The following is a 143,125-nucleotide window of genomic DNA, read 5'->3' as shown; positions in this document are numbered from 1 at the left end:
TTTGCAGGGTTGATTCAAATACCTAACGCCAATTAATTTGTGCAGACTACAACTGATATTTGTTTTAAATATGAAAGTCGTTGGTTTTACTATAAAATCCATATCATGGTTTAGTAGTAATAAATACCATGTTTCATAGTACTTTCGATAATTATACCAGGTGTATTTCAACGATAATTAGCGCTTGAATTTAGCACATTTAGCAGTGAAACCAACTGTGTGGTATGGTACTTTTGAAAACATTAGGAATGATATTTCAACGATAATTAGCGCTTGAATGTAGCACATTTAGCAGTGAAACCAACTGTGTAGTATGGTAATTTTAAGAGCATTAGGAATGATACGGTTTAGCACATCGTGGTAAAATTAACGGTTTTTCCTTTTCTTTCTTCAATATTAAACGTTCGATTTCCATACATTTCTTTCATTTATTTTATTTACTTAATTTACAAATAGTGTTTATTTGAAATATTTCTTTAATCGAAAGTAACTGCTTCCCTGCACATTATATCCATGAATTGAAGGTCCATCGAATTGACTAATATCAATTATATGAAACATCCGCTGTTCTTTTACTCTAAGATGCAAAATGACTTGAATATTCTTCCATCTGCGATTTCTCTCTACTTAGCGCTGTACATTAACCCACGGCAAGGTGAACCGTCTCCGCAACGCAGAACGCGCCAGTATGCAAACGGCCTCAGAGTCTGGACTGGGTTTCAGACCGTACCGGAACGAAACCAAACGAATTGAGCCCAGAACGGTTTGTTCCGATTGTCAACCGGGAAGCATTGCAGCTGTTCGCTTAATAGATTTGTACTCCAGCCAGCACCCAAACTACCAAGCAATCAGAGAAATACATTAAGAGCAACCAGGAACTTACCGATTAAGATTGAATAAACAGAAGGATCTCATTCCCATTCATTCACCAAGAGATATCGAAGCTCAGAAATTCATCTTGCTCTAAAAATTAAATATATGGTTTGATATATTCATACGAAATACATTACTTGAAATTTACCTTGAATCAGTAAAGGATCCGCCAGAATATCATCAACTATAAGTTCGAGTTTATTTATACCTGTGGTCATGCTCATTATTATAAATTATAAAAAACACAACAAAACACGAACCGGATCGGTTGACTTGCAATACAGAAATGATTTCGATTACCGACCGTTACCGGCGTTCTTGGCTGCCAGAAAAACTGTGGGCCAAATTGTCGTTGGTATGTGCTTATTTTTACTATGCAGTCGGTCACACTGACAGAAATATGTTTGACCAGAATGCATGATCTAGTAAACTCCACCGCAGAAAGGTTCATTTGAAATGCAAAAATTTTGTCGCGGGAGACATAGTAATTTCAATTGCATTAACTGTAATTTTAACAAAATAGTGTTTCACATTGACAAGCATTGATAATAGTAGCTATGAAAACAGTTTCATGTTTATTGTTACTACAACATTTGTTTCAGAGTATGTGCTTATTTTTTACTATATGCAGTCGGTCACACTGACAGAAATATGTTTGACCAGAATGCATGATTCAGTAAACTCCACCGCAGAAAGGTTTTCATTTTCAATGCAAAAAGTTTTTTTTTTTAAACTCTAATATTTATTTAGGCCCAACCGCGAAGCATAACGGGGCCGAATATCTTTTGGAGTAGGGAAAAGCCAGCTTGAGTAGAGCCTGTATCCCGACTGCTCCTCCTCAAACAGGCATAAAAACCCTCTCATCTTTTCTCTTTCAAAAATACAATTTAAAAATACATGTCATTTAAGCCTACGACTAACATTAACATCAAAGTCTTTATAACTAAATACTAATCCTTACTACTATTCGTTGAGGGTGATGGTTCCTTATCTCTTTGAAATCAAAACTTATATCTAAGTTCGGTGGATCATGTCTCTCAAAAAGAAGCGATGATTCATGTTTCTATAAAAAAGATGAACGAAAGAAAGAAGAAAAAAAAACAGAATTAGTGTGAAACTTTTTAAGATTGTTGTGTTGGGAGAAATTAGGAACGAAAGCATAGAGATAATCAAATTCGATACTTGATATCTCTTAAAAAGTCGTAAATGGGTATTACAAGCGCGGGGTTGCGGCTAGCAAGCACATCCCGTACTTGCATTGTAAACGTCACTTTCTGTTTCCGGAGAGAATCTATAAGCTTGGCCCTTGCTCTGTGGTACTTAGGGCATACGAAGACTATGTGGTCAATATCTTCGTACCCTCCACATTCGCACAGATTACTATCGACTAAGTTTATTCGATAGAGGTGTGCGTTTGCAACATAGTGATTGGACAACAGGCGCGAAATAACTCGAATGAAATCACGAGTTAAATCTAACCCTTTGAACCAAGCTTTTGTAGACACTTTGGGCGAGATCGAGTGCATCCATCGCCCAAGGTCGTCTATATCCCACTTTTCCTGCCAGTTTTCCAGAGCCAGTTGTCGGGGCAGATGAAAATACTCGGTATAGGTGATCGGTCTATCAAATATATCTCCTTCTATGGCACCCCTTTTTGCTAATAAATCAGCTTCTTCATTGCCTGGGATTGAGCAATGAGAGGGGACCCACACAAAGCAGGTAATGAAAGACCGATCAACCAGCACTTCTAATATCCGTCTAATTTCCGGAAGGAAATAGGACGGGTGCTTGACCGGTTTAATCGATCGGAGAGCTTCGATAGAACTGAGGCTGTCCGAGAAGATGAAGTAATTGTCTGGTGTCTTGAGCTCGATAATTCGCAGCGAATTGTGTATGGCAGCTAATTCAGCTACGTATATGGAGCAGGGCTGTGCCAGTTTGCGAGATATGCGATGATCTGTGTTGAAAACGCCATATCCAGATTGTCCATCCATCACAGATCCGTCCGTGAAAAAGGAATTCTGTTTTGGGAGGTGGCCAAATTTTGCCGAAAATATTGATGGCACAACTGTTGGTTTGAGGTGATCGGGAATTCCATGGATTTCTTGTTCCATCGTCAAATCAAATACAACAGAAGAATTGTTGAGCGATGTTGAAATCTCATGGGATGGAGCAACAACCGGAGGGTTTATCTCCATGGACATGAACCGCTGGTATACTGACATAGAGGGTTTCTGGACAACTTCCAAACATTTCTCATAGTTCGCAATAAGCATTGGATTTGCTATTTCCGATCTAATGAGGAAACGAAAAGCCAACTCAAACAGCCTCTCTTTGAGTGGTAGTATTCCAGCTATGACCTCTAGGGACATGGTATGTGTCGACTGCATGCAGCCTAGAGCGATACGCAAACAACGGTATTGTATCCTCTCGAGTTTCAACATGTGTGAAGCTGCGACAACTCTGAAGCATATGCTGCCGTATTCTATTACGGGTAGAATCGTGGTTTGATAGAGTCGTATCAAATCCTCTGGATGGGCTCCCCATGATGTTCCTGTTACCATTCGAAGGAAATTGATCCTTGATTGGCATCTTTGCTTCAGGTAATTGACATGTTTTTCCCATGTGCACTTAGAGTCATACCATACTCCGAGATATTTGAAGCTAGGTGACTGAGTGATGGGTCTTCCGGACAGAACTAGCTCAAAACGAGGTGGTGGTCGCTTTTTTGAAAAGACTACCATCCCCGTTTTTTCAAGCGAGAACTCGATTCCAAGACAACTGACCCAAACGGTCAGATTGTCGAGCGTGTTTTGCAGGCTGTTCTTCATGTCTGCGGCTAGAGACGCCGTGGCTGAAACTACACAGTCGTCAGCTAACTGGCGCATCGTGCAGCCGTCCGTCAAGCATGTGTCAATGTCACTGATGTAGAAGTTGTACAACAGCGGACTCAGACAAGAGCCTTGGGGGAGACCCATGTAGCTTGTTCGTGTTATTGTTGAAGAACCGTGGTTGAAAAGTAAATGCTTTTCAGACAGCAGGTTGATCAAAAAATTAGTCAATATAGGGGAGAATCCTCTTTGATGCAGTTTCTCGGAGAGAATTTCGATTGAAACTGAATCAAATGCGCCTGTGATATCCAGGAAAACCGAGGTCATTTGTTGTTTGCTACCAAGAGCCATTTCCGCTTCTGTGGCTAGCAATGCCAGGCAATCGTTAGGGCCCTTGCCCCTACGAAAGCCGAACTGGGTCTCTGATAGTTGGTTAGTTGACTCTGCCCAGTTGTCAAGTCTACGAAGGATCATTTTTTCAAGCAATTTGCGTATGCATGAGAGCATCGCAATCGGCCTATACGAGCGGTGATCTGCGGCAGGTTTATCTGGCCTTTTGATTGCGATAATCTTAACCTGTCTCCAAGCTTCCGGGATCATATTGTTCCTGATAAGCTTATTAAACAGTTTAAGAAATCGTATCTTGGCCGAGTCCGGCAGGTTTTTCATCAAATTAAATTTGATCCTGTCCGGTCCTGGAGCCTTGTTCTTGCAAGACGCGAGGGCAATTGAAAACTCCAACATGGTAAATTCTGGTTCTTCAAAAGCCGTTGTATCGCTGAATTTTTGCTGTGATGGGACAGCGTCTGGGCAAACCTTTTTTGCGAAATCATAGATCCAACGTTCAGAGTATTCATTTGCCTCATTACTGTCGGACCTATTGCGCATTTTTCGAGCCGTATTCCAGAGATAGCTCATAGAAGCATCTCTGGGTAACGTGCTTATGAAACTTTGCCAGTATGATCTTTTTTTCAGTTTGTGCAGCTTAGACTGTTTTATTTCCAGCTCCCTAAACTGATCATAAAGCTCAATTGAACCACCATCCCTGAATGCTATGTATGATGCTTTTAGAGTTTTTTTCATCTCGGTGCATTCTTTGTCCCACCATTGCTTGTTGGGACGAATTTTCAACTTGTTCTCAGGGGCAGGTCTCTTCTGAGATTGCAACGCGCTATCTAGCACTAATGTTGCAAGGAAGTTGTATTCGTCGGATGGAGAAAGCTCATCCGTTGTTTCGAGACCCTGGGATATTGTGTACGAGAATTTTTCCCAATCAATATTCCGGGTAAGATCATACTCTACTTCGACTGTGGTAGCAGAATGGAGCCTGCTCATAATCGAAATACTGATTGGCAAATGGTCGCTACCGTGGGGATCATGAATAATCTCCCATTTGCAGTCCAAAGCCATTGAGGAGGAACACATCGACAAGTCTAATGTGCTCTCTCGTATTGGAGGCCTTGCAATTCTCGTAGCTAACCCAGGTATGTTCAATAAGGTCATATCGAAGTCATCGAGAAAGCTTTCAATAAGAACAGCGCGGCTATCATCCCTGGATGCGCCCCACGCCGTACCGTGAGAATTGAAATCTCCCAGGATGAGGCGTGGAGTCGGAAGAAGTTCCGTTATTTGCGACAGCTGCAACCGGTTAATAACCGCTCTAGGCGGAATGTAGACTGATGCGACAGTGAGGCCCTCCCCAGCAATTGTTATATGGCAAGCAACAATTTCTATTGCATCTATTGCTGGGAGAGGAATACGGAAGAATGGGTAGCATTTTTTGATACCAAGGAGCACTCCGCCATAAGAGTTTCCTCGGTCTAAACGGGTTATATTGAAGTCTTGAACGGCTAGTGTCGTATCAGTTGACAACCATGTTTCAGATAGCGCGAAAATATCGCATTTGCTATCGTGAAGCAGGAGTTTAAATTTATCTAATTTGGGGATCAAGCTTCTACAGTTCCATTGTATGATCCTTGTTGTCGATTCGTCACTTCGGCTGTCTGAATTAGACATCGAAGGATACGAACGCGAGGAGGGGCCATTTGATGCTTAGTTGCTTACCCAACATGCAAATTGTTGGAAGCCAAGCCGAAATCATACTCTTGAGGGAATCAGATAGACCAAAAGTGGTAAATATCCATTCAACGATCATTTTGAATGAGATACGTCCATCAGTGGTCGGTATTTCAGATTCCGATGACTGTGTTTTGGCGGAAGCAGATTGTTTTTCTGGTAATTTGGGAAACTCTTTATCGAAATTGTTAGCCTCGGCATTAAGTTTGAATCCTGGAGGTGACGATTTTGCGTTGTTTTGCTTAGGAGGGGTTCCTCTTGGAGTGTCTGTAAGCGTCTTTTTCTGCTCCTTTCTAGGAAGTTTAGGAGAGGACGCGTTGGGCCGTTTTCGCACTGCTCCGCTTGACGGAAGCGGTTGATATGTCTCTTCATCATCATTGGATTCGTCATTTTCCAAGCTGGAGTATGGATTTTCCTGTTGCTGTAAGGCAGTCTTTAGCATCTGTGCAAATGACTGCTTACAGCGTTGCTTGGTTGCTTTTTTCAACGCTTCTGAGCGTGATTTATATGTTGGGCACGCTTCTGTTTTATGTGGTTCACCTCCACATAGACAGCATTTTACGTCCCGTTCGCTACAAGTGTGGTTAATCTCGGAGATTTCACCACACTTGGAGCACTTAGATTTCTTATTGCAGTGGGTTTTCGTGTGCCCTAACTGCAAACAGTTCGTACACGTCATGACTTTCGGAAAAAAAGTCTTACGGGTAGTCGAAGCTTGTGGAGCTCGACAAAATCCGGGAGTACTTTTCCCTCAAAAGTGACTCTAAACGAGTCATTTGGGGAATATTCGCCCGTATTATCCTTGGAATACATTCTCCTGCATTCAAGGATCTTTATTTCAGGAAGGGATGGATTTTTAAAACATCCAACACCTTTCATGACATCTTCTTCAGTGAGGTCAGCCTCGGTAATAACCCCTTCTATTTCAACAACGCGTGCCGGTATATAAACGCGGTACTCGATGTTGAAATTTGGATCCTGGACGACAGCATTTGCTTGTCGAGGATCGGAAAAAGTTGCCTTCAGCTTGTCCGTTTTGACTTTAAAAATCTCAGTCAAGCTGGTGTAATCTTTCTTCAGAGTTTTGCATATCTGCATAACTCTGAGAGGTTTATTTTTGGGTCGGAAAAACACGACCCAACGAAGACCGGGTTGGTTCACCTGGTACTTTTTGACCCGTATTGGCACATCATCAGTGGATGGGACAATCGGGGCAGTTTTACGTGGCCTTTTACGCTTCTTTACTACGTCAAAGAAAGCGTTGTTGTCATTTATGGGAATCTCGGCAAAGTCCATGCCGGACTCTTCAGCCTCTGAGGAGGATGAAAGGTCCGGTGGGGTAGCCAGACCCCCAACCGCCATTCAACGGCTGCGCAATGTATCAAATATAAAAATATGTAATATACTAATGCTAACAAGGTAAAAAAAAAGTGAATATATTATGTATAAAAAGAATGAAAGATGGATCAGTTATGTATATACACAAGTGGGAGAGAGAATAAATAAAAAGTGTCACTTATCTTTGTATGTAGTTGTAATCAGCACTAGCGGTTTCGAGTTGCATCGACTGCAAAACGGCGCCGCCGATTTTTTCCTCTGTCAGCGTACGCGCCAAAAACTAGCACGACACCTTCCAGCACAGTTGCGATGTTGCACCGTCTGAGAAACGGCGTCACCGCCTCCTTTACCTCGCCGGAGCTTCGATCGAATCGCCATGTTCTTCTAGGAGAAGAAGCAAACCAAAAAACAAGCGCCGCACCTTCCAGCACACGCGCCAAAAGCAAGCACTTCACCACTACCACACACTGTTCTTCACCAGCGAGCGCTAGAAAAAACGGTAAATTAATTTAAGCGAACTGCGGAGCACACAAGAAAATGAACTTTCCTCTTCGGCTGCCGAATAAACAAGAATGCAATGCAAAAAGTTGTTGAGAACACTACGACAAAATCGCGGGAGACATAGTAGTTTCAATTGCATTCACCGTATTTGTAACAAAATAGTGTTTTACATTAACAATTATTGATAATAGTAACTATGAAAACAGTTTCATGTTTATTGTTACTACAACATTTGTTTCAGAGAAGAAGGGCGACAAGCTGGAATGCTGCAACTATCGTGGCGTTACGCTCTTTGCTGCTGCTAATAAAATTTTCTCCCAAGTTCTATTCCAAGGGGTGTTAGTGCGTGTTTCGGGGATACTCTCGAGTCCCTTCGAGTCATGCCGAGGATTGAAACAAGATGATGGACTTTCCTCGCCATTGAAAATGTTATACGAAGAGCGGGCATCGACACTAGTGGTACGAATTCACGAAGCGGGCTCAGCTTAAAGGTTTCGCTGATGACTTTGACATCATAGCACGAAACTTTGCGTCGGAAAAGGAAACCTCCACCAGACTATAAGTGGAAGCTATATACGTATTGGACTGCTCTGCCGTAATCTCGCAGACTGACGTGAGCGCCATTTTTTCAAATATGGGGTTCTCATGCCAATTTGTTCGTTATTCGAAGACCCATCTTTTTAGGCTAAGACGATCTTTATTTTAGTTGTTACTTATTCGTACGTTGCATAAAATCAAGAAAACAGAATGACGTATGCTCCATTTCAATACAAAAGTGACAAGTAACCCGTTCGTTTTTGGGCCATATTGAAAAACTGATCAAATGGATGTACGTCATAATGTTATATCACGGCAGTGCTGATCAATACATCAAAAACAAAGTATATGAAGGGAAGAGGCTCCAAGGAGAACATTGTTAACCTTCCACCCCGGATCATCGTAGAAGGCGATGAGCTAGAAGTGGTAGATGAGATCGTGTACTTAGGATTGTTGGTAACCGCTGACAACAACGCCAGCAAGGAGATCCGGAGACGCATTTAAATGGAAAATCGTGCCTACTACGCCGCTATACGAAGCTGAAGCTGTACAAAACACTAGTGGCTTTCTATGGGCTAGAGACGAGAACACTGCTCTCAGACGACCTAAGCACCCTTGAAGTTTAAGAACGGACTGAAGACGGAGAATGGCGTAGACGCATGAACCATGAACTGCACGCGCTGCTAGAGAGACCCCCATTGCACATCTGGGTAAAGTTAAGAGATTTCGATGGGCCGGACACGTAGCAAGGATGCCGGACAACAACCCGGTAAAAATGATTCTTTTCAGTGACCCCTCCAGCACCTGAAACAGAGGAGCTGCACGATGCCTTGATCAGATTGGAAGTGATCTACGAATGATAAGACGTCTGGGAACATGGCGCATGCAGAACCCAGTTGAATGGAGCCGACTTCTTGATACAGCACAAGCCACCCCGGCTTTAGCCTGCTAGATTCTATTCTTCGTAACGAAAGCAAGAGCTCATCAAATTATGTATAGATAACCAGGCTCCTTAACAAACATGCTGTGTTTGTATTAAACAAACAGTTACGAATTTGGAATTGAATTCGAAAAGTAAACATTACATGTTAGGTACTATAGAAATTAATTTTAGGTATAAGTGTTCAATTCGTTCTTTTAACTGAAACGCTTTGCATAGGTAAAAACGCATGACTTTATTTTATCAATTTCAACAAATGCACAAAGAAGAATATATAGTTAGATATTAAAAACGATTAATGCATTGGTACTCACTTTTTCAGTATCATAGTTTCTCCTTGCATCTCGATCTTCCCATCCCGAGCCATTGCAGCCACTTCTGATTTGGTCATTATAACTTTCTGAACTTTGACCATCTTGTCACCAATTTTCATTTCAAAAGTTTTGCTTCGCTTCGATGCCGAGCTTAGTCCGGGTGATGGCTTGGCAATTGAGTGAACATTACTGGGCTTAGTAGCAGAAGCAATCGATTTCACAGGAGTTTCAAAAGCCATGCGCTTAGCACTAGGCGGAGATCTTTCATTCTCGAGGGGCCGTTTAACTCCAGTTTTTACATTACCAGTGTCGGGAGATTGTTTTTCGTTCTGTTGTCTAACGGATGATCGTTTAGCAGGTGCTAGCTCCACAACAGGCGCCACTTTGCTTTCAGTTTTCTTTTTGGATGCAAATGTTCTTAGCGGCGTTGCTGACGCTCTGGAAATGACAGGTTTCACAGGTTCTTTCTGTTCTATAGTTTGGGTCGGTCGCTTAACTGTCATTCCTTTGGGTAGATTTTTTAAAACATCACCAATACTTTTTCGATCCGTTTTCTCAGGTGGTGATTTAGATGGAGCTTTTTTGAAAAAGCTGTCCATTTTTTTCTGAACGCTGGGTTTGATGAAATTAGTTTCCGGAACAGTTTTCAATGGTGTATTCTTCGTCGGGGACACATTTTTTCGTTCGCTGGTAGCCGCTTGCGGCTTTGAGCGGCTTTCTGTAGCATTGCTTTTTATTTGAGTTTGAATAGAATGTTCCGGCTTGATTTCTGGTAAGACATGCTCTTCGTAATAAATTTCTTGTGGTTCTAGTTGTACCTCATTATCTAAAATATAAAAAAAAATCATGAAAATAGTGAAATTGAAAAACATCTGATAAGATAAGAAGTAAGCATGAATATAAAATCCATCGGAAAACAAGGGCGAAACCTTAAAAACTGTATTATTGACGAACTGAACAAAAAAATAATATTCTAGATAACCAAACGAAGCCTTATTTCATTCAAAGCGATTTGTAAAAAATCTACCTGTAAGCTCCACATATTCTTCTTCTGCTACTGGCAGGTCTTCGCTGTCGAAGAAAATTTCATGTTTGACTGTATGTTCATTTGTGGCTTGCTTTCCTGAGTAGGATTCTCCAGCTTTCGCGGTTCGAGAAGTTTTTCCCGGCTTCAAAACCACCTTCTCGTCTTTCTGTTCACCATCCACGAACGTTGTTATTGTTTTGCTACCATCCCTACCGATGACGATCTTCTCAATGATTAGTTGTTCAGGTGTCTCGAGTGCAGCATCATCCGTACTGGAGGCATTCAAGTCCGAATCATTCTCCAGCCGATCTGTAGCTAACACAGAGAGATGATTCATTTGACAATGTTCTTCCAAGCGCTTCGCATCGAGAAAAAGTAAATCGCAATAGTCACATGCGTGCTGTTCTCCTTCGGAGTGGAGTTTGATGTGGGCAGTGACCAGATCAACAGTTTCGAAATGTTCTTGACAAAGCGGACAGTTAAGACTAGTGGTCGCGTGTACCGCTGAGTGGTACACCAAATCATCCACACTATTGAAGTTTTTGAGACAGTCGCTGCATTTGTACACACCTTTACCAGCTTGATGAGTCCGAACATGTCTGGTAAGATGATGGGAGAGCATGTATGATCTGCGAGAACATTAAATTAATATTCTGAGAGCGATTTTAAGAACAAAACTTACTTTGAACACATGCGACAAGGATATGGTCGACCTCCTGCATGAGCGGTAAGATGTCGCGCCAATTTAGCAGCAGTAGGGAATGATACATCGCAATGTTCACATGGATATGGCAGATTAGAGTCATGAGTTATTTCATGCCGCTCGAGTCCCTGCTTGTAAGCAAAACTTTTTGGGCATTTCTTGCAATGAAAAGGTCGACGTTTCTGATGCGTTTCGGTGTGTTTCTGTAATTCTTCGTCCGAGAAAAATGAACGCTGACAGTACATACAAACAAACTTTGGTTGATCCTTATGAATCTAAAAATTTAGTAAATTTAGGTTTACTGAATCTAACTATGACGCTGAGGGAAATACCTTCTGGTGTCTTGTTAGAAGCGTAGCACGTGGAAAAGCAGATTTACAAATTACACATACAAACGGTCGCTCCCCAGTGTGAGTCATGTTATGCTTCGCCAAATCATATTTACTGAAAAATCGTTTATCGCACAGCTCGCACGGATGATTCCGTTCTCGATTATGATTGCTCTTGTGTATTTCCAATAGTTGCCTCAAAGGAAAGGACCGATCGCACTCATTACATGGGAAAACATGGGTCGCTACCGGCTCCGCAACCTTGACCGGATCGGTTTCAGACGCTTCCATCGAAACAATTTCTAGTCGTCCATCAGCAACTTGGACCACGTGTTCCTCCGTTTTTTTGCTAGATAGCATAGTGTTCAATAAAATCGGTTTCTTGGCAGCCGCACCCAAATTACCATTAATTACTTTCACCGGAGACTTTTTAGGTGTTGGTCCAGCTTTCTGGTAAAGATTTCTGGTTTTTTCTATCGGTTTCCCCTGTTTGATATTTCTCAAATCTTCAATACTCAGTTTTACGATTTTCGGTTTAACTTCGACTTCTTCAACCGTTTCTTGCTCATTTTCCAAATATTCCTCCTTAGGTTGACGTTTCATAGACGGTTTAACCTGTGCTACTGTTATCGGTTTTGATTCTTGAATCGGTGGTTGATAAGTCGAATGGCGTCGCTTCAATTGATTTATTTTACGGGGCTGCGTGTCTTCGTTGGTTGTCAGGGGCTGAGAGCTCTGGGTTTTAAGTAAAACATTATTTAGCACACATGTCGTGTCATATGTGTAAAACTCACCTTAAAAAGATTAATCGAGACTGCTAGCTTCTCTGGCCAAACGCCAGTTAACGGATACGTTTTAAGCAACGTATCGGCCTTCTTACATATTTGCTTGAAGTGATAAGAATGGTCCATGAGCAGGCGACAGTTGTTGCATATTGTGCTTGGCATTCCATCGTCCTTATAAACCTGAAACCACAGAAATCGAAAGGCATACCTAGCATCATCATCAATCACACCAAAGTTTACTGGATTTTTCCAAGACTTTAATTCCAAAACCAAACCAATTTTAATTTCAGGTACATGATTTACAATGTAACTTTTCCTGAAACCTTTAACCGGGTTTCAGTACAAACTGTCGAGAAAAATATTTTCTCGAATCTCGTTAAACTTTGACACATGTTCAGTTTTTGAACTCACATCAGTGCGGTGTTTGGTTGAATAATCTAAATTTTGAAATGTTGCTAGTGAGATTTTACAATACAATTATGTATGAGTAAATATTGCTTTTTTAAATTTTCGCTTTATGTACCTATGTTTTTTTTTAATTTTTGAAAGAGATAATGTCGAAAAATACCGACATTCTCGAATTTTAGTAGTTAAGAATAACACCTCGGGGTTTGACCTTATTGAACAAAATTATTCACGAATTATTGCGCATATCTTAAAGGCAATTAAAAAAAAATACGAGACATGAAATTTCGACGCAATAAGCTGTAGATTGTCATGATTTAGAAGAACTTATCTTTTTTTTGCATTAGTCTGAAATATTGGAAATATTTTACATTTATCAAGGAAGCTATCATTGAATCTTTGCTATGAAGTGTGGTTGTCTCTACTAAACAAAGCGAAATTTAAATTCCCGGTCGAAAGATAGCCTAGTAAACAACGGGTAAGTACAGAGCCACAACGACCACACTCAGCAAACTCTGCTAAAATATATAACAAATTTTCTCGCCATTTTGGATTCAGCAGATGAGCGAAGCTATCCGTAGAGGGAGCTGTGCCTTGGTGGAAAATACTGAATAGCGGAGACTCCGAAGAACCTATAGCAAACCATTTGAAAATATGCGACACAAATTTTTGCCGCCAAATCACGAAACAAAAATCACGGCAGCTAAAACTAAACCAGACTTACCTCAATCGAAACACAGGCCATTATCTGAAGCGTTAAAGGAGTTGGTTTCGTTCTCCAGTTGTAGTTGTTTGCTGCAGCTTCTGTCGAAAATATGTCACTCATCGGCTCCTCCTGTGTCAAACAAAATCTACAAATCCTTTTGGTTTTCATTTCCTCGGCAAGCTGTTCCTCTGTGTCATCCATTTTCGTGCAAAAATTTATAGATTTATACCAGCACAAACAGTAGTTTCACTAAGCAACAAAATACGCTGTTTCACTGCTCTTCACCACAACTGAAATGTCGGTAGCGGGACACGATTGAGCAAAAACAGCCGAAACTGGAGAGTAACTGTAGTTCATATGTCTACCACCGGTATAGTTTGATACTTTGGCGCTTAATGTAACGAGAAACAAGTGTCGGACAAAATGTTTTCCTGAAAACATGCTATTTTTGTATCAATGTGGCGTTTTGTTGTGATGAATTTAATGATGCTTTTTCGAAAGGACGTATTTCGATATAAACACATTTTTCTCTACAAATCTCAAAACAATACCGTGTGAAAGAAAAGATAACCGATTTTAAATATTTTTCGAAACACTTCTGTAAGTGTGAAATTGGAACAGTTTTTGATCCGCGCCCCCCTATGCGAAGCTAATAGCGAATTTCTTTATTCCACCAGCTCACCTCGTTTTGACCTGGAAGCGCACTAACTGCTGTCAAAACCCTTCTTTATTCGCTCGATATTGACCCAGTTTTGACCTGGCGTGCTGCCCGAAGCGCACTGTAAAATTTGTCAGCTTCAATCCACCACCGCACGTGCTAAGTTCGTAAACAATTATCTGGCATCTCTTTCTTACTTGCGTCTTAAACGGCGATGACGTTTCATTATTGCTCGGCAGTTTTACCCGCACACAGCGGAATAAAGAAACTGTCTATAAGAAAGCTTCGCGACCCCCAGAGCAATTTCAGATACAATTTTTGCTATACGAGGCTGCGTTTTTCAGTCTCATAGAGATAAGTGACTTTTCACCTACGCACACTAGTGAACGTGTAAACCTGCGTAGAGTTGCTTTTGTTTCCTCCAAACTGTAACTTCACTTTTTACCATTTTAGGTCGATTATGTTTAGCAGCTTCTTCCGATTCATGCTCACGAATGAAATATTTATTCAGAAACGAGTTTAGAACTTATAATAAGTGTTCAATTGATTATTAGTCCAGCTGCTAAAAACATAGCATTGCAAACAAAACAGCGATTTGTAAATATTTTCCTCAATGAGTGGCTTTAACACATTCGTTCGTAAATAGGTCTATCCAGCTTTCCACGAGCGGTAATGGCGGACAGTGCACGCAGCCCATTTTGACGTTTTTTGTAGGTCGGGTAATTTTCAATCGCAGTAACGGAGTGAAAAACAAAAAATTTTTGCAACGTAGCATAGCAACTTTAATAAACAGTTTTGTTTATTATGATCCGCGCATGCGCACGCCGGAATTAAAATAACAAAACGCCCATTGTTTGTTGAAGTTGCTACGCTACGTTACGATGTTGTGATATTTTCTACTCCGTTAGGAACCATTCAAATATTACATAACGCGGAATTTGGCAATTTTCAATACCCACCCACCCCCATGTAACGCAATTCTACATGTTTGCCACATGCAATATAACGCTTCGCTGAGTACCCCCCCACCCCTGAGCGCGTTATGTATTATTTGAATGATCCCTTACTGCGATTGAAAATTCCCTGACCTACAGAAAACGTCAAAAAGGGCTGCGTGCACTATCCGCCATTACCGCTCGTGGAAAGCTGGATATAGTTCTCCAAGTCTAATTTTTTTCACGTTTTAGTCCTAGTCCACAAAAGGGTTGAAAATCCGCCCTAACAAAGGAATCTAGAAAGAAATTTTAATTACCTGTCAAGTGTGCCAGGAGCTTCGCGGCTACCCTAGGTAAGTGTCGCGGACCCCCGGTTGGGAACCACTGAACTAGTACGAATTCAAAATTTCACGTATAGCTTTTTTTTTGTTTTCATGTCTCTTTAGTCTGCGTTTTTTTTTTTTTGGCAGTAATTACTCATAGGAAAGCTAAGAATAGAAGTAGGGATACTACACACTTAATTTATCTCGGTAAGCTTCCCAACAGCTGATCGAGCTCGGCGAAATTTTTAACAAATGTCAGCAATATATTTCGACGATCGTTCAGCAAATATATCGATCTACCGTAAACCAGCATGTATTGACATTGTGTTTGCCGATGTTCTTGAATATTCTGCCAAAAATTGCAGAACATTTCGCTGAATTTATCAGCTGTTGAGTTCTCGGCAATAAAATCTAAGTGTGTAGATCATGATTCAAATAAGATTATTTAGTCTCTACATCGAAAACATTTTAATAGGTAATTTTTTACACATTTTTATTATAATATGTAGTTGTCAAAAATGAGTGATTTGAAAACTGGGAAATAGATACAACTGTACGCGTTATGAGTAGGGATACCATCCGTCCTGATTTAGCAGGACCTGTCCTGATTTTGAGATCCGTTTGGAGTGTCCTTCAGGGTTGATATTTGTTGACACTCTTGAGTGAAAGTGAAAAAAGCATCCAAAAACGTTATTTTTTCACAATCCTTTCAGAGTTCTCCCTTCCCGCTTTTTGCATGGAAGTGAACTGTAAAACACCTCATTATATTTCATGCGATGGAAGCAAGACAACAAAATCAGTTTATCAGTTAACGAAGATTGTCAAGGCATCGGTCAGTGTCAGTGAAAAAGTGTTTCGGTGAGGTTCATTTTGGTTGAGTGGACTGTTTGTTTTTCTTTTTCGCTTTGAAGTGAAGATCATTCGGTTGGATTTGTCGTCAAATTTTATTCCGTAACCGTGAACGATGCGCGCGATCTATTTCATCTGAGTATAACAGCACGTTACTAGGACGAAAATCTAGTGTATCTGAAAGAGTGCTGCGATCATTGGAAGTGAAAATTGAAAATGATTGGCTGTAATTTTCGAAGAATTTTGCTGGAGAAAATGACTTTTATCAGCACTGGTCCTGATTCATTTTTCATATTTTAGCATTTGTACTGATTTTTCTGAATGATGTATGATGTCGGATGTTCAGAAATGTTGAAGATTGTTCTGTACTTTTACTTTGACTCCGAAACGAAACGGACTCATTTTGTACGATTTTGTTTCTTTGATTGAATTTTGTCGAGAGAAATTGTCTAGTTCTCGCGACCCTCAATTACCTATCTGACTTTTGGGTCCAAAAGCTATCCAGCTTTTTTCGCACCAAGATGGCGGTCGCTATAATGCGTGTTCGTAATATGTGAACCTCTCTGCTTACGTCAGTTTTGGAAATTCTGAGGAATTGGCAACACAAATTTTGCCAGATTTATTTTTCTTTTACTAAAATACGTGAAGACTTCAAATTGACATAAACAAAGTTGTCAAAAGGGTGAATGATTTAATACAAATTTTGCTTTTTAGCATCCGCCATTATGGCGCGTAAAAAGCTTGATACCAGTTTTTAAAATGCCATTTGAAAAAAGCCGCGTTTTCTGAGCAAACGTGATTTTTAAAAAATGTTTATCGTTTTCCTTCGATTTTTTAATGAAGAATAAAAAACTGCTCGAAATGTCTTAAATGACATTACGCACACGTGCGATATATGGGAGAATTGTCATTTAAGGTATTTCGAGCAGCTTGTTATTCTTCATTTAAAAATTGAAGGACAACGTTAATTTTTTTCTAAAAATCATGTTTCGTTCAGAAAACTGCACTCTTTCAACTGATATATAAAAATCAGAAAACTGTGTGAAACTTTTGGACCTAATTTTAAACAGTTTACGTGTGCTGCATTTTTTTGGTATCTACTAATGCCTAATGAATCAAAGTTGCAAAATTGTATCGTCCAAGAAATACTTTAAATAAATAAATGAGTGGCGTATTTTGAAGTGTAAATCTCAAATTACGTGTTTTATTTATTGATACCGTAAACTGGGGTGACTTTGATCACTTTTTTTATTGTATCTCAAATATTTTCAGAATATACTGAAAACAATATTGTTTGATATTTTTAAAATAAGTACTGGCATGTATTGAGAAAGATACAGTCACTACTTCGAAAGTTGAGTAACAATTTTGCTGTTTTTAAATATGCTCTAAACATTTTACACCAATCATCATTCCGGGGTGACTTTGATCACTTCATTATTTTTAAGAATTTGGAGTAACGCTTTGCTACTTTCACTAAATTAAACAGCCTAAAACGACTTAAACGAGTTCAGAAATATTATAAGCAATTTTGGGGCCATTCACATTCTACGTGAACAGTTTATGTTGGCGAATGTCCAAGATTCATACAAAATTTTTAGAATATATATGAATGAAAATCCACTGAGAGGGAAGGTGGTCTAAAATCATCAAAAACCAGTCCACGTGAAATATGACTTATGCAATTGTCCAAATTTGCATGTTACTTCACGTCTTGGGTTTCTGTTAAGGAGATATATGTAATACGCTGTGGAGATTATTGGGACTCAACATTGCCTTCGAGGAAAAACTTGCAAAAATAACAATGAAATGCATTGTTATAATATTTGTTGATCTTAAGAACTAATCTGGGAACAAAAAAAAAACTTTACGTATTGCAGCTTGTTGTTTTGAATCTGCTTGAACCGATTGTTTGTATGCAACAAAAATCGCCAAAAATACACTTTATTTTCAATTAATATTTTAGCATGAAAAACACTATTAAAATAGCAGGAAATTCATGAATAGTAGCAGTGCAGACATATATCCACACAATCAGTGAAGATTACGACAAATCCCAAGCACTACGAGCGCTTTTTTACCACATTTTCGAAAAAGAGGTCTGTGATCAAAGTCATCCCGGTGATCAAAGTCACCCCAGTTTACGGTACCTCAAAAAAAGAAAACACCTCATATCAAATTTGTACCGGAAAAGTTGTTCAGATTTTTAACCCCGACCAAATGGTAACCTTAGTTATGAGAACATAATCTTCAAAATACTACAAGGTATACAGCCCTAGGGGTTGTATGAAATGGTGACGTAGGACTAAATATTTAATATATACTTTTACGAATTAATTTCATTTTTTGTCATATTGACTTACATTTTAAGGTCCCGTCTGGACGAGGGAAAATTTTTTCTAATTCTAGTCACACCTTCTATTCCCGTTCATCTTCGCATTCCCGCGAAACTACATACATTGCCCGCTTTACTAATTTTTAATATATGCTAAACTAAATATTATTATATGCTGCGCTTAACTGTTCATAGGTAACACTACCGTTTATTTTTGATAGTCGTTATTTTAAAACTAACGATGCATGAATACATGAAAATTTTACACTAGTAGTAGTTGCGAAAATTCTCATAACTCTTATCTTCAAGCATCTATAGTTCTGGAAAGAACCAATTCCATAATATTCAGTTAAAAATTCGTGCTACAGAACGCTGATAATCGCACCATGAATATTTTGAGTTGACTCGTATGCAGCTCTCGTTTCTCAATGTCGCGTACCTTTAACAGCTGCACTGCTCTCGCTATTGTGTAACAAACTAAACTGAAGCTGAATTTTCTACACGCAGTTTTTTGTATCGAGTTCAGAGCAGATTTTTGCAATTAAGGCGTGGCTACGTAGCTTCGAGAAAGAGGAACAAACCAAAACACCTTCGATACTACTGAGTGATTTTCATAAGCATCAAAAGAAAGGTTTTGCTTTCCCGATGCGCAAATCACTCTGGTTTTTAGATTAACTAATTTTTGACATTTGACTGATAACGGTGTTCGAGTGAACACAAACAAACAATTAAACCGGAAAATCACTCAATTTAGCAGTGCAAATTCTTGAAATGAGGGTTATATCTTGTTGTGATAAACTATTCATAGGTAACACTACCGTTTATATTTGGTGCGTCCTGGTCGTTATTGTAAAAATGATTATTTAGAAATAGACAAAAATTTCACACTAGTAGCAGTTGTGAAAATTCTCATAACTCTTATCTTCATCATCTTATAGTTCTGAAAAGAACCGATTTCATAATCTTCAGCTCGAAATGTAGCTACAGAATGCTGATGATCACACCACCACCGGTAGCATCGATTATTTTGTTGGCCGCGTATAAAATTTGCCCTCCGCTGTGCCCTCCAGCAGCTGTGCCAGCAAAACATCCTGCAGCGTACGATGGTTATTGTTGCTGCCGTGTGCAGAATACAGGTAACATGCTCCGCGGTGCCTGGAAGTTGACTCGTATGCAGCTCTCGTTTCTCAATGTCGCAAAGCTTTAACAGCTGCACCGCACTCGCTATTGTGGAACAAACTAAACTGAAGCTGAATTTTCCGCACGCAATCTTTTGTATCGAGTTCAGCGTAGATTTTTACCATTAGGGCGTGGCCACGTAGCTTATAGAAAGAAAGAGAAACAAACCAATACATCTTTAATACTACTGAGTGATTTTCATAAGCATCAAAAGAAAGTTTTTGCTTTCCCGCTGCGAAAATCACTCTGGTTCTTAGATTAACTAATTTTCGTTTCTTATGTTTGACTGATAACGGTGTTCGAGTGAACACAAACGAACAATTAAACCGGAAAATCACTCAATTTAGCAGTGAAAATTCTTGAAATGAGGGTTATGTCTTGTTGTGATAAACTATTCATAGGCAACACTACCGTTTATCTTTGGTGCGCCCTGGTCGTTATTGTAAAAATGATTATTGAGAAATAGATGGACATTTCACACTAGGAGTAGTTGTGAAAATTCTCGTAACTCTTATCTTCAAGCATTTATAGTTCTAAAAAGAACCGATTCGATAATCTTCAGCTCGAAATGTATGCTACAGAATGCTGATAATCACACCACCGACGGTAGCATCGATTATTTTGTTGGCCGCGTATAAAATTTGCCAGGCTTAACGTCGGAAGTAAGGCGCAGTATAGCAAATCAGATGCGCTATACAGCGCACTACTTCCGACGTTAAGCATAATGTACGGTGTGAGAGTAAAATCGAATGTCGCTAGTCGACAACTCCAATTTTCAACTTGATGCATTATATTAAACGGCAACTAAAGTTTTTTTTACTACTAACTGCCGCCACTTTTAGCCGCTGGGCTGGATACCTTAAATAAAGCATTTCTTATGTAAAATTGGTCAATAAATCGATAGGTGATATTTTCCCGTGCCCTGTTCAAAATGAAACCATTGCCAATCAATTTGTTGACCAATTTTACATAAAAAATGCTTTATTTAAGGTATCCAGCCCAGCGGCTTTTAATTAGTGAGAATTTGGGTTCATTTTTGCCAGTGTGCGTTGGTCGAAATTTGACATCGCCAACCAGCGTTGCGGTCATGAAAAATTGTTGAAAGTGTTGTCTGTGGTTTTTCGTTTCTTCTAAAACAGTCTGCGGGGAAACGGGTCGCAAAAGCAACGTGAGTGAACAACTTAGTACGAAAATTGTATAAAAATATCAATAGTTCATATAGAAATGAATAGTGGTCCATCTTACCCGTCCTGTCCGTATTGCCCGTTGTTCCCCTACACCACGTTAGTAACATTAGCACCATCTGCTGCCGTGTTCGCGCTGCGTCTTGTGTTTCTACATCAGCGCTTGCGTACGTGCATGTGCCAAATTGGGAACCACAAAATATGTATAAGATGGTATGACAGCGTCATAGACAGTGTTGTTGCGCAAAAACTCTTATTCGATTGTAAATTGAAAATATTTTTTTGACGATGGAACTAGGTTCTAGTGTTACGTCTGTACATTCTTGATTCCCAGAGCCCACCTAGTTTTGACCTGGAGCCAACCTAACTGCTGTCAAAACCCTTCTTTATTCGCTCGATTTTGACCCAGTATTAACCTGACGTGCTGCCCGAAGCGCACTGTGAAATTTGTCAGATTCAATCCTCCACCGCACGTGCTTCGTAAACGATTATATGGCATCTCATTCTTACTTGAGTCGTAAATCTCGATATCGTTGATTTATTTCTCGGTAGATTTGCCCCGCCGCAGTGGAATAAAAAAATTCGCTATTAGTGCACGAATTTTTTATACAGTTTTTTACGCGGGTGATACGTACCCGCGGTAATTCACAAATCCGCGCAAACATTTTTGAATTGCGCAATATCGCGTGAAAACCGCGTTAGTTGTAAAATCCACATATAAAAACTCGTAAAAACGCGAAATAAAACCTGACTGTACCTGAATCCCGTGGTCCTCGTGGTTCTGTGGTTAGCGATGTCGGTCGGCTAGCTCTCCCACACGGTTGTGATATCGGGTTCGATTCCCGATCAGGTCGAGGATCTTTCCGAGGTGGAAATTCTCTCGACTCAGCACTGGGGCACGGTGTATCGTTGTACTTATCCTACAACATGCAAAATGTGCCGAAAACAATATCGATAACGAATTCTTTAACTAATCTAGTTGATCGAGACCGCATTAGCCCCTCAGGCTAGCGTGCGATATTGTTTTCTGTACCTGAATCCAGCTTTCCACGAGCGGTAATGGCGGACAGTGCACGCAGCCCATTTTGACGTTTTCTGTAGGTCAAGGAATTTTCAATTGTTTAGTTCATCTAGTGTTATACAGAGTTCGCTTTGATGTAACTTTATGCTTATGTAGCTTGATTTTGGTTTGTGCCTTGCATAACTGCGAAACGGTTCCATAACTTATCACCGGTTCAAGTATTTGTTTTTAAAGGAGAATGTCAATGTGTGCTTCAGAAGAGGGAGAAAACGTGCACTAGAATTTTCCCTGATGGTTTGCTCTTGCATTGAATAATGACGACCGATTTACCAGGAAACTATGAAGAGTATTTTGAAAGTTACGAAGATCTAGAGGTATCGTAAAGGTTCTTCAATCTAAAAATTTCTAGCGACATTTTTGTAGATTCATCAGTTGATGCTAACGGACAGAGCCCGCCAAGACGCGTACCGAAATGCGATTGTCGGCAACACAGATCTATTCAGGAATAAAACCGTCCTCGATGTCGGCACTGGAACTGGAATTTTGTCCATATTTTGTGCCCAGGCTGGTGCAAGAAAGGTTTATGCAGTAGAAGCATCAAAATTGGCAGTTCTCGCACGGCAAATTGTTCGTGAAAACGGATTTGAAGAAACGATAGATGTGTTTGAATGCAGGATAGAGGATTTTGATTTGCCAGCAGGAATTGATAAAGTGGATATTATTGTTTCCGAATGGATGGGATTTTTCCTGTTGCACGAGGGAATGCTTGATTCGGTGATTTACGCGAGAGATAAGTTCCTCAGATCAAATGGACTCATGTTTCCGGATACGGCGACTATTTTTGTTGCACCCTGTAGTGTTCCTAGTCGATTCGATGAGTTTGAAAACTTATCTGGAGTAAATATGCAGTGCTTTGGACGGGCACTACGGAAGCATAAGTCTGACAAGCCAGAGGTCTTGAACGTTTCAGCCGAGCACTTACTGCACGAGGGCCACATAATGGCATGGCTGGATTTGAAAGAGGTCAGCGTAGATGATCTAAGTTCATTCGAAATGAAGGAGGTAATGGTAATCCAGAAATCGGGAAAGTTCCAAGGTATTTGCCTATGGTTTGATTGCACTTTTCCGAGCGGGGATCCTGAACAACCAACAAAAGAAGTCGTGCTATCAACGAGTCCCAACAGTACGCCAACGCATTGGAAGCAGAGCGTGATTTTACTACCCGAAAACGCCTGTGAAGAAGTGGAGAAATTGGACCCAATAGCTTTCATTCTAAGTTTGAATAGAAATACCGATCACGTGAGAAGGTTTGAAGGAATTCGACTTTGATAAAATTTTTGTTTTTTAATACTAACAACTTTGTAGGTATAATCTTCAATTAACTTTACTGGACGCTGAAAAGGAAGAGCATGGCTTACCTTGTGATTGTGTTATGACTAAGTGTATTTTAATGAAAGCTCACTTGCAGAAAATGGAAGTAGACCCATAAATATTATTTGATCAAGCCGTATCTGTAACCTGTGTATTATTACTAAACCAATAGTTGAAATCCAAGCGTAATAGAAGCTGAGAAAGGGGTGCGCTACTAGGTCCAGCTTTCAAACCTATTAAAAGCTTTAACAATGAGTCGACATGATTTTTGAACCTAGAGAGAAAACATCAAATTTAGTTTTGAACTCGCTGAAAATAGTTAAAACACTCACGCCTGATCATATCCGTTAAATTCTCGTCTTTCAATTTTGGTCATCGGATCTTTACAGCTGGTGCAGAAAGAACAAAACTTGTCGACAATAACCAGCACTTTATCGATAATAGTTAGTACTGGATTCTCGTTAACGTGAATGATGCCAGTGGTGGATGTCGCGTCTACATTTGGTGCATTGGACAACAAAAAGCACAAACCGAGTACGTTGGCCTGGAAAATGGTATGTGCTCGTTGAATCCGTTCGAAATCCTTCGTTTCACTAATGGTCGTCATCAAAATACTGAACTGACTTTCAAGAACGTCCACTTGCAAATAGTATTGGAGGTTGTCCATCAAGAACATCAACTTGTTTCGGAATTGAAGTAACTCCGAGTTCTTTTTAACCTTAGACTCCCGCTGGAAAGACCAGACTTGATGGATATCGTATTGGATCTTTCGAATGCGCAACAGGAACCGAAACATTTCATTGTATTTATCCAATGTTTTGGGGGAGAACAATAAATGTAACGGCCATTTCACTTTGTATTTTAGGGTTATGTAGCTTAAAATTCCTTTCGTTTCATAACAGAGACTTTCCACATCCTCATTCGGAGGTAAAACGAATGAGAACTGGTCAATGTCTTCGGTTATATTGACGCTGTTTGCTGCCAATTGGAATGCACGATTCAAGTCCCTAGACGAACCATCGGTGATACCTTTAGCAAATAGCGTTTGTAGCGACCGTGTTTGTTTCAATAACTCGGAAAATAGTTCACCTCGACCAAGCATATAGTAATCCTTGATCAGCTTCAGCTGCTTCATTAAATCTGCCTCTTTGATGGCAATCTCAGACATCTGCTCTGTCACACAAAGTTTGATTTCGTCAACGATATTTTCAAACTTGGCGATGTTCAAATTCTCGTCCATTTGTAAATGGTGAAATTTTTTGAAAAACTCGTATTCTAACTCACCCCAAAGACTCTCTTTTACGGCAGCAAACTTTTTTTCCCGATTTATTTTTTTCTCACCACTTTCTCTCGGATCGCAGTTCAACATCAGAACAGTTTGCCCAATAAATAAAACTTTTTCGGCCCAGCTGGCAGGAAAGTAGTACGGCAAAATTTCCCGACGATTTTCGTAACGCCACAATTCGGTGTTAATACTGGTATTATCCGAAAAGGTATTGACCGATGCTTGTGTGGTTCCACCACCATGCATACTTCGTTCAAACATCGTGGACCCGGGATGGTTTCTGGTACTATCCACGTGCTGGATAAAGAATTCACTGTACTGATCCACAAATTTACCGTGTAGTAACCATCCAAACAACTGTTTGATGAAAATTGCATAGACCGAATTCTGTATCCTGGAAAAGGAAAAAATGTAAAATTTGATAGTTACTGATAAACGATTGCAACCTACAATTTCACAGCCTGATAGTGTTTCTCATTTCCATGTAGACAATGCTGTTGGAGATATTGCAGTAGAGCACAACCATGGATCCGCTGTGTTACAACTCCGCTCACCAGTCGGAGAAGAAATGCGAATAGTGCCTGGTATTGATTGACCTGGTGGTAAATGAAGATCAAAGACAGATTCGGTCGTTTCAAATAGTTTGCTTCCAGCTGAACCAGCAAGTCACGGTATGGTTTCACTGCTAAGTCCAGCCCATCGGCAAATGCCTGCAAGTACAATCCCTGCTGCAACGGTTCTTCCGAAGGCTTCTGCTGCTTTGGTTTGATTAGTCCAGCCGATTGTGTTCCGTACTGATGAATAAATTTTTTTAGCTCTTTATATTGATTGGCGATCTTTATTAAATCTTCTAATATTTTGATTTCACCCGGATGGAGGAACTTGGAAGCTACTTCGGGAATCTGCGGGTAAGCAATGAGCGGATAAAATTAAAAAAGCTGGTGAAGTAACACTGATGAGCTTACTGTAAAATTTTCAATTGGTAAATCGGAATTAGAAGAAAACAGTGTGAATAAAATATCATGAATCATTTTGAGACGTTAAAACTGTTCAATGGGGATATAAATTTACTAGATTTATTGTTTATCATCAGATCAGATCCCGGTGAATTTAAAACATAATCGCTTTCCACTTTTCCAAAAACAGCACCCGCCCGCGAATCACCTGAATAAAGTTAAGTTACACGCTCGTAAAAGATAACTCACAGATTGAGTTATTTTTACTTACGCCAGGAAAAAAAGCATTTTTTTGCGATGAGTATTGTTATCCCTGTCAGTTGCTCTGTTGTACTGTTTTTGTATTCATTGTCGTTTTACAAAATATTTTGGTTTGTTTTTATGTAATATAAATAATAAATTTCATAAGCTTCAAGTAATAATCATGCTAGCATACTTTGATTATTGAACTTGCGCTTCCCTGGATTTAAGGCTTTGGTTACAATTTCGGACACACTTCATCACGGTCCAACCACATACATAAGACATACGTAACACTCAGGAAGAAATCTTCCAAAAAAGTTGGTACAAAATGAACTACTCGCAAGTACCAACCTCTGCAAAAAAAACCTCTGTTTGAGTTATTTTTGAAGGCAGTGTACCTGCGCAGCCCTGCATTTGTACTGTTCCTACTCGAAAAATGCTGCATTGATTTTGTAAATAACTTTTTGACAGTTCCTTATGGGATTTTTTTTGGGGCTCGATAAGGCCGAGAAAAAGAAAATTCATTTTGTTCATTATTTATCGAGCAGTTTGACAGGGCGTGGTACGGAGTACTATGGGGCAACGTGTACCAGAAAAAAACGCCAGTGTTACGTATGTCTTATGTATGTGGTCCAACCACATACATAAGACATACGTAACACTGACGTTTTTTTCTGGTACACGTTGCCCCATAGTACTCCTTACCTCGTCCGGTCCAACTGCTCGGCAAATAATAAACAAAATGAATTTTCTTTTTCTCGGCTTTATCGAGCCCCAAAGAAAATAAAGCACAAAAGCCAGGATATTACCACATACCCAGCTACGCACAAAAAGCCGCTTCAAGCACAAAAATCCGATTCAAGCGAAAAATTGTTATCATTATCGTCAAAAAAACTTAGATTGCTCTTAAATAAAATTCAATTAATTATGGTAGCTCTAAACTATTGAAAGCATTACTTTAATATCAACATGCGAATGCATTGCCAAAAATGTTGTCTGTGAGATATTTTCCGACTCAAATTGAAAAGTCCAATGTTTTATATTGTACCGTCACGTTTAAACAAATTATTCAGAATTTTTATATGAAACATGAAAAAGCACATCAACGGCACCACCCCAGATTTGTTCTGCATACCCTGGCCCATCACCATGTCAAATATTAGGTTTGAAAGCAGGGTCTGAGCCGAGCTATTGAATTTTGAATATGTCTCATTTTGTACCGTCATACTTGATAAAGTAATTCAAAAATTTTTATATGAAACATGAAAAAGCACATCAACGGCACTACCTCAGATATGTTTTGCATACCCTGGCCCATCACCATGTCAAATATTAGGTTTGAAAACAGGGTTTGAGCCGAGCTATTGAATTTTGAATATGGCTCATTTTGTACCGTCATACTTGATAAAGTAATTCAAAATATTTTATATGAAACATGAAAAAGCACATCAACGGCCATACCCAAGATATGTTCTGCATACCCTAGTCCATCACCATATTAAATATTAGGGTTGAAAGCAGGGTCTGAGCCGAGCTATTGAATTTTGAATATGTCTCATTTCGTACCGTCATACTTGATAAAGTAATTCAAAAAATTGTATATGAAACATGAAAAATCACATCAACGGCACCACCCCAGATATGTTCTGCATACCCTGGCCCATCACCATGTCAAATATTAGGTTTGAAAGCAGGGTCTGAGCCGAGCTATTGAATTTTGAATATGTCTCATTTTGTACCGTCATACTTGATAAAGTAATTCAAAAATGGCCCATCACCATGTCAAATATTAGGTTTGAAAGCAGGGTCTGAGCCGAGCTATTGAATTTTGAATATGTCTCATTTTGTACCGCTACACTTAAAAAAGTTATCTAAAATGCTCTTGGTTATGTGAGAACTCCTGCCAGGCGTCGAACCATCTTATAAAGTTGGTATTTAATCTAACAAAAATTATAGAATAAAAAAAAATACTGTCTTAAACCAAGTCCTAACAAAACTCTTTCCTAGAAAATCTATGTCTGTAGTCATTAGTGTTATAAGATATCTCGGAGGTTTTCGTCCATGCTAATTTTCATTACTGAGGTTTTCGTCCATTCTAAATTCATCACTGAGGTTTATCATCGCTGAAATGTCCTACTCTTTCCACCAGGTTGCGTTAGCCTATATGAATGCTTTCGACCTCAACGTGCAGTGAAAAAATGTGATCAATGGTAAGGGAGTACGGGGCATAATAGTCACGCGAAATGGGTACCTGCTTTTTTCAAAATTAATTCAACATCTAGCTTCAAGTTCACAGCCGCTGGTTAGTCAATTATATTGTCTGCTTGCAATATAGATGACTCTTCACCTACGCACACTAGCAAACGTGTAAAGTTGCTGCTGTTTTTTCCTAACTGTAAATTATCGCATATAAATTTTTCTACCTTTTACCACTTTTTTACTTTTTTTTGTCGACTACGTTCAGCAGCTTTTCCCGATTCTTGGTCACGGATGAAAAGTGTATTCAAAACCGAGTTTGAAACAAACAATAGGTGTCCAACTGGATATTTGTCCTGCTGCTCAAAACGTAGTTGCGATTGCCTATAACGAGTAGCCGTGAAGGCAGCTCGACTGCGCAGGGTTCTAGAACGTTACTATGAGGCTTTCGTCGGCGGACGGAAACCTGACACTAAGAGCACAGCTGAATGCCACCACAGATAGACACGTGGCGACCGCGGAGGAAATTCAAAGTGTGTTGCTTTTGTACCTCAAAAACTTGGGTTTTGACATGGGAACACGTATTTCTTCATTATATTGGGGTACAGTCTGTGAAAACAAAAATGAGCATGTAACGTTTTTGGAATACCTCTCACACAACTGTACCGATTTAAATAATTAATTTATCGTTGGAAAGTTAAAACACACAAGATTTTTATAGAATGATATTTATCACTACCACACACCACATGGTGAAAATTACGAAAAAGTTTCAAGATCAAATTTTCCATACACAATCCATGCCTTTGGTGAATTTTTCTAACGCAGATATCAAAAAGGTAGATGAAACGGTTCCGGGCGCTGCACAGTGCGTTAAATTTATGGTAACAAGGGACAAAAGTCTAAACTGCATAATTTTGCATAGGTCTTATAAGATTCACTGAATTGCACAAGTGTTCCAAACACCAACTTGTTAATCCTCTAGCAGAAACTGACAACAGTGACTTGAATACGATTATAACCGAAAAAGAAATCTGAATGTTTTGACGTAGAACTACGTTTTTCTTTAGCCTACCACATAGGGATGTGAATACGAAAACTATTAACGAAAAGGGGACGAAAAATGTCCCTTTTTAAATGCTTCCAAATCGGTTTGTATTCAACCTATTTCCTTAATTCTTGCAGCAATTCATTGGAAAATTATACACGCATCCACCCAAATGTAGAAAAGTGTAGATTGATCATGCGAACTATTGAACTATTTAAAATTGTCAAGCCTTGTTGAAACGAAAATTACTTCCTCTGATTGGTCGATTGCTGCCTTTCCCTAAGTTAGCCGCATCGTAGCGTATTGTGGAAGTAGCAGCAGCAGGTTGCGCCAGTAAACAAATCACATCACGTATCTAAGCAGTAGCGAGGTAGCACCATACGTCTCGATATACCAGTAAAGGGCTTCGGCCTTCTTCCCGCAATAAAGTTTTGCTTTATCTTGGCAACAACACATTATGTGCTGAATCCAAGAAAATACAATCTGTCGCGGCCGTCTTATTTACTGAATGCGAAAACAGCTTTTACAGATTTTGAACATCAAAATGCCTTTCTTAAGGCAACTAAACAAGTAATTGAAGGTTAATATTTTTTTGGCAATAACACAAGCATCCTGTGCTAGGTCCTTGCAATCAAATTCTGTCGCGATAAAAAAAATTTACTTCATTTATTCACCCAATACCCCCACTGTTGGGGCAGCACAAAGGCTGCGATCAGCATAACCGATTTTGAACAACAAACTGCCCTGTTCTGTTAGAACGTCTTAACAGAGGTGATTAATTCGACTTCACAGTAATAAATTTAAGTCGATTCAATCAATCAACATGAACAGAATATCGCCGTTTTCCAGCTGCTCAGTTGCAACATGATGCAACACGCAACAGCGAGCAAACGAAATCGCTTGCTTGATTACAAGCCGTAATATGATAAGGGTTAAAATCGTTGCGTGCATGAGAGCACTATCGGTGTTTATTCGCTGGATACAAAAATCAAATGCGAATTGTGGAATACTTCGTCTAAAGAACATTAGAGAATTGTAAAACTGAACAGAAAGGCGTGGCTTATTTCGTAGCAACCTTCGGCTATAAAAGAGTATTTCTGGTAACATCAGCTACATTCATTAGTCGGAAGGTGAGTTGGCTAGATCGTCCACAACGTTGACAGCAGTAGCAGCAGATATCAGCACTCAGAAGTAACAGCTGATAACCGCGGGTTGCGCCTGTGGCTGCATTGAAATGAAACAAACCACTTGCCTTGTGGTTGGTCACCATGTCTCAGGAGTAGCGCGGTTCTTCTCACCTTTATCGTGTGTCGTCAGACTGCCGTCACGTCAATGATCGACTCCGCACCATTCCTGCTGTATGTACTTTTGTTCCAAACGTTGGCCAGATCTAGGTTGAGCTTTACCAACGCTTCCCCCTTCCGCTGACCCCTCTGGTTCGTGAAGCAACTTCCTCACTCAACAGCCCAAGCGTTGAAGTCGCCCGCCACCACCAAGGGCGTTAGACCCGTTAGCTCCATGGATAAAAGGTCGACCATCTGGCTGAACCTTTCGGTTGACCAACGTGGCGGAACAAAGCAACTGCAGTAGAATACTCCGTTCACCTTGGCAACTACGTACCCTTCTTCTGAGGTTGGGACAACTTCCTGAACCGGGAACTTGCTCGTCGTCCATATGGCCGCCATACTGGACTTATCCGCAACCCTGTTACCGTTTCCAGAGGGATGCGGTAGGGGTCCGACATGATGGCGATGTCCGACAACGACTCAGTGGCTGCTTGGTGTAGCAGCAATGATTCAGGTTCTGCGCCGCGAAGCAATGGTTCAGGTTCTGCTGCGTTACCTTTATGCCCGCGGTTTCGCAGCCGGCTTACCAGCTGGGCACTTTGGGTCTCTCATGAAGTGTTTGGCGTCCCGTTTCCCGGAGCATATCATACACATGGGAGACTCACCTCCCATGTCACCTCTGAGGTCAGTACCACTTGCACCTTTTTCCCTAGGACCTTCTTGGCTACCGTTTTATAGGTAGGCCCCTTCTTCTTGGCGTCCTTCAGGAGCTCAAGTATCATCTCGCCAGTGCGAAATCGGCGGACACTCCGCACATCCGCCGCCAGATACTTGAGCTGCGTTTCATACCTCATCTTCTTCAAGACTTCTGAGAACTTGGACCCATCCGTCTTGAGTATGAGGGCATCCACCCTACTCCGCACCTTCTTGGCCTTTGGTTCTCTGGCTGCTCCGCCATCTTGGCGCGTCGCACCTTCCCGACGCTTTCTACTTTCTACGGTAGTCCAAGGGTTGCCCGTAGCCTCCTCCTCGGCCGGTTTCCCAGTGAACCTTGAACCGGTTTTGTGCTTTCCCGTGGGAGTAGCACTACCAACCGTTTCTTGGTGTTCCCGGGGGCCGCTTCCCCCGGGGACTGCATCGTTCGCTTAGCGACCTGCCCCGTAGAGCAAACCACCACGAACTAGGGGGCGTCTATCTGCACCTCTTTGGATGCAGTCGCCCTCTTGGCCCTGGCCGCTTTTTCGGCCACCTTCACTCGGGCTACGAGTTCTTCGTACTCTTTCTTGTCTCTGCATCTGGTCGCCAGCGGTATTTCGCCTATTCGCCGAGAACTCTTGGCCACGTGTCCATGCACCTTTCGACGACCTTGAATAGCAAGGGACCGTCTACCGAGATGTCTGGTGTGGATACGGACGGATTCGCCGTTTTTCTACCTCCAGGCTTCGCCGCATCTGCCTCCGCCTTCTTCTGCGGAGACCGCTGAATGCCACCTCGTGCGAAGGGATTTGGTACTCCCTCCGCATCCGTCTCTTTCGGTTTTCCTGAGTTTATTTTGATTTATTTGGATCCCCCTTCCTATGTGGTCCCATGGTGGTCTATGCCGAAGAGCAGTGAGGTCGTGGCTAGGGTAAGCAGTCATAGCGCTTTATGGGCAACTATGACTCCACCGACCGGCGCAAGTCAGGAACAACCATCTGATCCTACTCCTGCCTGATTCCCACCAGACAATGGATTTGGAACGTACTGAAAGGCCTGCCAGGTTTTATGGAACGGAGACCCCTCGCCGTTTCAAGCCGTTGTCACACGACTTTACTAAGGGAGCTCGATGCATGTACCATTACAAAATCCAACTCATATCCGTTCACTACGCTTCCAGTTGCCATAATTGGGAACTTACTGGCCCAATGGGCGGGTTAGTGCTTTTGGGTGATGGGAGTGGCTCTATTTGCTCCGTCAGAGGTGCTTCCGGGTACTTGTGGCTTTTGTGAGGAGTCAACTGTCCCTGGTTCGACCCTCCTCACCCCCAGGCGACCTCCCGCTGCTAGTCCGGGACTGTTAGGTACTGTCAGTGGTCACACCTGTATTGTGTGCCCTCGACGGTCGCCACATGTCGACCCGCGATGGCATGCAGCTCTGCCGTAACAATCGGTATAGACCTTAGGCGGGGGGCCTAGCGTAGTTGGTAACGTCTCCGCCAACCACGCTGGTGGTCTGGGTTCGAATCCCAACGCCGACATAGGTGTCGATGGTTGTGAGGCGGCGTGATCCACTCACAACCAACCTAACTGGTCTAGATTTAATTCTAGCCGACACCGTGAGATTTTCTGAGGCGAAAAATCTCTAGGGTCACGCCTTCCATCGCATGAGGAAGTAAAGCCGTTGGCGCAGACCGACGGAAAATAAGCGAGAATAAAAAAAAATCGGTATAGACCTAGGCAAACGAAAAAAGACAACGATTGAAAACTTGGCATTTGGAATGTTGGGACTCTGTTCGAACCGGTACGTGCGGGCGTCTTGACCAGGGAGCTACGGAAGATAAAATTGGAGGTAGCAGCCATACAAGAGGTGCGTTGGCCTAATACTAAAGAACGTGAATTCCGGGCGGTCGATCCGATAGAGCGGAACGGAGCGTCGGTTTCGTACTACTTGGAAACCAAGTGAAGCGTGTTATTATGTGGAGGCCTATTAATGACCGTCTATGCGTATTGAGGATCGAGGGCAGATTCTTCAGTTACAGCCTTATCAACGTGTACGCGCCGACAAACGATAAAACCGATAACGTAAAGGAGGAGTTCTATGAGCTCCTTGAGAAAACGTAGTGCCCATGACACGATGAAGATCGTCATCGAAGATACGAACGCACAAGTCGGACGAGAGGATTTCTTTCGTCCCGTTATTGGTAGGAAAAGCCTTCACTCTACCACCAACGACAACGGCTTGAGGTTAGTAAACTTCGCCGCGGCCAGAGGAATGGCCATCTGTAGTACCCATTTTGCACGTCTGAACATTTGGAAGCACACCTGGAGACACCCCAATGGAGGCCTGCTGATCGACGGCCGGCACTTTTCAGACGTCATAGATGTGCGGTCCTCTCGAGGGCCAAACATCGACTCGGATCACTATTTCGTGATAGGCGAGATTCGCGCCCGGTTGTCCAACGTATTTAAATCGAGATCGGCGAGGAAAATACGTCTGGACATCCAGAGGTTATCAGCGGAAGGAGTTGCTGCAGAGTATACTCGGAAAGTTGATAGACAGATCGGTGAACCAGTTGGAGTGAACCTGAACGCGCAGTGGAAGCACATCCATGATGCGGTCAGCGAAACAGCGCGAGAAGTGATAGGCATGACAACGGGAACCATGCGTAGTGGGTGATTCGATGCTGAGTGTCTGCACAGCAAACAAATTGGTTCATATAACTCGCGCTCAACTCTGTTAAGTGAACTTTTATTTGGTAAAAAATGACCATATAAGATGCATGAAATTCGCCTATGTGTACAAATCTGGAGGCCATATACGTACATTGTAAAAAAAATTGGTTGCGATTTTGTATAACTTCGCAGACTATTTTAAATGGCTTCATTTGCAACTTTAAATTGCATTTTATACAACTTAAAGGAATGACGCAGTTTACAATTTTATTTGACACGTTAAATTGTTCATATATAACCTAATATTGCATTTTATAGGATATTAATTTTATACGATATAAACAAATTCAATGTTGCATCTTATATAATTTCAACTTGATATGCACATTTGAGTGACTTAGAATTAACGTTCTTATACGACTTCTGGTTTGCTGGGTAGAGGTTTAGAGAAGAACTGAGCCTACGCCAACACGTTAGTAGCAGCTAATCGTGTGACGCGTCAGATGCGGGAGAAATACCCGAGGCCAGAGCTGCCGAAAAGAGGCTTCACCGCCGTACGAAACGTGAGCACTACGATCGCGTCCTTGCAGAGGCGGAGAATTGCTTCACCAGGCACGACACGAGGGGCTTCTATAGAACAATAAATGGAATCAGGAACCGGACACTGCCAGTACCTGCCATGTGTAATAACAGGTAGTGGTACCTGATTACCGATGAATCGCAGGTGGCCAAGCGTTGGAAGCAACATTTTGAAGTGGTGTTGAACGGTGAGGAAGGTAGGAGAGTCGTCGAGGGAAACAGGATAGAAATTGGGGAGGACGGACAAGCTGTGGACCCACCAACATTAGACAAGGTGAAGAATGCATACAAAGAGCTAGCAAACCACAAATGCGCTGGGAAGGACGGCTTACCGGCGGAACTTTTCAAAGTCGGGAGTGAGCGGCTGTGTAGTGCAAATTACCAGATTATCCTAAGGGTATGGTCTGAGAAACAACTACCTACGGACTGGTTGGAAGGACTCATATGCCCTATCTACAAGAAGGGACATAGACTCGCTTGTAGTAAATATCGAGGCATAACCCTCCTCAATTCCGGTTACAAAATTTTCTCCCGTATCCTGTTCCAGCGACTGACGCCGTTGCAGGAAGCCTTTGTTGGAGAATACCAATGCGGTTTTCCAGTGGGGCGATCTACAACGGACCAGATGTTCCCCTTGCGACAGATCAACAAGTTTCGAGAACACAACTTGCAGACACATCATCTGTTTATTGACTTTGAAGCGGCGTACGATACAGTGAAGTGAAACAGTGAAGTGAAACGCAACGAGCTGTGGCAAATAATGCTTTCCAACAAAACTAATTTGGAAGGTGCAATACGAAGGACAGGTGTGCAGAGGAGCGGCACCATCATCACGAAGTCTCACCAGGAAACACCAACCAGTTGTGTCCAAGTTTCAGCTGGCAGTCAATTGTGATCGTATGACTCGTGAAGGTGTTAAATAGAAACTTGTGAGCTAAGTTTGACGTTTCTTCCATGTTGTCGCCATTTGAATACGTTACATCAGTGAAGTTTAAATTTCAGTTATCTCTGAGTTCGCTCTCTCTTGGTACCTGATTATTCGAACAATTCTAACACTGGTACGCAACGAAAATTAATTTGAAGAATGCCGTCTGTATATAACATTTTTGAAATCGATTGTTTTTATTTATTATATAACACTAGCTGATACCCGGCCCGCGTTGCTGCGCCTCTTAGGTTTTGACGGTAATCACTTATCATTTAAATGTGCCGTAATTTCAAACTCGTCTCAATTTTTACCGAATTCATCGTTAAGCACTGTTGATACCGAGATCAGCGAAAACATTACTGATATCTCGGCACGAATTTTGCTCATTGCCAAGTTTCGGCAACACAGCACACAGATGTTTACAAGCTGGAATTCGGAAAAAAAAATGTAGGACAGATTCGTGCGAACTGGCAGTAGTGTAGTTGTAAAAGTCATCATATGCATACTGAGATTCTCGTCATAAAATTACATCTGTCTAACACTGGTTTCTCGAAAATTCTCGGCAAAATAGATTCATACGAGATAGTTGCCGAGCACTCGGCTGTCCAAATCTCGGCAAGAATGATACCGAGATTCAGCAATTTTTTAAAAGTTTTGTTTTACAAATAAGGGATATCCATCTATATTGATAACTACTTCAATCCTATTTTGATAAGTACTGTTATGTGGAGATGCAAGTCGTTATACCGGAAGTAGCCACTTCAGATATCAAAATGATCTGTGGTCGATTTTTAGCTTCTGACTTTGCTTCCATCCCAGGCGGTCTCGAGGTACGATACTGGCCTAACAAGCCAGTCGTCGTAGGTTCGAGACTCGGCTCGGGAAGTACCGTTAGTGTCAGTAGGATCGTATCGCTAGCCCTGCAATTTCCTGTGCACTAAACAGTTGGCTGCGAAGTCTGCGTATAAATAAACAGATGGTCGAGTTCCGAATCGTAATGTAGCACCAAGGCTTTACTTTGCTTTGCATCACTCCGACTGTGGGAATACCCATATTGAGTGATGTTGGTTAGTTTCTGGAAGCCGGGAGTTGAGTTTTAAAATGGCTAGATTTGATCTCCAGTCTCCGGGTATCATCTCGATTCTGGAATAAATATTTTGAGCTGTTTCACATAACCGGAAGTTATACCTTCGGATTTGAAATGGCGTAAGAGGACAATTTTTGCCTAATGTGCATCATCTTGATTACGCAACAATCGACATAGGGTGGTATTCAGTAATATTAGCCCATATTCTGGGAATTCCCATTATGGCAACTTTAGTTAATTTTCCGGACTACGTGAAACATTCTGATTCCCGAAATACCCATATTAGTTCGTTCGCCATTCTAAAGTTGAATATCTCGAAAACGAAAGGACCAATATCAATAAGATGAACTGTGTTACGGAGTTTTGTGTTGACTCATAAGAAGCGAGGAAAAGATAAAAACTGCAAAGGATTTAGCTAGTCTGTTTCGTTAGGAATATTGTTCATGCAGAATAAAACCTAAGCGATGAGTCGCTCGTCTGACAAGGATTTTCCAGTGAATTTCGTAATATTATTCAAATATGTCAATTTAATCATAGAAGACTAAAACTGCATTGTGATGTGCGTGAAATTTATCACCCGTTCCATAGAAGACAAATTAAATATCTGTAGTATTTTTGAGAAGCGAAGCTTTAGCCAAGACAACACAACATGTGTGACGTAATGTGATTGTAAAATGATGACATCGCGAGAAATCTTCGCGTCGTTGGACTAACCAGCGATTGCAGAATAGTGCACCAGCGGCAAAAAAATCATTTTTTGTAGTTGTAAAAATTTCTTAAGATTATTATGCCCCGTACTCCCTTACCATTGATCACCTTTTTTCACTGCACGTAGAGGTCGAAAGCATTCATATAGGCTAACGCAACCTGGTAAAAAGAGTAGGACATCCCAGCGATGAAAACCTCAGTGATGGAACTTAGCATGGACGAAAACCTCAGTAATGAAAATTAGCATGGACGAAAACCTCCGAGATATCTTATAACACTAATGACTACAGACATAGATTTTCTAGGGAAGAGTTTTGTTAGGACTTGGTTTAAGACAGTATTTTTTATTATTTTATAATTTTTGTTAGATTAAATACCAACTTTATAAGATGGTTCGACGCCTGGCAGGAGTTCTCACATAACCAAGAGCATTTTTAGATAACTTTTTTAAGTGTAGCGGAACAAAATGAGACATATTCAAAATTCAATAGCTCGGCTCAGACCCTGCTTTCAAACCCAATATTTGACATGGTGATGGGCCAGGCTATGCAGAACATATCTGAGGTGGTGCCGTTGATGTACTTTTTCATGTTTCATATAAATTTTTTTGAATTACTTTATCAAGTATGACGGTACAAAATGAGACATACTCAAAATTCAATAGCTCGGCTCAGACCCTGCTTTCAATCTAATATTTGACATGGTGATAGGCTAGGGTATGCAGAACATATCTGAGGTGGTGCCGTTGATGTGCTTTTTCATGTTTCATATAAAAATTTTTGAATTACTTTATCAAGTATGACGGTACAAAATGAGACATATTCAAAATTCAATAGCTCGGCTCAGACCCTGCTTTCAAACCTAATATTTGACATGGTGATAGGCTATGGTATGCAGAACATATCTGAGGTGGTGCCGTTGATGTGCTTTTTCATGTTTCATATAAAAACTTTTGAATTACTTTATCAAGTATGACGGTACAAAATGAGACATATTCAAAATTCAATAGCTCGGCTCAGACCCTGCTTTCAAACCTAATATTTGACATGGTGATGGGCCAGGGTATGCAGAACATATCTGAGGTAGTGCCATTGATGTGCTTTTTCATGTTTCATATAAATTTTTTTGAATTACTTTATCAAGTATGACGGTACAAAATGAGACATATTCAAAATTCAATAGCTCGGCTCAGACCCTGCTTTCAAACCTAATATTTGACATGGTGATAGGCCAGGGTATGCAGAACATATCTGAGGCGGTGCCGTTGATGTACTTTTTCATGTTTCATATAAAATTTTTTGAATTACTTTATCGAGTAGGTATGACGGTACAAAATGAGACATATTCAAAATTCAATAGCTCGGCTCAGACCCTGCTTTCAATCTAATATTTGACATGGTGATAGGCTAGGGTATGCAGAACATATCTGAGGCGGTGCCGTTGATGTACTTTTTCATGTTTCATATAAAAACTTTTGAATTACTTTATCAAGTATGACGGTACAAAATGAGACATATTCAAAATTCAATAGCTCGGCTCAGACCCTGCTTTCAAACCTAATATTTGACATGGTGATGGGCCAGGGTGTGCAGAACATATCTGAGGCGGTGCCGTTGATGTGCTTTTTCATGTTTCATATAAAATTTTTTGAATTACTTTATCGAGTAGGTATGACGGTACAAAATGAGACATATTCAAAATTCAATAGCTCGGCTCAGACCCTGCTTTCAATCTAATATTTGACATGGTGATAGGCTAGGGTATGCAGAACATATCTGAGGTGGTGCCGTTGATGTGCTTTTTCATGTTTCATATAAAAATTTTTGAATTACTTTATCAAGTATGACGGTACAAAATGAGACATATTCAAAATTCAATAGCTCGGCTCAGACCCTGCTTTCAAACCTAATATTTGACATGGTGATAGGCTATGGTATGCAGAACATATCTGAGGTGGTGCCGTTGATGTGCTTTTTCATGTTTCATATAAAAACTTTTGAATTACTTTATCAAGTATGACGGTACAAAATGAGACATATTCAAAATTCAATAGCTCGGCTCAGACCCTGCTTTCAAACCTAATATTTGACATGGTGATGGGCCAGGGTATGCAGAACATATCTGAGGTGGTGCCGTTGATGTGCTATTTCATGTTTCATATAAAATTTTTTGAATTACTTTATCAAGTATGACGGTACAAAATGAGACATATTCAAAATTCAATAGCTCGGCTCAGACCCTGCTTTCAAACCTAATATTTGACATGGTGATAGGCCAGGGTATGCAGAACATATCTGAGGCGGTGCCGTTGATGTACTTTTTCATGTTTCATATAAAATTTTTTGAATTACTTTATCGAGTAGGTATGACGGTACAAAATGAGACATATTCAAAATTCAATAGCTCGGCTCAGACCCTGCTTTCAATCTAATATTTGACATGGTGATAGGCTAGGGTATGCAGAACATATCTGAGGTGGTGCCGTTGATGTGCTTTTTCATGTTTCATATAAAAATTTTTGAATTACTTTATCAAGTATGACGGTACAAAATGAGACATATTCAAAATTCAATAGCTCGGCTCAGACCCTGCTTTCAAACCTAATATTTGACATGGTGATGGGCCAGGGTATGCAGAACATATCTGAGGTGGTGCCGTTGATGTGCTATTTCATGTTTCATATAAAATTTTTTGAATTACTTTATCAAGTATGACGGTACAAAATGAGACATATTCAAAATTCAATAGCTCGGCTCAGACCCTGCTTTCAAACCTAATATTTGACATGGTGATAGGCCAGGGTATGCAGAACATATCTGAGGCGGTGCCGTTGATGTGCTTTTCATGTTTCATATAAAATATTTTGAATTACTTTATCAAGTAGGTATGACGGTACAAAATGAGACATATTCAAAATTCAATAGCTCGGCTCAGACCCTGCTTTCAATCTAATATTTGACATGGTGATAGGCTAGGGTATGCAGAACATATCTGAGGTGGTGCCGTTGATGTGCTTTTTCATGTTTCATATAAAAATTTTTGAATTACTTTATCAAGTATGACGGTACAAAATGAGACATATTCAAAATTCAATAGCTCGGCTCAGACCCTGCTTTCAAACCTAATATTTGACATGGTGATAGGCTATGGTATGCAGAACATATCTGAGGTGGTGCCGTTGATGTGCTTTTTCATGTTTCATATGAAAATTTTTGAATTACTTTATCAAGTATGACGGTACAAAATGAGACATATTCAAAATTCAATAGCTCGGCTCAGACCCTGCTTCCAAACCTAATATTTGACAATGTGATGGGCTAGGGTATGCAGAGCATATCTGGGGTAGTGCCGTTGGCTTTTTCATGTTTCATATAAATTTTTCGAATTACTTTATCAAGTATGACGGTACAAAATGAGACATATTCAAAATTCAATTGCTCGGCTCAGACCCTGCTTTCAAACCTAATATTTGACATGGTGATGGGCCAGGGTATGCAGAACATATCTGGGGTGGTGCTGTTGATGTGCTTTTTCATGTTTCATATAAAAATTTTTGAATTACTTTATCAAGTATGGCGGTACAAAATGAGACATATTCAAAATTCAATTGCTCGGCTCAGACCCTGCTTCCAAACCTAATATTTGACATAGAGATAATTCAGTACGTTCTGAGACATGGAGATAAAGTCAAATTTATAACTGTTCCAAATTTGAAGATGTAAATTAGTTAATTATTTAATTATTCAAAAGTTAATATCTTCTAACTTTTGAATCAGGTATTTATTTCATCCTGAAAAGAACAATTTGCTGTTTAACTCATTATCGGATAAGATGTTGATCTTTTCTTGATGCCGATTGACATTTAAAACTAGATGGCTCATGTATTTTAAACGCCAGCTTTCCAGAACGTTGATGTGTTGTCAAAATGAGGCAACTTTCCGTTGGATGCATTTCTAGTGCCCGCTATCGCACGGACAGCATTTCACTAAAGAAAGTGCCGCTTCATCAGCTGGCCCTATTAATATAGATGCTGAGACCCGCTGCAACCGCTACGCTATCCGTTGCCATGCCACAGCTGTGGCCGCTATCCGCTGCAGAGCTGCTAAGGGAGGACTGCTGTTGTCGCTGTCTAGAACTAATATGAGCGGCCTCGGCTGAAACAGGCTCTTAAAAGGCCAGATAGCACATTTCAAATTACTAGATCTATAATTCTGTCGACCGTGCTTGGGAACCAATCAGAGGTCGAATTTTGCGTTTTGACAATAATGCGTGCCGGCTAATGTACCTACTACTGACGCTGTTCGCTACTGCACAAATGCAGCTTCAACTAGAGGAAGTGCCGCTGCACCAGCTGGTTCAAATATTGCTGCTGATACAACTACTGCAGCTGATGCTATCCGAGGCCAAAGCTGCTGCTGTTGAGTGAAGAATGCTGTCTAGAACTAATATGTGCAGTTTCGGCTGAAACAGGCTCTTGTACAGGTCAAATAGTAGGGAGGGGCGATACTAGCATCGATACCTGCGGTATCGATACTAGGGGTCACGGCATCGAGTATTTTGGCATCGATACTCACCGCGAGAAATGAGCACCGGTATCGATACTTTCTAAACGACGCCTTTTAAAAAAAAAATGCAGGTCTGATACCGATACTATCGGAACATCGATAATCGATACTCCTTCAACTGATACTCTGATACCTGGTATCGAAGTTCATTGAAGTATCGCGATACCAAAGTATCGATACTTTTGTCAGTATGGCATACGCCCTTTTCGAAAGCTTCCATGGTAACGTTTGTTACGTCGGAAGTTTATAGCACCGTCTAGACGTAACTTCGGTTACGTTAGACGTGAACGATCAATGAGCATAAAAGAGAGGTGAGGAGGAGAGTGCATTTTCCTAGTATTAGTAAATGCTTCAAATGTAAGCAACTAGACGAACTCAATGGTAAACTCAAATAGCTACGTCACTATTTGGCATCATCTCTGGGCAGAAGGGGGCAAGCAGAGGGGCGCGTGCAAGTGTGAGTAGGTTTTCTCCTCACCTCTCTTTTATACTCATTGGTGAACGATATAAAGATTAAACTGTCAGCTAGTCTGACATTCGAACGTTGATTCTTGAACTGTGAAGACTGTTTCTTTTTGATAGTGCTAAAGTGATCCGAACGATACCTTCTAATTTGCTACTGGACTTGGGACGCTTTCTTCACTTAGGAGTTTCCTGGCATTCTACTGGCGATAGTTAGGTGAGTCCGCTTAGCGCCTGGGGTTTAGAAAAACCCCTATTTACACAGGCCAATTGGTCAGTCTGACGAACAGTTAGTTCGTCAAATCTCTCAATATTATTGAGAGATTAGTTATAAAAGTCAGTATCGCCCATCTCTACCAAATAGTACGTTCCGAAATACTAGGTCTATAATTCTGTCGACTGTGCTTGGGAAGCAATCATATTAACGACCAATCGGATCAATCGAATTTTGCGCTTCAACAAGTATTGACCATTTGGCTTGATATTTTTAGGGTTTAATTATGCGATAACTTATTTTAATGCAGATAATAAAAGCTGTTCGGGTGTTGTGTTTATTACTAAAGGAAAAGATAATTTAGTTCGTTCTGAGACATACAGATGAAGTCAAGTTTATAACTGTTTCAACATTTGAAGGTGCAAATAATTCAATAGAAAATATTAACTCTTCAATTAGGTATTTATTTCATCCTGTAAAGGACATTTTTCTGTTTAACTCAATATCGTATAAATGCCGATCGCTTCTTTGCGTTATCACTGACAGTGCGAATAAAGTATTCCTTGTAAGAGAATAACACTGTGAAATGCTGTTTTAACACTCAATACTAGACGGCTCATGTATTTTGAACGCCAGCCTTCCAGAACGTTGGTGTGTTGTCAAAATGAGGCAACTTTTCATTGGATACATTTATTAGTGCCCGCTATCTTACAAAGACAGCATTTCACTACAGGAAGTGCCCCACTGCATCAGCTGGCCCTGCTACTATCGATGCTGATATTCTCGCTGCAACTGCTGCCGCTATCCGTTGCCACAGCTATGGCCGCTATATGCTGGGCTCCGCAGCAACCGCTGCGCTATTCGTTGCCATGTCACAGCTGTGGCCACTATCCGATGCACTGCTACTGCTGCTGCTGCTAAGTAAGGACTGCTGTTGTCGCTATCTAGAATTATGATGAGCGACTTCGGCTGAAACAGTTTAAAATTTTAAATTACTAGGTCTATAATTCTGTGCTTTGGAAGTAATCATATAACGACCAATCAAAGGCCGGGTTGACAATTTTCAATAGTTTTCTGCATTTGGGAAGAATCTTAGATTTTCCAATATATTGCTGCAAGAACAAGAAACTCCATCAAAAACTAACCGATTAATTAGCCTTTTAAGTTGGACATATTTTTCACTTTTTCCGGGTTTTAGATTTTCATTTTACTTCCCTATGTAGCCGAACTTCCTGAGAGACGTAGTTCTACGTCAAAATGTTTTGTCGGGACGAGCAAGTAGAACCTAATTGTTAACAAAGACACACCAACTGGCTTAGTTTGATTCTCGAGACACTCACAGCGACGAGACAGATCTCTGTGCTGTGCGGTTAGTGTGAGACATATTGAATTCTTTTAGTTTGAGTCACAAAAAACTTACAAAAAAACAATTATATATGTTTTATTAGTTTTTAGACAACGGAAATTTTATACCTGGCTCGCTGCTGGTGGCTGTTTGGTGCTGCTGTATTGGTGCTGCTGGCTGTAACGGCTGCAACTTCGAACGATCGGACAACCAACCTTACTGGAAGGGAGAAGTAAAAAGGTACGGTACAAAAAGGTACAGGATAGAAATTGGGGAGGACGGACAAGCTGTGGACCCACCAACATTAGACAAGGTGAAGAATGCATACAAAGAGCTAACAAACCACAAATGCGCTGGGAAGGACGGCTTACCGGCGGAACTTTTCAAAGTCGGGAGTGAGCGGCTGTGTAGTGCAAATTACCAGATTATCCTAAGGGTATGGTCTGAGAAACAACTACCTACGGACTGGTTGGAAGGACTCATATGCCCTATCTACAAGAAGGGACATAGACTCGCTTGTAGTAAATATCGAGGCATAACCCTCCTCAATTCCGGTTACAAAATTTTCTCCCGTATCCTGTTCCAGCGACTGACGCCGTTGCAGGAAGCCTTTGTTGGAGAATACCAATGCGGTTTTCGAGTGGGGCGATCTACAACGGACCAGATGTTCCCCTTGCGACAGATCAACAAGTTTCGAGAACACAACTTGCAGACACATCATCTGTTTATTGACTTTGAAGCGGCGTACGATACAGTGAAGTGAAACAGTGAAGTGAAACGCAACGAGCTGTGGCAAATAATGCTTTCCAACAAAACTAATTTGGAAGGTGCAATACGAAGGACAGGTGTGCAGAGGAGCGGCACCATCATCACGAAGTCTCACCAGGAAACACCAGGAAACACCAACCAGTTGTGTCCAAGTTTCAGCTGGCAGTCAATTGTGATCGTATGACTCGTGAAGGTGTTAAATAGAAACTTGTGAGCTAAGTTTGACGTTTCTTCCATGTTGTCGCCATTTGAATACGTTACATCAGTGAAGTTTAAATTTCAGTTATCTCTGAGTTCGCTCTCTCTTGGTACCTGATTATTCGAACAATTCTAACACTGGTACGCAACGAAAATTAATTTGAAGAATGCCGTCTGTGTATAACATTTTTGAAATCGATTGTTTTTATTTATTATATAACACTAGCTGATACCCGGCCCGCGTTGCTGCGCCTCTTAGGTTTTGACGGTAATCACTTATCATTTAAATGTGCCGTAATTTCAAACTCGTCTCAATTTTTACCGAATTCATCGTTAAGCACTGTTGATACCGAGATCAGCGGAAACATTACTGATATCTCGGCACGAATTTTGCTCATTGCCAAGTTTCGGCAACACAGCACACAGATGTTTACAAGCTGGAATTCGGAAAAAAAAATGTAGGACAGATTCGTGCGAACTGGCAGTAGTGTAGTTGTAAAAGTCATCATATGCATACTGAGATTCTCGTCATAAAATTACATCTGTCTAACACTGGTTTCTCGAAAATTCTCGGCAAAATAGATTCATACGAGATAGTTGCCGAGCACTCGGCTGTCCAAATCTCGGCAAGAATGATACCGAGATTCAGCAATTTTTTAAAAGTTTTGTTTTACAAATAAGGGATATCCATCTATATTGATAACTACTTCAATCCTATTTTGATAAGTACTGTTATGTGGAGATGCAAGTCGTTATACCGGAAGTAGCCACTTCAGATATCAAAATGATCTGTGGTCGATTTTTAGCTTCTGACTTTGCTTCCATCCCAGGCGGTCTCGAGGTACGATACTGGCCTAACAAGCCAGTCGTCGTAGGTTCGAGTCTCGGCTCGGGAAGTACCGTTAGTGTCAGTAGGATCGTATCGCTAGCCCTGCAATTTCCTGTGCACTAAACAGTTGGCTGCGAAGTCTGCGTATAAATAAACAGAAGGTCGAGTTCCGAATCGTAATGTAGCACCAAGGCTTTACTTTGCTTTGCATCATCCCGACTGTGGGAATACCCATATTGAGTGATATTGGTTAGTTTCTGGAAGCCGGGAGTTGAGTTTTAAAATGGCTAGATTTGATCTCCAGTCTCCGGGTATCATCTCGATTCTGGAATAAATATTTTGAGCTGTTTCACATAACCGGAAGTTATACCTTCGGATTTGAAATGGCGTAAGAGGACAATTTTTGCCTAATGTGCATCATCTTGATTACGCAACAATCGACATAGGGTGGTATTCAGTAATATTAGCCTATATTCTGGGAATCCCCATTATGGCAACTTTAGTTAATTTTCAGGACTACGTGAAACATTCTGATTCCCGAAATACCCATATTAGTTCGTTCGCCATTCTAAAGTTGAATATCTCGAAAACGAAAGGACCAATATCAATAAGATGAACTGTGTTACGGAGTTTTGTGTTGACTCATAAGAAGCGAGGAAAAGATAAAAACTGCAAAGGATTTAGCTAGTCTGTTTCGTTAGGAATATTGTTCATGCAGAATAAAACCTAAGCGATGAGTCGCTCGTCTGACAAGGATTTTCCAGTGAATTTCGTAATATTATTCAAATATGTCAATTTAATCATAGAAGACTAAAACTGCATTGTGATGTGCGTGAAATTTATCACCCGTTCCATAGAAGACAAATTAAATATCTGTAGTATTTTTGAGAAGCGAAGCTTTAGCCAAGACAACACAACATGTGTGACGTAATGTGATTGTAAAATGATGACATCGCGAGAAATCTTCGCGTCGTTGGACTAACCAGCGATTGCAGAATAGTGCACCAGCGGCAAAAAAATCATTTTTTGTAGTTGTAAAAATTTCTTAAGATTATTATGCCCCGTACTCCCTTACCATTGATCACCTTTTTTCACTGCACGTAGAGGTCGAAAGCATTCATATAGGCTAACGCAACCTGGTAAAAAGAGTAGGACATCCCAGCGATGAAAACCTCAGTGATGGAACTTAGCATGGACGAAAACCTCAGTAATGAAAATTAGCATGGACGAAAACCTCCGAGATATCTTATAACACTAATGACTACAGACATAGATTTTCTAGGAAAGAGTTTTGTTAGGACTTGGTTTAAGACAGTATTTTTTATTATTCTATAATTTTTGTTAGATTAAATACCAACTTTATAAGATGGTTCGACGCCTGGCAGGAGTTCTCACATAACCAAGAGCATTTTTAGATAACTTTTTTAAGTGTAGCGGAACAAAATGAGACATATTCAAAATTCAATAGCTCGGCTCAGACCCTGCTTTCAAACCTAATATTTGACATGGTGATGGGCCAGGCTATGCAGAACATATCTGAGGTGGTGCCGTTGATGTACTTTTTCATGTTTCATATAAAATTTTTTGAATTACTTTATCAAGTATGACGGTACAAAATGATACATATTCAAAATTCAATAGCCCGGCTCAGACCCTGCTTTCAAACCTAATATTTGACATGGTGATGGGCCAGGGTATGCAGAACATATCTGGGGTGGTGCCGTTGATGTGCTTTTTCATGTTTCATATAAAATTTTTGAATTACTTTATCAAGTATGACGGTACAAAATGAGACATATTCAAAATTCAATAGCTCGGCTCAGACCCTGCCTTCAAACCTAATATTTGACATGGTGATAGGCTAGGGTATGCAGAACATATCTGAGGTGGTGCCGTTGATGTGCTTTTTCATGTTTCATATAAAAATTTTTGAATTACTTTATCAAGTATGACGGTACAAAATGAGACATATTCAAAATTCAATAGCTCGGCTCAGACCCTGCTTTCAAACTTAATATTTGACATGGTGATGAGCCAGGGTATGCAGAACATATCTGGGGTGGTGCCGTTGATATACTTTTTCATGTTTCATATCAAATTTTTTGAATTACTTTCTCAAGTATGACGGTACAAAATGATACATATTCAAAATTCAATAGCTCGGCTCAGACCCTGCTTTCAAACCTAATATTTGACATGGTGATGGGCCAGGGTATGCAGAACATATCTGAGGTAGTGCCATTGATGTGCTTTTTCATGTTTCATATAAATTTTTTTGAATTACTTTATCAAGTATGACGGTACAAAATGAGACATATTCAAAATTCAATAGCTCGGCTCAGACCCTGCTTTCAAACCTAATATTTGACATGGTGATAGGCCAGGGTATGCAGAACATATCTGAGGCGGTGCCGTTGATGTGCTTTTTCATGTTTCATAAAAAAATTTTTGAATTACTTTATCAAGTAGGTATGACGGTACAAAATGAGACATATTCAAAATTCAATAGCTCGGCTCAGACCCTGCTTTCAAACCTAATATTTGACATGGTGATAGGCTAGGGTATGCAGAACATATCTGAGGTGGTGCCGTTGATGTGCTTTTTCATGTTTCATATAAAAATTTTTGAATTACTTTATCAAGTATGACGGTACAAAATGAGACATATTCAAAATTCAATAGCTCGGCTCAGACCCTGCTTTCAAACCTAATATTTGACATGGTGATAGGCTATGGTATGCAGAACATATCTGAGGTGGTGCCGTTGATGTGCTTTTTCATGTTTCATATAAAATTTTTTGAATTACTTTATCAAGTATGACGGTACAAAATGAGACATATTCAAAATTCAATAGCTCGGCTCAGACCCTGCTTTCAAACCTAATATTTGACATGATGATGGGCCAGGCTATGCAGAACATATCTGGGGTGGTGCCGTTGATGTGCTATTTCATGTTTTATATAAAAATTTTTTGAATTACTTTATCAAGTATGACGGTACAAAATGAGACATATTCAAAATTCAATAGCTCGGCTCAGACCCTGCTTTCAAACCTAATATTTGACATGGTGATGGGCCAGGGTATGCAGAACATATCTGGGGTAGTGCCGTTGATGTGTTTTTTCATGTTTCATATGAAAATTTTTGAATTACTTTATCAAGTATGACGGTACAAAATGAGACATATTCAAAATTCAATAGCTCGGCTCAGACCCTGCTTCCAAACCTAATATTTGACAATGTGATGGGCTAGGGTATGCAGAACATATCTGGGGTAGTGCCGTTGGCTTTTTCATGTTTCATATAAATTTTTCGAATTACTTTATCAAGTATGACGGTACAAAATGAGACATATTCAAAATTCAATTGTTCGGCTCAGACCCTGCTTTCAAACCTAATATTTGACATGGTGATGGGCCAGGGTATGCAGAACATATCTGGGGTGGTGCCGTTGATGTGCTTTTTCATGTTTCATATAAAAATTTTTGAATTACTTTATCAAGTATGGCGGTACAAAATGAGACATATTCAAAATTCAATTGCTCGGCTCAGACCCTGCTTCCAAACCTAATATTTGACATAGAGATAATTCAGTACGTTCTGAGACATGGAGATAAAGTCAAATTTATAACTGTTCCAAATTTGAAGATGTAAATTAGTTAAGAGAAGATATTAACTTTTGAATCAGGTATTTATTTCATCCTGAAAAGAACAATTTGCTGTTTAACTCATTATCGGATAAGATGTTGATCTTTTCTTGATGCCGATTGACACTTAAAACTAGATGGCTCATGTATTTTAAACGCCAGCTTTCCAGAACGTTGATGTGTTGTCAAAATGAGGCAACTTTCCGTTGGATGCATTTCTAGTGCCCGCTATCGCACGGACAGCATTTCACTAAAGAAAGTGCCGCTTCATCAGCTGGCCCTATTAATATAGATGCTGAGACCCGCTGCAACCGCTACGCTATCCGTTGCCATGCCACAGCTGTGGCCGCTATCCGCTGCAGTGCTGCTAAGGGAGGACTGCTGTTGTCGCTGTCTAGAACTAATATGAGCGGCCTCGGCTGAAACAGGCTCTTAAAAGGCCAGATAGCACATTTCAAATTACTAGATCTATAATTCTGTCGACCGTGCTTGGGAATCAATCAGAGGTCGAATTTTGCGTTTTGACAATAATGCGTGCCGGCTAATGTACCTACTACTGACGCTGTTCGCTACTGCACAAATGCAGCTTCAACTAGAGGAAGTGCCGCTGCACCAGCTGGTTCAAATATTACTGCTGATACAACTACTACAGCTGATGCTATCCGAGGCCAAAGCTGCTGCTGTTGAGTGAAGATTGCTGTCTAGAACTAATATGTGCAGTTTCGGCTGAAACAGGCTCTTGTACAGGCCAAATAGTAGGGAGGGGCGATACTAGCATCGATACCTGCGGTATCGATACTAGGGGTCACGGCATCGAGTATTTTGGCATCGATACTCACCGCGAGAAATGAGCACCGGTATCGATACTTTCTAAACGACGCCTTTTTAAAAAAAAATGCAGGTCTGATACCGATACTATCGGAACATCGATAATCGATACTCCTTCAACTGATACTCTGATACCTGGTATCGAAGTTCATTGAAGTATCGCGATACCAAAGTATCGATACTTTTGTCAGTATGGCATACGCCCTTTTCGAAAGCTTCCATGGTAACGTTTGTTACGTCGGAAGTTTATAGCACCGTCTAGACGTAACTTCGGTTACGTTAGACGTGAACGATCAATGAGCATAAAAGAGAGGTGAGGAGGAGAGTGCATTTTCCTAGTATTAGTAAATGCTTCAAATGTAAGCAACTAGACGAACTCAATGGTAAACTCAAATAGCTACGTCACTATTTGGCATCATCTCTGGGCAGAAGGGGGCAAGCAGAGGGGCGCGTGCAAGTGTGAGTAGGTTTTCTCCTCACCTCTCTTTTATACTCATTGGTGAACGATATAAAGATTAAACTGTCAGCTAGTCTGACATTCGAACGTTGATTCTTGAACTGTGAAGACTGTTTCTTTTTGATAGTGCTAAAGTGATCCGAACGATACCTTCTAATTTGCTACTGGACTTGGGACGCTTTCTTCACTTAGGAGTTTCCTGGCATTCTACTGGCGATAGTTAGGTGAGTCCGCTTAGCGCCTGGGGTTTAGAAAAACCCCTATTTACACAGGCCAATTGGTCAGTCTGACGAACAGTTAGTTCGTCAAATCTCTCAATATTATTGAGAGATTAGTTATAAAAGTCAGTATCGCCCATCTCTACCAAATAGTACGTTCCGAAATACTAGGTCTATAATTCTGTCGACTGTGCTTGGGAAGCAATCATATTAACGACCAATCGGATCAATCGAATTTTGCGCTTCAACAAGTATTGACCATTTGGCTTGATATTTTTAGGGTTTATTTATGCGATAACTTATTTTAATGCAGATAATAAAAGCTGTTCGGGTGTTGTGTTTATTACTAAAGGAAAAGATAATTTAGTTCGTTCTGAGACATGGAGATGAAGTCAAGTTTATAACTGTTTCAACATTTGAAGGTGCAAATAATTCAATAGAAAATATTAACTCTTCAATTAGGTATTTATTTCATCCTGTAAAGGACATTTTTCTGTTTAACTCAATATCGTATAAATGCCGATCGCTTCTTTGCGTTATCACTGACAGTGCGAATAAAGTATTCCTTGTAAGAGAATAACACTGTGAAATGCTGTTTTAACACTCAATACTAGACGGCTCATGTATTTTGAACGCCAGCCTTCCAGAACGTTGGTGTGTTGTCAAAATAAGGCAACTTTTCATTGGATACATTTATTAGTGCCCGCTATCTTACAAAGACAGCATTTCACTACAGGAAGTGCCCCACTGCATCAGCTGGCCCTGCTACTATCGATGCTGATATTCTCGCTGCAACTGCTGCCGCTATCCGTTGCCACAGCTATGGCCGCTATATGCTGGGCTCCGCAGCAACCGCTGCGCTATTCGTTGCCATGTCACAGCTGTGGCCACTATCCGATGCACTGCTACTGCTGCTGCTGCTAAGTAAGGACTGCTGTTGTCGCTATCTAGAATTATGATGAGCGACTTCGGCTGAAACAGTTTAAAATTTTAAATTACTAGGTCTATAATTCTGTGCTTTGGAAGTAATCATATAACGACCAATCAAAGGCCGGGTTGACAGTTTTCAATAGTTTTCTGCATTTGGGAAGAATCTTAGATTTTCCAATATATTGCTGCAAGAACAAGAAACTCCATCAAAAACTAACCGATTAATTAGCCTTTTAAGTTGGACATATTTTTCACTTTTTCCGGGTTTTAGATTTTCATTTTACTTCCCTATGTAGCCGAACTTCCTGAGAGACGTAGTTCTACGTCAAAATGTTTTGTCGGGACGAGCAAGTAGAACCTAATTGTTAACAAAGACACACCAACTGGCTTAGTTTGATTCTCGAGACACTCACAGCGACGAGACAGATCTCTGTGCTGTGCGGTTAGTGTGAGACATATTGAATTCTTTTAGTTTGAGTCACAAAAAACTTACAAAAAAACAATTATATATGTTTTATTAGTTTTTAGACAACGGAAATTTTATACCTGGCTCGCTGCTGGTGGCTGTTTGGTGCTGCTGTATTGGTGCTGCTGGCTGTAACGGCTGCAACTTCGAACGATCGGACAACCAACCTTACTGGAAGGGAGAAGTAAAAAGGTACGTGCTCTTGTCGGCGCTAGTGCGCTAGACTTAGCGGGATGGATGTAGATCCCTCGCCTCCCGCGCCACCATCCCCGAACCCCTCTGACCCTGACCCTTCTGTTACCCCCTCTCCTGTTCATTCTTCAGTCCCCCCTCGCCCCAGGCTTTACCCAGACGGAGCCCAGGGCAGCTATACTGTCTATTTTCGGCCAAAGGCGGGACCGAAATCGAAACAGTTGAACCTCTTGCAGACTTCTAAAGACCTGACGAAGGAGTACAAGGGCGTGACCGAAATTTCCAAGGTCCGGCCTAACAAGCTCCGTGTCGTGGTCAGTAACCTGAAAGAGGCCAACGATATAGCTTGCTCTGAGCTCTTCACACGCGAGTATCGCGTTTACATACCCGCACGAGACGTGGAGATCGACGGTGTCATAACCGATTCGAGTCTGTCCGTCGAGTGTATACTGGCAAGTGCCAAAGGGTGCTTTAAAAACAAAACCTGTCCCGATGTAAAGGTGCTCGACTGCAAGCAATTGCGGTCAGCATCGATCATCGGTGGCAAAACAGTATACACCCCGTCAGACTCGTTTCGAGTTACGTTCGCCGGGTCAGCGCTACCAAGCCACGTCTTGATCCACCGGGTTCGTCTCCCTGTGCGATTATATGTGTCCGCGTCATGAACTGCCTGAATTGTAAGCAGTTAGGCCACACCGCCGCCTACTGCTGCAATAAGGCACGTTGTGGCAAGTGTGGGGAGAATCATGCGGATGATTCCTGCAGTAAAAATGCTGCAAAATGCATTCACTGTGGGGAGAGTCAGCATGAGCTCTCGACATGTGCGGTGTACATGCAGCGCAGGGATAAAATAAAGAGGTCTCTCAAAAAGCGTTCGAAGCGTTCTTACGCTGAGTTGCTGAAGAAGACCGTTACCACTTCTCCCATTACATCAAACCTTATGATCTGTTGTCCTCTGATGAAACCGATTCTGACGATTCACCAGCGGGAACATCTTACGCCAATCCTGGGGAGTCTAGAAAGAGGAAAAATATTTCCTCTCCTAAACTTCCCAGAAAAGGTCCTAAGATTTCTCAAAGTGAAATGAAAGTTACAAACAAACCAAACAGTGCTGCGGAAAAACCGAAGCAAACTTCTCCTGGGCTTGCAAATTTAAAGTCCCAGAAGGAGTTCCCAGCACTGCCAGGAACATCTAAAACCCCAGTTGTTCCTTTTGCACATCCAGTTGATGAAACAAACTCTGGATTAGTGAAATTTTCTGACATTGTGGACTGGATTTTTGAAACTTTCAATGTACCCGATTCAATTAAAATTTTTCTTACAGCATTTCTCCCAACAGTTAGATCATTTTTGATGCAGTTGACTGCCCAATGGCCCCTCCTTGCAGCGATTGTATCCTTCGATGTCTAATTCAACTGCGTATATGAAGGATTCTATCTCTGTCTTACAGTGGAATTGTAGAAGTATTTTACCAAAAATTGATTCGTTTAAACTTTTGATAAATAAAAACAAATGCGATGCATTTTCCCTTTGTGAAACTTGGCTTACTTCAAATATTGATCTCAACTTCCATGATTTTAATATTATTCGCCTTGATCGAGACACCCCATATGGAGGAGTACTTTTAGGGATTAAAAAGTGCTATTCTTTCTATCGTATTAACCTCCCCTCGATTCCAGGCATCGAAGTTGTCGCATGTCAAATGACAATTCAAGGTAAAGAGCTTTGTATTGCCTCAATATATATTCCTCCCAGAGCACAGGTTGGGCAACGGTTGCTCTTTGATTTAATAGAACTTCTTCCCTCGCCACGTTTGATTTTGGGAGACTTCAACTCTCATGGTGTGGCTTGGGGTTCCCCCTACAATGATAACCGCTCCTCTTTAATCTATAACCTTTGCGATGACTTCGACATGACTATTTTAAACAACGGTGAAATGACACGTATCCCGAAACCTCCAGCGCGCCCAAGCGCTTTGGATCTATCCTTATGTTCGACGTCGCTACGGTTGGATTGCACATGGAAAGTAATCCTCGATCCTCACGGTAGCGACCATCTGCCTATTCTTATTTCAATTACTAACGGTTCAACTCGCATGCGACCAATTGACATTCCGTATGACCTCACACGGAATGTCGATTGGAAGTTATACGAGGAAATGATTTCAAAAGCGGTCGAGTCGATTCAACATCACCCACCACTTGAAGAATACAACCTCCTCACGGGCTTAATCCTCGACGCCGCGTTGCAAGCCCAAACGAAGAAATATCCCGGCGTAACGATTAAAGAGCGGCCTCCAACTCCATGGTGGGACCAAGAGTGCTCCGATGTCTACACGCAAAGATCCGACGCGTTTTTGGCCTTCCAGAAGGGAGGTATACCCGACGACTATATACGGTATTCGGAGCTTAATACCAAGCTTAAAAGCCTGGCTAAAGCAAAGAAACGCGGATATTGGCGTCGGTTCGTGAACGAGACGTCGAGGGAGACATCGATAAGCACTCTTTGGAACACAGTCCGAAGAATGCGGAATCGCGTAACGGTCAACGAAAGCGAGGAGTCTTCAAGTAGGTGGATATTTGATTTTGCCAGGAAAGTATGTCCGGACTCTGTTCCTGAGCAAAATATTGTTCGTGATGCGTCTCCGGGCCACGACGCGATAGAATCACCTTTTACGATGGCAGAATTTTCAGTTGCCCTCCTGTCCTGTAACAATAACGCGCCTGGGTTAGATAGAATCAAATTCAACTTGTTGAAGAATCTACCCGGCAATGCCAAGAGGCGCTTGTTGAACTTGTTCAATAAGTTCCTGGAGCAAAACATTGTACCGCAGGATTGGAGGCAAGTGAAGGTGATCGCCATCCAAAAACCAGGGAAACCAGCTTCTGATCACAACTCTTATAGGCCGATTGCAATGCTATCCTGTATCCGGAAATTGATGGAAAAAATGATACTCCGTCGTTTAGACCATTGGGTCGAATCAAATGGCCTACTATCGGATACTCAATTTGGCTTCCGCCGTGCCAAAGGGACGAATGATTGTCTTGCGCTGCTTTCAACAGATATTCAGCTGGCGTATGCTCGCAAAGAACAAATGGCGTCTGCGTTCTTGGACATTAAGGGGGCTTTTGATTCCGTTTCTATTGACATTCTTTCGGGCAAACTTCACCGACAAGGATTTTCTCCAGTTTTAAACAATTTTTTGCACAATTTGTTGTCCGAAAAGCACATGCATTTTACGCACGGCGATTTGGCAACTTTTCGCATTAGCTACATGGGTCTTCCCCAGGGCTCATGTTTAAGCCCCCTTCTTTACAACTTTTATGTAAATGACATCGACGAATGTCTGGCAAATTCATGCACGATAAGACAACTTGCAGACGACAGTGTAATCTCTGTTACAGGAGCCAAAGCTGCCGATTTGCAAGGACCATTGCAAGATACCTTGGACAATTTGTCTGCTTGGGCTTTACAGCTAGGTATCGAATTCTCTCCGGAGAAGACTGAGATAGTAGTTTTTTCTAGGAAGCATGAACCTGCTCAGCTTCAAACACAATTAATGGGTAAAACGATTTCTCAGGTTTTGGTACACAAATATCTTGGTATCTGGTTCGACTCTAAAGGCACCTGGGGTTGTCACGTGAGGTATCTGATGAAAAAATGTCAACAAAGAGTGAATGTTCCTCGTACAATAACCGGACAATGGTGGGGAGCCCATCCAGGAGACCTTATAAGGCTTTACCAAACAACGATATTGTCTGTTATTGAATACGGGTGTTTCTGCTTCCGCTCCGCAGCAAACACACATCTGATCAAACTGGAGCGAATACAATATCGTTGTTTGCGTATCGCCTTGGGTTGCATGCAGTCGACCCATACGATAAGTTTAGAGGTCTTAGCTGGAGTACTACCATTGAAAACCCGCTTCTGGAGCCTGTCTTCTCGTATTCTTATCAAATGTGAGGTCTTGAACCGTCCCGTGATTGAAAATTTTTAAAGGTTAATCGAACTTAATTCTCAAACCCGTTTTATGACATTGTATTTCCATCACATGTCCCAAAATATTAACCCTTCTTCGAATATTCCAAATCGTGTCGACTTATCAAATACTTCTGATTCTACTGTGTTTTTTGATACATCCATGATAGGAGAAACTCGTGGAATCCCGGATCATTTACGCGTGCAGCAGATCCCCAAAATTTTTTCCAATAAATATCGAAACATCAACTGCAACAATATGTTCTACACTGACGGATCACTTCTTGATGGGTCCACTGGCTTCGGTATTTTCAATAACAATTTAACCGTCTCCCATAAGCTCGATAATCCTGCTTCTGTTTACGTCGCAGAATTGGCTGCAATTAAGTACACCCTAGGGATTATCGAAAAAATGCCCACGGACCATTATTTCATCTTTACGGACAGTCTCAGTTCCATTGACGCTCTCCGATCGATGAAAGATGTTAAGCACTCTCCGTATTTCCTGGGGAAAATACGGGAACATCTGAGTGCTTTATCCGAAAAATCGTTTCAGATTACCTTAGCGTGGGTCCCTTCTCACTGCTCGATACCGGGCAATGAGAAAGCGGACTCTTTGGCTAAGGTGGGCGCAACAAACGGTGATATTTATGAAAGACCAATTACTTTTAATGAATTTTTCGCACTTGTACGTCAGAATACGATCATCAGTTGGCAAAATGCTTGAACCAGAGGGGAATTGGGAAGGTGGTTACATTCCATAATCCCCAAAGTATCGACGAACCCGTGGTTCAAGGGGTTGGATGTAGGTCGGGATTTCATTTGCGTGATGTCCCGGCTTATGTCCAATCACTATAGATTTGACGCGCATCTCCGTCGTGTTGGGCTCGGGGAGAGTGGTATTTGTGCCTGTGGTGAGGGTTATCACGACATAGAGTATGTGGTTTGGTCATGCCCTGTACACCGTGACGCCAGGTCTAAATTAATGGCTTCCCTGCAGGCCGAAAGTAGGCAGCCGGCTGTTCCTGTTCGTGATGTCTTGGCGAGCCGTGACCTATCCTACATGTCCCTTATATACGTTTTCCTGAAATCCATCCACGCCCCAGTTTAATCCTATTCCCTTCCGCCTACATCCAACCAAACGACAAGAACACGTTAAGACCCCGGATCCGGAAACAGCAACTAGACCCGCACGATACTCTCAGGTCCCGAGGGAGACAACCCAATATGCCAGTCCGTAATATCTTGGCCCAGCAGCGGAACATATTCAATATGCTGCATACCTATGGCGATGGAAAACCATCAAATAACAAATCAGTGCTTTTAATGCAAAACATTCTTGCTTTAAGTTAGATTTAGTTTCAGCTCGTAGTCGGCAGCGAGGATAAAAATTTGCTTTTAGTTATTAAGATACTTTAGAAAGTAAGCTACCAGATATATTTGGCGCCGTTAAACATTAAATTGTATTTGTGCCGTGTCAAATAAATTATAGATGAAGAAAAAAAAACGGAAATTTTATTATTTTCTACATAGACTTGAAATTAAAATGTGTGGTTTTTGGGCTTTCTACCCGATGTCGCTTTCCACGTAAATAAATGATGGTTCGTGTATCGGCTTATCGCTTGAATCGGCTTTTTGTGCGTAGCTTGATGGAAACTTACTGTACATATAAGCGTATATGACAGCTCGCTGTCACTGTGTTAGGAAAGCCGATTTTTCGATACCCTGATGCTGAGTGATGATGTGCTTCTTCTGTTGACGATTGCAAACAGGAAATATATTTTCACTTCAAAAATAAATAGTTCTAGCGCCAAAGTGTTGTGTTAAAAGTGCATAAAACTTTCCAATACCCGTTCGAGTATCATAGATACCCTACGCCACAATGGCTGATCCATTGAGTTTGCTGAGGCAATACAATATCAACAAGAAAGAAATCATCGAACGCGACGGGCAAATTATTTTCGGTGAATTTTCCTGGCCGAAAAATGTTAAAACCAACTATCTCAAATATGGGTAAGTGATGTCCACTTTCTTGTCGATGAATAAAGTAAGTATAACATGGTGAAACTTTCATTCTCCAGTTCCGGCAAGAAAGGTGCGCCGAAGGAGTATTACACTCTGGAGTGCTTGCTGTACATATTGAAGAATGTCGCTCTGCAGCACTCCGTCTACGTTCGACAGGCGGCTGCCGAGGATATTCCAGCAGTCAACCGACCGGATCGTAAAGAATTACTGCAATATCTCAATGGCGAAACAAATACTTGTGCCAGCATCGACAAAAGTGCTCCCCTGGAAATTCCTACTCAAATCAAACGACCAGCGGAATCGGATACTCTGGAAACTTTGGCAAAAAAGGCTCGTTATGAGGACACCCAAGTGCAAAAGGTTAAAGAACAGCTAGCTGCCCGATTGGACGTGAACAAAAAGGAAGCGTCCGTCAATATCGACAACATCAAGTCCCTCTCAGAGACTATGTCCGTTGAAAAGATCGCTGCCATCAAAGCAAAACGTTTGGCTAACAAAAAGGTTACAATCAAACGTACCGACAATGACGATACTATGGGTGTTGGTCCGGATCTGCGTGCCATTTTGGATTTCGATGTAGATTCCACAAAAGATATCATTAGCAGAGAACGTCAGTGGCGTACAAGGACCACAATTCTGCAAAGTAATGGTAAAATATTCGCAAAAAATATTTTAGCCATATTACAGGGTATTAAGAACCGCGAAGAAGGTCGCGGGCGTCCCCAAGCACCGGTTATAAAACTGCCTGAGCCTCCTCGTGTCATCAGACCACAGCAACAACCAGCTCAGTACAATCGGTACGATCAGGAGCGATTCAATCGCCAGAAGGAAGAAACGGAAGGCTTTAAGATCGATACTATGGGTACCTACCACGGTATGTCACTGAAGCTAGTGACGGAGGGCTCTTCCGCGCAGAAGAAAGCCCAACAGCAACAATTGCAGCAGAACAACAACAATAACGTTTTGGAAGGTGCGCTCCCACCGGGACGTCCAAAGGAGCTGCTATCGTCAGCTCAGGCACGGATGCTGCCGCAGAGCAATAGTAACAAACGGCAGAGCCGTACACCAATTATCATTATTCCAGCCGCCACCACTAGCCTAATCACGATGTACAACGCGAGAGATATTCTGCAAGAATTAAAGTGAGTGTTTATTTTTGCATGTCGCTTTATTTAAAAGTTTTAATTGATGCATTTTTTTACCTAGATTCATCACTACGGAGGAAAAGAAAACTAAGGGCGGAGTACGCGATAATGAAGTTCTAATCCAGGTATATGCCATTAACTTTAGCTTTTCACTAGAATATTTAAACCTTGTTTTTTTTTATTGTAGCGTCAAAAAGCTGGTGGCCTCACAGTACCTTACCGTGTAATCGATAACCCGATAAAATTAACTGCACAAGACTGGAACCGCGTTGTTGCCGTTTTTGTGATGGGGCCAGCTTGGCAATTCAAGGGATGGCCATGGGACGGCAATCCGGTTGAAATTTTCTCTAAAAGTAAGTACTACCCTCCACAGTGATCCTCCGGATAGAAACTAACATAAAGCATTCGTTCCCCTAGTTGCTGCCTTCCATTTGCGCTACGATGAAATGAAATTGGATGCAAACGTAGCCCGCTGGGCCGTTACAGTGCTCAACGTGTCTCGAACCAAACGGCATCTGGATAAAGCCAGCCTGATGGTGTTCTGGGAAAAGCTCGATCTGTACATGACTAAATATAAGCCGGATTTGCGTTTCTAAGCTCTTATTGTTGTCGACGGTCATTATTGAATTTACTTTCCATGCAAATTGTAACTATTTGTTCTCTAGTAGGCCACACATCCTTAGCGTATTATTTTGGGCGAAAATAAAAGATGATTTTACCGTAATGCACCTCTTTCTATTTAGGATGGTAGAACTTGTGTTTAATAATATTCCAAGCATTAGATTTGAGCAGCTCGAAAAACTTTTTTCTATATAGAATTTTAGAAATATAGGTAATCACGATTAGAGAATGAAATGTTACATATAATCCATTTGATAAAGTTCACAATAGCAAATAATTGAGATAAACTAGACCATAGAAGTATAACTTTACAATTCACAACTATTTTTTTCTAAATCTCACTGACATGATCTAAATTCCTTTCTCTAAAATACTCGTGGCGCTTTCGCTGTTCGTTTCTATCGGCAGCAAAATACTTGGACAGTTTTTCACTTCCGTAGCTTGCCTTAGATTTTGCTTGATCTTCGTCTTCCTCGTCAAATTCCACATCAAAGGCTTTCTTCTCCAAAGCTTTCTCCGCTGTAGACCAGCTAAACCGAACAAATCGAGGAAAACCAAATACTAGTTCGAAATCGCTGAGGAATTTTTTCGTCACCGGATCACCCGGATATCCACTGCCATAGCTGATGTCCGGATCGATTCCCTCTCGAAATTTCCATACCTTAAGCGCGTGATCTCGGCTTACCTTGGCACAAATACTAGCTGCAGAAACGATCGGATAAGTGCTATCAGCTTTTTTCGCCACCGTAATTTTAAAGCGAGGAAAAAGCTCCTGCAGTTTGGCTTGATATTTCTCCGGTGGTCCCACCGTGTCGACGTAAACTTCTGCGATATTAACTTCGGCCTCGATTGCGCGGTTGATCAATCCAATAGCCGAATCCATCGATACTTCATTCAGGGACCGCTTTGTACGTCGCAACATGCTCATTGAAATCTCGTTTGGTGAAATGACCTCCACCGCCCAGCCAACACTTGCGACGGCATAATCCTTTTGGTTGATATCGTTGAATATTTGATCGCGCTTTTCCTCAGTCAGTTGTTTGGAGTCGGCACATCCCAGTTTCTTTAACACATCATTTTGACTTTTCGGGTTGAACGCTATTCCGTAAACCATTGGTCCTAAGGTAGAGACAAGGTTGTTCGATTCTGCAGTACACGTTGAAATGTTTAAGGTTTACCTAACACAGGACCTCTTCCAGCCTCATCAACTCCTAGCACGCACGGTTCATCCTTACAAATCTGAGGAATGTCAGAGATATAAACAAAATTCTTCGCGTTGTCCTTAGAGCTAATGTATGGGCCGAGTGATTCCAAACCGTCTATTTTTTCTTTTTTACATTCAGGACTGTCCCCGCTGGTCGAAGATTCGCGCTTTGGAGTGGGCATTATGTTACTGTAATAATATCAGAAGACCGGCATTATACATAAACGCATTACCTGAAGATTAACTAATTACCACGATTGTCTGCTACTCAGGAGAATAGTTTGTTGAATTGAATGTTTGAGTGAATTTTTCGAGCGCGAGAAATGCCAAAAAGTGTATAGACAGAATTGTCGAAATCATTTATGCCGAAATAGTTTTGACAGTATTATGTCGTTGCATACACAAAGGAGCTTCAGCTAGTCTTCTGAACTAAATTTCTGGAGTGTCCCTCCCTGACTATCCTTAACCCTCTAGCACAGACAAACAGACGTGCCACTCGATGATGATTTCATCGACCAGAAAAATAACGATTATTTTGAAATTTTGCTAAGTGGGCAGTAATGCCGCTAGTGTCGCTATAAGCAAAGGTGCACATTCATTATCAAAGACAAAAACCGTCAATATTGCCGCTGGTGTTAATTTAAGCTGGAGTGCACACCCATTAGCAAAGACAAAAACCGTTCTACGAAAATAAGTTAGTAGGCAATAAGCTCAAATGGTGGCGCACGAGTGTAACGTTTCGAATAAGGACGAAGATTTTTCAGGATTTTTCTTTGAAGAGGCACGTCTGTTTGTCTGTGCCTCTAGTACCCAAATTTATTTTTAAACGGACTTCGAAAAAATCATTATAAAGCCATAAAAACATTTTTAAGTCCTTATTGAAGCTTTTTAGAGGTTTGACTGAAGGCCGTCTAGAGGCGGCACTGGGCACTAGAGGGTTAATACCCTTAATACTTACATAGTTAGTTCGGTTAGAGTTTAATTCCCGACTCTGTTGTTGATGCTTCTTTACCGCCAAATAATGTTTTTCTATTCAAAATAATACTCAAAAATGCATGAACAATCGTAGACATCTTAAACCAGAAAATGATATCATACATCAGAGCAGTCAAAATGTTGAAAAAATATACATAAATTGTAGGAATTCTATTTAAAATTTTCAATAAAAATGATACCAAAAAAAATGTTTGAAGTATGACTAACATTTAAAGAATTTTAAATTTCAGCAGTACGCTCACAACTAGAGTTTTTTTTCGTTGCCAAAGGTTGGGTTAAGCAAAAATTTCAAAATAAAATCTAGGCACTTTAGCTGACTATAAAATAGAGCACAGGAAAAAATAAAAGGATGGGCAGCATTACTTCTTTTTAAGTAAACCACTAATATGCATGCGGGTAAATGATCGAGTTCGAATTAATAACACTGGTACTCAGTGAACAAACCCTGAATGCACAGTACTAATTGATACAAATTACCTGGGGAATATTTTCGGATAATACACCAAACCAAATAAATTAAGTATTAACTTAAATTTTATTCACACGTTTGTACATAAAAACTGTACGCATGGAACTGCGATCAAGGAAAGTAACAGGATAATATTCCTGTTCTTCCTTACGCAACAGCAATCCGATGGTGAAGCAAGATCTAACCGAAAAGACCTGTAAACAGATAAAACCCTCGTTACTATCTAAATGATAAACATGCTTAGAGCAGTGTATTTACCGAATCCCATATCGTCATCGGATTCCTCGGGTTCTTCCTCCTTCTTCTCTTCCTTCTTTTCAGCAGCAGCCGGGGCAGCGGTAGCTGCGGTGCTGGCCGCTGGAGCGCCACCACCCGAACCAACTCCGGATCCAATGTTGGTGATCAGATCCTTGACGTTAATTCCTTCCAGCGCTTTGGCAAACAGACCTGGCCAGTATGGCTCAATGTCCACGTTTGCGGCTTTCAGAATGGTAGAGATTTTCTCATCCTACAATGGAATAATTTCAACAGACAGTTAATAAATCAACGTGTATGAACCGGTGGATGGATTTGTCATGAAGTTCAAAACATACACAGCGTATGCAGTAAAAAATGGAATACTCACGGTTACGGCAACATCGTCATCAACGAGGATGAGTGCCGAGTACACACAGGCTAATTCAGCTTTGTTGAGAGCCATTTTTTGAACGGAAAACCGTGCAAGTCGCCAAAAATTGACCTTAGCTCCGACAGAGAACACTGCACAGTATGGAATCTACTTTGCAAGAGAAAGAGTCGAACGCGGACGTTAGTTAAGCGGAAGTGAAATGTTGCGTTTACTTTTTGACAGTTGTAGTGTCAAAATTTAACTTGCGTCAAACGCATTTTCGGGGGTTATTGAAAAAAATCGTTATGCGTAAGAGCACTCACATCATTATTTTTCCTCAAGAATGTCATTTTGTACACCATTACAATTTTCAAACGATTAATAATAGTGAATTTTCCACCATTCCACCAACTTACCGAGTTTTGAAATGGTCTAAACTTTCTTTTATTCGCGTCAAAACCCTCTTTATTCGCTTGATTTTGACTCAGTACTGGCCTGCTGCCGGATGCGCGCCGTAAAATTTGTCAGTTTCACTCACCCCCCCCCTGCTTAGTTCAAAAACAGTTGGGTCCTAAAATTTTATACGGTTTTCTGATTTTTATATATCAGCTGAAAGAGTGCAATTTTCTGTAACATGTACCAGAAAAAAATGCCAGTATTACGTATGTCTTATGTATGTAGTTTGCTGCTGTTGTACACACTTAACTGCTTTATTTCGGTAAAGTAAAATACCGAACTACTTGAAAACATTTTAGTTTACCGTTGTTCGGTAAAAAATTACCGGGAAGTCGTAAACCGAACGTGTTTACCGCACACTTAGATTTTATTGCCGAGAACTCAACAGCTGATAAATTCAGCGAAATGTTCTACAAGTTTTCGACAGAATTTTCAAGAACTTCGGCAAACGAAATTTAATATCTGCTGGTTTACGGTAGATCGATATATTTGCTGAACGTTCGTCGAAATTTATTGCGGACATTTGTTAAAAAATTCGCCGAGCTCCATCAGCTGTTGGGAAGTTTGCCGAGATAAATTAAGTGTGCGGAATACCACATACATAAGACATACGTAATACTCAGGAAGAAATCTTCTAAAAAAGTTGGTACAAAATGAACTACTCGAATGGTACCACACTCTGAATAAAATAACTGTTTGAGTTGTTTTTGAAGGTAGTGTACCTGTGCAGCCCTGCATTTGTCTCATTCCTACTCGAAAAATGCTGCATAGACCTATGTACGTACGAATGTGTTAGTGCCACTAGTTGAGGAAAATATTTACAAATAGCTGTTTTGTTTGCAATGCTGTTTTTAGCAGCTGGACAAATATTCAGTTGAAAACTCATTATTATGCATTAAGTTGAAAATTGGAGTTGTCGACTAGCGACATTCGATTTTTCTCTCATACCGTACATTATACCTAACGTCGGAAGTAATGCGCTGTATAGCAAATCAGATGCGCTATACAGCGCTCTACTTCCGACGTTAAGTATAATGCACGGTATGAGAGTAAAATCGAATGTCGCTAGTCGACAACTCCAATTTTCAACTTAATGCATAATATATGTTTTAAACTTGTTTCTGTATGAACTTTTCCATTCATGATCAGAAATCGGAGGAACATAATGCTGAACATAATCGACCAAAAATGTTGAAAAGTGATAAAAGTCGAAGCAACGAGCTGCGATGATTTACAGTTTGGAGGAAACAAAAGCAACTTTACACGGGTTTACACGTTTTCTAGTGGGCGTAGGTGAAAAGTCACTTATCTCTGTTGATTTTGTAAATAACTTTTTGACTGGTCCTTATGGGATTTTCTTTGGGGCTTGATAAAGCCGAGAAAAAGAAAATTAATTTTGTTCATTATTTATAGAGCAGTTTGACAGGACGAGGTACGAAGCACTATGAGGCAACGTGTTACGTATGTCTTAGGTATGCGGGAATACCGTAAATTCGTTTACCGAAAAAACCCATAATGCCGAAAATTTCCGAGTTCAGTAAACTAAAATACCGAGTTTCGCAGGTTTTGCAGCTGATTATGTTTAGGGTAACTGAAATATTGAGTGAGTATGCACTATTTTTTCTAAGATCTTGTTTCTTGCTGCAAAGAATATTTGAAAACAAAAAAAAAGTTAATTATTTAATCACTCAAGTTTGTAGGTTATCAATTCACTTCGCAGATGTTACTTTATTCCCTGTGTGCAATACAACTCTCCAGTTTGTACCAATGCTGTGTTTCGTTGAACCAGTTGACTTACACACTTAACTGCGTAATGTTCTCTCGGTAAAGTAAAATACCGAACTACCTGAAAACATTTTAGTTTACCGTTGTTCAGTAAGAAAATTACTGAGAAATCGAAAACCGTAAGTATTTACTGGAAAAGCGTAAATTTTTTTAGAGAAAAAATCCGTAAAACCGAAAATTTCCGAGTTCTGTAAACTAAAATACCGAATCTCAGAACCCTGACATCATTTAACCGAGATTTCGTTGAAAAAAAAAACTCTTACCGAGATTCTGAAAAACTGAACTGTCAAAATAACGAGTGCTTCACTAGCGGTTTTTTCGTGTTTCGGTGTAGAAAGAAAAGTAGCAGGTTTTGCGGCTGATTATTGTTATGGAGAAATCTGCAAAGTGCAGATTAACTAAAATATTGAGTGAGTATACACTATTTTTCTCAGATCTCGTTTTTTGCCGCAAAGAATATTTGAAGAAAACGATTTATTCTTTCTCCAATCAATTTTGTAGGTTACTAACTCGCTCGCAGGATGGAAGTTGCAGAGTGATAGATGTTACTTTATTTCCTGGAAGCAATACAACACTCCAGTATTTACCAAAGCTGTGTTTAGTTGATCAGTTGACTTAGTAATTAATAAATTAATTTGTATATTTAATCATTTTAATCATTCTGGGTTATCTGACGAACAAATATCGCAAAATACGTACCTCTGTAAATTTTACCGAAGTTCCCGTAATACTTTGACAGTTGAACATTACCGAGAATCTCATTAAAGTTGACAGGTTTTGGATTTTTTGCTTTTACAGAATCTCGGTGTTTTGACGTATTACCGAGATTTCTACCGAGATCTCAGCTGTTGAATTCTCGGAAATTTATTTCACCGTGCTCGGTGATAATATCTAAGTGTGTAGTTTAGGATAATTGCAAATTCAAGATTAAGACAATTGCAAAACTAGTACCGCAGACAGATGTCCAAGCTGAGTTCCAAACATGTATAAAGTTCTATATTCCTAGCAATATACATAATATAAATCGTTGTGGCAATAAGGTCACCATGCGTTCACAAGTTATTCATAACGTGTAATACAAATGTCAAGATGTTCAAAGAAACAGGAGCGATTCGCTCAAACCCTGTAGTCAACCTTGATGATGATGAACTCATAGTTACGTACTATATACCCCATTTGATTGAGAACGCCAAAACAATGTTAATGAAGCATAATGTAGTGTTCAATAAGCAAATTTGTACATTCGATAATATTGTGAAACTTTACAATTCAGATCATGGTTCTGCGCCATGACTGGTTCCGTAACTCCCAGCGCACTCTAAGTAATTCGGTCGTTAAAGGTTGTATATCTTCACAATTTTATTTACATGTTTTTATAATTTTACATTTATATGGAAACCATAATTCGCGGATGTCTTCACTTGAAACAACAGAGTATGCTGAATTCCAAGAGAAACTGTTCGATGCGTTTAATGCCAAGGCTCAAGCCAACAGTTCAGAAGTAGATAAATGATCCTTTGCCTTTATCCTATCGTAGTGTTTGCATAGAACTCCTGCAACTGTATATATTTCCTGTGTCCTCGGGACTGCTTTGATTCTTTTTTTCTGAAACTCGTCGCCGATGTGGGCGAAATGACTCACTAAATACATAGACTGAACCAAATTGCTCGCTCGTCAGCGTATGATTATTGCTTCACATGAGCAATTTGTGTGTCATTTTTAAATTGATTATCATCCTTTGCTTGTATAGCTAAACCCAAGAGGAATTGTTTTCCTTCCGGGTGACAAATACATTCCAATTGGTTAAAAACAGCATGATTATTATTTCTTCTATGAATGAGCATATCGTATGATATACATTAAATTAGCTAGATATTTGTTATTTAGTTTGAAACTGTATCGTCATAATGCTCGAGATGAAAGGCATTTTTAAAGAAAGTTTTATTTACTAGAAATAAATTCATATGGCTTGGAAATCTCGAATGAATGAAATAGTTGTTAGCAAAGAAACCGTCGAACTAGCCACCCTGGTTAATACTGATCCCGAAGGGCGCTTGACAACCGTCGAAGCGGTGCCTCAAATGATAACGATCTTCGTCGGAAGTGTTTGAGCTATCATGTGATCGGTCTCTCTTGGTCTTTTTTCCAAGTCCCGAGGCGATAGCAGCAAGACGTGTGCTAACTTACTAGTTAGCGAGTGAAAGTTTTAGTAAAAGAAAATTGTTAAAAGTGTTGATTTGATGTCAGTGAAAGTAGGTAGGAGTACTATTTGTATACTATTTGTAATTAAAATAAAAAATAATCTACTTCAGCTTAACCTAAGACAAGCCGCACGTGGTGCACGTTAAACCGTGTCTAGCAGCCAGGAGATAAATAAAAGACATTGAATGTAAGCCTTAAAAACTAAAACTAAATGTATAATACTAATCAAGATCATTATAGATTTGAAGCACCGCACTCAGATAAAATAAAGCTGTCAAAATCAGTTTCCTGCAATCTATTTGGCTGCATCGACAATAGTAAAATGGCAATTCTTTTTTGTTGTAACATGTTTTACTCATCGAAGTGGTATAACTTCAGTGCGTGAACTGTCCTACAGATCAGACGTTTTTTCGGTTGCTTGTGGACTGGTCTTTGACTGCCTATAGCTTCAAAGTTTGTGTTTTGTCAGTGTGTCTTTTAAAGACTACCTGAAAGTTATTTCCCATCAGTCTTTCTCAAGACTACCTACTTTTGAATTTAACATTTGTTTTAACTTTTTTCGTATCACCTGAAATGGCTGGACGGAAAAAGAAACCTCGCATCGCTGCGGGGAGGAAAAGAGAGGCATCTCTTTCTGACACTTCGAGTGTGTGTAGTGACAATCCTTTTGATATTTTGCCTGAGCAAGAAGCTGGTGAAATGGAAGTTATTAATAATGAAACTATACAAAATATAAAATCTTTAAAAAAGGAGAAAGTTCCACCTATTGTGGTAACTATTTCTTCTGAATTTAATATATTCAAAAAGGAACTTTCAACGTTTGTTTCTGACGTTAAAGTTACCTATCAAATTGGCCGTAGAGGTGAATGCCGCTTATTAGCCGACTCAGTAAAGGGTCGTGATCGTCTTGTTCAGTATTTAACTGACAAGATGTACAAATTTTTTACATATGACACCAAGAACGCCAAGCCGTTCAAGGTTGTTTTGAAAGGTCTCACCAACGATCAAACCGTTGATGAGATCAAACTTACTTTAACAGAATTACTTGGCATAGCCCCTACCCAAGTAATTCTAATGAAACAAAAATCACGAGGCGAAAACAGTCAGAGAACTGGAATTTCCCTTGTTAATTATTTAATTCATTTTAACCGCAATGAGGTTAACAACTTAAAATTTTTTGAAAAAGCACATGCTTTGAATAATGTGCGTGTAAAGTGGGAAATTTATAGGAAGTATGGCGGAGGTGAAGAGCATATCACCCAATGCCGTACTTGCCAACGTTATGGCCATGGTTCCAAATTCTGTAACATGGACCAAAAATGTCTTAATTGTGGAGACTCTTCTCACAAAAAGGACACATGTCCTGTGAAAGAGAGTAAAAATTTTCGCTGTGCGAATTGTATCGGCAACCATATGTCAAATTTTTATCAATGCCCAGTCCGTTTAGCAATTGTTAAGGCAAGGCAAGGTAAACAAAATTCAATTTCTCAATTAAAACGAACTTCAAAACAAAATTCTCCAAGCGTACCAGTGACGCATAGTTTACCTACTCCTTTGCATACCCGTTTAACTTATGCACAGGTTACAGGTAGTTCGAACATTATACCGCCTAGTGTTGGTAGTTCGAAAATGACCGTTAATATGGGTAAGCAAAACACGCTAGAAAATAATTGTACACCTATCACTCCAGCTAATATTGCTACCGAAAATATTTTTTCTAATGTCAACTGCCTGGGGCCTATTACGGCAGGTAAACTTTCTTTTTTGCAACAGGCAATGTTCGATCTTATGAACGCCATGTTGCAGGCAAAATCAATGTTTGAAGCCATTCAAATAGGCACAAATTTTTCTATTAAAATTGTTTCTAATTTAAAATTTAGCAATTATTTAAATTTTGTTCCAAAGGCTCAAGTGAAATTTGATTCATCAATAATTGACGAAAATCTTCAACTTCTAATTCGTTTGAAAAATGTCCGCAGACGTCAATATCAACGTTCTCGTGACCCTGTTTTTAAAACTATTTATAAAGATTTACAGAAAGAGATTAAGCATAGATTTACTCTTCTGAGAAATCAAAATTTTGAGACTAAAGTTGAAAAATTGAAACCATATTCAAAACCATTTTGGAAGCTGTCGAAGATTCTTAAGAAACCTTCAAAGCCTATTCCAGTTTTAAAAGATGGTGAACGTTTCCTTGTATCCAATGAACAAAAGGCTCAAAGACTTGCTCAGCAGTTTGAGAGTGTTCATAACTCAAATTTGAATTTTGTGAGTCCAATTGAAAATGAAGTCACACGTCAATTTGATTTAATTCTTCCCAGAATTGTTTACCTGCAGAAATAATTGAAACTAACTTGAATGAGATTAAATCAATTATTAAAAATTTCAAAATATGAAAGCACCTGGTGACGATGGAATCTTTAATATACTAATCAAACATCTCCCTGAGAGCACAATGGAATTTTTAGTGAAAATTTTCAATTGCTGCTTCAAAATTGCATATTTTCCCAAATTATGGAAAAATGCAAAAATTACTCCCATTTTAAAACCGGATAAGAACCCAGCTGAAGTTTCAAGTTATCGACCAATCAGTTTGCTTTCTTCAATAAGTAAACTGCTTGAGAGAATTATTCTTAACAGAATGATGTCACACATCAATTTTTGCAAATGAACAGTTTGGATTTCGCCATGGGCATTCCACAACTCATCAATTGCTCAGAGTTACTAATATGATACGAGCTAACAAATCTGAAGGTTATTCCACTGGAGCTGCTCTTTTAGACATAGAAAAAGCATTCGACAGGGTTTGGCATAAAGGTTTGATTGCGAAATTGCAAACTTTTAATTTTCCAATTTTCCTAATCAAAATTTTAAAAAAATATCTTACTGATCGAACTCTGCAGGTTGTCTATCAGAATTCAAAATCTGATAGATTTCCTGTCAGAGCAGGTGTACCTCAAGGTTCAGTCTTGGGTCCAGTCCTGTACAACATATTCACTTCAGATCTTCCTGATTTGCCTCCAGGATGCACAAAGTCATTGTTCTGCGATGACACAAGCATTTCCGTAAAAGGAAAAAGTCTTCGTGTCATATGCAGTCGATTGCAGAAAAGTTTAGATATTTTTTCTTCCTACTTGCAAAAGTGGAAAATCTCTCCCAATGCTTCTAAAACTCAAATGATATTTTTTCCGCATAAGCCTAGGGCTTCTTTCCTCAAGCCAAACAATAATCACGTTGTCAAGATGAATGGGGTTATTTTAAGTTGGTCCGACAAGGTTAAGTACTTGGGACTAATTTATGATAAAAACTTATTTTCAAAGAGCACATTGAGAGTATACAAGCCAAGTGCATCAAATATACGAGATGTTTATATCCTCTCATTAACAGGAATTCTAAACTTTGTTTAAAGAACAAACTTTTGATTTACAAAACAAATTTTTAGACCAGCAATGCTTTATGCTGTACCGATCTGGTCAAGTTGCTGTTTGCAAGGAAGAAAACGCTCCAAAGGATTCAGAATAAAATTCTGAAAATGATTTTGAAGCGTCCTCCTTGGTTTGGTACACTCGAATTACATAGACTTACTGGTGTTGAACCATTAGAAGCTATGTCAAATAAAATTATTAACAATTTTCGACAAAAATCGTTGCAATCCTCAATTGTTACGATAAGCTCTCTTTATAGCCAATAAGTTAGCAATTAAGTTAGTTGTAAGTTTACTTCCTCTTTCCTGACAAGTAGGTTTAAATCCCTACGAATGATAAGTCCTAATTGCGAAAGCAAACAAATCCTAACAATCAAAATTACAAATTTCTAACAGTGTTGAGAAGTCACCATTTGTGATTGGACACACATACTCATTATTTACTAATATTTATCATAAATACTTAAGCTACTAACAAATCCCCCCTTAAAAAAAAAAAAAAGTGGTATAACTTCCTACGTAACATAACTTTATTTTGTATTTTTCCTACATTAACCGGAGGCCCATCAAAAACATTCATTATGAACACATAAGCATTTTCTAACTTTTCTCCAACTTCGAACGCCTGATAATGCTTATCCAAGCATTCAACCTTCCACCTCGATACAATTGCATAATCCTCGCTATCATATTTAAGAATTTCTAAAGGAACATTGATCATTTTCGCCTGCATTCCATTGGTACGATAAATCCACACCACCCGTTTTCTTCATGTTCTATTGAATTAGAGATTCCTTGATACTGAAATTCAAATCTGTGTTTGGAGAATTTTGAGAGGCCCTCACACTTTGAGGGCCCCCACGATAGTTCACTTCCAATGAGTAACAAAACAAAAAAATTCGTGACACTTTGAATAAGCCTAAATTTAAACAAAACTATAACATAATCCTTCTATAAGCTTTCTTCAACTTAGATCTCTGTATGACATGTTCCTTCATTGATATTTTGACAAATGAAAAGGGCTCCCACAAGCCTTAATACGGCCTTGGAAGCAGGTGACTTTTCTTTCAGAGCATCCTGGTCCTTCACACTTTCTACTAAAATGAAGTTAGGTTCCGAATTAGATTTCATTTGTTTACCTACAGCAAGTCCCTGTGAAATGAAAACAAATGCCTTCACTTCATTATGAAACATCAATGTGTAATGTGTATGAAAAATGAATTGTTTTTCTTCATAACACCATTGCAAATTTTCTGTCAAAAAAAAACATGCCACCTGAACCCGATAGTTTTCCTTTTTCGTTTTGGCTGAATATCATAATATAATAACTCCTGAAAGTTTTTCACCAGGAAGATAAAACAAACTTTAGAAAACATACCGTTTCGTTTTACCAGTTTGCGATTCTATCGTGCACGTTCTTTACATCAGCGGTTCTCAACCTTTTTTTTCTTCACGTACCCCTTGGTGATGTTTTTCGAGGCTTTCGAGTACCCCCAGAGGTACGCGTACCCCAGGTTGAGAACCGCTGCTTTACATCATTGTTACCTGTGCCAAGAATGGAATCCCAATCACCAACGTCAAACGTAAAGAACGACTCCGGTGGAAAGTTGCGATCTAAAAAACAAAATACAGCAACTGTTTGCTAACTGGGTGACGAGCACTTCCCCGTTATTGAAATCAGCTCGCTAACTGGGATATCATCTCAACGCCGAGGGGAATTGCGATGGATAACGCTGCCTCGCGACAATTCCATAAAAGATTTTCGTTCATAAGCTGATCATCAAACAGGGAATCCACATTTACAAATTTATCTCTCAAATAAAGATTTTAAGTTTTACTTTCAAATAGCGAGTACATTTATCAGCAATATTATTGTTTTTGTATTTTAAATATGCTCGATTAGAAAAACTTTAAGTTTGTAATTTTCGTCCTCAATCCACATGCCCCCCGTTCGTTTTGATATTTGACGTTTGTTGTCTTTTTAACTGGGAATTCTCCCAGTTAGCGAGCCCCCAGTTAAAAAGAAAGCCAGTTAAAACGTGCCCAGTTAGCGAATAGTTACTGTAGAAAATTAGTCTCCATTATCTTTATTGATAAACATTCATAATTACCCGAATATCACCGTTGTCGGTAAATTCAATTGTTTTGCCTGAGTGAGCACATAACTGTAGCGCTTCGTTTTACCAGTTTGCGATTCTATCGTGCACGTTCTTTACATCAGCGGTTCTCAACCTTTTTTTTCTTCGCGTACCCCTTGGTGATGTTTTTCATATCGATTGTACCCCCTGGCTTGGAATGTGTTCACAGAGTGGGAGAGAGTAGTGGTAGATCATGTTGTGGTAGTCTTGTTTAGGCTTCAAATTGAACTATGGTTTGTTTGATTGCTACAGTCATGTTTTAGGAGCAAGATTGAAAAACAAATGAAGTATTTTAGAGAAAAATTGCGGTGTCCGCCATTACTGATTTTTCTTTCGCGTACCCCCTGAAGGCTTTCGAGTACCCCCAGAGGTACGCGTACCCCAGGTTGAGAACCGCTGCTTTACATCATTGTTACCTGTGCCAAGAATGGAATCCCAATCACCAACGTCAAACGTAAAGAACGACTCCGGTGGAAAGTTGCGATCTAAAAAACAAAATACAGCAACTGTTCGCTAACTGGGTGACGAGCACTTCCCCGTTATTGAAATCAGCTCGCTAACTGGGATATCATCTCAACGCCGAGGGAAATTGGGATGGATAACGCTGCCTCGCGACAATTCCATAAAAGATTTTCGTTCATAAGCTGATCATCAAACAGGGAATCCACATTTACAAATTTATCTCTCAAATAAAGATTTTAAGTTTTACTTTCAAATAGCGAGTACATTTATCAGCAATATTATTGTTATTGTATTTTAAATATGCTCGATTAGAAAAACTTTAAGTTTGTAATTTTCGTTCCCAATCCACATGCCCCCCGTTCGTTTTGATATTTGACGTTTGTTGTCTTTTTAACTGGGAATTCTCCCAGTTAGCGAGCCCCCAGTTAAAAAGAAAGCCAGTTAAAACGTGCCCAGTTAGCGAATAGTTACTGTAGAAAATTAGTCTCCATTATCTTTATTGATAAACATTCATAATTACCCGAATATCACCGTTGTCGGTAAATTCAATTGTTTTGCCTGAGTGAGCACATAACTGTAGCGCTCGTTGAGAATCCTGCATTCCATTTTTAGATCTAGAAAGAGCAAAGAAAAAATTGAGCTTTCAGTATTGAAACTTATAAATGATTACTAAGTACTCAAAATGTACAAAATGTGCTTTTAGGACATTTTTGTTTCTTACCTTCTTGCGAATATAGTTTCATCTTTTGGTATTTATAATGGCAACATTGAAAAAAACAAAATTTTTGTAAACCTGGCTTCACGAAAACTGACTGAAATTGGGTGGAAACGGTGTGAAACTGACTTGTATAACATTTTATGCTCGTATAATTTTCCATATGGGGCTGCGATGGCATATACGCTTAAATTCAGGTTGCTAAATTTCTACAAATATCACTCAAAATTACTTTTACTCGTCTCAGTGGTGTAGCGTGACCGGGTGACACACGGGGCGGAAAATTTGGGTGTCACCCCTTCTCCCCCTGGGTGTCACCCCCACCAGGTTGCAGTGAAATCATTTTCGTTGGTTTTCAAATGCACTCAATCTACCCATTTTATCGCGTGTTAATACGTTTTTTGAAACTGGATTTTTTTGCAATAGCGTGGATTATTTTTACGCGATTTGGAAGATAATTAAATCTACTCTAATTTTTTTTTGAAGGTGATACGTATGAAAATTTTCCTCAACGGGTGTCTACGCCAGTGACTCGTCTGATGCTTCTGAATTGTGTGTCTCACATCTAGCGCCTCTAGTAACTCGAACAAAAACAAATGATCGGTGACGACGGTATGTTTCGTATTTATTTTCGGCTTTGTGGGTTGAACCAAAGGCCAACTCTGACTCTGACAAAAAACTGCAAAAACATTGAAAAATCTGCAAATATCTGCAAATCAATTAAAATCTGCACACGGACTCTTAAAATCTGTGTTTTGAAGATAAATCTGCACCTCTGGTATCCCTGGTTGGATGAGCTAAAGCAGAGATGCCAGATGTTTTTGAAAAATGTCTGCAACTTCTCAAAAAACTGCTCGAAATCGAAAAAAATCTATCCGTGATTCGAAAAAAATTCGCTCGCGTAGGCAAAAGTCTGCAAAAATCTGCACATATTTTGAGAAAGTCTGCGCAAATACAAGGTAATTTTGACAAAAATCTGCAGAAACTACTGAAGATCTGCAAATATCTGCTAAATAATAAAAATCTGCACACGGACGCTAAAAATCTGCGTTTTGCAGACAAATCTGCACATCTGGAATCCCTGACCTAAAGGGTAAATGTCAATGACAGCTCCTTTCGAGCTCGAAGCAAAATTGGCAGTGCTGATATTGACACCTTGGTCTGCGCCAAACGAGCGAAAAACAAAAAAAAATGGCAATGTGTAACGTGCTTACAGCATTAAAAATAGCAAAAGTCGTTCGGATCGAGCTGCATAACCCGAAAAAAAATAACATTAACGAAACATTAAAAAAACCTTAAAAATTGCTGTGATTGTACATAGTTATACCATAATTTTACTATGTTTTTCATTGTAGATACATCAATTTTACATTAAATATCATTGTCCAGAACAATAAAAAACATCGTTTTTGCCATTTTTACAATGAAAAAGGGGGACGTTATGTATCTTAACAGCATTTTTTCAGGCATTTTTCCCATACATTTAGAAGTCACTGACAATTAATAGAGCTTTCTACGCCAGATCTTACCAATACAGGCTTAGTCGTGCATCCTCATAAAATCGATTTGTTTTCAACCAAAAAAACAGCTGATATTCAATTTCGAAAAATATTTCACTTAGGAATCCTAGTCCATTAGTGTTATCCGTTTTAACAAACTTTGTTTTAGTTGAAAAATTGATGAAATAAAACTAAAAATCGGCTTACAATTTGAATAAAAGTTCGGAGCAGGAGGAAATTTTTTGTTACCACCAGCGTGTTGATTATTTGCAACCAAAAATAAAACTTGTATTAGTGAAATCGACCACTAATTCTAGCGCAGATGGAAAGGTCTATGTCACCCCAGTGCAGAGATGCTAGATGTTTTCGAAAAATATCTGCAACTGTAGAGCAACATGTCGAAAGGGTCTATCTACTTTCATCGATTTTCTTGATTGACTTTTCATTTGTTTAATAGTTCAGCTAAAGTAACATGTGGTTTTTATTTAAAAAGCTAGATTAGATTCTCCGCTATCAAATGGTGTAAAGGACATATCATGAAACGTGTTTAATAAGCCGTGGCGGTTGAAAGAAACCGATCGATCAAAAAATTGATCAAAGCAGATAGATCCTTTTGACATGTTGCTCTACAACTGTTCGAAAAACCAGAAAAAATTTATTACAAGCTGATCAACAGAACTGAAACGGCTCATGAAATAATTTATTCTTCACTTTATTTCTTACGCCACGATCATGTACAAGCACCGATTTTATCGAACGCAAAATATTGCGTTCTTTTTACGATGTGTTAGTTATTTCTGACGATACATAACTTTAATTTCTTGTCAAAATCAGAATTTTGTCGCGAAATGATGCTGTGTCTGAACAAAACATCGATTTCATTCGTATCATAAAGTTTAGATTTTCAACGTTGAATCTTATCAAAAGTGGTCAGTCAGTTGGTTATCGAGCAGTTGCAGTGGGCAATATCTTTCACGTATCATCAAAATACAGTGGCCTGTGCTATCTACCGGAACGATGAGTTTTTCAAGCGACGAAGTTAATTTTCTTGTTTACCGCTACCTTCAGGAGTCAGGTTAGTTCAGCATCGATTATTTTGTTTATGGATCCTTAGCCTAAACGGAACATAATATTCTAATTTTAGGGTTTTCCCACTCTGCGTACACATTCGGCATTGAATCACACATCTCGCAAAGCAACATAAATGGAGCATTGGTTCCACCCGCTGCGTTACTCAGTATACTGCAGAAGGGTCTCCAGTATACAGAGGCAGAAATCAGCATTGGAGAGGATGGGACCGAACAAAGGTTAGTGGAGAGCTTAAGTCTGATAGATGCTGTTATGCCGGAAGTGGTTGCAATCCGGCAAAACCTGCAGAACCAACAAAAACAAACGATCAAGACAGAAACCACGGAAACGAATGGAACTGCCACTAGCACTGCTGAGGAAACCTCAACGGCTCAAACGACGACCTCTACGACAACAACGACTACCTCTGCATCGACGCCCGCACCAGCGGATAACATGGAGGTTGATCAGAGTATTGAAATTCCGGCTTCTAAAGCTACAGTCCTACGTGGCCACGAAAGTGAAGTATTCATTTGTGCTTGGAACCCTAGCACAGACTTATTAGCCAGTGGTTCTGGCGATAGTACCGCCCGTATTTGGGATATGTCTGACAATACGACAAATGCAAACCAGATGATTTTAAGACACTGCATTCAGAAGGGTGGTACTGAGGTACCTAGTAACAAGGATGTTACCTCACTCGACTGGAATTGTGACGGAACTCTGCTTGCCACGGGTTCGTATGACGGTTACGCGCGTATCTGGCGTACCGATGGACTGTTAGCAAGTACCCTTGGTCAACACAAGGGTCCCATATTCGCGCTGAAATGGAACAAACGAGGAAACTACATACTCTCAGCCGGTGTGGACAAAACGACTATTATTTGGGATGCCGCCACTGGACAATGCACCCAGCAGTTTAGCTTCCACTCTGCTCCTGCTTTGGACGTTGACTGGCAGTCAAATCAATCTTTCGCTAGTTGCAGTACCGACCAGTGCATTCATGTGTGCAAACTGGGTGTTGATAAACCCATAAAATCTTTTCAAGGGCATACTGTAAGCTAGACGAATTTTGAATACGGCAGCTTTAAACCATTCCATTGTTTTTTGTAGAATGAAGTAAATGCTATAAAATGGGATCCACAAGGCCAGCTACTCGCATCTTGTTCGGATGATATGACTTTGAAAATTTGGTCTATGAAGCAGGACACATGCGTTCATGACTTACAAGTACGTACCAGGGGCTATTTTAATTATTTTAACTAATTATGTCAGTTACTTTCATGTTTTCTTTCATCCTTAGGCGCATTCGAAGGAAATCTACACCATCAAATGGTCTCCAACAGGAACCGGTACAAACAATCCCAACATGAACCTGATCTTGGCAAGCGCATCTTTCGATTCCACGGTTCGCCTCTGGGACGTGGAACGTGGGGCTTGCATTCACACGCTCACGAAGCACACAGAGCCGGTTTATTCGGTAGCATTTAGTCCCGATGGCAAGTTCTTAGCCTCGGGCAGTTTTGACAAATGTGTTCACATTTGGAGCACTCAGAGTGGCCAGTTGGTGCACAGTTACAAGGGCACCGGTGGTATCTTCGAGGTATGCTGGAATTCACGTGGCAGCAAGGTTGGAGCGAGTGCCAGTGACGGCAGTGTGTTCGTGCTGGATCTAAGGAAGTTATGAGCGGGACCGACGCCGACCGCTGCTGAAAAAAAGGCCAACTCGACAGGCACTTGAAGTGGCCACTGAAAACGACGGAAAGTTGCATGATGCATTTTGATCAAAGGAAAATGACTTTTGAGATTTATTTCATTTTTTTCAACTGCAATTAGTGATTAGATAACTTTAGGTATTCGCTTTTGGCATTGCGATTCAATGGAGTAACGATATGGTTTGTTGAAAATGAATTCAGTTTTGCTGTTGAAATCACTTGGTATACTTTCTGTGCTCGTTCTTCATATGAAGTATTTTGTAGACTATCGAATTTCAGTATTGTTTCCACAATCGATAGAATTATAACAGAAGTCTAAAAAAGTACATGTTTCTGGCAAGGGTGTTTAAAAATTTGTCACTTCCAAAGTATACATTTTAATGGAATAACTGTTCTATTGTAATTAAGTAATCATTAAAGGAACTCAAAATTTAGTCAACAAAATAATACCGTGTACCGAAAGTAATCGAAATTAGTCGGTATGTCTATTTGAAATGTAATCGGGGGAAAAAACAAATTCACAAACCTTATTGTTCGCTGCCGAAATAATGTATAATCGCAATAAATTAAGAATATAGACATAAATAAAGTACACAGTATCTTTTTACATTTAGGTTAGAACCATTACTAAGTTGTTGTCCCAAAACTGATCATTACCGTCTAATTCGGGATTTTGATCTGAACGAAAAATAGAGGTGAATAACAAATCTTCCAAAAAAAACTTTCCCAATTGACATACTTTAATCTATCTGAGTAATAATGATTAAAGTCAGTGCTCTTTTCAGCTTAATGGATAACCATAACTGCCATCTGCTCACAGAATATAGTTCATAAAACGCGAGACGTTTCTATTGTAATTTTTTCACAGACGTTGAAGTTTTATTGCGATCTGTACCATAATTGGACTACGTCTTTCCGTAGGTTGGGAAGCACAGTTTGAAATAATTGTGCTAAGAAAAAATAGTTTGAACGTGAGTTTAAATGCGTTTTTGATGCGATAAAAGATTCTTTTCCTTAACCAAAAATTTGAACTCGTTTTAATCCGTTAAGCCTTTTTATTTAACCGTTTACCAATTTTTGCTTCAATAGATCAAAGTTTTGTTTGATACTTATTACAACACGTTATCTGATAGGAGAGTTTTTATATTTGGGAAATGAAATTTATCAAAAGTTCCACCAATTAAGTAATTGCTACCCTATCAAAATTTTAGAGCAAAATAATTAAAACAAGGAAAAAAGGGTTCACTAGTATTAAAAAATAACAAAATACAGCAAATAATAAAAAGAAGGATTGTTGGCTTTTAGCAAGGAATACAATTACGTAAATTACAAATATTCCTTTTGGTTTCATGCCCATGCGATGCGACTCAAATCGAGCTGATAGTCGAGTACCGATTTCTGTTGACACAAAGTAAAAGTGACGTTTCTTTGCGTATGTGGAATTTCACGATTACCTGAATTTTATATTATTTTCAGCAGATTGTAGTAAAAGAAGCAGACTTTTCCCTAAAAAGTTAAGTTTTTAAAACCTTATCAACAATGACTTCCGACTGGGATGAAATTAAGCGGTTAGCCGCCGATTTACAAAAGGCTCAACTTTCTACAACCATGCAAAGGTATGCTAGCAAAATATCGAGCTATTAAAGGCTGTATTTAGCTATCACCTTTTCGTAATTACAGGTTGTCGGAACGAAACTGTGTGGAGGTTATCAGCTTGCTCATTTCCAAAGGTTTATTGGATGTGATTTTCACCACCGACGGAAAAGAATATGTTACCTATGCCCACCTGAAGCAAGAGATGAAAGATGAAATGTTCGTCCAAGGTGGCCGAGTCAATTTGGTAGATCTGGCCAAGACACTGAATGTTGATTTTGATAAAATTCAACGAATGGCGGATCAAATTATCTCGGAAGATAGATCGATTAAATTCATTCTTGGGCAATTATTCGATGAAGCTTATATGCAGCGGGTATCCTTGGAGATTAACGAAAAGCTGGCCCAAGACGGACAAATCGACGTTGCCGATTTAACGATTCAGTACGATTTACCGGCTGATTTCATTTTGAATTCTATTATGTTAAAATATCTCAACAAAACCATCATGGGGAAGCAGGATTCATCTAATGCAAATATCTTTTTCACACAATCGTACATAACTCGAAATAAAGCTAAAATTCGAGGCGCTCTGGTGGCTATTACCAAGCCGACCCCTGTTTCGGCTATTCTCGCTCAAAGTGGTATTCCGGATAAGTTGTTCTACTTGTTGATTCATGAAGTAGCAACTATGGGGGTTTTGACTTCAAAATCGCCAGGAGCTCTTTATATTCCTCACCTTTTCACTAAAATGCAAGTGGAATGGGTTCAAAATTTTTACCGGCAGAACGGTTATTTAGAGTACGATTCAGTAGCGAGGTTAGGGGTTACGGATGTTAAGGCTTTCATTGCCAGCCATTTACCGAATGAGAATATAACGCATTTGAAAAAATGCTGCATTGGTGATAAACTGATTGAACAAGTTACCGCTTCACTGGATGAGTGCATCGTTACTAATAGTTATTTGGACATATCCACCGTTTTGCCGTCGATTATGGATGACGATGATCTCGAGGAATTGCTATCAAAAGTTATTTCGCCAGTTAAGCTAAACCAAACACTTACTTTTGGCAGCACAATTTTGACTAATAAATTTATTGAGGACATTATAAAACCTTGCTTCGATATAGCGAATGAAAATGCTAGAAAGTCTGTCGACAGTGGAAGCTACCAGAAGTATATGGCGGAAAAAATGATGAAACATAACGATACTACTGTCGGCAAGGAGCCCGTCGGTGGTGAGAGCAAGGCTGATAAGCGCGAAGAACGTCGCAAGAAAGCAGCTGGTGGAAAGGGAGGTGGTGGTACCCAGGGACGTGAGACCAAAACCAAGTCAACGAAAAAGCATTCCCGTGGGAACAGAGGTAATGTTTCGGATTCTGACGACGAAGTACCCGGAGGCAATGTCGCCAAAAAAGCCGGGAAGGAAGCTACGATGGAGTTAATAACGGTGAAGGATATTACGAAGGTACTTGAGGTTGGACTGGAACCCGAGGGTCTCGACGATCTTTCCAAACTGTTGGCGCAGCATTATTACCCGTTAGTAATTAATTTAAAATTGGCCATTTGATAACCCAACAAAAATTATTATTTCACATTTTTCAGTCAATTCAGCAAACTTGCGATGGCTAAAGCCCATGAACTGTACGAAATATCACTGCATCAGAGCAACCAAAACCGCCGACAAACGCATGCAAATTTACAGAATAAACTGAACAATTTGTATAATGATATTCGACTTTACGACAAAGGAATAAAAATGCTGCCAGTCGATGTGCAGCAACAGTTAATCAAGTATTTGCTGAAGACGCTTGGAACGGAATTTTGCAATGAAATATTTTTCTACGTGGCCGCTGAGTGCAACTTGAACAGCAACGGAACGACGTTAACGGCGGAACAGCGAACTAAAATTTCTCAGGATTGCAGCCAGGAGTATAAGGCGGCGTTGCTTGCATTAAACAAGGCGACAAATAGTAGTGCCTCTATTGATGATTACCTTGTGGTAGCGGAAAATGCTCTGCAAGTTTGCAGTATGATATTGAAAAAAATAGACAAGAAGAAAGATCGGTAATTATTGCCAATTAAGTTGGCTGTTTCTATCCGTATTTTCAATTGATCTCTCGCTGGGTGATCAATAAGAGAAATCGTAGAAACGGCAGCTATTAATTGATGCTGATTAAATTATGTTTCGCTCTTGTTGTAGAAATTTGATTCTATGTCACAAGCATGGTTTGCTGGAGCAGCTATCGGGCTGTACCGATCCGGCTTTAGTGTTGCATTTGGCTGTGCTAGTAATTTTCACGATTTCAACCCAAAGTATGCTACACGCGTCCGGACGGTTCGTGTCTGCTATTTTGAGTTTCCTGCAGCCTTCGCTCAGCCCGGAACACGCTCAAACACTGACAACATACCATGGTAAGGTTTCGTACCTTATCTAGTGCACATTTCAAATAAATTCAATCTTTTATTGCGACTCGTTACAGATGCGGTACTAAAACTACTTAGCGCCGAGAGTGCCACAGGAGATAGCAAGTCCAATGTAGATGCTATCACGAAGCAGCTGGAAGAGTTGACACCTGTAGTTAAGGAAATAGCGACAAACTTCAAGAAATTGGGCGTTACAAGTGCCGAGTGATATTTTGAATTTTATTGTTTTGGGTTTGCTGAAGTGTTACTATAATAGATGCGCTGCTTCTTTTTTCAAATAAAAAAACATCGTTTTTGTGATGTAGCTACACCAGAACTCCACTTTTGCTTTCCGTGGAACCTGTCCCGTGTAGCAGACGAGTGTAACTGAAAGTGGTTTGATAACACTAACACAACTACAATCACAATTCATATCAACATTTGATATGCTTTTCAGCTGCAGAATCGGTGTTAGCACCGTCGCAAAAACGAACGCGACATTAGATTCTGGTAAAAGCCAGTTTAGTGGCGCGCTATAATTCGTCTGGTCATTTTGTTTTGAAACGATTTGCGTACGTTACTATTTACGTTACTTGCAAGCATGTATTCTTGGGTGATTAATCGCAATGTTCACGCAGATCTGACATGTATGCTACATATCGTAAAGTTATAAATAGCACTTTTGGCTGCACCGCTCTGCTTACCGTCATTCAACATCTTTATTTCACGGTCAACACATGAGTATGAGCTTCACGACCACTGATTTACTATTTGACTGAGCGTGGGAACAGACGAATATCTATTTTTGCTGGCAGAGATAGCGCGAAATGTGTTTTCGGCGGACTAAGCTAGTATGCCTTCGCTGCCAGACATAACACATTATTTTGGTGCAGTGAGCTCCGGTTACGAAACGGACGTAGTTGAATGTGGGTATGTAGAAGCATCTGAAGGGGGCTTGTCCAATACATTTTTTCATGAAAATTTAAACTGGGTTTTTACTTGTCTCAGTTTTCGTCTATTACAACTTTTTGTTTCGAAAATGTAGTAAAAAATTGTTTCCGTCATTCCTGTGTCATTTCTAGTCAAATCAACTTCATACAAACATAGGAATTAGAAATTCATAATGAAAGAACTTATTTCTACATGAAAAACTTGAATGTTATATTTCACGAATATAAATTGTTTGATGAAAATTAAATCTTCAAGTGGTACTCAACACATAGTAAAATGTTATTCTAGTTAAAAACAGTCGAGACGATCCGATTTGCTATTTGAGCTTAGAATACTTATAATGGGATGATCGATAATACTCTCAGGAAAATGCCATCGCGATTTAATAAAAAAATGGCCGAAAACCTAACGGGCCTCGTATTGCTTTACTGTTTTCGACCAGCTTTCATATTTTTTAAATGTAAAAATAGTTTTAGAAAAAAGTATAAAACCAGATATATTTTACAGTGAAACTTTATTTTTCATGTCCTTGTTATTTAACACACTTGTGTTGAATATGTTTTTTTTTTTCCAAATTTAAGGTTTTACAGGGTCCGGCAAATGAACTGCTACATTATTCCAACTATTACCATACACAAATCTGCATTGGGAGACACCTCGTCGCCGAATTTATGTTGGGCTTATTACGGGAGTCACTTCACGGTGAAATGACAACCGTAATATGTAGGCATGGTGAAAGTGATTTCCATTTGATTTGCACGCGTCTTTTTACACCGTGAGATTTTTTCACTTCGTTCTAACCATGAGGTGACATCCGTAATAATCCCCATTGTGTTTAACTGTTCAGTGGATGTATGTGTTGATTTGGAACCGAGTGTTATCCAGAAAAAGGATCTCGAACAAAAACGCAGTGTTGTAGTTTTCTTATTCCGAACTGTAAAATGAAGAAGGACATAGTTCGTGAGCATTCCGATTTAGGTGTGTAGAAGTTTTGTATCCCGTTCAGTCAAAAGATACCTATGGACCGGAAGAACCAAAAATGGTATGAATGGGGGCGGTACTGTACTGTGTGGTACTGTGGTGACACCTGCCATTGTGAAAATTGCTGCTGAGACTCTGTAATTTGTTGCCGAGAACGCCGCCACTGAGTGCCCGTGGTTAACGATAAAATAACAGCTGTAACTTTTTTTCGTAAATCACAGTTCAACCTAACTGAAATGTTGCCACAAAATATTACCGATCTATCACTACCTAGATTTCGGATTTTTTGTGTTTAGTTCCATTAAATTGGCGGTAAATCTCAACGTATATGATTGAAGTCTCCGTCGGAACTTGGAGCATAAATTTCAGACCAACCTCAAGATCTTGGATGTTCAAGATCTTTCAGTGAGGTAGAAACCAGAATGAAAAAAAATGAGGAAAGGTACTGGAAAAGGAGGCCGCGGAGCAAAGGTTGCAGGATATTGTGTTCACCGGTGAAAAATTGATCATCCTGAATTGGGTCGGAATCACCCGTGATGGCCGGACGCATTTGGTTTTTTCCTTGAGGTCAACCAAAATACATATAGGAAACTAGTTCTACAGAACGTCGTCGTTTCGTGAAACAGGAGCCCGCGCCGGCTCATAATGCAGAGAAAACCCAGCTCTGAATTGCGATATATTTTCCAGGATTCATTTAGAGCTCAGAATGGCCGGTGCGTGCGGTAATGGCGGATAGATTTGACATTTTATGGAGGTTGTCAAACTACTAGTTCAATGAAAACATCCAATGACTACTAGTTCATTTGACAATCTTTATTATATGACAAATCTATCCGCCATTACTGTTCCTGAAAAGCTGGATGTACTTCACCGCATTTGGTATAAAAACATGAAGGTGTGGAAAACTTGAACCCACCTCGCAATCTGGGATAAAATGACATTAGAGCACCTGCGGGCCTCGTGCAATGAATTCCTCGTTCGGCGAGGGGTTAAACTCAACGGCGAACTACTTAAACTTGACCAGTAGAGTGCCAATGAGATGTATGGGGGATGGGGGTAAGACGGTCAGGATGGGTAAGACGGATATGTGACTTGTTCTAACGCTTAGCGTTTTTTTTTGCAAAATTGTCCCGGCCACCTTTTCACAAAGTTTGTTGATGATTTACGAACAGGCTTTGTTTTGCTCATCTTCATCTTAAAGAGGACGAGTTTTCTTCCCTCTTAACAACTGCGAGCTTACATTCAATGTGCATCACACCATCTGCTGTAGAGAGAGCGCAGAGTAATAGTTTCTCTGACGAAAAAACGCTCCTAATTTGACAAAGCATCCGCGCACGCAAGAAAAATGAAATAAATTTCTCGGCGACCAACTGAGCATTGCGTTACCGCTCATCGCTCTGGGGTGCGGCAAAAACAGTATAAAATCGAACTTTCTGCAGAATACGCACCCATGGTGAGTTGTGAATCTTACTATAATATTAAATTCGAAAACGGTTAGGATGTGGCTTCAATATGAACCTAAATGTTTTGATATTTGGCCAACTTCTCTTTTAGTAAAGGAGAAGCTAACGAAAACTACTCCCTCTTAAACTGAGAGAGCAAATAAAGGTTTATCCCTAACACGTGATGATAAAGAGTGAAAAGGAACTCTGCGACTGAAATACTCTACGCCTAAATGTGGATAATTACTCACTCTGTGTGAGAGAAAGTCTAGTTCTCCAAGGGGTTTGGCAGGTAGAAAAGGAAATTTGGGCAAAAATCAAGAGAACGGAAGAAGCCTGTTTACGAACCACCCTTCTAATGTTTACATTTGTCAAATGTGCAAAAATTAACAAATTTAGAAAATAGGCTACGAGTTCACACAATTTCCCACGTTTTTTTTCGGTATTCCGGTTATTTGAAACATGCCTGACCTATACGTGAAGAGATACAGGTAAAGTATATTGTTATTGAAAAACTATGAGAGTTTAAAAATTTTGTGTACCGGTGGGGTGAGACGGTCCTCCACCAGGATGGGTAAGATGGACAGTGTTTATAGTAGTATTTCCTTCAAATTGAGGTATGCCTCGATTGCATCCATCAAACGTGCACCGAAAGTCAATTGGCCGCTGTGAGACGCGAAGGGACTGCAAAATATCGGTTCGTGCTACCGCTGTTAAATGCGGCATCCCTATGACCCCTTCGGAGAGGCGGATTGCATAAACTGATTTTTGTTTTTTTCTTTTCCATTTAAAACTTTTGTCCGAAATTGATAATGGTTCAAGATTCAATGATATGGAAACTACCTCTGAAAAACTGATATAGGATGACCCCTCGGAACCCTGTTTCCGGAGTGTGAACAGAATCAACGAAAACCCTCAAATTATTCTTCATGTGTGTTTGTGTCAACCTATAATGTAAAGGGTTAAGGTCCCAAAAAAGTGGGAGGTTGTATCCAAGACACGACCGCATAACTACACACACTATTAACAAATGCATTGTTTTAAGTGTATCATTAATGAGTCATAAAGTCTACTAATGCTTGCTTTGTGCTGCCTCAACAGTGGGGGAATAGAGACACTGAAAACACGAGATGTGAAAGCTGTTTCACATTCAGCAAATTAGATGGCCAATACAGATTTAAATTGCTAAAAGCCAGCTCAGATTGTTCGCTTGAGCAATCCCCGCTGCTATCCGCTGCAATCCGCTGTTACTGCTGAGTGCTGATATCTGCTGCTACTGCTGTCAACGTTGTAGACGGTCTAGCCAGTTCACCTTCCGACTAATGAATGTAGCTGGTTTTACCAGAAACACTCTTTTATAGCCGAAGGTTGCTACGAAATAGGCCACGCCTTTCTGTTCAGTTTTACCATTCTCTAATGTTCTTTAGACGAATTATTCCACAATTCGCATTTTATTTTTGTATACAGCGAATAAATGCCGATGGTGCTCTTACACACTCAACGATTTTAACCCGTATCGTGTTGCGGTTTCTAACACCAAGATTTCGTTTGCTCGCTGTTGCGTGTTGCATCATGTTGCAACTGAGCAGCTGGGAGACGGCGAAATTTTGTTCATGCTGATTGATTGAATCGGTTTCAATTTATTCCTGTAAAGTCGAATGAATCACCTTTGTTAAGGTGTTCTAACAGAACAGGGCAGTTTGTTGTTCAAAATCGGTTATGCTGATCGTAGCCTTTGTGCTGCCCCAACAGTGGGGGATTAGGTGAATAAATAAAGTAAATTTTGTGATCGCGACAGAATTTGATTGCTAGGATCCAGCACAGAATGCTTGTTTTATTGCCAAAAAATTATTAACCCTCAATTACTTGTTTATTTGCCTTAAGAAAGGCATTTTGCTGTTCAAAATCTGTAAAAGCGGCCGGGACAGATTGTGTTTTCTAGGATTCAGCACAGAATGAGTTGTTGCCAAGATAGAGCAAAACTTTATTGCGGGAAGAAGGTCTAAGTCCTTAACTGGTATATCGAGACGTTTGGTGCTACCTCACCGCTGCTATGATACGTGATGTGATTTGTTTACTGGCGCAACCCGCTGCTGCTACTTCCGCAATTCACTACGATGCGGCTAACTAGTTATACTATTCTGTAGACCTTTTTAGGGAAAGGCAGCAAGCGACCAATCAGAAGACGTAATTTTCATTTCAACAAGGCTTGACAATTTTCAATAGTACAATAGTTCGCATAATCAATCAACACTTTTCTACATTTGGATGGATGTGTGTATGATTTTCCAATCAATTGCTGCAAGAATCAAGAAAATCGGTTTAAAACAAACCGATTTATAAGCATTTAAAAAGGGACATTTTTCGTCCCCTTTTCGTTAATAGTTTTCCTATTTACATCCATATGTGGTAGGCTAAAGAAAAACGTAGTTCTACGTCAAAATATGTTGTTTCATACGTAAAAATTTACTGTTTCCCTAACATGTCCGTCTTGCCTCCACCCCCCTATGAAAAAAAATTAACCTTCGAATATCGTTTAGCGGTAGGGCTCAAAAGTTTCGTCTTCTCGAAAAAAGTCCCCATGCAACATTTCAACTCGATCGGACATCAGGAACTCGTGCCTCAAAGCGGTCAAAGTCACGAAAAATATCGATGAAAAATAAGCACTGGTAATAATACATGATATTGTCGAAATCGAATTTTTTTAGATGCCATATGTCTTAGAAATGCATGAAACGTCGAGATTTGGTGTTAACTTAAAAAAAAAAATTTCTAAAAAATCATCTTTCTAGGTAGGTCTCAGAAAATTTTCGAGCTGGAGGCCACACTGGCATATATATAAGAAATCAACTTTCGAATTTCGTTTAGCAGCAGGACTCAAAAATTTCGTCTTCTCGAATAGAGTCCCCATGCCAAATTTCAGCTCGATCGGATCAATTCAGAATCTAACAGTTTGTTAACAATACACTAAAGTCTTTTTCACGTGGAGGATACGTACCGCGTGAAAACTGCGTGAATTCCGAAATTCGCGTTTAAAACCGCGTAAATTCTGAAATTTGCGTGAAAAATTTAATTTGCCAAAGGTTTTTAATAATTCTGGGAGTAAGACACGTGAATATTCGGTTTCCGAGAGATAATTGTTAATGCTAGATGGCATAAAAATGCCTGGAACGTCGAGATCTGGTGTCATTTGGAACAAATACCTGTTTGAAAAAATCGGTTCTTTGGGACTGTGATCTTTTAATTTTATTCAATTTTTTCCCAATTTATGCACCACCCTACGTCGAAAGTATGAACCACCCTATTGAAAAATAATGTATTTGTTGCTATTTATGGTGTATATTATTATACAAGTTATTTGGAGACGCTAGCAATCAATTTCAGAAGCAAATTTTTAATGTTTTAAATTCCGTCTCTCAGAATTGTTCTAGAAAGCCGTTTTTGTCCCAGAGAGCCGATTTTTTTTTTTCAAAGTATTTCTTTTTACATGACACCAGATCTCGACGTTTCAAGCTACTCTTCGAAAACGGAAATTTCACGTTGGGTGATTTTTCGGACTTCAAAAAGCCAAACTCCAATCACTTTATGCCACCCTATTTTAAGTCCGATTAAGCTGAAATTTGGCGAAGAGTTTTTTTCGGGCAGCTGAACATTTTGTACAGTTTTTTTCTGGAACTCGAAATAGCCAATTTGGCTGGCACTTTATTCTACGTAGATAAAAACTCTTCCAAAAATGTCGAGCACGTGAAACCGTTATTTATTTTTGTTGGATGCTGTTTAAGTTCAAATCACAGCTCCTTAATGTCGATATCGTTATTGCGGTTTCTCGTTTTTTGGTTTTCCAGGATGTCTACTGCCTATATTCGCATAACTGTAACATTCGTCATTTTGTGGGTTTCGTGTTTTTTTAAGGGAAATTCCTAAAATAGTATATACTTTTTACATCTTTAAAAATATGCCCATGTTCGTTCGTAAAAAGTCGTGAAAAATACCTAACTGTTTTGTAACATAGCGTACATAACCGCAAAATTGTCACACTGCTTCACTTTTTTCGCTTTTTTTGTCAAAAAGCTGTTATCTGAATCCACATAAGCATCCACTGGAACTCGGAAGTTATTTCGGTTCAGTAATCAAAAAAAGTACGCACCTGTGATATGTTCAAACTTTCTTGATTTAGGTAGAATCTAAGGCAGATGGATAAGCAAAGTGTTCTAACAAAAGACAGTACTGGAACTGTACTTTCGAAAAATGTTAGATAAAGCGACATGAGAACGGCATATAAACATAAAAAGAGCTTATATTTGGAAATTGTAATTTTTCTTGTGGACAAAATAAAGTACGCATTATGGTGATTCAACGTTCAAACTGATTTTTTTTATTTTAGTATTTAGTTTGGCCACCTTTAGCTTCAATCACGGTTTGCAGGCGTCGAGGCATACTTCCAACGAGGTTTTTAATATGTTGGGAGTCGATATTTGTCCATGCTTTTTCCAAAGGTTCAAACAGTTTGTCGCGGTTGGTGACATCTCCCTTGTCGACATTTTGATCCAATATCGACCACAAATTTTCTATCGGATTTAAGTCCGGGCTTTGTGATGGCCATTCCAAAAGCTTGATACGTGAAGCACGGAAATACGCAGTGGTTTTGTGGGCGGTATGCTTAGGATCATTGTCTGTTGAAAAGTGAACTTCTTCTCTAAGCCAACCTTTCGCGCCGACTCTATAAGATTTCTCTTTAAAATGCCGATGTAATAGTCTGCCGTCATTATGCCATCAATTTTCTCAATATTACCAACACCCGACCAAGCAAAGCACCCCCACACCATGATACTGCCACCTCCGTGCTTGACCGTCATCTGAATATTTTTATCGGCAAGTTTCTCACCAGGTTTCGTCCAAACTCGTGATCGTTGTTTGTGGTCAAAGAGTTCAAATTCACTTTCATCGCTCCAGATAACCTGTTTCCAGAACTCTATCGGCTTGTCGATGTATTTTTGAGCGAATTTGAGGCGTTTGATCCTGCAGGAATAAACCTCAGCCAAAAATGTATGCTGAATACGAAGTAAACAAACCTGTTAACCTTTCGAATCAAAGGTCGTCGTTGGGCGAATCCACTCTTATAACCCATTTACTGTAGTCTTCTGCGCACAGTTCGTTCAGAGATATTTAAATCAGCATTTACACGAATCACTCGGCTGGTAGCGAAAGGATTTTTGGCCACTTCTCGAGAAATTCGGCGATCATCGCTAGTTGTAGTTTTCCGCTTCCTTCCTCTACCGGTCCGATCGGCTACGCTTCCCAGTTCTCCATGCTTTTTGCATATTTTTCGTGCTCCTGCTTCACTCAAATCGTATTTTCGAGCAATTTCTCTATAAGAAAGACCTTCCTGACGGTTGTTAACTATAAGTTTACGAATATCTACGGAAATTGGCTTTTCCCCACTTATCCGATTGTACCGCGCACTAATAATGATAAACAAATAATCAAACACATTGTTTCGACGTTTCTCTGCAGCAATAGGAATCTTATTGGACTTACGAGGAGTAGAAAATAAATTATCTGAGCTGAGAAATAGTAAACTGATGATGATATAAAGAATGCGTACTTTATTTTGACCAAGCGAAAATAGAGCTTAATTACAATTATGCTGAAGTGTGAATTTAATATGCAATTCTTTGACAAAATTATTATACCAATCGTTAGTATATTAGAAATACTACAACTTATCCGAATTCATCGAGTTCATATACCTTTTATTAAAAAATATATAGGGAGTTCAACATTAGGATAGTGGGTGCGTACTTTTTTTGTCCAGTACTGTACCTGTGATGCGTTCCTGATGTTCAACTCATGCTCGTTGAATCAAAGAAAAACTTCATTTTCGCTGTGATATATTTCGAAAGCAGCTTAAAAGTGACGGCATAAAAAACGTTGTAAAAATTTCCACAATTCAAACTTCAGAACTGATGTTCAATGTATGCATAGCATTCTTCATAGCAGAATCATCAACACGTAAGACATAGCTTCACGTAGTTCTGAAAACGATTTGTCACAGAAATTAAAATGCATTAAGATTTTTTGCTGCCTTTTCGAAGAATTGTGAAAAGAAAAAAAAACTGGTCAAAAATAGATCCACTGCAATTTGGAAAAGCTCATCACAAAATTTATATCAAATCAAAATTTAAAAATCGATTTTTTATTCCAAATTTTTTAAATGCATAAAACATAAAGAAACTATTTGGGTTTAAATAATTCATTCACAAATTTTAAACGCTGAAAATTATGGAAATTATGAACTTCAACTGGTCCAGAGGCACGAGGTAACCACCAAACGTTAGATACGAAATTTATCTAGAAGTTTGATACTTAAGAGCCAGTTCGCGAAGACCGCAACTAGGTCTTGTTTCGAAGTTCTCCGATCGGACTGAAACTTCCAGGGTTTGTTTATCTATATAATAGAACAATAATTTGCATAATGTCAGATTTTTTCAAAAGGGGTAAGTGGGGTAAAAAAGCACGTCAAAAATTGATGTCCAAAAATTGCTAAAAACTTAAAAATGATATAACTTTGTGAAAACTGAATCGATTTTCATGAAAATTGGCATGTTTATTCTACTTTTCAAAGGAAACAAAATGAAAGTCATTGGAAGTTGCTATCGAGAATACATGATGAGATATTCGCATTTTTCTAAAAAAATAAGGTGATTTTCACAGCAATTTTTCTCTTGCCAACAGATCTAGGATTAAAATCCAAATGATACGTTTTGTAGTGCAACTCAAGAGCTTTCATTAGATATATTCGAAAAATGCGCCGTTGTAAAGATGCCTGAGAAAATCCAATTTTTCTATACCATGTCATTGACCATCATTTCTAACCCATTGTGCGAGAAGCGAAATTCTGTTTTGCGTCATTGTTCTTCCATTGAGCTATAGTTTTCAGGTTATGTTTGTTTATGGACTAATGCAATAGTTTGAAGAATTTGAGGTTTTAGGAAAAGGGGTTAGTGGGGTAAACAGGCTCTTCAAAATCTTGTATTCAGAAACTGCTCAAATCGTAAATAATTACTCTCGGCTTATATTTGAAGTTACACGATGGGATGAGAGGTTATTTTGAAGCCAACAAGAGAATGAACGAATGTCAACAAAGCCATGCGATTCCATAAGGAAAAAAGCTTCACCGGAAGATGCTCATAAAGGAATGAGGTCAAAAGTACACCCTTCTGCAGGAATAAGGCAATTCAAACCGGAAATGTATTTATCGGTAGAACAAATAATTATAGCTAACCTCTCATTTCATCGTGTAACTTCAGGAATAAGCCGATTTTGCGGATTGAGCAAATTTAAGTTTGAGTATTTAGTTGATCAATTCCTTTTTTAAGGTCCAAAGGAATGGAATTTCATTCAAAATTCATTTGGGGTGTTGTTAAGCATACTTGCCACATTGTTATGTTGATGTAATCTTTGCTTTCGAGAAAAGTTAAGTAAAGTCGTCGATAAATGTGATTTATTCACTTTATTCTAGCCACCAATTATCGCGATCTTCAAAGCTTTTAAAGTAGCGTAAATATTTATTCCTCGTTGTAAACTTAATTCGCGGTGAAAATATTTCTCAATATGCTGATAATAGCGCTTTCAATTAGCTTTGTGATAATTAAACTTACAGCGCATTGGGGTATAAAAGCATATCAAATCGATCGTGTATGGAATTTTGACATTGAGTTTTGACAATGGTGTTTCTATATAAAATTTTGAATAATATGCTGCCTCGCTATATGTGTGATCGAATTGATAGAGGAAGTGATTTTCATAGGTACAACACTAGAAACTCGGATGATGCTGGAACACCACATTTTTTATTCGGAAGGTCACAGAACTCTCTGTTGTACAAAGGAATAAACTTTTTCAATTCGATGCCAAGACAAGTAAAACGTTCAGCAACAATGGCGGAGTTTAAAAGGCTTTGTATTTCACACATAAAGTCTGTCTTGTAGACAGATTATATAGAATTTTTGGTAAATTAATGACGAAGATTGCAAAATTTAAATATTATTTCCTAATTTGTTGGGTACATTAAGTTATTATGTTCATTGATGATGATGGATTTTTGTTTGAATATAGTTATATAATAATTAATATTAGAGTTAAAAAAAATGAGTCGGTTACACATGTTTGAGCCACGCGCGCGTAGACTGACATAGACAATCTGGATATTGAGTACCACATCAGGTTTAAACCCCTGAAATCGAAACAAAAAGCATAACGGGTTGATAAGTTGCTTTTTGGTTTGCAATAGTATACACTAAGGTCGCTTTTTACGCGTTTTTTTCTACCCGTTTTTTTACGCGGATTCCAGAATTTACGCGGTATTTTTTTGCGCGGATTTCGGTTTCCCTCCACTCGGAATGCAGAATTAACGCTGGTTTTTTTACGCGGATTTCGGAATTTACGCGGTTTTTTTACGCGGTTTCTTTTACGCGACACGTATCCCCCGCGTAAAAAGCGACTTTAGTTTAGATGCTGTTACCTTTAAAAAGGGTTCGGAGAAAAAACTGAAAAGGCTTGGGTTTGCCTGTGGACTGTAGAGCTCGTTATCGGGAATTGTAGTGTGATAGAATTTCTCTCGTAGTTCTGGATCGTTATCCAGAACCAAATCTGATTAGTTAACGCTCCTAAATGTTAGGTTCAATTCCTAACCAAGTCCAGATAATTTTCGGGTTGGAAACGTTCTGGATGAGCCTTGGATCAATGTTATTGAAAAATCGTTTTTTTTATTTATTTTTAAATTATTGGTATTCTTTTTTTTTACATTTTCCGGCAAATTTAGCCATTTTTATTTTAAATTTGATAATTTCACCGTGTTTCTTGGAAAATTTCACATAAGAAACAACTATCATTCCGAGGTAATATGAGCCAATCTCGAGATAAAACATTTTTACGAAAAAAGTTGTAAACTTCGTAATTATTTTATTTTATAATTTATAGACGTAAGACACACGAAAAATAGTGATAGGTGAATTTTGAAGAAAATAAACCAAGGAATTCAGAAAAAAAATTGTTTTTGACCAGAAGTGTTTCCAGATAGATTGTTTTTGTATTTTAAAATAAAATTTGCATTTTTCGGCAAATGCGGCTTATTTTATTTTAAATTTGATGGTTTCATCGTATTTCTCGGAAGATTTCTTCTTTTGCAATAAAGAGGGGGGTCCCACAGAGCGGAGGGTATTCCAATCGACACCAAATCTGGGATTTTTTCAAAGTGACAGTAGATGAATAATTCCCCAACTTTGAGCAAAATCTGTGATGGTCGTGTCCAAGTTTGTGCTTTTTCGTGGTCACTTCGTACACACAACGAACAGATAGAATCTGTAGCTTACGGTTATTCCAATACTCACATATAAACATGGTATCGAAGCTATCAACAATCGATGGGAAAAGTGAATGCAGCTTAGATAGGACTGTATTATTAAATAAATAAGTATCCTTCTTGTTTTGGTGTATCATTAGTCAGGCAAAAAAACCTGTGTCAACAACCGCATTTTTATATGCTTGATATAAAAGTTTCCTAGTTCCCGGTGAATGGACTGAACTTAGGGGTTATACAAGCTAGTACCTGTTTGTTTGTCAGGCGTGGTATTTACGAGTGCGAATTCAGTTGCTTTGTAATCAAATTATTGCTCTACTTGATTGAATTGATTTCTTTGCAGTAACCATTTAGCGACCGTCGCACATTCACACTCTGCCGGCAGTTGTATGTGAGAAGGTGTTTCGGCGAGTAGCTCAGCTGGCGGGTGACAGTTACAGTCAGGATGTGAACGGCTCTGGTTGCGGTTTATCGGTTCCCAATCGAGTCTAATCAGAGTAGTTGAACTTTAGTGGCCTTGCAAAGTTTTCATTTACCGACAAACAGAACAACGAACTGTGTACGTAATTGACGGTGCGATCGTTGTTGAAAACTGCATTTGAATTCCTAACAGTTTACAATCGCAACACATTGATTCGATGTTTCACTTCGAGAAAGGATGATTCAACTGGCTGCGTATGTTGCATCAGGTTCAGCGCGACCGCGAGACGATTCGCGCCAACTGAATTGATTCAGCGCCGGGGCAACTGCAGGAAGTGGGTGGCACTCTGAAGCGGCGTGGGTGTAGATGGGTGGTAAATTTTCATCGCTCCGCACTAGATATACAAACACAAAAATTGCCCACGTTGCCAGAACTCGTTTTTTGTGATGATGACGACGGTGCAATGATGGTTTTTCATAGTAAATGAGAGAGAGAGAGACGTACGAAGACCGACGATGGAGCGAAGCAGAGCACCACGTATTTCTTTGGAATGAACACGTTTGTTTAGTGGGCAATTTTACAATACAAATTCGATTCCATTCTAGTTGAAAAATTGTTTACACAGATAAGATAGTGTGATACGTAAACGTTGTTGTTATATTGGAAACTGCGTCAATAGCAATTGAGCTGGTGATAAAACCATTCGTCACCGCGAGCTGGTAATTTGAACACCTTAGTAGATTGCCGCTAGGATCGAGACTTCCGAGATAATTAATGCGACCGAGAAATTTAACTCGATTATGGTGAGCGGCCAACCAGCAATTGTATCGCCGTATTGGTGTGACTATGTGTTGTAACAGGATTAGCGTCGAATTTGGGGTACAGACACGTGAGTATCTATGCTACGAGCGCACGGGTTTAATTTACCGACGTTCGAATTGCGGGCATCGGTGGAAGTTATTTATTAATACCCAGTAAGACCAGGCTGACCTATTTTCGTTTAGTTTTTGAACTTACAATTTACTAAGCTTAGATTTCTTCGTGATATGTTGGTCGAGTTTCTTGACTAGTTGCTAACATTCTATTTCTTTTTGGAACAAAAAAAAAAAAAAACAACTTCGTGACAGTTCGTCTTTTTTATATAAATAATTAGTAGGTGGGATATCGAACGTCTTCGTCAGTAATTTTCTTCGGCAGGTTTCTCCATAAGATTGCTGCAGAAGAGCTGCCGAAGAAAACTACTGACGAAGACGTTCGATACCCTATTTATGATTTTATTTAGCAGCTGATATTCATGGAAGCGAAAGACAAGGTATCATTTTAACTAATTTTCCAGAACAAAATACATCAAAATTTTCGGATTCACCCATTTTGAAAAATTAGCAACCAGCATTAGCATGTGCCAAACTTTTTGATGAATTTTCTTGAAATTTTGAAAAAAAGGATCAAAATCACACATAATTATGGCGGATTATACATCAAGCAAAAGAGAGGTCTTGACAACTTTAAGAGATAAATCCAGTTTGTTTAATTTTACCATTTTTTAGGACAGAATTTTTTTTTTAATTTAAACTAATGTCATAGGCTCGATTTATTCGTAAAATATGCAAAGTGGTTGACGATTACGGTAGGTCGTGTGTATTTTTGGCAGGTTATTTACCTACTCCCATGCTTTGATTTTACTTAGAGCAAGCCCACCAGTGGCTTAATTGAAGTTTCTGAAGCTAGTTTGGCAACTCTCACCATAACGCGGCAACCGCACCGGGCGTTGCTATGTTGGTTTGGGAAATAGCAATCCCCACCTCGGGTAGTAGCGAGTTATTAAATTTGGCAACGCGATAGCTACGTGCCGCATCGTTGCTATTTGATGAATAATGTCAAACTGTTGTTTGTTTTGTTGTGCTCGATAGTAAATGTTCGTAACAATATTATGCAAATAATGAGTGTTTCGAACATAATTGGTCGGCCCCGGAAGACGAAACGCTTTGCTTTGGTTAAACACGTCGTAGGACGCAAGTATCGGCGTGAACCAGTCTATTTTAATTTCGATTGAGCTGAAATTTTACACAGGGTGTTTTTTCGGGCGGATAAACATTCACAGTTTTTTGGTGAACCATTTCATTATTTCAATAAACCTGGAGGGTTTGAGCGAATTGCTCGGGAGTATAACCGACTATTGCTGCTGACTCTTTTGAAGGCATGTTAGTCTCAGTTTCTCGTTGCGTTCGGTTGTTGAATAAAAAACCATTTTTCGCATGTACAGCTGTTTTAATCTTCGAAAACAACGTAAGACGATTTCGAAAGCAGCGTTGGAAATGGCCATCGGTATAGACAGGTGTTTCCAAAAAATAAAAACATTGTTAAAACGCTGGATGGAAAACTTCCTCAGCATAGCGGTCAATATTTTACCGTTTTCCAAGCTGAGAGGCACCCCGAATCTTTCCAAAAATCCTTTTTATACTCGCGTAAAAAAAAATTTGTTTCGCGAATTATTTTCTTCGTCACTAGAATCAACCAAATACTCGAGAACAATTTCCGCGTTCTACATTTAAATTATGTTTGGCTGCAAATTTGCAAATATTAATAGCAAATTGTAGGAATCGAGACAGCACAAAGTACAAAATACAATTAATGACAGTTCGCCAATTTTGAGTAGAATAGTTATTGAAGGCAACGTTGCGAAACATTCCACGGTCTAACGCAATTACTTTAATTAAACATACAAGGAAAAAAAATTCCATGCACGCACAAACGAAGAAACCTGCATCAGAACTGTGTTATCGAGTATTTGGGAGAACGCAAACAAGGTTAAAACAGAGTTGCTTGAAATAAAGGGAATATTTTATGAAGCAGAAAGAACGCAGATCATTCCGGAAACAATTGACGGACAGATAAATTGGTTATTACTAGATGCGCAGAGCTTTTGGGAAATACGACACACACAAACATTTTGCTAATGCTAGCTAGTGACGGTCAAAGGACGGATGACAAAGAATTTCTCATCAAAAAACACGAATTCCTTACCTGCGTGCCGCAAAAAATCAGTTTGGCTCTTTACAACCTCTTCTTCGCTGTAGTCTCCGGAATATGTCGCCAGGTCGGTCACCTCTCACAAACTTCTTCATCTTGCGCGTTGGTTAGCCTATATACTGGGTGTGCCATAATTATTGCAACAAAAAAAGAGGTCCATTAGGCATGTTTTTGGCAAGTAAGAGAAAACTTTCGAAATTAAAATAACACTGGTCAACACAAGTGCACTCCTAAAACCTGAACCGGAAAAATGAGAGATTATTCAACCATTCCACCTTCAACCATAACGTTGAAGCGACAAACCCGACGAGCAGAACCCGACGAGCAATAACCGAAATCTCACGTTAGTTGACGGGTTTTGGTAACGGCTAGAGGCACCAAAATTTAAAGGAATGTTTGAATATCCAAAATCTTTTTTTTTTTCAGGTTGAGCTTTCGGAGTGCCCTGTTATTTCATTTTGACGACCAGTGTAATTTATTGAGTAAAAATAATTTAAAAGATAACAACACATTCAATGTTTCCTCCTTTAGCTTTGATGACAGCTCGGAGACGCTTAGGATAAGACTCGACGGCTGACCGAATGTCATTTTAAGGAATTTTCTTCCAGCAGATTGAGCAAAGACTTCTTCAACTCGTCCGAACTTGTGTGTTTTCGTGAGCAGGCCTTTGTTTCTAACATCCCCAAAATCGAGAAGTACATCCCGTTGAGATCTGGCGAGTTTGAAGGGCACTCATCCTTGGTGATGACAGATGGAAAGTTGGACTTGCACCAGTCTTGAACGGTTTTCTTTATGTGAGCCGGGGCACCGTCTTGCATGAAGGTCCAGACTTGATTGTTTTTCGTTTTCTGGGCCCAACAAATATCGACCCGTATACCGGTTTTGCATTTTTGTTGCAATACATATGGCGCACCCTGTAGACATGGAGCTACACAATGTGCACCTGCACAACTAAGAAAAGTATGAAAAGTTGTGTTGGAACTTTTTAAACACTCTGTATGGCCACAAATACGTAATGTCTGGAAATAAATTGATACATTATTTTTGGAGGAAATATATCAAAGAATATAAAAGTAATATCAATTTCAAGCGGCAGTGTTGCCAGATGTGCTGCTTTTGCGTTTGAAACATCAAATTGCACATTATATTTTGATTTCAACTAAGATATTTATATTGCATTTATGAGAAAATTTTACATGAAAAACACTTACCACGCAGAGGTAATTTTAGCCAAACTCGAAATACAACATTTTTAAGAAATAAAGTTAAATTTACTCTGATTTGCTAATAATTTCTATTATTTTTTTGCTATTATCTCTGTTTTTATCTGAGAAATTCTGGCTGGATGGTGGAGGATATTCGCCAAGGCTCTTAAATTCATAAATTTTGACCAGAATTGTTGTCCGCTGCTTGGATATTAATTAAAAAACAGTTTTTTTTATTAATTTGAAATATTTAAGTTCTAACCCAAAAAATATTCAACGATGTATGTTGTTCGAATGGACTAGAATTATTGAATGTTTTCATTCCTCAATCTTGCCTAATAAATGTTTTGATATAACTTTTTTTTTGAAAAAAAAAAGAGGAATTCTTTTTTTCAATTTTCAAACACGCTACGCCCCTGCTCTATAGGAACTTCGTCTTTGTTGCAAAATAACGCATTCTTTGTGCATTTTTCATATTTCTTGCAATTCGTGAATGTAAGCCGTTTGGAAAATATATATACGTGACTTTGAAAGGAATCGAGAAAAAAGATCATTTTTGGTCGAAGAGGTTGCCAGATAATTTATTTTCCTATTTTGAAATAAATTTGTGTTTCTCGATAAATGCAGCCAATTTTATTTTAAATTTGATAATTTTATCGTAGGTCTTCAGAAAATTTTATACATGAAACACCTCTCACTCCGGGGTAATTTGAGTCAATCTCAAGATATGACATTTTTACGAAAAAATTTTTTCAATTATTTAATTGACATCAAACAATCATATTTATTTGAAAATGGCTTTTCATTATCTAACCCAAAGAACAACCCAAGAAATGATTTTCAAGGTTTTACTAGTTATGAAAGTGTAAAAATGATTTTCCTTTTTGCAGTACTGTTGTCATTTTTTTGACGTGGGACTACGTATTTGTTTACTATACTGGGATGCACACTGTAAAACTGGAAACGAAACTGGCAAATGTTGCGTCAGATTTCAAACGTTAATAACAGCATAACCACATGATGGATAACAATAACCAATATGTTGTTGGATAAATAAAATGTAGAACAATTTTGTAATATGCTAGTTATTACTCTAATTTCATTGCTAAGCGGTAAAATTGATAAAGAGTTTCAATAACAAATTTACGCCAACAATGAACCAATTACATGCAAGCATTCCTAGCACAGTTGACGTGAATGGACAACAACCGTTCCCTGTGATATTCTCTGTATTAATATCGAAAAAAAATTGACAGAGTCTCCCCGTCCCAATAGGTCAATTTATTTTTGTTTCCATGAGCTTAGACTAATATGATGTCTCAAAGGTAAAAGTTTTCCGAAAAGTATGAAACAATCCCTATTCTTGAACAAATCCTAAACTTGCTGTTAGAACGTAATAAAAACTGATGTCTTGGAAGAAAACAAGCTGGTAGAAGTAACAGTACCAGTGGAGGAGACAGGCCCGTAGGTACCGGGGGGCTAGGGGGGGCTCAGCCCCCCACGCGTTTGTATTGCCCCACCACGCAATTTTCTCATTGTGATTGATACTAAGTGAAAAAATCCAAAAGAAATATCTGAAATATTAGCAATAAGCATTATTGAATAGTCACTGATTTTTTTATGTTAACGGTATCAGTCAATTTTTTGGTCGATCAAATATGCCAAAAAAGATAAATAATTCAATCTTTTGGTGAGCCAGTATCCTAACTTCCTGCAATATGATCTTGTGATTCATGTTCATGTTCAGTTCAATATATTTTGGCCGAAAAGTTTCGTCTCCTCGAAAAAAATCATCCAAAAAAAATTTTTTTCCGATAAGGTACACCAGATCTCGACGTTTCATGCATTTTTTAGACATTTGGCTTAGAAAAATTCAAGATCGACGATTTCATGAACTTTTACCTGTGCATTCCATCAGTCAGAAAGTTGAAACATTGATCGCTTTGAGGGGCGTGTTCCCAAAGGCCGGTTTAGCTGAAATTTTGCATGGGGACTTTTGAACCCTACCGCTAAACGATATTCGAATGACCTTTTCTTATACATCTCACTGGCGCCCTACTGTAAATCTTGCATTACTCGTCAATTGAGGTGAGTATTTTTACGGCTGGGTATTTGAATACAAGCTCGATATGAATACAAAGTAAGTGTACAAAGCTCTTACTCAGTTAGAGTAAAACTAGCTGAACCTACGTAGAAAATTGGTCCCCTGAAACTCAATTACACAATGTAAACCTGCTCATTAAAGTTAGCAAACTCATTAAAATTTGTAGATTTTCTTTTCTTATATAAGGAGGTTTTTAACCACAAGCTGGCTCGCCACTGTAAGACAGAAATGATAAAACTTATATCCCTGCTTTATTTCAATTATACGCACATTCGCAGTTTGGTTTTTTTTTCGGAATATAAACCCGGAAAACCCGATGCTCGGGAATAAGGAAATTCTTACGGGACACCCCTAACGCTTATTTGAAAATAAATGAGCTTCAGAATCTTTAGGTGCTAAAACAATCGAAATGGGACGAAAACTGCAAACAAACAACTGCAAGAATTTTAATTTGTGAGTTCCCGGGTACTCCGTTGGACGCGTAAAGATCCTTTTTTTGTCGAGCACATAACGGTTTTAAACTGCTTACCTCACAAAAAAAAGTTTTATTAAATAAAAACTCTCTGCCCACGCAAAACGGAGTAGCTACGGCTCTGGAAGAAGAGAGCCGCGGGTCCCTCGTCGTTTTCGTCTATTATTGCAGCGGTACTCTTCTGATCGCACATTTCAGCGGTACACTTCTATTCGTACTGCAGCGGTACTATTCGTATTGCAGTGGTACACTTCTGTTCGTATATTTTTATTCGTGTGCAATCGAGGAGAAACTGCAATGCTGCTGCTGATGGTGATAGAAAGTTTATCTCATAAATATGATTACCATAAAATACTCAACCAGAATTGTACATTTTTGCATTTAATTTTATCTTCAATATTTACAAAATAATCGTGACCGGATAGTATCGAAAGAGTGAATTCCCAAATATACAAATTTATAGAAAAGTAAGAGCCGGCGAATGCTTGTAAATTTTTGGTCCATTTATTTTAAAATTTATATTTAGATTTATATTTAGAATTCAAAATTGTTGGATGATATATTATTATTTTAAACTTTTCCATAATAAACGTTTATTAGCTGTCTTCGTAATCAAGCGAATGTAATTGTGGGCAAATGAAAAAAGTTGTCAAGCAAAAAACAAAAATGGAATTGTTGATTGCTACGATTTTTTGCTGGAACTTGTTGATGATTTTGTTTAACAAATCTTCTTATGTAATCAGAGTTAAATTAGACGAAACCATTCATCATGATAACGTAAGTATTGGTTTTTGAGGATATAGAGTTAATTCTGATTTCGACGCATTATGGGAAATTCTTTGTGCCTCTTCAACAAGAACGATAAGCGTGTGCTTTGTCAAATACATGTTGTTTGCACAAAAAAATACTACTTGCATAATATCGCCAAATATAAACAATATTCTTTCGAGTGTTGTTCAATATATTTCTAAAAAAAGATTTCCAGGGAAGGCTGAAAATAAAAATACGTAAGTCACCGAGCAAACACATTGATTCTGTCTGCGGACTCTGTATATTTTGTAACAAAAAATCTCTTAATTACAATGTTTAGTCCCACGTCACCATTACATGCAACCCTAGGGCTGTATACCTTGTAGTATTTTATATTTTATTTATATTGTGGTATTTTATAACAACAATTTTTTGTTAAAGTTGTGGGTTTTTCACTTTCTCCTTTACTTATTCTCTTCATTGCATTTTTGCCGTTATTTTGTTTTAGATTGTTCTTCTTCTGCAGCAATTCAAAATATTTTTTTTAATTTGCTCCGCTCACGACAACGGAACTCCACTTAAGAATAGCTTAACATGCTGTAAATCAACAAAACTGGTTGCTTGAAGATCTTCTTTTAAGCGTTTTTACGTGGTTTTTGTAACGTGGATTTCGGAATTCACGCGATTTTTCAGAAAAGTCATTCTTCACGCGACCAGCCATGCTTGGCACGTGCCACCCCCCCCCCCCCCCCTTGAGGCGCCCACACAAACAACACGTTTCCAATTTTTTCGTTAGGCTGGCAACACTGCGGCAAAACAAGAAAAGATAGTTTTTTATCTCTTCATAAGAAGAAAAGTTCTAAAAATTACTTCTAGGATTGATCTTCGGGTTATGAAGTTAAGAGACATTTTCGAATAATTGTGATTGTTTACTGTACTGTATCAAAATGTTATAATTCGGGTCTGGTTCATATTATTTCAGGGTGATAGGTGTTTCTTACGTAAAAAAAATCAGGGAACACGATGAAATGATCAAATTTAGAATGGAATTGGTTTCATTTGCCGAAAGTTAAAATTTGATTCTAAAATGGTCGGCATGCGACCAGACCGAACCAAGCGCCAAAAACTTTATTTCGAGTAATCGGCGATCAAAGTTTAACCACCCCGTATGTTTCCTGCAAACTGCTGCAAAGAAATTTTGTTATAATACCATTAAAAACTGTTCAAATACTTTCGTTTTATCATGAAAGATAGATTATCAAATTTAACATCCTTTGGTGTTGAAAACTCAATTTTTTTAAAAAATGGCGCTTGGTTCGGTCTGGTTGCACGCCATCCAAATACAAAAATAATAATCAAACAACATTTCCGGTCAAAAATGATATTTTTTCTTGATTCTTTGGTTTATCTTCTTCAAAAATCATTTTTCAGTATTTACCTAATATTTTACATCTAATTGGGAAAAAGACTAAAAAGAGATGTAGGAATACGCGTTATTTTGCAAAAAAGAGCGGCGGGTATTCCATTTCTTTTTAAAGTGACTCAAGATGAATAATTCACCCAATTTTGAGCAAAATTTTTGATGGTCGTGTCCAAGTGGTATGGACACTTCATATGGAATGACCCATACGCTATTCAGATAATTACTCTTGGGTTTAAAAGAAATCCCACGCGTGAAAAATACTTAGTTTGTTGAGTCAGATATGCGTGCAATGTGAGTTGGCTTTTGTGACGCCACAATCTTCACGCATTTTGCTGTATGAATGAATGAAATCCGTTAGAAACTGGCTGAGTTTTAAGCATTCGAGCATTTGGCTGAGTTTTAACCCTCTAGTGCCCAGTGCCGCCTCTAGGCGGTCCTCAGTCGAACCTCTGAAAAGCTTCAATAAGAACTAAAAAAATGTTTATGAGGCTTAATAGTGATTTTTTCGAAGTCCGTCTAAAAATTAATTAGGGTACTAGAGGGTTAAGTATTTTCCTGACGCTTTCGATGTTTTCCGTTTTTCAATTGGCGTTCCTATGTTGCCGTAAAATTTTACCCGCGGAAAAGTATATGTGCAAAGCTTCATTCGAATCAAAAATATTCGAATTTGGATAAAAGGCCACTGAGATGTTTTTTAATGCAAAGCTTTCTACTCGATTGATTCATTAATGTTGAAATATGGTAAACTTGAAAGTTGAGTAAGTTTCAAAAATATAAAACAAAGTATAAGTTTAAAAAAAACTATGCTGTTGTATATGAGAAGAGAAATATTTTTCAAGTTTTCACTATCTTCCCAACATTCATTCTCGTTACTATGACAAACTAAACGCATAACTATATTCGTCGCCAAAAGCTATCCCCGTACGACATTTCTCATATGTTCATTGTGATTTCAATAAAGTACGCTAAGCGCAATCTCGTTCCAATCTGCATATTCGCATTTATTTATACCATGCTAACGCAACAAGCAGCAAAGAGTTCATCCTCCTGGATGAACTACTTGTCCGCTTAGTGAGCGGCCAGTTGATGTGGCGCGGCTTGACTGTGGTTTTCCCTGCTTCCCACTCGGGTAGGCTGTTTAGTATTTCCACGTGCGTTGTGGAGTGCTCATAGTAACAGTGATGCCGCTCCGCTCACCGCTAAACTCTACGTTATCAGCACCGCTACCGAAGCGAATATATTTTTCTGAGCTATTTCTCACAATTTGTCTAACACCCGAGGGAGAGGATGGAAGGCAGTGTTAGCGGTATGTCTTCAAATACTTTTCAGTATGAAGGAGTATTGGTATTGCATAATCGTTTTCGCATTGATTTTCCCGCTACTGAGCGTTCAATCAATGCTGGCAACCATGCGTACCGAGCAAGATTTCCAATTGACCGGTAGCAATGTAATATGTATACTTTCTAGTGACAAAGCGCGATGTTGAGCGGAGGATACGCGCATGTATACTCGGGGAACGGCACAGCACTAACTCAGTGTTCTTTTCTATTTAAAGCGGCTAGGACGTACCAGAGCTTGGTCGAGCGGACATCAGTTGAAGCCGGTTCGCGTGGTCAGCCACTTGAGCAACGGAACGAACTCGTACAGGATCGCAGATATTGTCGGACAGCAGAAGAGTATGGAGGTGCCCTGTTGCAGCTGATAAACACGAGAACCCGAAGGACTATTCTAAAATCATCGTTACGGATTCTTCTGAAACGGAAGAGCCCTGAATGTGCTCAGAGCAGTCTTGATTGCGGATCAATGCCAAGGATAGTGTGACGATCGTCATTGCCGTGTACGTCTGTGAATAATCCCTTTCGATTCGTGATTAGAATATCTCGTCTCGCGATCTGTGAGGTCGTTGTCGGAGCTACTCAACGTTATTTGTATACTAGATTAACAGCTTTAGGACGCTTGAAGCTCACATTGAAGTTGTTCACAAGGTGTACGGTTATCTCCAGTGCGTTCTGCGGGTTTGGCTCGAGTGCAAATATCACTTTTTGAAACACTAATAATCAAACGAATCCATCCGGAAATTTTAGTAGAATAATTAGAAGTGCTGTGTGAAGTGGTGGGCAAGAAGTGAATTTAATTTGAGCGGTTGCACGTTAAAGAATGGCCGAAACGGTGAGGATTTTCACTGAGGCCCCGAAAGCAGTGGGCACGATTGTTCCAAGTCCTGCCACCAATGGGTTTTCACCGAAGGCCAAGACCGTTGCAGCGGTCGGTTCTGATGAGGTTCATGATCCACCGGACGGGGGTACCCGAGCTTGGCTCGTAATGGTTGGTGCATTCCTGTGCAACGGTGTTCTGTTCGGTATAATAAACACCTACAGTGTGGTCTATCTAAGCTTGCAGAAACAACTACAGGATCTTGGCGATACGGAGGCCTCCAGTAAGGCAGGTGAGTGAGCGGTTCGGAATGTGATAACAGTCAGTATGTCATTGTGGTTATTGTTATATGATCTTATTGCTGTTTCATTGCATTATCAGCCAGTGTGTTACGAGCAAAGTTTAAGCACAGGTTGTCATTGTTACGAAGAGTTTAAGATAATTCAGTAACGTAGGTGTTTTCTTATTTTATTGGGAGTTGTTAAACGCTATTCAGAATGCATATAATGTTTTATTGTTAGAAGCGAAGCAACGCAAATACCAATCTTTACTCAAAATCATTGTTGAAAGTATGTTTAAAAAAGATTATCATTTATTTTTAAACTTCTATATATATGGAGAAATACATAACTACCATCTTTTATTACAATATAGGTATTATACAATATATTTTCAGGAAGTGAAATTATTCATTGAAATTTTTTATTCACTAATTTGATGAACCAACTTAACAAATTTCATCTACTATTCATTTAAAATGAGTTGTAGGTAACCCTATCAGTGAATATAGGTTAGCTTTGTTAGCTTGTTGTAATGTACTGAAACTGCAGTACAGATTGCAATATGATTTTTTCTTTATTGTATTCCGCTGGTCGGATGCCCTGAGTCCGAAAACTATCCAGAAAAAACTATCCATATCGCGAGCAAATTCGTTTAACATCGATCGCACAATACGAAAACTTTACCTCGATCGCTCCGGATCAGTATCGTCCCATTAAAACTTACTCCTTCCTATAATATTTGTGACTATTATAGGCTACCTCGATCTCTAGTAACAGCATGTTTCGAACTATCATTCCTGAAATCACTTTCGCAAATAACCTGCATTGGGCGTTATTGAACGTTAAAAAAGTGTCAGTGAAAATAATTCATTGCATCAATATATCGAATTTACCCCTCTAGTGCCCAATGCCGCCATTTGGCGGGCTTTAGTCGAAGTTCCGAAAAGCTTTAATAAATACTTAAAAAGTGTCTATAATGGTTTATAATGATTTTATCGAAGTCCGTTTAGAAATTAATTTGGGCACTAGAGGGTTAATTTTTTGTCGAATCGCGACAAAGAAAGATTACACAGTACCAAAAAATGAAATTTACAACTAATACAAATGAAAGCACATAACGATTTCTAGCACATAAAGTGAAAAACATATACAATTTCACACCGTTAATAATGCACAATACAGAATCGTTTTAAGCCATGTAAATTTGTACGTTAATTGATATAAACTTAAAACTTCGAACATAAATATGCATGCAAATTCACAATATATTCATTTACTTTGCATGTGAATATAATGCCACACGGAATATTACATGGTTTCCAATGCTCCATTTATGTGCATTTAAAGTAATGTAAATTTTTTTTACTGTGTATTACAATGAACTGCGAAGTTTGTGTATAATAAATATAAAATAAAAACAGCGGAGAATTACAGTAATGTTACCCTGCAAACATCCAATTTTGCTTTTGGTTATATTTGTATATATGAGTATCGCGTTCTGTTTTTTTTTGCAAATTTACAACATGTCAGCTCATTTGAAAGATTCTCAGATACATTAAAAATAAATTGTTTCAAAATTACTTCAAAACAGTTTTAAAAACGTTTCATGTAATGATTGCGACAGTCCAGTATCTAAACTTCTCAAAAAGTTGTATAAGTTATAATATAGTTCAAATATTGCAAGTGATCCTTTAACTCCATTAGCCGGATTTCGGTTATATTAAGTCAGAAAAGCCCAAACTGGCTATTGAAAACTAATTAATATAATTTCTCTTGCGTTTAATTAAACCTATGGTTTCGCATGGATTTTTTGTTAAAAACTTCCCACGCTGGAGGCTTCATTCACGTTAAACTAGAATACTTGAACCTCCGTTCCGAGGTCAATTAAACTTCTAGACACACAGCACCGAAAGCGTACCACGCCGACATTTTCAAATAGAATGATTCCCGCAAATCAACGATCGATTTGCACCCGGCCCGGTACCGTCTCCACATACTACATACCATTGCTGTTGTTTGACCCAAGTTCCGTTAATTGTCTCGCTCCATCGCCAATCACCAGCAACTGGCCGCCTCCATTCGCCGTTTGCGTTTGTTCCCCATTCGTAACTAACATATTCGCTGATTGATTGTCGTTAAAACGAAGCGCTCGCGGTTGATTGACATCTTTTCCGCCGATCGATGGGCGGATCTGCCGTTTGTCGTCTACTGGCTGGCGACGCGCACGTAAAAAGATAGACGTTATCCCGCAGTGCTGGACGCAAACAAGTTGGCATATTTGGGAAATTTACGTTCTAACTACGCACTGGTGAGCTTGCTAGGGGGCACGTCCCAAAATAAACATGTAATGCGCAGTTACACTTCAAACCAAGCGAATGTGTAACTGTTAGCTGAGTGGAAGATGAAAAATTAATATCATTGATTGGTTGTTCGATTTGCTGATGTTTCGTGAATTTTTTATCATTTGTGTGCGTCGCGAACTTTGTCTGTTGAAGCTGGATGAATTGAACCAATTGGATGTAATTGATTAGCTTACCAGCATGTATAAATTGTTTTTCAAACAACTCGCCGATGATCATCAATTGCTTGAGAACGAGCGCTTACAAGCTTTGGGTGACATTTTTGGTAGCACTAATTTGAATTCATTTTGCATAATTATAGTATAATAATTTTTTGATAGTGTAAAACCTACTGAAAGCAAACCCATAATTTCAGAGCGGGGGCCTAGTGTGGTTGGTAACGTCTCCGTCAACCACGCTCGACGCCTGGGTTCGAATCCCACCGCCGACATAGGTGTCGATGGTTGTGAGGTGGCGTGATCCACTCACAACCAACCCAACTGGTCTAGATTCAATCCTAGCCGACACCGGGAGATTTTCTGAGGCGAAAAATCTCTGGGATCACGCCTTCCATCGCATGAGGAAGTAAAGCCGTTGGCGCCGGTCCGTTAATAAACGGGTCGTGAGTTAGGGTCCTGGGTGTGGAGTCGCCTCCCTGGGCGTCGGTGGTTGGCCACAACAGTGGCGGAACTAGACCGACGGAAAATAAACGAGAATAAAAAAAAAAAACCCATAATTTCAGGTGAGGGTTATTATTTCTATACAGACTGCAGTTAGTTGATTGCAAATGAATGCAACGAATGTTGAATGAACGCGAAATTTACTGATAACACTTTGAACTTATCCTTCACTGTTGAATTACTGTCGGAATTATTATATCATGATTCCATCGTTCATGATAATATTCCAATTGGCCTATCTGGAGGCATACCTCCACTAAGCTCGAGTTGTAATCTTGACTTTCCAAAGCAGTTCTATCGGGGATTAAACGATATTCAACAAAGCTACTAATATTTTATATTTGCAACACACGCATACACAACCGCGCAGCAAACGAATCCAATTGACATTCTGGAATTCGCACGCACGCCTCACCCACCTGCCACCTTGCATTTACCGGCAGCGAGCGTAACATTAAAAGTCGAATATTTATAATCATTCACTCCGGTGAACCGCGGGCCTAACAAAGTCCTGTGTGCAGTGTGCGGAAATTTTAATCCGACATTTGCATATGTCATTAAAACAGTGTGGACTATTTGCATAGATGCAATAATAACAACATGTTAAAATTGTTTACCTCATTCAGTGAGGCGTTTGTAGCCTGGTAACAGCTTTCGTATCGCGGACAAGTTCTGCGAGTGTGATATGCTAACGAAACAATAGGAATAGATATTGTTTTTCACGTTTTCGTCGCAATTTTGCAACGATGCAGTTGATGTACTTTTCCGAGATTTATTATATATTAATGTCAACTTTCTAGTTTAGATAAACATTGCATTGAATCTAAGGTTTATCTTTTTTTTTTTTTTTTTTTATAAGGGGGGATTTGTTAGTAGCTTAAGTATTTATGATAAATATTAGTAAATAATGAGTATGTGTGTCCAATCACAAATGGTGACTTCTCAACACTGTTAGAAATTTGTAATTTTAATTGTTAGGATTTGTTTGCTTTCGCAATTAGGACTTATCATTCGTAGGGATTTAAGCCTACTTGTCAGAAAAGGGGAAGTAAACTTACAACTAACTTAATTGCTAACTTATTGGCTATAAAGAGAGCTTATCGTAGCAATTGAGGATTGCAACGATTTTTGTCGAAAATTGTTAATAATTTTATTTGACATAGCTTCTAATGGTTCAACACCAGTAAGTCTATGTAATTCGAGTGTACCAAACCAAGGAGGACGCTTCAAAATCATTTTTAGAATTTTATTCTGAATCCTTTGAAGCGTTTTCTTTCTTGTTGAACAGCAACTTGACCAGATCGGTACAGCATAAAGCATTGCTGGTCTAAAAATTTGTTTGTAAATCAAAAGTTTGTTCTTTAAACAAAGTTTAGAATTCCTGTTAATGAGAGGTTATAAACATCTCGTATATTTGATGCACTTGGCTTGTATACTCTCAATGTGCTCTTTGAAAATAAGTTTTTTATCATAAATTAGTCCCAAGTACTTAACCTTGTCGGACCAACTTAAAATAACCCCATTCATCTTGACAACGTGATTATTGTTTGGCTTGAGGAAAGAAGCCCTAGGCTTATGCGGAAAAATTATCATTTGAGTTTTAGAAGCATTGGGAGAGATTTTCCACTTTTGCAAGTAGGAAGAAAAAATATCTAAACTTTTCTGCAATCGACTGCATATGACACGAAGACTTTTTCCTTTTACGGAAATGCTTGTGTCATCGCAGAACAATGACTTTGTGCATCCTGGAGGCAAATCAGGAAGATCTGAAGTGAATATGTTGTACAGGACTGGACCCAAGACTGAACCTTGAGGTACACTTGCTCTGACAGGAAATCTATCAGATTTTGAATTCTGATAGACAACCTGCAGAGTTCGATCAGTAAGATAATTTTTTAAAATTTTGATTAGGAAAATTGGAAAATTAAAAGTTTGCAATTTCGCAATCAAACCTTTATGCCAAACACTGTCGAATGCTTTTTCTATGTCTAAAAGAGCAGCTCCAGTGGAATAACCTTCAGATTTGTTAGCTCGTATCATATTAGTAACTCTGAGCAATTGATGAGTTGTGGAATGCCCATGGCGAAATCCAAACTGTTCATTTGCAAAAATTGAGTTTTCGTTGATGTGTGACATCATTCTGTTAAGAATAATTCTCTCAAACAGTTTACTTATTGAAGAAAGCAAACTGATTGGTCGATAACTTGAAACTTCAGCTGGGTTCTTATCCGGTTTTAAAATGGGAGTAATTTTTGCATTTTTCCATAATTTGGGAAAATATGCAATTTTGAAGCAGCAATTGAAAATTTTGACTAAAAATTCCATTGTGCTCTCAGGGAGATGTTTGATTAGTATATTAAAGATTCCATCGTAAGGTTTATCTTGTTTGTGCTTTCTGCTCACTAACATAGAGAGGTGAAGACCTTGTGAATAAGTTGCCAGGTTTTCACAACGACAACTGCATATAACATGCAATAATACTATATTATAATTATCAAACTTGGTAAAGTTTCCTTTTTTTTATCATCTATAATTTATTTGACACGGCACAAATACAATTTAATGTTTAACCGCGCCAATTATATCTGGTAGCTTACTTTCTAAAGTATCTTAATAACTAAAAGCAAATTTTTTATCCTCGCTACGAGCTGAAACTAAATCTAACTTAAAGCTAGAATGTTTTGCATCAAAGGCACTGATTTGTTGTTTGATGGTTTTCCATCGCCATAGGTAAGCAGCATATTGAATATGTTCCGCTGCTGGGCCAAGATATTACGGACTGGCATATTGGGTTGTCTCCCTCGGGACCTGAGAGTATCGTGCGGGTCTAGTTGCTGTTTCCGGATCCGGGGTCTTAACGTGTTCTTGTCGTTTGGTTGGATGTAGGCGGAAGGGAATAGGATTAAACTGGGGCGTGGATGGATTTCAGGAAAACGTATATAAGGGACATGTAGGATAGGTCACGGCTCGCCAAGACATCACGAACAGGAACAGCCGGCTGCCTACTTTCGGCCTGCAGGGAAGCTATTAATTTAGACCTGGCGTCACGGTGTACAGGGCATGACCAAACCACATGCTCTATGTCGTGATAACCCTCACCACAGGCACAGATACCACTTTCCCCGAGCCCAACACGACGGAGATGCGCGTCAAATCTATAGTGATTGGACATAAGCCGGGACATCACGCAAATGAAATCCCGACCTTCATCCAACCCCTTGAACCACGGGTTCGTCGATACTTTGGGGATTATGGAATGTAACCACCTTCCCAATTCCCCTCTGGTCCAAGCATTTTGCCAACTGATGATCGTATTCTGACGTACAAGTGCGAAAAATTCATTAAAAGCAATTGGTCTTTCATAAATATCACCGTTTGTTGCGCTCACCTTAGCCAAAGAGTCCGCTTTCTCATTGCCCGGTATCGAGCAGTGAGAAGGGACCCGCGCTAAGGTAATCTGAAACGATTTTTCGGATAAAGCACTCAGATGTTCCCGTATTTTCCCCAGGAAATACGGAGAGTGCTTAACATCTTTCATCGATCGGAGAGCCTCAATGGAACTGAGACTGCCCGTAAAGATGAAATAGTGGTCCGTGGGCATTTTTTCGATAATCCCTAGGGTGTACTTAATTGCAGCCAATTCTGCGACGTAAACAGAAGCAGGATTATCGAGCTTATGGGAGACGGTTAAATTGTTATTGAAAATACCGAAGCCAGTGGACCCATCAAGAAGTGATCCGTCAGTGTAGAACATATTGTTGCAGTTGATGTTTCGATATTTATTGGAAAAAATTTTGGGGATCTGCTGCACGCGTAAATGATCCGGGATTCCACGAGTTTCTTCTATCATGGATGTATCGAAAAACACAGTAGAATCAGAAGTATTTGATAAGTCGACACGATTTGGAATATTCGAAGAAGGGTTAATATTTTGGGACATGTGATGGAAATACAATGTCATAAAACGGGTTTGAGAATTAAGTTCGATTAACCTTTCAAAATTTTCAATCACGGGACGGTTCAAGACCTCACATTTGATAAGAATACGAGAAGACAGGCTCCAGAAGCGGGTTTTCAATGGTAGTACTCCAGCTAAGACCTCCAAACTCATCGTATGGGTCGACTGCATGCAACCTAAGGCGATACGCAAACAACGATATTGTATTCGCTCCAGTTTGATCAGATGTGTGTTTGCTGTGGAGCGGAAGCAGAAACACCCGTATTCAATAACAGACAATATCGTTGTTTGGTAAAGCCTTAAAAGGTCTCCTGGATGGGCTCCCCACCATTGTCCGGTTATTGTACGAAGAAAATTCACTCTTTGTTGACATTTTTTCATCAGATACCTCACGTGACAACCCCAGGTGCCTTTAGAGTCGAACCAGATAGCAAGATATTTGTGTACCAAAACCTGAGAAATCGTTTTACCCATTAATTGTGTTTGAAGCTGAGCAGGTTCATGCTTCCTAGAAAAAACTACTATCTCAGTCTTCTCCGGAGAGAATTCGATACCTAGCTGTAAAGCCCAAGCAGACAAATTGTCCAAGGTATCTTGCAATGGTCCTTGCGAATCGGCAGCTTTGGCTCCTGTAACAGAGATTACACTGTCGTCTGAAAGTTGTCTTATCGTGCATGAATTTGCCAGACATTCGTCGATGTCATTTACATAAAAGTTGTAAAGAAGGGGGCTTAAACATGAGTCCTGGGGAAGACCCATGTAGCTAATGCGAAAAGTTGCCAAATCGCCGTGCGTAAAATGCATGTGCTTTTCGGACAACAAATTGTGCAAAAAATTGTTTAAAATTGGAGAAAATCCTTGTCGGTGAAGTTTGCCCGAAAGAATGTCAATAGAAACGGAATCAAAAGCCCCCTTAATGTCCAAGAACGCAGACGCCATTTGTTCTTTGCGAGCATACGCCAGCTGAATATCTGTTGAAAGCAGCGCAAGACAATCATTCGTCCTTTTGGCACGGCGGAAGCCAAATTGAGTATCCGATAGTAGGCCATTTGATTCGACCCAATGGTCTAAACGACGGAGTATCATTTTTTCCATCAATTTCCGGATACAGGATAGCATTGCAATCGGCCTATAAGAGTTGTGATCAGAAGCTGGTTTCCCTGGTTTTCGGATGGCGATCACCTTCACTTGCCTCCAATCCTGCGGTACAATGTTTCGCTCCAGGAACTTATTGAACAAGTTCAACAAGCGCCTCTTGGCATTGCCGGGTAGATTCTTCAACAAGTTGAATTTGATTCTATCTAACCCAGGCGCGTTATTGTTACAGGACAGAAGGCCAACTGAAAATTCTGCCATCGTAAAAGGTATTTCTATCGCGTCGTGGCCCGGAGACGCATCACGAACAATATTTTGCTCAGGAACAGAGTCCGGACATACTTTGGCAAAATCAAATATCCACCTACTTGAAGACTCCTCGCTTTCGTTGACCGTTACGCGATTCCGCATTCTTCGGGCTGTGTTCCAAAGAGTGCTCATCGATGTCTCCCTCGACGTCTCGTTCACGAACCGACGCCAATATCCGCGTTTCTTTGCTTTAGCCAGGCTTTTAAGCTTGGTATTAAGCTCCGAATACCGTAAATAGTCGCCAGGTATACCTCCCTTCTGGTAGGCCAAAAACGCGTCGGATTTTTGCGTGTAGACATCGGAGCACTCTTGGTCCCACCACGGAGTGGGAGGCCGTTCTTTAATCGTTACGCCGGGATATTTCTTCGTTTGGGCTTGCAACGCGGCGTCGAGAATCAAGCCCGCGAGGAGGTTGTATTCTTCAAGTGGTGGATGATGTTGAATCGAATCGACCGCTTTTGAAATCATTTCCTCGTATAACTTCCAATAGACATTCCGTGTGAGGTCATACGGAATGTCAACTGGTCGCATGCGAGTTGACCCGTTATTAATTGAAATAAGAATAGGCAAATGGTCGCTACCGTGAGGATCGAGGATTACCTTCCATGTGCAATCCAACCGTAGCGACGTCGAACATAAGGATAGATCCAAAGCGCTTGGGCGCGCTGGAGGTTTCGGGATACGTGTCATTTCGCCGTTTTTTAAAATAGTCATGTCGAAGTCATCGCAAAGGTTATAGATTAAAGAGGAGCGGTTATCATTGTAAGGGGAACCCCAAGCCACGCCATGAGAGTTGAAGTCTCCCAAAATCAAACGTGGCGAGGGAAGAAGTTCTATTAAATCAAAGAGCAGCCGTTGCCCAACCTGTGCTCTGGGAGGAATATATATTGAGGCAATACAAAGCTCTTTACCTTGTATTGTCATTTGACATGCGACAACTTCGTTGCCTGGAATCGAGGGGAGGTTAATACGATAGAAAGAATAGCACTTTTTAATCCCTAAAAGTACTCCTCCATATGGGGTGTCTCGATCAAGGCGAATAATATTAAAATCATGGAAGTTGAGATCAATATTTGAAGTAAGCCAAGTTTAACAAAGGGAAAATGCATCGCATTTGTTTTTATTTATCAAAACTTTAAACGAATCAATTTTTGGTAAAATACTTCTACAATTCCACTGTAAGACAGATATAGAATCCTTCATATACGCAGTTGAATTAGGCATCGAAGGATACAATCGCTGCAAGAAGGGGCCATTGGGCAGTCAACTGCTCCAAAAATGATCTAACTGTTGGGAGAAATGCTGTAAGAAAAATTTTAATTGGATCGGTTACATTGAAAGTTTCAAAAATCCAGTCCACAATGTCAGAAAATTTCACTAATCCAGAGTTTGTTTCTTCAACTAGATGTGCAAAAGGAACAACTGGGGTTTTAGATGTTCCTGGCAGTGCTGGGAACTCCTTCTGGGACTTTAAATTTGCAAGCCCAGGAGGAGTTTGCTTCGGTTTTTCCGCAGCACTGTTTGGTTTGCTTGTAACTTTCATTTCACTTTGAGAAATCTTAGGACCTTTTCTGGGAAGTTTAGGAGAAGAAACATTTTTCCTCTTTCTAGACTCCCCAGGATTGGCGTAAGATGTTCCCGCTGGTGAATCGTCAGAATCGGTTTCATCAGAGGACAACAGATCATAAGGGTTTGATGTAATGGGAGAAGTGGTAACGGTCTTCTTCAGCATCTCAGCGTAAGAACGCTTCGAACGCTCTTTGAGAGACCTCTTTATTTTATCCCTGCGCTGCATGTACACCGCACATGTCGAGAGCTCATGCTGACTCTCCCCACAGTGAATGCATTTTCAGCATTTTTACTGCAGGAATCATCCGCATGATTCTCCCCACACTTGCCACAACGTGCCTTATTGCAGCAGTAGGCGGCGGTGTGGCCTAACTGCTTACAATTCAGGCGGTTCATGACGCGAGGCACATATAATCGCACAGGGAGACGAACCCGGTGGATCGAGACGTGGCTTGGTAGCGCTGACCCGGCGAACGTAACTCGAAACGAGTCTGACGGAGTGTATACTGTTTTGCCACCGATGATCGATGCTGACCGCAATTGCTTGCAGTCGAGCACCTTCACATCGGGACATGTGCTATTCTTGAAGCACCCTTTAGCACTTTGCAAAATACACTCGACGGACAGACTCGAATCGGTTATGACACCGTCGATCTCCACGTCTCGTGCGGGTATGTAAACGCGATACTCGCGTGTGAAGAGCTCAGAGCAGGCTATATCGTTGGCCTCTTTCAGGTTACCACGACACGGAGCTTGTTAGCCCGGACCTTGGAAATTTCGGTCACGCCCTTGTACTCCTTCGTCAGGTCTTTAGAAATCTGCAAGAGGTTCAACTGTTTCGATTTTGGTCCCGCCTTTGGCCGAAATAGACAGTATAGCTGCCCTGGGCTCCGTCTGGGTAAAGCCTGGGGCGAGGGGGGACTGAAGAATGAACAGGGGAGGGGGTAACAGAAGGGTCAGGGTCAGAGGGGTTCGGAGATGGAGGCGCGGGAGGCGAGGGATCTACATCCATTCCGCTAAGTCTAGCGCACTAGCGCCGACAAGAGCACGTACCTTTTTACTTCTCCCTTCCAGTAAGGTTGGTTGTCCGATCGTTCGAAGTTGCAGCCGTTACAGCCAGCAGCACCAATACAGCAGCACCAAACAGTCACCAGCAGCGAGCCAGGTGTGAGATCACTCCACACAGCGATACAACTCACTATCAACTAGCGAACCTATACATTAGAGAAATGACAAGGCACTCACCGTTAAGGCAACTGTCAACATCAAAACGGATAACGGCAATGCAAAATTATACAGATCGCCCGTTTTGATGCTGACAGCTGCCTTAACGGTGAGTGTCTCGGCGTCTCTCTGGTGTATAGGCTGACTACTGTTAACTGATGGCTTCTTCTTTTTCCTCTTTTGTGTCTCGTCCACTGCTGTAGCAGCCAGCAGCCAAATCGGCTTACGCACCAGCTGGTAGTCACGATGCGAAACAGTTGCACAATGGCGCGATCTTGAACCCGGATTTATTTCACTCGACCAGGCAAACAATGCCAACACTTGTTCACACGTCTTTTGTTTTATATTCTATCGGAGCGATCACCGATCACACGTCCGATACTGATGCGTGTTCGGCACAGAATGTAAAGTGTCTTTTTTGGGAAGAGTATTAAGAATTGACACTTTTGTGATTATGACTAATTACAAAAAGTAAACGAAACAACTAGACATTCACGTGGTACAAAGAAAAGTTGTTCGCTTCCAAAGCGTAGAAATTTGTAGAAAAAATGTTACTTTCGTACTGTAGCAAGGATAAATTTAACTTTGGAGCCTCAACCTTGCTAATTATTACTTTGCTGCATTTTCTGATTATTTTTTTGCAGAAAACGTAACGAAGCTCGACCTCAAACTTTTAGTTCGCGGTGATAAGCCTATAAACAAGAATGCTTTTCTTCTTGTGAGCTCACTCTAGCCTAATCATCATCGGTCGTGCCTCAGGCTGTACCTTCAATTTTTGGAATTATTTCTTCACTGCGAACGCTACAGTTTCAAGTTTTAGCAAGTTAAGACAAAGGAATTTTTTCCTCAGTATTTTAATTTTTATTCGTGTTAGTTTTTCACAATATTTTTTTCTGACACAATAAACCGAATGATTGTACTTAGAACATGTTTTTACTTACAAAATTAGTCTGTAATAAAACGATCATTGTAATTTAAAAAAAAAAAACTTTTAATGTTTGTCAGTGCGGCAGTGACGAATCAAGCTCAAGCTCAAGCTCTAATACTTTATACGGCAGTTTCAGCCGGTGGATTCGGCGATCGCAAGGTCATAGATAAGCTTTACGGTTGCGAATAAGCAACTCTGTATCCGGAGATTTTTTTCAAACTCAATCCAAGCCGACTTAGAAAACGAATTTCATCCATTTCTCATTTAGGCTGAAACTAGCTATTTACAGTGTGTTTTATGGATGATTTTAAGAAACTTGAATCTATTCAATTCTAAAACCTTTTTTTTGTATTTTTCTTGGACAGTTGAAAATTTTTTGCACCGCATATCTAGAACTAAAGCAAGCAAAACTAGAGACTTTTTTTTGTTTTCAGGATACATTTCTTTGAGGGAATTTTTTTTACGGGGGCCCCAATTGCGTATATTATTTCAAGAAACTGAGGTTTTTCTGTGAAACATATAGTAAATTAGGAGTCGCAATATTTTTTTTGGGTTTGTGATAACATCTGCTTGAATTTGGCAAGTCGGCTTATTCTTGAATTTGATTGTGGAAAATGATGAATAGAAATAACTCGCTCTCAACAGTGTTGGTGCGGGTTTCAAAATACAAAATGTGCTGCACGTATCTAAGTATAAAATTTTTATATGCACCCTCTAGTGCCCAGTGCCGCCTTTAGACGGTCTTCAGTGAAACCTCTAAAAAGCTTTAATCAATACTTAAAAAATGTTTATAAAGTTTCATAGTGTTTTTTTTCGAAGTCCGTCTGTAAATTAACTTGGGCACTAGAGGGTTAAACCTTTAGTTATGTTTTTCAAATATTTTAATACAGATTAGGAAGACCCTCACTAAAATAACTGGAGGGTTGTATGCAAGTAATGTAAAAAACAACCTTATGTAGTTCTACGTCAACCTTACGGTCGAGGCTTTGCACACACCCCTTCCGTTATTTGAACAAATTTATGGTACTCATACAAACCTGTTATAGAGCGGAAATAATATTTCCTAGCTAATAAACGTTGATCGTCCATGGGCAGTATTGTAATTTTTCTTCGTTTGACATTTTAACTAGCACCTATAAGTACGGCATCACTGAACAGGAATGGAATAAACACAATACAGACGAATCAAGTTTTACCAGTCAGAATGCATGCAAATTAAAATAACATTTCACTTTTAATCCTTGCGCAAAACGAGTAAAAATTAAATCTTAAATCATTTGGTTGTTTTGTCCGTAAAATAACAACTAAGTGTATAATTTTAAATCGGATACGATGCTGATCGCATCTCTATGCTACTCCGACAGTGCGAATAAGGAACTTCGACAACACAGTGGAATACTGTTTTCACACTGAAAACTAGACCTGATCGGCAGATTATGATTGCCAGAATCCAGAAAGCTTGTACTGTGGCCAAAAAAGGCTCTTATATAACCCATATTGATGTTGTGAGATGCCACAAGTGTTTGGTTAAATTTTGTCTACTCCCAGTTTCGGTCAACGGAAGACGCAATGAATCTCATTTCATGTTGGCAACCACGGCCGGCAGAATTTGATTTTCAAGATCCAGCATGTTGTTGCTAAAACAATTCAAAGTTTTACCGGTTGAAATGGCCGTCTGTGTCCCCCAATCTGCTAGTATAATGTTTTGTTTAAACCGAAATAAGACTCGGTAAATCCACTGTTATGCTACCGCTAAGTTGGAACTGTCCTTCCCACCATCCTTTGTTAACATGATTAGTTTGAGCTGAAGCAGGCCCTTATATAGCCCAAAGAGTGCATTCTTTGTTAACTTAGTATAATTCTGTCGATCTTGTTTGGGACAGCAATCATTGGGCGACCAAAATTTGCGTTTCAACAACGCTTGATAATTTTCAGTACAGTAGTTCGCATAACCAAATTATAGTTTTCTGCATTTGGGCGGATGTGGAGACGATTTCCCAGCCGACTGCAGCAAAAACGAAGGAAATCCGCTAAAACTAACCGACTTATAAGCATTTGAAATTAGTCATATTTTTCTTCTGTTCCGTTTTTAGATTTTAGTTCTACACCCCCATGCAGCGAAACTTTCCGAGAGACGTAGTTATACGTCAAAAAAGGGGTAAAAAATAAATTTGTCGAAAGAAATAAAAACGCGATGTTTTGAGCAAAATTGGAGAGTTAGTATTAGTGTTTTAATTTGAATCGCTGTTTTATAAAATAGATTATCTCTGAATTAATCAGCTCCTTAATGTACCCAAAATGTAGAATAAATTTTTTTTTTATCTTATTTAAACTAGCCTCATTTACCAATAATATCCAAATCGATTTGAGTGTTTTTTGTTCTGAAATCATTTTCGAAGATTCAGTTCATAAGTTGGGTGTTTCAACGGATGACAACGAAAATTTCGGATTTATTTTTTTATGCTTGCTCAGTTTTGTTCGAAATGGCGTCGAAACAAGAAGCATTTCGAAGCGCATTGTACAGTTATAACTAAACTTTTGGTAAAAAGTTCATGGTAAACCATTTTAAAAGCGAAAATTTTCTGGTTTCAACTGTGTAGTTATGATTTCCTGCAAGTCTCTACAATATTTCGCTAGGAATGTAGTGGAAAACCGGATTAAGTAATGGATCAACAAAAATTTGTTCTTTTTAGTTCGAGGCCAGTGGTTTGGCTATCAATCAATATGTGTACCAGACGAAAAGTGTCAAAAAAAATATGAATATATTTGCCATGCCGATACACAGTATATGTTCTGGCCAGATAAAATAGCATTCGAAAAGTCGACTCGAAGGCCTTTCGTTTTCAGCACGAAATAGAATCCGTTTATTACAAAAGTTTCAATTAACGGACGCAGCAGTGGTCATTCATAAAATCCTGGAAGTGATATATCTCTGTACAATGGAATTATGGGGCTGTTTACATTCCCCGAGGACACAAAAATCGTCACCCCACTCCCCCCTCGTAGACAAGCGTGGACGTTGACTTAAGCCTCTCCTCCCCCCTTCTTTGTCCACGTGGACATTTTTCTTTAAAAGAAGAGTTGAAATGTTTTTCTGTGGTTTATTTAGCGCTTATATCCCTTAATGCAAAAAAATCTCATCATGATTCAGTCAGAAGGCTGACTTTCAACAAAAACTAAAAAAAGGGTGAAGCAAACGCCTTTATAGTTCAGAAGAAACCGAAAGAAATATCATCACAACTTATGCTTTGAATGATTGACAACACCAGTAAAACAAAACAATAGATTACAAAATCCACTCCTAAAGAAAAAAGTTGTAAGCCGCTCGAAGTCAAAATCGGGAAAAAAACAAATAGAACATTGGAAAGGCCCTAACAGAAATGAGTTCCAAATTCAAAAAAAACCGTTCGAATAAAACGCCTCTAAAACATGAAAAACAGCTAAAAATTGATTTTAAATTAGTATCTAACAACTTAAAAAAGCAACTATAAATCAGAAAAATTATCAAATTCAAGATAAAATTATATTAAGTTCAATTTGAAATGCATAAAAACTCTAGTAAATGTTTCTTGAAACATCTAAAAACACTTTTTTCATATAAAAAAGATAAACAATAGAAATATGATCATAAATTAACCAAAACGTGCTGAAAAATGCTTCCTAAATAAAAAAGAAACAGAAGAAGAAAAAATCGTCTGAAATAATGTTAGAAATTCCTCTGTAAAAACGAATAAAGCCAACTAGGTATTGACTGAACTGACTTAAAAAGCTTAGCAACGCTCCTGGAATCAAAAAAAAAATTTGCCTTGGCTTCTATGTATGATTTTTTGATAAAGTTCGATGCAAAACCAAATTTCCCCGAGTTTGAACAAGTTTCAACTTAAGGGGCAACAATGGCGCTATTTTGAATTTTTGAGAAATCGGAAATTTTCGATGTTTTTTCGACGCCATTTTGTTTTGAAGCCAAATATCAAAATTCTAAGAGTTTGTCCAGCTTTTAGCATCTTCTTAGCCATCTTTAAAAAAAAAGATCTTAAATTGGACAAAAACTGAGCTCAAAACGGTGATTCAACGAGAACAGTTTTGGCATGGTTTTAGTATATTTCACAAAGCAAAAAAATATCGAGTATGTCTGAGCATTAATGGTAAATGCGCTAATATCTGAAAGTGGTAGTCAAATTATATCCTATATTGAGTAAAAAAGGCTCAGAAATCGATTGGTAGGTTTCTGATCTGTGTAAAATGTCAGCAACATGTCGATTTTGCCCCAATTTCTCTACAATACTACAAAAGGTTTATCTTGGCGTTAAATTAACTTATTTGAAATCTGTTTAATGCTATATCAAGAGTGTAAGTGATACTCGAAGATACAATAACAATTTGTCTTCACATGAATCTCTCCTTTTTGCGGGAAGGGGGTCGCATTTGACTTTATCGAAGACGCGATGATTCTGTCTCATAGCTGTAGCGAAATTTTAATGTTTTAACCAGTCCTGGCCAAATATGCCCGCCAAATACCCCCTCTCCGCAAAAGGGCGAGGATCATGTAAACACAAATTGTTATTGTATCTTTGAGTATTGCTTACACTCTTGATATTACATTAAACAGATTTTAAATAAGCTAATCTAACGTCATGCTAAACCCATTTTAGTATTGTAGGGGAATTGGGGTAAAATTGACATCTTGCTGATATTTTACGTGGATCAGACACCTACAAATCGATTCCTGAGACTTTTTTAACTCAATATAAGGCATAATTTGACTACCACTCTTAGATATTATCGCATTACCATTAATGCTCAGACATACCCGATATTATTTTGCTCTGTGAAACATACTGAAACCATGCCAAAACTGTTTTCGTAGAATCACCGTTTTGAGCTCAGTTTTTGTCCGATTTCAAATCTGTTTTTTTTAAAGATGGGTAAGAAGATGCTAATATGTGGAGAAACTCTTAGAATTCTGATGTTTGGCTTTAAAACAAAATGGCGCCGAAAAAAATTTCCGATTTCTCAAAAATTTAAAATAGCGCCATTGTTACCCCTTAATTTGAAATATGGCCAAACTCGTGGAAATTAGGTTTTGTATCAAAATACACAATAAAATTATTTATAGAAACAAAAGCAGACAAAAAAGTAAATTTTTGTTACACTGTATTATTAAAGTAACTCTAACGAAAGGGTCAGGAAGAAAATGTTTTAGTTAAATTTGGCCAAATTGTTGAAGAACGCTTCTAAATGAAAGCAAAGGACGAAGCAGAAATTGATTCTGAATTGAGCTAAAATAATCCAAATTCTGAACCGAGCTAAAAACAAAAGTAATTGTAAATTGAACTTAGTTCTAAATTGTTTGGCTCTTGTAAAAATGTCACGCCTTTCGAAATTTTACACTTTTGTATGGCTTCCGTGATTCCTGCAGAGCCGAATTTCGAAGGCCTTCAAAAATCAGGAAAAAATAAACTTCTCTCAAGCAAAATCGAATTTTATTTAAACGTCGTTCGTTCCCAATTAATTTTTTTCAAGCAGTTGTAAAGTCCAGATAATATTTCACAATATTTCGCCGAAAATGTTTCGCCGTAAATTGTCAACATTCTCATAAATATTGGAAAACCGTTTTTAAACTTATGGTAGGAAATATGATTTTGGCGGCAATTTGATTTTAATGTGTGCTGCTTTTCGCTGGAATAACCATTAAAACAGAATAATAACTTACTCCTTGAAGTTCGTTTTTCTTGTCCTGTTGCCAACAGAATATAAGAAAATTCCCTGTGACCGAAAGATGCTTCGGGCTACAATATTCCAATCAATCCCCCAGTTATGATTGTGCGTGGTCTACAACAAGATTGATTGTACCACTAATTGGATGAAACATAAAAAGTCGCGAAGTTGGTGCGGTTGTGTCGGTGATGGCATCATTTTGGTAGGTTGGAATTAAAAGTGTTATTATTACAATTTTGTCGCCAAGTGTGTTTCCACAAAACGGAACCAGACAGGGAAGCCTTTTCCAGTCTGACTGACTAACTGACTGACTGACTGGTGCGTGAATCGTATTATGTGAAAAGCACTCGACAGCGACGAAATTAAATATGTAGTAAACCAGTTGTTGGTACCTTTGTGATACACTTTCTTGGCCCGGCGAATGTGTCCGACCGGCTAACCAAATTGTCTGTAAGTCGAATCGGCCATTTATTGACGATAAGTGGATGGATTACATAGGGAATCCGAAGCGTGCCATTTTGGTTTCATTAGGGAAGCCGTTTCGGTGGGCTTAACCACCAAACCGCAGTCAGTCAGTAGCAGTTTCAGAGAAATTTGACTAACGAGTCATGATTTTTTAAGTTCAACGTTTCCACATTCGCTTTCAATAATCGTATCCCAGTCCTGTAACAGAACTGCTACCATTAATTAGATATATTATGGTAAAAAAAATCACTGTTTAAAACTATTAATTGATATTGGAATGAAATGTTATGTACGGTTTCCGGTGCTTCTAAAACTGTTTTTGGTCCTGTCTGATCAGACTCCATTTTGGTAGCGGTGCCAAATCCAATCTGAAGTCTAGGGACAGAAATGACCCATTATTCGAAAGTGTTGTTTTGGTGAATGAATCAGGGACAAAAAGCTGTTAGAAAATATCACAATATGACAGTAACTATGTTGAGTGCTTTTTAAATTTTTTAAAATGCTAATCTTTTGTTATTTTTTTTTAATTTTCAGCGCTGGTTGGTTCGCTTACGATTGGCACTACCTTCCTGCTGTCGCCCGTTTCCGGCATCCTAACAGACAAGATCGGCCTTCGAAGGACCACACTATGCGGAGGAGTACTAACTTGTGGTGGCATGTTTTTGTCCTCCTTTTTTACGCATAACGTATCCGCACTGTACTTCACCTATGGGATCATGTTCGGATTAGGTGCGGCATTGGCTTACACGCCCTCGCTGGCGATTTTGGGGCATTACTTTAAAAAATATCTAGGATTGGTGAACGGCGTTGTGACGGCAGGCTCGAGCGTTTTCACCGCCATTATGCCAATTGTGCTGGATAAATTAGTGCAACAGACGGGGCTGGCCACGTCGTTTCGTATTCTATCTGTGGTTTCCAGCTTTGTGATATTCTGTGCGCTGTTGTATAAGCCGCTACATCCGCCCCCACCGCCGCCCAAGGTGAAGCCTGGTCGGTCCCAGTTCAACACGATGCTACGATCCTTCATCAATTTCGACAATTGGAAGAAGAAGAAATATATTATTTGGGCTCTATCAATTCCAATTGCGCTGTTCGGATACTTCGTGCCGTATGTACACATGGGCAAATTTGTGAAGGATTCGTTCCCTGGAGAAGGAGAAAATTTACCAGTAATGTGTATTGGTATCACCTCTGGACTTGGACGGTTACTTTTTGGCTTCATTGCGGATCTTCCGCGAGTGAATCGCGTACTGCTGCAGCAGATGTCTTTTATAATGATCGGTACGATGACGATGCTGCTTCCTGCCACTGGATCATTCCCGCTGCTACTTTGTATAGCATTGGCTATGGGGTTATTTGATGGATGCTTCATTTCCCTGCTAGGGCCGATTGCTTACGACATATGTGGACCAAGAGGAGCGACTCAAGCAATCGGCTTTCTACTTGGCTTATGTTCAGTTCCACTAACTGTGGGGCCACCGATCGCTGGAATGTTATATGATCACCTCGGTTCCTACAAGATTCCATTCATACTGGCTGGAATCCCTCCACTATTTGGTGCTAGCACGATGTTCTTTATCCGCTGTGTCAAAGACACGCCGAGTAAACCAGAATCACCCCTGAAGGACCCTACGCATCAGCCACTGGCTCAGACTGCCTGGGATTGCGGTGAGCATACTGAAACTATTTAACTGTTTCGTTTTTCATTCAAAAGTGATTAATTTTAGAAAATCCTAGCGATTTGTCGAACGGCAAACAGAATGGACATATTCGAGATGAACGTCGGGCAACTCTGGCTAGTTCAGGTATTGACATAAAATCCCCTTTACTTTCTAGCGGTGTCGCGGTGTCATCGCTGGTGCTAGAGTCTTACATTACTGGCTATTTTGGTTCTTATCGCGAACGCAAATACAGCTATAGCTATCTGTAGTATTTTTAGTTGCAGTTGTAGAAACACTTTCTTCTCTTCTATGCGTGTATGCTAATCACTCACCTATCGCTTTATTTGTTGCTGTGGTAACTGTACTAATCAATCATGTGCTATATTTGTGATATTTTCTTAAGTAACAGAGGCACAATGTATAACTGAAGAGCACCTTTCGTACGATTACTATAACGAAATGTCAATATAGATTCCCTTTGAGACTGCTTAACTCGGTTCGTATTGTTTAATTAGTGTGTAAAATACCCATCGAGATTCGCTACTGGTGAATCTCGGAAGATCGTTTTGTAGTCATGAACGCAGCGAAAAATCTGTTTTTCGTAGTAAATGCTTCAGTGATTTGTTGTGCTAATTGAAATGAGCCAACAAAACTTTTGGGAAACAAATTTTGCTAATTTCTCAACTTGAATAAACTGAACTTAATGCATTACAAGGGTTTAATTTGTTACTGTAGAAAATTCATTAACATTTTCACGGAAAAACAGACAATTCTGATTTTTCAAAATTTTGTTTACATCCATTGTTGCCTGTTGAAACAATTAAAACAGTAAAAACGCCCTTATTCAGTATTTGGTTTTCATCATGGTCAGTTTTACTGTCTAAATTGAATCGCACTTTTTTTTAACCGTTCGTGTCCCATTTCGGTATGAAATCAGACTTAAAAAAAATGTTTCGATTGAACTTCGGGCCAGACTTTTCAAACTCTTCCCGGCTCGATGTCGATTTCTGATTTTCATCATGCCGTTATTGTTGGAAACAGCTTGTGAAATGCTAAAAAACTTAATCTCTTTCAGTAACAGAAAGTTGCAATAACACTACTTTTATGAATTGAAAACACGAAATTGTCTATGTCAGCACTTCTTGACAGTAAAAAAACTTTACATAGCAACGTACTTGAGAACCAATGATCTTATAGCAAAAAAAAAAAACAGTGAAAAACCCTTATCACTAAAGCTGAGCATGAATTCCTCACCAGTTTCTAGACCACGAGCTCTCTATTACAGTTTCAGGACAGCCAAGTTGCATCATATTGTTTCCGTTGTCAATCGATGCATTCCATATTGCAAGACTTCAGAGCATATCACTGTTAGGGTTGCGGTTCGAATGTCAGACCCCAAATGATCGATATGTATGCATGAAAACTGATTCTTTCCATCTCAAAATTACACTTCCAACCAAAAAGTGAATTGAACAAAAAAAAAAAACAGTTCAAACCCAAACTAGTGCCCTTGACGCTGCCTTAATCAGTCGAACTAAACTGCACTTCTGATGAGTAATTAGAGATCAATTGGTGTCGCGAAATAAAACCAGCGTATGAACCTGATAACCCAGCGACTTAATAATTGGAGCAATTAAGCAGGTCGGGCCCCACATGGCACAGATCTTTTGCAACAAGGAAATGCAATTTGTTTGAATCAATGGTTGGTCTAATCTATAATACTCACGCGTAAACGCGGAATCTGCTTATCGACTCTTAGTTAGGAATTACACGAAAAAAATGTTACAACTGGCATTTACTGTGAGATCCCATGGTATTTCACTAATCATATATCAGAAGCTGTTATGTTAAAAGATAAATTCATTACTATGTTAGACGAATTTAATGTAGAAATAATATTTCAATTGATCGCTTCATGTTAGTTCTAACTCTCTTTTCCTGCAACATGCTTCTCTAACCGTTTGCTTATTTTCTTCCTCTTAATTTTTTTCTTTGTAGTTTTTTTTCAAAATCAACCAATAATATTTTCTATCGAATCTTTCAGAATCACTAACCGCAGAGAGCAAATAAACAAACAAGATCGATTCGTACACAGTTTCCGTACGGATGCAAAATAATGATGCAGGAACCAAAAATTTGACGTGTCAGCGTAAACGTAGAGAGCTTAGTAATTGTGATTATGGATTCCATGGAAGAAAAATGGAAGTTCTTTCATAGAAACAAAGTAAGAGAAACCTAGCTGCTTGTGTTTGCTTAGAAACCCACAATCAAAATATAGGACCGACCGCAAATATCGAATATTGAGAGCTAAAGCGCATCATTTGCATTTCTATTAGGTTGCTAGAAGTAGCAAATTTAGGTAGAAAAAAAAACTTTTCAATCATAAGGTTGTACAATATTTATGTTCTAATAAATAGGTATATATTGACTAGTATTTTACAGAACATTAGAAAAAGAAATTATTATGGAACAATTTTAAAAAGTATAAATATAGATTTTGCTGATTTTTTCAAACTTATGAATTATTTTGAAAGAAATTCTGTCTGTTCTAGATACTGTAGGATGTTGTGAAGCATTATTCCAAATATATCTGGCTTTTGTAGAGGACAGTTCTTCTTTTTCAGAGAAAATATGAACATGCTTCACAAATTGCTTGAATATGCAACACTGATCCTCACAATGTGTTAAGCCCGAAAGAATGATCAGAACTATTCAAAGTTTTTCAGTCAGAATTTTTCACAAATAAAAAAAAGTGAAGCAAAGGTATGCTAAGCTAGCATTCCGCTGAGCGAAGTTGATCTTTCTGTATATCAAACACTGACTTTGCAACTATTAGTATACAGGGTAATTGCGGGATTAGCGCTGCGATCCTACTGACGCTAACAGTCTCTCCAGAAGTGAAATTTCAACACAGGTTAAAGAACCTATTTTATGTTGCTTATGCAGCCTCCTGTGCATTGAGAGGAAATTTCGAAAAAGAATATAATAGAAGTGTTATTTTTACCTGCGAATCGAGCTGAAGATCAAAAAAAAATATACAATGGTTGGGCCAAATCAGTGAACATGTACTCGAAAGTTGGAATAATAAACGATTTGAAAATGAAAAAGCGGCGTGAAAACTTCTATAAATTCCGAAATCCGCGTAAATTCCAAAATCCGCGTAAAAAGACGTAAAAATTCGCGTAAAAAAAGTGAGTGTACCTAAATTTGTACATTACATTTTTATCTGTCAGCACATATTTTCAGATTATGAAACTGGTTTGGCCAATTTCAACAATAATCTATTCCAGTTGAGGGAGACTGTTCCAATCCAATTTTATTTTGTTTTGAAAGGAGTTTTCTTTAGCACCTAAAAATGCCGCCTACATAGCAACAATTTTAGTTAATTTTTGCGAGTGATGTTTACCTATTCAAAGATGTTTTATGATGTACTAGCTGACCCGGCAAACTTCGTCCCGCCTATTTTGGCGTTTAATTTAACAATTTTAAACATTCCAAACCCATTGATTTCTTGCGATTTGTTTATATCGTTTGAAATATTTGGTTTTATCGGAATGACAACATCCTCGACTTTTGCCTTTAGTACATCACCTCTATTCAGGAAATACTCATATTGGGTGGTATTCAGTTTTTTTGTTGTTTTCCAGAAACTGAAAGTGGTCACCTTCGAATTTAAAATGATGTCCATGGTCAATGCTTGATTTCTATACTTGATTACGGAAATATCCATATGTAGTAGTATTCGGCTGTTTCCCAGAAGTTGCCATCTTACATTTCAAAATGGTGTCTGAGGTCAATTTTTAGCACCTTGCATCATTCTGGTTAAAGAAATACTCATATTGGGTGGTATTTGGTCACTTTAGGCTATTTTTCAAAAACCGGAATTCGCCATTCTGGATTTCAAAATGGCATTTGGAGACAATTTCTGGCCTCTGAGCGTCATTCCACTCATATTGGGTGGTATTTGGTAATTTTCGGCTGTTTTCCATTCACCGGAAGTCACCATCTTACAATTCAAAATATTGTCGGAGGTCGATTTGTGTTTTCAGTGCATCATAACAATTCCGGAAATACCCATATTGGGTGGTATTTGGGCATTTGCCGCTGTTTTTCAGTAACCGGAAGTCGCCATCTTGGATTACAAAATGGCATTTGGAGACAATTTCTGGCCTCTGAGCGTCATTCTGGTTAAAGAAACACCCACATTGGGTGGTATTTGGTCATTTTCGGCTGTTTTCCAGAAACCGGAAGTCACCATCTTGCAATTCAAAATGTTTTCTGAGGTCGATTTGTGGTTTCAGTGCATCATAACAATTCCGCAAATACCCATATTGGGTGGAATTTGGTCATTTGCCGCTGTTTTTCAGAAACCGGAAGTCGCCATATTGGATTTTAAAATTGCATTTGGAGACAATTTCCGGACTCTGAGCGTCATTCTGATTAAAGAAACACTCATGTTGGGTGGTATTTGGTCATTTTCGGCTGTTTTCCAGACACCGGAAGTCGCCATCTTACAATTTAAAATGTTGTCTGAGGCGATTTGTGGTTTCAGTGCATCATAACAATTCCGGAAATACTCATATTGGGTGGTTTTTGATCATTTGCCGCTGTTTTTCAGAAACCGGATCGGATTTCAAAATGGCATTAGGAGACAATTTTTGGCCCCTGAGCGTCATTCTGGTTAAAGAAACACTCATATTGGGTAGTATTTGGTCATTTTCGGCTGTTTTCCAGTCACCGGAAGTTGCCATCTTACAATTCTGAGGTCTAATTGAGGTCGATTTGTGGTTTCAGTGCATCATAACAATTTCGGAAATACTCTTGTTGGGTGGTATTTGGTTATTTGCCGCTGTTTTTCAGAAACCGGAAGTCGCCATCTTGGATTTCAAAATGGTATGTATTTGGAGACATGCCAGAAGAAGGAAGGGTGTCGAACCATTATGGAAATGTTTGTTACACCTAAAAACATTCACCTGCCAAATTTGGTTGTATTTGCTTGATTGGTTCTCGACCTGTGCGAAATTTGTGTTTCATTTGTATGGGACCCCTCCCTTATAGAAGAAGGAGGGGTATCAAACCATTATGGATATATTTGTTACCCCTAAAAACATTCACTTGCTAATTTTGGTTCCATTTAGTTGGTTAGTTCTCGAGATGTGCAGAAATTTGTGTTCCATTTGTTTGGAACCCCTCCCTCACATAAGAGGGAGGGGCGTCGAACCATTTTGGATATATTTTTCACCTCTGAATACATTTACATGCCAAATTTGGTTGATTTGGTTGATTGGCTCTCGAGCTGTGCGAAATTTGTCTTTCATTTGTATTTGTAGTATAGATATATTTGTTACCCCTGGAAATAACCACCGGCCAAATTTGGTTCCATTTACTTGGTTAGTTCTTGAGATATGCAAAAATTTGTGTTTCATTCGTATGGATCCCCTCCCTTCTAGAAAACGGAAGGGTGTCAAACTAATATGGACATATTTGTCACTCCTTAAAACATCCACATGCCAAATTTGGTTCCATTTGCTTGGTTAGTTTTCGAGATGTGCATGAATTTGTGTTTCATTTGTATGGGACTTCATCCTCCCATATGAGGGAGGGGTCTCAAACTATCTTAGTCACCTTTCTCGGCCTCTAAAACCCCTACATACAAAATTTCACGTCAATCGGTTTTGTAGTTTCCAAGCCTATATCAATCAGACAGACAGAGCTGCATTTTTATATGTTTAGATGGTAGGGCATCGAATGTTTTGGACAGTTTTTCTGTAAAAGAAGCTTATCTGAGTGTTCTTCTTAATAAGGGCGGCTCAAACAGCGTCTCCACAAAACCACCTGGAGATCACCTGAGCAACGTACAGCGAACCAAATTGACCATATTCTCATCGACAGCCGGTTTTCTCAGACATTACAAACATACGTACCAATCGCGGTGCGGATATTGGCTCAGCATCAATCAGCTCCGGGGCTCCCAGGCTACGGAGGAATACGCGGAACAGCTCGAAGCGGTACTATCCACGGAGGAGGGGCTTGGCGCACAGCCTCTCGAGGACGGCTGGTGCAGCATTCGCACAGCTATCCGGGAGACAGAAATGGTGACACTAAGAGTGAAAGCACCGAGTGGTAGAAACGACTGGTATGGCGAGGAGTGCGAGGCAACAGTGCATGAGAAGAACCGGACCTGGGCGATATACCTGGGCAGGTCAACGAGAGAAAACAAGGCCAATTACAAAAGAGCGCGGAACGACATGGCCACGATTCTCAGACGAAAGAAGCGCCAGGAAGAAGATCGTGAACATGAGGAGCCCGAGTAGCTGTACCGTGCTATAGACCGTTCCGATAATTATAAATACACTTACGAACAACCGTCATTTCAAATAACGTGCAGTATTCAACCAAACTTTGGCTGCGTCCTGTTGTTTACATCCAAAAGAAACAAATGCTGTCATTTTTTCTAACATTTAGTGCGAAATTTTGAAAATGCGTGGCCTTTCTCCCGAGCAAAGGAAGCGAATTGTGCACAAATGGGGCACCATGAGTGGTTTTTCTATAAAAAAAATTAGCCAGAGAAGAAGGTATAAGTGTCGGAGCAGTTCAAACCGCATTGCGGGAGTATTGTGAAGAGTGCACATTTACTGATGCCCCAAGACGTGGCAGAAAACCCGGGCCTGTTGATCCCACAATGGACAAAAAGGTTAAGGAATACTACAAGCGGCATCCTTCAGTATCAGAACGAGATGTGGCGAGAAAGCTTGGAACCTCGGCGAGTAACGTTATGCGTGCCAAGGGAAGAATGGGTCTGCAGACCCGTCGGAAGTAGAAGCAGCCAAAACGAAATCCAAAACAAGCTGAATCTGTGAAACCGAGAGCTCGGAAGCTTTATGACAAACTTCTGACCAAAAAAAATGGGGTGTGTTATCATGGATGACGAAACCTACATGAAACTGGACTATAAGACTCTGCCAGGACCGCAATTTTATACATCACCGAAGGGAAAGGATGTCCCTGGACCAGTGAAAACCATTTATACCGAAAAACTCGGCAAGAAGGTAATGGTTTGGCAGGCCATTTGTGAATGTGGGAAAATATCTCGTCCATTCATTACGAATGACACAATGAATGGTAAAATTTACGTGAAAGAGTGTTTGCAGAAAAGGTTGTTACCCATGGTTAAGCAGCATAACAATCCTCCAATCTTTTGGCCCGATCTTGCTTCCTGCCATTACTCTAAGGATGCACTAGGGTGCTATAAAACAAATAATGTCACATGTGTCCCAAAGGAGATGAATCCTCCAAACTGCCCTGAAATTCGCCCTATTGAAACTTTTTGGGCTTTGACCAAGGCAAAGCTGAGAAAATATGTCAAACCAGCGGACAAAGTTGAAAAATTTAAAAAAGATTGGCTTAAAGTGGTAAAAATGGTCGGAGAACACACTGTGCAAAAGCTTATGAGTAGTGTTAAGAGAAAAGTTAGAGAACTCGCGTATCCTACGAAAAATAATCCCAACTTGAATTGAAACTGGAAAGAAAACACTTATTATCTATATTCCAGAATAAAATGACCCGGAAAATCCTGCATTTTTTGTTTTATTCAAGAAAGAAGATGTATTTATAATTTTCGGAACAGTCTATAGGGATACGCGGAATTTCTATGGGAAGGTAAACCAGTCAGCAGCAGATGACCGAGTACCTGCCCCCGATGAGCATGAAGTTCGTTGTGAGATCGAAAGGCTGAAGAACAACAAAGCCCTTATTCCTTATCAACTCTCATAGATCCTGTTGCGTCGTTTGTCACCTTTAACTTGGATGTTCGTGGTGCAGTACCAAGCGGGCTTCATGGGAGCCCGTGCCACCACGGACCAGTTCCTTTTAATCCGACAGACCTTAGACGAATTTCGCGAGTACAACATGCCCACACATCACATCTTCATCGACTTCACGGCAGCCTATGATACAGTCGATCAAGAACAGCTATGGCAGATCATGCACGACAACGGATTTCCAGATAAACTGACTCGATTGATCAAGGACACCATGGCGCAAGTGATGTACTACGTGTATGTTTCGAGGATGCTCTCGAGCAGGATAGATGTTAAGACAAGCAGGATGTTAAGACAAGGTGATGGATTTTCCTGTTTGCTGTTTAACATCGCCCTTGAGGGTGTGATTCGGAGGACGGGCATCGACCCGAGGGGCACGATTTGCACAAGGTCTATTCAGCTTCTGGGCTTCACGGATGACTTTGGCAACATGACAGGTAACTTTGCGACTGACTGAAAGCCGAAGCCGGACGAATCGGACTGCGAGTAGATGCGTCGAAAACGAAATACATGCGAACGAGAGGCTCCAAGGGGAACAACATTAGCCTCCCAACTAAAGTCTCTGTAGACGGCGCACAGTGGAGCACTTAGAACATCACACCTGATTAAAATATTTTTTTAAGGATTTTTGGACTGAAAACGTATAATGGATCGAAAATATAGTATAATGAATAGATGTGACTGAAAATTTTCATGGCATAACCCACCTTTGAATGATTTGTTACTTTTCTGATGATGTAGTTCGGATTCAATGGTAGTTTCTTTTCTACAATACCTATATGGCGGTTAACATTGATTTGTTTATTATTCAATCTGAGCACTCAGAATAATCTGAAGAGTCACTAGTATTATCATCATTGTCCGTGTACGAACAACTCACTCGAAACATTTGCATTGCTTCGGACGAAAAAGTTTGGCCGTTTTTTTATATTTTATTTTAATTTATGCAAAGTAGAAGTCATTGGATACCAAGGATAAAGCCTAGAGCTAAGCAGTTTTAAGGACGTAATTTGCAAACTTTGATGTATCTATGTCTTGGAACTAAGGCAACAACACTGCTGGAAGCTGAAAAATTTAAATTTTTCGATGATTTTCAAAATGATGTAACACACGAGTTCGGATTGGTTCGGATATTCTGACACCACCAGTTTGACCAGAAACATACAAACTTTCAATTGCAATTGAGCCGTTGCGGAACAGAGTGGTCTAAAGACCATTTTTTCGAAAATGAGTTTTTTGCATAAACCGCATCTACTCAAGAAGCTGATTTGGGAGATTAAGAAAATTTCGGAAAATCGAATTTTAAAGCTGATTTATTCCGTGTTGAAAATTCGTCCGAAACAGAATGGCCGTTTTGTTTCGGAACAGAGTGGTCTATGTACATAAATCGATGTAATACTATCATGGAACACGTAACATGTAGCATATTACATGTAATAAGGAACATGCCACTTGTTTTGTACATGTCACACGTGATATGTAACATGTTACACGTAATGTTACACAAAAAATGTAACATGTAAAATATTATGTAATATGTAATATCTTGTGTTACATGTAATGTAACACGTGACATCTTACATGTGACATGCTATATGTATCATATAACCTGTGACACTAGCCATTTTATACGAGTTACAGTCATTTTCTTTGTCTTTTACCAGGTTTGTGTACATAGACCACTCTGTTCCGAAACGATTCGAAGATTCCAGTGAATATATATATATATATATATATATATATATATATATATATATATATATATATATATATATATATATATATATATATATATATGAAGTCAGAGTGGTCTATGGTGAGATAAAATCACCGATTTTGCAAAGAAACTGTTAGTTTTATTATGTATCCCAATGTTAAACCACTTCATAACCTTTATATTAGAACATTTTGTTTGAAAGAATCCGTTGAACAGAATTTTATTCAGAGATTTTTCGAAAATTGCTTCTCCTGAACAATTTGCTCGATGGCACATAGATCACTCTGGTTCGCAACGGCTCAATTGGCTGCTTACATTGGAACTCATAAGTTAAGTATAACTTACTTCATATAATATGACATGTAAAAAACACATTTACAGCATTTTTGCGTTTATTGTACCCCTGGCAATATCGAAACTGTTTATACGTCTTTTAAGTGCACAGATTGATTAAACTAACCTTCTTTGACGATAACCATAGTTGGTTTGATGATAAATCACTACGTTGCACTTGATAGTTTTGAAAAACAGTGAACGGTACGGGAGCATCGAATGCAAAAACAGAAAACTAAAATTTCATTGAACCAGCTGTATGTAACAAAGGGTAACAATACTTCCGGATGCTCATGAGCTATCAAAAGATTCAGTAGGTATCACACTTCAAAATGAGACTATGCATGGTTAATAAATTTTTACTTTTTTGACTTTTGATCAGGTTTTTACTTGATTTACTCCTATGTGCGGCGATGAGCTTGAGGTGGTCGACGAGTTCGTGTAATTGAGGTCACTTATGACCGCCGACAATACCACCAGCAAAGAGATCCAGAGACGCATTTGGGCTGGAAATCGTGCCTACTTTTCACTTTGGAAGACACTTCGGTCGAGTCGAGTGCGACGACGCACGAAGTTGACACTATAAAAACCCCTAATAAGATCGGTAGTCTTCTACGGAATAGAACCAACAATGCTGCTCACGAATGACTCTTACGCTCTTGGAGTTTTCGAACGAAAGGTAGTGCGGACTATCTACGGTGGAGTACAAACGGACGACGGAAAAAGGCAACGGTGCATGAGCTGCACGCGCTGCTTGGAGAGAACCTCATTGCACACCTGGTGAAAGTCAATAGGTTGCGGTGGATGCCGGACGACAACCCTGTGAAATCACTTCTTTTCAGCAACCCGGCTAGCACTAGAAATGGAGGGGCGCAGCGTGCACGATGGCTCAACCAGATCGAAGGAGACTTGCGGGTAATGAGGCGCCTGGGGAACCGGCGAAACACAGCCCAAAACCGAGCAACATGGCGACAACTCGCGAGCCAACACGGCTCTCGTCTGATTAGTAAGGTAAGTACAATACAATATGATTTGAAGAACGGCCTGTTAGTGTCCGAAGGATCGTAATCAAATAGATAGAAGAGCAAGAGCCACCTCGGATAAGAAGAAAAAGGCCATGAAACGATATTTGCCTCTTCTTCTTCTTCTTCTTCTGGTCGGAGCTGACAGTTGTCTGCTCCATTTGTTTTGGCCCAGTATCTGTGACTATATGGCCAATATTTGCCTCTGTTATATGAAGACAATGAGTATGAGCTTGAACGACCGAACATTTCGTAGTTACTCCTACGTGATGGATCTGAGCTAGTGATGTTGCACAGAGCACCACGAATATAGCAACTTGGGATTAGTTAACAATCTTCAATGTACAACAATTCAGTAGCTTCCGCTTTGTATAGATCTAAAACGGCGCCAACCACGTCCCTACGACAGGCATGGGAAAAACACAGCACACCAAAGCGCGTGGGGCCCATCTGCTAACAAACACACCAAAGCGCGTGGGGCCCATCTGCTAACAAACACACCACGCAGGGCTATTCGTATTACCCTCTGCGCTATCTAAAGACAAAACACTGGAGAGCCATTCGTGAACACGCGAGCCGAGGGTTTTTTTTAACTTCGGCACATGAGGCAACCGAGGGCTCGCAGTTTCGGGGAACACACAAGCATTGGTCGCCACGACGAAATCGACAATGGTATAATATTGGAAAGTTTGACGGTAGTCAACGCATACAACCACCTGCATTATTTTTTTCATATGTACTTTTGTAAACATGATGCGTTTGAGAAAACACGTGTTAGCAAGCGGGCTTTCGAGGGCTCACGAATTCGGGAACACTCGGGCATGTGTTTGCCGAAGCTTCTGGAGGGCTGTTTTATTTAGAACACTGTGGGTTTAGGTTTTGTATAAGCACTGAAGGGCAATAGAAAAACCCTCCGTGGCATCGCCTAAAATACACACGAAAGTGATGTGGTTGGTTCGGACACGCCTGCCCTACGATTGTTAGGGTGGGGAAGGATATAGTAAGGAAGGAGGTATAACAGTCGTTGTTGTTGGAGACCGAGTTTACCTCTGCACAAAGATGACTAGAACTTAAATACTTAGGACTAATTTATGATAAGAATCTTACTTTCAAGGAGCACATTGAGAATATCCAAACAAAGTGCAATAAATATATAAAATGTTTATATCCTCTTTGTCTCAAGAATAAACTGTTAATTTACAAACAAATTTTTAGGCCAGCAATGTTACATGCAGTTCCCATCTGGACAAGCTGTTGTGCAACCAGGAAGAAGACACTTCAAAGGATTCAGAATAAACTTTTGAAAATGATTTTAAAGCGTCCTCCCTGGTTTAGCACGAATGAGCTACATAGGCTCACTAATGTAGAAACATTAGAAAATATGTCGAGCCAAATTATCAACAAATTCCGACAAAAATCGTTGCAATCCTCAATTGCAACGATTAGCTCACTTTATAGTCAGTAAGATAGTTTTAAGTTTATTTTAAGTTTCGTATTATTCCTTTTTTTTTTCTCTTGACAAGTAGGTTTAATAATTTTCCTACAATTACAATAACTTAACTGCGAAAGCTAATAACATTCAATAATATAAAAAAAGCGTACAAACATATATAATAGTGTTGAAATGTCACCATTTGTGGCAGAACACACAATATTAATTCTGAATAGATATTTTAGTACATAAATAAATCATTACAACCCCCCCCCCCCGGTAAAAAAAAAGATGACTAGAACAAGATACCTGGCTCTTGCTGAATTCATCGGACATGAGTGTCGTTGCGCGTGAGCAAAAGTTGAACTAATTTATACATAGGAATACCCTCCGTCCTGATTTAGCATTATTTTTTATATTTTAGCATTTGTCCTGATTTTCTTAAGATATTTAATTATGTTGTGTGGTAATGAGCAGAATTTTTGAAAATTGCCTAATAAGTGTTTTCGATTCCAGGTCGCAACGCTCACTGCGATCGAATTTTTCTCATTTGTTGAATCTCAGCAGAGTAATAAGAAGAATCTTTCACGCGTTGACCATTACCATTAAGCATCTGGCATTTGTTGAGTTAAGTTGAAACAGTTTACGTTCGTTGAATTTTTGAAATATCTACTAATGCGTAACAATTTAAAGTGGTTTGATGAAAGTGACTCGTCAGAGATACACTCAGCTTTTTTACTATGTGTTTTTCTACACAGATTTTCGAATTATTTTTTCACGCGGATTAAATTTTTTAAATTGAAGGATTTTTTAATTACCGCGTCTTTCCATGAGGTACATATGAACGCGTAAAAAAAAAACAAAATAAAAAAACTAATTTACTCAATGTACAGTAAATAAAAGAGTTTTATATTGTATTTTGAAAAGTAAATCACATATTACATGTTATATTTGCTCTTACACCGAAGAATAGAATGGCTAAGTCAAATTTGTGCCGAGAAAAGGTGTCCTGATTTCTAATTTCGACCAGATGGTATCCCTATTTATACACTGTTAATATGATGTATACTTAACGTCAAAATCAACTGACGACAACGCCAAGACATGACTGCTGAAACGTGAAACATTTTTTTAAGTATCCATGTGGACGACTGTACCGTGCTGCCATCCGAAGAATGATATTTAATAATTTGTAAGAATGTTTAGTTCTCAAACATGAAACTTTCCGAAAGAATCAAGAATTATCGGCGCATCATTTAAAATAAAGCGTACCATCAGAACTTCCTGATAACCGTTATGAGCACGCTCTACAGCCAAGTTTTCCACTCTTGCCGAGGTTAATAAAGCAAAAATCGGGTGCGCCGGTGAACCTGACCATATGCACAATGGTTCTAAAGTCTGGCTTGCGACATATCAAACTTTAAGTTTTGGTGGAATGGGACCTGAAAATAAATATAACCCCTCAATATAAACCCCCACTCTGACATCAATTTCACACTTTTCTTTTGAAGTGCACAAAATATGACAATAGCATTAAGTCCAAAAAATGACAATATTAATCTGCATTGTAGCGAGTACATGTACATAGAATTTATAATAATTATTGTTTGTAAATATTAGTTATAAATATTTGCATGCTTCGAATAAAGTTTCACTTTAAATATTTCAAAACGGTTTTCCAAATAAAACGTTTGATTGGCCACAGTCAGAATAGTAATTGGCATAATATTTGAAAAATGAGATCCCCGGTGCTCAAGTGCGCTAATTGCCTTTCTCCACCGATGCTGCTGATGCGACGGGATGATTGACCCAGCCGAGAAAGTCTATCGACCTTTGCAGTGGGAGAGAGAATCTTTTCCTCTCTATCCTTTGGGCTGGGACAGTTGGGATAGATGATAACTGATCGCGGGAAGAAGATGATCTTCGCCCAATTTTGACCTTCGTGCTTTCAGCGCGATTAGATATTCGCGAAGCAGGTTCCGGTAACGAAGTTACCGAAGGACGGTTTATCTGAGGACTCTTAGGCTCCTGTACTTCACTTTAGTCTGGCTAGTGGAGGAGGTAGGAGTTACTTTTAATTAGCTTCGCGTGTACGAGGAAAAAGTGTAAGGTGATAACCGCATGTGAATCTCGAACAAGATCACTAAATTTCCTTTCCCTAGATCGATAAGCTGTTCCCATTCAGCTAGGGTAGCTAGTGCGTGCGATAGTTTATGCACCTGTGCGATTTAGAGGTAAGCCACAAATTCTGACCGAAAAAGAAGCAGTCGCTTCACAGTGCCACGTGTGGCCTATTGTTTATTTGAAAGGTTTGCCGCGACCGCCCCACTAACCACCAGTTCGGAATAGCAACCACTATAGAGCCACCGCCAGGACTGAAGTATCCGGCGATCCACAAGGCCGGAAGAGGGTCGCTACCTTAATTGTGCGCCCTAACGAGAGAGCATCCAGACGAGGAGGATAAGCTAATCCAGCCCGATTGCAGCACAGCATCCAACGCCAACAGCAGGCGCGCGCAGCGCGCTCGAAGCAGCATCGAGAGAGGGAGAGGAAGGGATTAACTGATCCACCAGCAGCAGCAGTGCAGAGCCGATAAGCAACGTTGGGGACCCATGTTGGTCCTAGGACAAAATTGACCAAATAACGAAGCGGAAGGTAAAACCCACCGAGAGTGGTAGACAGCACTGAGTGAGAACGTACCTATAAATAGTCCATGCGCATGTGATCGAAGGTGACCGAAGGTAAGGGCCGCAACCCTAGAAAATTGATCGATAGATTCGGATCGGAAATGAAAGAAGTTTAAACGCACAGTAGGAAGAGAAGTTAGAAGCTTAAATGGGAAAGGAAAGGGAAAGATAGACTAGGCCTAGCGAAGAGAAAGATGAAGTCGAATGTTTGACGCTAAGATTGAAAGTTGATGAATAAACCCCAATGTAACTTGTACCACCGCATTTGTGACTCATTGGTAATATTGTGCGCTATTTCCCTTAGTGTCTGGGGAGAGGTTTTCGTGCGGTCCGCGTGACGTTGTCCTGTATTTTATTTTTGTGTAGTTTTTGTACTGGGGAGGCTGACCCTGAAATCAGCCACGATCTCTCCCGATTCTTACAGGTGGGCAGACGGGTTAAAGTATAGGACCTTGCCCGTGATGATAACAACTCTCCCGGTTGGTTTAGCGAGTATTTTAACCGTTGCTTGAAGGCACGGGGTTTAATGTGTGCGCAAGGTCATCTGACGTGGTTTTTCTGACGGAGTACCGCGATAGGTGTCAGAGTCGGCCAACTGTTTCCCCTCCCTGGTATAGCATGTTATCTTTAAGGTGGAAGTGTGTTGAACCCATAAATGGCCGACTTCGAGCCAACACGTGGTGGACTTCGAATTTTCAAATGCTTACCACTCAGGAATAGTTATTACGTCATTTGTGAAAACATATCATCATGTTTGTTATGGTGACGAAAACATAAGAAAGTGTTTTCGTAGATAACGCATTAACTATTCCCGAGTCTAGTGGCACTGAAAATTCGTAGCCGACCACGTGGTGATCACGTGGTGGCTTCTACACACTACCACCTTAAGCGTCGAGCTGACCAAACTGCTATACCTTTTTCATATACAATCTTGATCAGCTTAACGATCGATAACAGACTATGCACGATAAATCGGTTTTGCTCACAGTGACAACTTTATGAAAATTTAAGTCATCAGATGGCAGCACTAATCGTCGGAAATCGGTCGTGTTCAAAAT

General features: G+C 39.5%; 9 protein-coding genes and 1 long non-coding RNA gene across 12 annotated transcripts; 6 read left to right on the top strand and 4 right to left on the bottom strand.

The window, feature by feature from the left end:
- Positions 1-9,312: 9,312 nt before the first annotated feature.
- LOC129730550 (RE1-silencing transcription factor-like) lies at positions 9,313-13,682 on the bottom strand. The gene is made up of 6 exons (XM_055689967.1): positions 13,384-13,682; positions 12,264-12,434; positions 11,473-12,204; positions 11,120-11,415; positions 10,438-11,066; positions 9,313-10,236 (listed from the first exon to the last, which is right to left on the bottom strand). The coding sequence occupies exons 1-6, from the start codon at positions 13,564-13,566 to the stop codon at positions 9,407-9,409; spliced, it is 2,841 nt and encodes a 946-aa protein (XP_055545942.1). The 5' UTR covers positions 13,567-13,682; the 3' UTR covers positions 9,313-9,406.
- Positions 13,683-22,079: 8,397 nt separating this feature from the next.
- LOC129731591 (protein arginine N-methyltransferase 6) lies at positions 22,080-23,630 on the top strand. Its single transcript, XM_055691697.1, has 3 exons — positions 22,080-22,223; positions 22,273-23,156; positions 23,215-23,630. Exons 1-3 carry the CDS (start codon positions 22,164-22,166, stop codon positions 23,336-23,338), a joined length of 1,068 nt encoding a protein of 355 aa, XP_055547672.1. The 5' UTR covers positions 22,080-22,163; the 3' UTR covers positions 23,339-23,630.
- Positions 23,174-25,691, bottom strand: LOC129731590 (gamma-tubulin complex component 4 homolog). Its single transcript, XM_055691696.1, has 4 exons — positions 25,471-25,691; positions 24,956-25,407; positions 23,553-24,899; positions 23,174-23,494 (listed from the first exon to the last, which is right to left on the bottom strand). The coding sequence occupies exons 1-4, from the start codon at positions 25,534-25,536 to the stop codon at positions 23,350-23,352; spliced, it is 2,010 nt and encodes a 669-aa protein (XP_055547671.1). The 5' UTR covers positions 25,537-25,691; the 3' UTR covers positions 23,174-23,349.
- A 32,009-nt stretch (positions 25,692-57,700) lies between these two features.
- On the top strand, positions 57,701-59,899 carry LOC129729650 (parafibromin). The gene is made up of 5 exons (XM_055688383.1): positions 57,701-58,018; positions 58,087-59,172; positions 59,237-59,300; positions 59,363-59,528; positions 59,593-59,899. Exons 1-5 carry the CDS (start codon positions 57,888-57,890, stop codon positions 59,769-59,771), a joined length of 1,626 nt encoding a protein of 541 aa, XP_055544358.1. The 5' UTR covers positions 57,701-57,887; the 3' UTR covers positions 59,772-59,899.
- Positions 59,889-61,382, bottom strand: LOC129729651 (ribonuclease H2 subunit A). 2 transcript variants are annotated; one of them, XM_055688385.1, is made up of 3 exons: positions 61,256-61,382; positions 60,975-61,189; positions 59,889-60,915 (listed from the first exon to the last, which is right to left on the bottom strand). In XM_055688385.1, the coding sequence occupies exons 2-3, from the start codon at positions 61,180-61,182 to the stop codon at positions 60,128-60,130; spliced, it is 996 nt and encodes a 331-aa protein (XP_055544360.1). In that variant the 5' UTR covers positions 61,183-61,189; positions 61,256-61,382; the 3' UTR covers positions 59,889-60,127. The 2 variants fall into 2 exon arrangements, with proteins under 2 accessions (XP_055544360.1, XP_055544359.1); XM_055688384.1 differs by having other exon boundaries at positions 61,253-61,377.
- Positions 61,383-62,512: 1,130 nt separating this feature from the next.
- On the bottom strand, positions 62,513-63,266 carry LOC129729649 (60S acidic ribosomal protein P1). Its single transcript, XM_055688382.1, has 3 exons — positions 63,091-63,266; positions 62,724-62,973; positions 62,513-62,659 (listed from the first exon to the last, which is right to left on the bottom strand). The coding sequence occupies exons 1-3, from the start codon at positions 63,163-63,165 to the stop codon at positions 62,646-62,648; spliced, it is 339 nt and encodes a 112-aa protein (XP_055544357.1). The 5' UTR covers positions 63,166-63,266; the 3' UTR covers positions 62,513-62,645.
- A 13,291-nt stretch (positions 63,267-76,557) lies between these two features.
- Positions 76,558-79,143, top strand: LOC129729648 (F-box-like/WD repeat-containing protein TBL1XR1-B). Its single transcript, XM_055688381.1, has 4 exons — positions 76,558-76,828; positions 76,898-77,877; positions 77,935-78,051; positions 78,125-79,143. Exons 1-4 carry the CDS (start codon positions 76,771-76,773, stop codon positions 78,506-78,508), a joined length of 1,539 nt encoding a protein of 512 aa, XP_055544356.1. The 5' UTR covers positions 76,558-76,770; the 3' UTR covers positions 78,509-79,143.
- A 785-nt stretch (positions 79,144-79,928) lies between these two features.
- Positions 79,929-82,908, top strand: LOC129729647 (E3 UFM1-protein ligase 1 homolog). Its single transcript, XM_055688380.1, has 5 exons — positions 79,929-80,152; positions 80,217-81,668; positions 81,735-82,196; positions 82,333-82,544; positions 82,613-82,908. Exons 1-5 carry the CDS (start codon positions 80,076-80,078, stop codon positions 82,762-82,764), a joined length of 2,355 nt encoding a protein of 784 aa, XP_055544355.1. The 5' UTR covers positions 79,929-80,075; the 3' UTR covers positions 82,765-82,908.
- Positions 82,909-95,672: 12,764 nt separating this feature from the next.
- LOC129729646 (monocarboxylate transporter 10) lies at positions 95,673-129,546 on the top strand. Of its 2 annotated transcripts, none has more exons than XM_055688378.1 (5): positions 95,673-96,580; positions 106,231-107,121; positions 125,930-127,063; positions 127,123-127,200; positions 129,101-129,546. In XM_055688378.1, the coding sequence occupies exons 2-5, from the start codon at positions 106,833-106,835 to the stop codon at positions 129,124-129,126; spliced, it is 1,527 nt and encodes a 508-aa protein (XP_055544353.1). In that variant the 5' UTR covers positions 95,673-96,580; positions 106,231-106,832; the 3' UTR covers positions 129,127-129,546. The 2 variants fall into 2 exon arrangements, with proteins under 2 accessions (XP_055544353.1, XP_055544354.1); XM_055688379.1 differs by lacking the exon at positions 95,673-96,580 and adding an exon at positions 105,826-105,981.
- An 11,960-nt stretch (positions 129,547-141,506) lies between these two features.
- LOC129729645 (uncharacterized) lies at positions 141,507-142,331 on the top strand. The gene is made up of 2 exons (XR_008728714.1): positions 141,507-141,614; positions 141,690-142,331. It is a non-coding gene; the product is annotated as an uncharacterized LOC129729645 (long non-coding RNA).
- The last annotated feature ends 794 nt before the right edge of the window (positions 142,332-143,125 follow it).

Source organism: Wyeomyia smithii, chromosome 3 (genome assembly GCF_029784165.1).
Source record: "Wyeomyia smithii strain HCP4-BCI-WySm-NY-G18 chromosome 3, ASM2978416v1, whole genome shotgun sequence".
NCBI lineage: Eukaryota > Metazoa > Arthropoda > Insecta > Diptera > Culicidae > Wyeomyia > Wyeomyia smithii.
This window is presented reverse-complemented; position numbering and strand designations above follow the sequence as displayed.

Excerpts from the sequence above, each read along its gene's own strand:
- LOC129729650 (XM_055688383.1), top strand. The coding sequence starts at position 57,888 with ATGGCTGATCCATTGAGTTTGCTGAGGCAATACAATATCAACAAGAAA. Across the intron at positions 58,019-58,086 it reads ACCAACTATCTCAAATATGG|TTCCGGCAAGAAAGGTGCGC; the intron begins GTAAGTGATGTC and ends TTCATTCTCCAG. Across the intron at positions 59,301-59,362 it reads ATAATGAAGTTCTAATCCAG|CGTCAAAAAGCTGGTGGCCT; the intron begins GTATATGCCATT and ends TTTTTATTGTAG.
- LOC129729648 (XM_055688381.1), top strand. The coding sequence starts at position 76,771 with ATGAGTTTTTCAAGCGACGAAGTTAATTTTCTTGTTTACCGCTACCTT. Across the intron at positions 76,829-76,897 it reads CCGCTACCTTCAGGAGTCAG|GGTTTTCCCACTCTGCGTAC; the intron begins GTTAGTTCAGCA and ends TTCTAATTTTAG. Across the intron at positions 78,052-78,124 it reads CATGCGTTCATGACTTACAA|GCGCATTCGAAGGAAATCTA; the intron begins GTACGTACCAGG and ends TTTCATCCTTAG.
- LOC129729646 (XM_055688378.1), top strand. The coding sequence starts at position 106,833 with ATGGCCGAAACGGTGAGGATTTTCACTGAGGCCCCGAAAGCAGTGGGC. Across the intron at positions 127,064-127,122 it reads TCAGACTGCCTGGGATTGCG|AAAATCCTAGCGATTTGTCG; the intron begins GTGAGCATACTG and ends GATTAATTTTAG. Across the intron at positions 127,201-129,100 it reads GGCAACTCTGGCTAGTTCAG|AATCACTAACCGCAGAGAGC; the intron begins GTATTGACATAA and ends CGAATCTTTCAG.
- LOC129729647 (XM_055688380.1), top strand. The coding sequence starts at position 80,076 with ATGACTTCCGACTGGGATGAAATTAAGCGGTTAGCCGCCGATTTACAA. Across the intron at positions 81,669-81,734 it reads TTGGCGCAGCATTATTACCC|TCAATTCAGCAAACTTGCGA; the intron begins GTTAGTAATTAA and ends CACATTTTTCAG. Across the intron at positions 82,197-82,332 it reads ATAGACAAGAAGAAAGATCG|AAATTTGATTCTATGTCACA; the intron begins GTAATTATTGCC and ends CTCTTGTTGTAG.
- LOC129729649 (XM_055688382.1), bottom strand. The coding sequence starts at position 63,165 with ATGGCTCTCAACAAAGCTGAATTAGCCTGTGTGTACTCGGCACTCATC. Across the intron at positions 62,974-63,090 it reads ATGACGATGTTGCCGTAACC|GATGAGAAAATCTCTACCAT; the intron begins GTGAGTATTCCA and ends ATTCCATTGTAG.
- LOC129731591 (XM_055691697.1), top strand. The coding sequence starts at position 22,164 with ATGACGACCGATTTACCAGGAAACTATGAAGAGTATTTTGAAAGTTAC. Across the intron at positions 22,224-22,272 it reads AAAGTTACGAAGATCTAGAG|ATTCATCAGTTGATGCTAAC; the intron begins GTATCGTAAAGG and ends ACATTTTTGTAG. Across the intron at positions 23,157-23,214 it reads AATACCGATCACGTGAGAAG|GTATAATCTTCAATTAACTT; the intron begins GTTTGAAGGAAT and ends ACAACTTTGTAG.
- LOC129730550 (XM_055689967.1), bottom strand. The coding sequence starts at position 13,566 with ATGGATGACACAGAGGAACAGCTTGCCGAGGAAATGAAAACCAAAAGG. Across the intron at positions 12,205-12,263 it reads TCTCGATTAATCTTTTTAAG|AGCTCTCAGCCCCTGACAAC; the intron begins GTGAGTTTTACA and ends CTTAAAACCCAG. Across the intron at positions 10,237-10,437 it reads AGAATATGTGGAGCTTACAG|ATAATGAGGTACAACTAGAA; the intron begins GTAGATTTTTTA and ends TTTATATTTTAG.
- LOC129731590 (XM_055691696.1), bottom strand. The coding sequence starts at position 25,536 with ATGATTCATGATATTTTATTCACACTGTTTTCTTCTAATTCCGATTTA. Across the intron at positions 25,408-25,470 it reads TACCAATTGAAAATTTTACA|ATTCCCGAAGTAGCTTCCAA; the intron begins GTAAGCTCATCA and ends GCTTACCCGCAG. Across the intron at positions 23,495-23,552 it reads TTTAACGGATATGATCAGGC|GTTCAAAAATCATGTCGACT; the intron begins GTGAGTGTTTTA and ends TTTTCTCTCTAG.
- LOC129729651 (XM_055688385.1), bottom strand. The coding sequence starts at position 61,182 with ATGCCCACTCCAAAGCGCGAATCTTCGACCAGCGGGGACAGTCCTGAA. Across the intron at positions 60,916-60,974 it reads TGGAAGAGGTCCTGTGTTAG|GACCAATGGTTTACGGAATA; the intron begins GTAAACCTTAAA and ends TCTCTACCTTAG.